We start from the raw sequence: 144,179 nt of genomic DNA, 5'->3' as shown, positions 1-144,179 counted from the left end.
TATTAAAAATGATGATAGTAACTCTCATTATCAAGTGTTACCTTATGCCAGGCATCATACTAAGGAATGTAGAGGCATCATTTCATTTAAAATGCCAAAGAGAAGTGAGGAACCAGAGAGTGCTTGAGGGGTGAGGGGCAGAGGCAGGATCTGAGCATGCGCATTGGCTTTAGATCCTTTCCCTTTACAACTCTGAGGATATTCTTTGTAAAGACATGTATGTGAAATGGCTCGTGAGAAGATGATTAAATCTTCATTTATTAACATGGAAATACATCTATTACATATTGTTATGTGCAAAACTCAAGGTATAATACAGTGTATAAACCCCAGTTTTATAAAAAGAAAATGATGTATGTTCAAAAATGGCTGAAAAGATAGACCCCCTAAATATTAATAACAGTTACCAATACTTTTTGACATTCTTTTCACTTTTTAACTTCATTTTTCACTCATGGGTCCTTACTGCAAGCAACAATTCTGGAAAAAGCAAGCAGCAGCACATCACTGTAAATGGGATCTTGGGTTTTAATCCTATGGGCTCCTGTACCATGTAGAGATTATAATCCATCTTGATTATAAAGACAATTCTCAGATTATGATATAGTTGTAGAATTACCCCTCCCTGGAGTCAATTTGTCATCAATTTTCTATTTTTCAAAATAAACTCATTTTTGTCTTCCTTTTGTATCCTTTTGTCTTACTGTGGTGGTATCGACCTACAGAAAATCTGCACAAAAGAATCCATTCAACAAAGGGAGTTAACTAGCTCACGTGTCTGGAGTGTAGATGTTCTCGGTGTCCTCAAGTACTGGACCTGTGTCTCTGTGTCAATGGTCTCTGCTCTCCTTCCTGTGACAGGCCTGTCATTCTCATCCTTGTTCCTCACCTTTGTATCAAAAAGTGAAAGTGTTAGTCACTCAGTCATGCCCGACTCTTTGCGACCCCATGGACTGCAGCCCACCAGGTTGCTCTGTCCATGGGATTTTCCAGGCAAGGATACTGGAGTGGGGTGCCATTTCTTTCTCCAGGGGATCTTTCTGACCCTGGGATTGAACCCAGGTCTCTTGCACTGCAGGCAGAATCTTTACCAACTGAGCTACCAGGAAGCCCCAGAAAAAGTGGAAGTGAAAGTCACTCAGTCGTTTCTGACTCTTTGTGACGTCATGGACTACACAGTCCATGGAATTCTCCAGGCCAGAGTACTGGAGTGGGTAGCCATTCCTTTCTCCAGGGGAACTTCCCAATCCAGGGATTGAACCCAGGTTTTCCACAAAAACCCCGCAGCTATTCCAGGCTTCACATCCTCATCTCACTTTCTCCAGAGGAAGAAAGACCATCACCTGTGATAGCGCCTAAGGAACCATGGGGAAGTTCCTTGCCCAGGAAGCTGCAGTAAATATCTCTTTATTTTTTACCAGTTTAGACAGGGTTGGGCTTTCTAGGTGGCACTAGTGGTAATGAATCTGTCTGCTACTGCAGGAGACATAGGAGATGTGGGTTTGGTCCCTGGGTTGGGAAGATACCCTGAAAGATGAAACGGTAACCTGCTCCAGTATTCTTGCCTGGGAAATCCCATGGACAGAGGAGCCTGGTGGGCTACAGTCCATGGAGTTACAAAGAGACAGATACAACTGAACATGAGCATGCCTGCAAATAGGATCACCTGTATATTTCTGAGCCAATTATTAATACCAGGGATTGGAGATTTCTTGAAGTTGAGACGGGAGCAGCTCTTCAAAGGAAAATTTGGATGCTTTTGAGGGAGAAGAGGAAAGTTGAGGCTGGGGAGGCTACCAATAATGTGCTATCCCATTTTCATTGGCTTCCAGATTCTGGCCCTTCAGAGCCACAACCCCTTGACTTCCTCCTCCCAATACACACACACACACATACACACACTTAAAAATATATATATTTATTTACTTATTTGGCAGCACTGGGTCTTATTTGCAGCCATGAGATGTTCAATCTTCATTCCAGCATGTGGGTTCTTTAGTTGTGGCATTCAGGATTTTTAGCTGCAGGATGCAACCACTTAGTTGGGGCGTGTGGCGTCTAGTTCCCTAACCAGGGATCGAACCTGCACCCCCTGCATTGGGAGTGCAGTCTTAACCACTGGACCACCAGGGAAGTCCCCCAAAACACATTTCAATCCTTTCTTACTTCATTGTTGCAACAGCTTTATTTCACTTACCTACTCAATAATTTTTCTCATTAAAGTTTTCATCCTCACATCAAGAAGGTAATATAACTTGCCTTTGACCACAGCATCCAATTATATCTCTAACATCATTTACATTTTCTCTCCCCAACCTTGCCCTGTTGTTGTTCTTCAGTCACTAAGTTGTGTCTGACTCTTTGAGACCCCATGGACTGCAGCTAACCAGTCCCTAACACTCAATAAATAAGCCTAAATAAAGTTCCTCTTTGAAATCATCAATGGTTCCCTGTTCACTTCATTCACTTCATCCTGTCATTTAAAATTTTCAACAATCTGGCCTCATCTACAATTTAACTTTTTCTCTTCCCTTAGCTATTTCTAGAAAATGATTTCCATATTCTTTCTTTCCTCCATAGCTTTGAAAACACTGTTGCCTTCCATCTGGAAATCCTTCTTTTCATAGATCTGGATGATTAAGTAGCATTCCATTTTATGTACTTCTGCATACTTATGTCTTTTACTATGTATTATAGCTCTTCACCAAAATACAAGCAATACTTATATAAATGCATATGTAGTTGATTAATCTATTCACTGATCATGGTACTAAAAGGTCTTGCATGTGCCCTTCCTATTCACATGCCCACTTACCTCTTAGCCTCATGTTACCCTCCTATTTCTCGCTTGCTGCACTCTGACACACAACAAATGCCTAATGCTGTTTCCTACTTTACAAAGTCTACACGCATATCCTCTTCCCCAATACATTCTTTCCTGGGTAAATTCTACTCATCCTTTGGCTATTTCCTTGAACACCATGTCTTTACAAAAGCCTTCTCTGACTCTCCAAAGTAGATTTGGTCTTCCTATTCTATGCTTTTATAGGACCCTTTATTCTGTCTTTATGATACTGTATCAGTTGCAATTAATTATTCATTTGATTATCTCTTCAATGCTTGTTTCTCCTCATCTAAGTGCCTAGTACAGTGACCACTAATATTGGTCATTCTTTTTGCAACAATGGAAATATTCTAAATCTTTGCTGTTCAATACTCTGTCCATGGAATTCTCCAGGCAAGAATACTTGAGTCGGTAGCTATTCCCATCTCCAGGGGATCTTCCTGACCCAGGGATCAAACCCAGGTCTCCAAAATTTTTGGCAGATTCTTTACCATCTGAGCCACCTGGGAAGCCCTAGCCATGTGGGGCTATTGAGTACTAGAGATGTGGCTAGAGCAACTGAGTTATAACTGAAAGTTATAATTAAATTTAAATACTCCCATGTGGTTAGTGGCTACTGTATGTCACAGCAAATCTTATTTGCTGTGATAGATAAATGGGGTTCTAGATTTGTAAAAGAGGAATCAAGAAGTAACTGTTGCCTACTCTCACCATTTCTATTCAATATAGTATTGGAAGTCCAAGCCACAGCAATCAGACAAGAAAAAGAAATATAAATTATCCAAATTTGAAGGAAGAAGTAACATTGTCAATATGCAGGTGACATGATACCATATATAAAAAACCATAACAACTCACACAAAAACTGCTAGAACTGATAAATGAATTCAGCAAGGTAGCAAATAAAAAACAAACATAGAGAAATCTGTTGCATTTTTTTATACTAAAAATGATATATCAGAAAAGGAAAGTAAAAACTAATCCCTTTAAAAATCACATTAAAAAATTAAATACTTAGGAATAAACCTGACCAAGGAAATGAAAAACTTATATGCTGAGAACTATAAAACATTAATAAAGGAAACTGAAGTGATTCAAAGAAATAGGAAGATATCCTATGCTCTTGGGTGGAAAGAATTAATATTGTAAAAATGGCCACACTGTTCAAAGCAATCTACAGATTTAATGCAATCTCTGTCAGATTACCCATGACACTTTTCACAGAAGTAGTGTAAACCATCCTAAAATTTATATGGAACCACAAAAGACCAGAATTGCCAAAGCATTCCTGAGATGAAAGAACAAAGCTAGAGCATAACTCTCCTAACACATAAGATAAAGGATTATGTTTTACATGAGCATATCTTCATATGTGCTGTATTAATCAAAACAGCATGGTATTGGTACAAAAACAGACACATGGATCAATGGAATAGAATAGAGGGCCCAGAAATAAACCCACATACTACAGTCAATTAATCTTTGACAAATGGGATAAGAATATACAATAGAGAAAGGATAATCTCTTCTGCAAATGGTTTTGGGAAATTTGGACAGCCACATGTAAATCCTTAAAGGTAGAACTCTCACACCATGCATAAAAACAAACTCAAAATGGCTTAAAGACTTAAATATAAGACATGATACCATAAACTCCTAGAAGAGAACAAAAGCAAAACATTCACTGCCACAACTCATATCAATATTTTCTTAAGTCAGTCTTCCAAGGCAATAGAAATATGAGCAAAAATAAATAAATGGGACCTCATCAAGCTTATGAGATTTTGCACAGCAAAGGAAACCATAAACAAAACTAAAAGACAACTTACAGACTTGGAGAAAATATTTGCAAGTGATATAACTGGCAAGGGCTTAATTTCCAAAATATACAAACAGCTGATACAACTCAACAACATAGAAAACAATCCAATCAAAAAAAAAAAAAAAAAAAGGACAAGGGCTTCCCTGGTGATCTAGTGGTTAAGAATCCACCTGCCAATGGAGGGGACACAGGTTCAGTCCCTGGTCCAGGAAGATCCCACATGCCTCAGGGCAACTAAGCCCAGGTGTCACAACCACTGAGCGCACATGCCACAACTGCTGAAGCCCACATGCCTAGAGCCCAAGAGAAGCCACCTCAATGAGAAACTCGCACATGGAAACCACGAGTAGCCTCCATTTGCCACAACCAGCAAAAGCCTTCACAGCAACGAAGACCCAGTGCAGCAAAAAATAAATAAATAAATCTTTTTAAAAAATGGGCAGAAGACCTAAATAGACATTTCTCCAAAGAAGACATACAGATGGCCAACAGACACATGAAAAGATGCTCAATGTAGCTCATTATTAGAGAAATAAAAATCAAAACTACAGTGAGATATTACCTCAGACCAGTCAGAATGGCCTTCATTAAACAGTCTACAAATAATACATGCTGGAGAGGGTATGGAGAAAAGGGAACCCTTCTACAGTGTTTGGTGGGAATGTAAACTGGTTCAGCCACTATGGAGAATAGTATGGAGGTTTCTTAAAAAACTAAAAATTGAGTTATCTTATGATCCAGCAATCCCACTCCTGGGCATATATCCAGGCAAAACACTAATTTGAAAAGACCCATGCACCCCAATGTTCATAGCAGTACTATTTACAATAGCCAAGGTATGGAAGCAATGTAAATGTCCATCAACAAATGGATAGATAAAGATGTAGAGTATATATATGTGTATATACATACACACATAATACAACAGAATACTAGTCAGCCATGCTGGGCTTCCCAGGTGGCCCAGTGGTAAAGAATCTGCCTGCCAATGCAGGAGACACAGGAAATGTGAGTTCGATCCTTGGGTTGGGAAGATCCACAGGAGGAGAAAATGGCAACCCACTCCAGTATTCTCACCTGGAAAACTCCATGGACAGAGGAGCCTGGCCAGTTATAGGCCATGGGGTCGCAAAGAGTTGGACATGACAGAGCATGCAGGCATGCCCACTGCAGCTATAAAAAAAGAATGAAATTTTGTCATTTGTAGCAACATGGATGGACCTAGAAATGATCATATTAAGTGAAGTAAGTCAGAAAGATAAAGACAAATACCATATGATATCACTTATTGTTGTTTTTCAGTTGCTCAGTCATGTCCAACTATTTGCGATCCTGTGGACTGCACCATGCCAGGCTTCCCTGTCCTTCACCATCTCCCAGAGCTTGCTCAAACTCATGTCCATTGAGTCAGCGATGCCATCCAACCATCTTGTCATCCGTTGTCCCCTTTTTCTCCTGCTTTCTGTCTTTCCCAGCATCAGGGTCTTTTCCAATCAGTCAGTTCTTCGCATCAGGTGGCAAAAATTATTGCAGTTTCAGCTTCAGCATCAGTCCTTTTCTTCCAATGAATATTCAGGACTGATTTCCTTTAGGATGGACTGGTTTGATCTCCTTGCAAGCCAAGGGATTCTCAAGAGTCTTCTCCAGCACCACAATTCATAAAGCATCAATTTTTTGGTGCTTAGCATTCTTTATGGTCCAATTCTCACATTCACACATGACTACTGGAAAAACCATAGCTTTGACTATACAGACATTTGTCAGTAAAGTGATGTCTCTGCTTTTTTATATGCTGTCTAGGTTTGTCATAGCTTTTCTTCCAAGGAGCAAATGTCTTTTAATTTCATGGCTGCAGTCACTGTTAGCAGTGATTTTGAAGCCCAAGAAAATGAAAATCTTCATTGTTTCCATTGTTTCCCCATCTATTTACCATGAAGTGACAGGGCAAGATGCCATGGTCTTAGTTTTTTGAATTTTGAGTTTTAAGCCAGCTTTTTCACTCTCCTCTTTCACTTTCATCAAAAGGCTCTTTAGTTCCTCTTTGCTTTCTGCCATAAGGGTGGTGTCATCTGTATATCTGAGGTTATTGATATTTCTCCCGGCAATCTTGTGTCCAGCCTGTGCTTCTTCCAGCCTGGCATTTTGTATGATATCACTTATATGTGGAATCTAAAATATGACACAAATGAACCTATCCATGAAACAGAAACAGACTCACAGACATAGAGAACAGACTTGTGGTTGCCAAGGAGGAAGAGGTTGTGGGAGGGATGGATGGGGAGTTTGGGATTAGCAGTTGCAAACCATGGCATGCATGATGGATAAACAGCAAAGACCTCCTGTATAGTACAGGGAACTATATTCAGTATCCCGTAATAAGCCATAATGGAAAAGAACATGAAAGAGAATGTATATATATGTATAACTGAATCACTTTGCTGTAGACCAGAAACTACCACAACATTGTAAATGTAAAACTCTACTTCAATTAAAAAAAAAAAAAAAAGAAGTGACTGGTAATCTTGGTCCTCTCTCCCTTCTATTTATTATGTAGGTGAAGGAACGATTCTAAAGTAGAAACTTGCTTCTAATAGGATGCTCTGGCTACATGGGACATTCCATGCTGTAAAAATTATACAACAGCTCATCTGAAACCCTCAAAGATAGACCTTCACAAAATTATTCATACATTCTGTTTCTTCTCTCTTGTAAAGCGCAGATGCAGGAAGGCTTTAAGGGTTCCGAAACACCAATAATATGAGCATGTATTGTGGCTGAGTGTTTGTGGAAATATCGCACATCCATCCATCTCATCACCTGTTAAGTCACAACTTTGTTTAATATTCAAGAATGAAATGATTCATAGTCATTTCATTCATGGGAGTTGGTGCCAGTTCATTTCTGGGAGTTCAATCACCAGCTTCTGGAATTGAGACACAATAATATGTCTTATTATAAACAAGCTATGTATAGAGATTTCTGTCTTGCTTGCCCTAGGGAAAATATCTGTAATATCATATTTAGTCTAATAAATCAATTTCCAGAAGAATATCTGTTGACATCATTTTTGTTATTGCCTGAAAATTTGATGTGGAACAAATCGTCTGGTCATGTTCAAAGCAGTAGATGAGCATGGGCAGGTTCTTCCTGTCTATTGTAGCCCCCAACCTCTGCAGTCACATTTTAGGGGTGTTTTCATGCTAGCATAAGAGAAATGCCTTTGTGAAAGGCAGAGGAATTGGAAACTGATTCCCTTAAAGCACTGATTTCATCACGTCTATGTTTAAGTTATGGCTGTTGTTTGCTATCCTCAGAGACAAGGCTCAAGTCCCAGTCTGCATTCAGAGTTCACTGTAATCAAGCAAGCCAGACTTACAAGGTGAACTGCACTGCAAAGGCCCATCTCTCGCCCACTTAAAATCTTACCTGTGTGAATTCTGATCAAAATTAACATCCAGAGCAGCCTTGAAGGCAAACAGAGAAAGAGAATATTTCATTAAAAAGCAACATGTAGCATCTGGAAGAGAAGAGAGGTTTCTTGCCTGGAGCTGAGATTGTTCGTCAGGAACACAGAGCCTTTCCCATTCGTGCTGCAGCTGTTTTCCAGGCTCCAAATCCAATAACTCACCATGTACTTATTGATCAGCTACTCTGGCCACAAAACTGGGCTCAGTGGTACAGGAGGATTCACTTTCAGCCTTGTTAATTATTTAAGCTAAGCCTTTCTAAAAATACATTCTTATTTTAAAAAATTTCAAATACACAGCAAAGCTGAGAGACTAATACAACCATCCTCCAAATATCCAGTACCCAGATTCAACAATTAGCAAACATTTGCCATGCTTACATCATTTATCCTTTCTTGTTATAGTTACTGTGGCTAAATATTTTAAAGCAAATCCATTTCATGTCATTTCCTAATTCACGTGTACATATCTTCAAAAATGTTAGCATTTCCTTCCATAATCTCAGTGCCATGATCGCACCACCCAAGAAAATGAAGAATGTTTCCTTTGCATTCTTCAATAATCAGTCCACATTCAGTTTTCCTCACTTATACAAAAAAAGTTTTTTTTTTTTAATTTGTTTGCTCAAATTAGGAAACAAAGCCCAAACTTCAGCTCAATCCAAACCAAGTTCTACTTCCTCTCTCTCTCTCTACCTACCTATTCATTATCATATTATATTATATTTTATTTAAATATACATAATTGACATGTTGAGGAAATCAGATCAGCTGTCCTATAATCCCAGCACCCTCAGATTCTAAATTTTTCTGTCTACTTCCTCATGGTATCATTTATCTTGATTTTTAAAAATATTTATTTATTTGGCTGTGTTGGGTCTTAGTTGTAGCACGCGAGATCTTTGTTGCAACACTTGGGCTTCTCTCCAGTTGTGGCATGCTGGCTCCTGAGTGCGTAGGCTCAGCAGCTGCCTGCAGGCTTCGTTGCCCTGTGACATGTGGGGTCTTCCCCCACCAGGGATGGAACCTGTGTCTTCTGCATTGGCAGGCAGATTCTTTACCACTGAGCCACCAGGGAAGTCCTGGAAGGCAGATTCTTAACCACTGGAGCACCAGGGAAGTCTCTCTCTTGATTCTTTATCCCTCTATTTTCAACAAACCAAAAGTTAGATCTAAAGATTTAACTAGGTCTTTTTTCTGGCAAGCACGCTTCTGAAGTGGTCCTGAGTGCTACACATTCTGTCACTTTAGGAGATTCATAGTGTCGGTCATCACCCTCTCTGAACATCTTTTCCTCTCCTCCCTCCAAAATTAAGGGTAGTCTTGGGTAAATCATTTGACCCTGCAGAGCCTCAGTGTTCTCATAGATAATGGGATCTTAAAGTTTGTTGTAAGGATTAAATTATGTAATCTTTGTAAACATATCATGGTGCCTGGTACATTAAAACACTTAAACGCTAACTGTTATTGTGAATAAGGCACACAAAGTGTTTAGTACAGTCCCTGGTCTATGAGGTACTTGATAATGTTAGCTATTATTGTCATTATATATTATTTTGGCTGAACAGATCAGAGAACTTTCCTTTGGTGGACCCTATGTGAAGGATGAAATGAAAGGAGTGTAGACACTGACATACTAAGGCTCTGAGAAATCTGAGTATCTTTTTAGGACTAAATCACAAGACTCAAGATGGCAGAAATTAATTAATTCCTATAATTATAGTATGGAGCCCAGAGTATGGCCCTCAGAAATGGGTGAGTAAAAGACCCTGTACAAAACTCAATCTCAGACCCTTATTCTGGTCCCTTATTGCACAATCCCCTCCCCAAGCCCCTGCAATACCTATAGTACAACAAAAACATTCCCCCCTCATTGCCAGCTCTGGACAAGTACCCCTGCTACCCCACTGCACAGATAACTTGAGCCCTGTAGTCTCACCAGTGTCAAACAGACCAGTCCTTCTAGGTCTAGTGCACACTTCTCTACTCTTGGAAGGCCTTTCTGAGATGACTCCAGCCTATACCACTCTCTTCCTTTTCCTTCACCCGTAGCACTTACAGTTTGCCAACACAATTTGATGCTTACACTTTACAAATTTATAGACTGTTGTGGTTCCTTCCTCTTCTATTTCCATATTATTTCCTGCAGTTAAATTGTGAACTCTGACGGCTGACATGATGTTTTCTTGCTTTCTAATTTCTGTTCTTTTCTCTAATACTCATGCTGAAGCCAAACACTTGGCCTAGGAGTAGAAACATTGTGGAACTTCATATAAATCCTCTCTCCTGATCATGCGCTTCCCCATTATACCTTTACAATACACTTAGAAACCCAAGGACAGAGTCGCCAGTGCACTTCCAGGATTAGGCTGTGGTTCTGTGCTCAAAATCACCTACGCCTACCTCCTCCATCAGGTACCAAACTGCATGTTGATGGTCTGGTTATGTGCCCATGTCCCTATCAGGCTGACAGGGTGCCAGAAATGTTCATTTCTATTACTCAGGGACAAGTGTGTAGGACTTGGCACATAACAGATGCTCAATCAATGATGATTTTAAGAAATATGGGGTCACTCAATGTGACAAATTCACTTTTGCCCCAAAAGCAATTTTAACTGATTTTTAGATTGATTTAGGCAACAAATTAAGATGTTCAAGCTAATTACATATGTAGGCCCAATCTTCATGAAAATATGAGACTTATGCTTAGGAAGCAGATAAAATTAGATCTAAAATTGAAATGGAAAAAACATTCAAGGAAGGCATTGACTCCTAATGGCTTCATTGTTCTCCTCAGGAACATTATGGAGCTTTCAAGATTTTAAACCTAAAGGAAAAACTCTAGCAGTGGAATTTCAGACAGGGGAGAGAGAGCTATTTTGAATGGTGAGATCTCTTGGTACTGCTTAATTAACACTAAAGAGAAAGCTTTGTCCTCCATTCTGGAAGTTCTGGTGTTGCTCCAACCTCCACACCCAGCAACTAAAAGAAGGCAGCTACAGGTCCTAAGAAAGTCAAAGGAAGAATCCTCTCTGCTTTTGTGATCAGTTTCTTCCACAGTTTGGGGTGGAGATCATCATTCAGGTTGAGGCATGTCCAGGCCATATTCCACACTCCTTCCTCTGAATCCAGAGCCCAGGGACATTAATCAGACATCCCCATGTTGTCATTCAAGAGAAGCACTGAGTTTTTTAAATACTGACATCTGAATGAATGGCCTAGCCAAACGTAAGGGAAAAAGTTTGTTATCTAATTATCTTCATCCTCTGAGCAAAAAAAAGATGTCCTTTCTTGTGTTTTTTTTTCCACCTAACCATTGTCTGGTTTGAAACAACAAAAACCAAAAAAAAAAAAAAAACAAAAAACCTCAGCTCTTCGAGAGTTGGGCAAATTGGCATTGATTAATTTAACCTAATTTAGTTAAAAGTTAATTCTTGCCTGCTGTGAGCCACAACTGATTTGTTTAGAGAATTATCACCATCCATTGTTCATTGAGTTTTATCTTTCTGAATTTTCATTGATGTGGCATGATGTGTTACTGAGAAAAATATTATGATTTTAATTGCATTTTGGTGTTTTAAAGGAATATTTCACACTGTCGAACATCTGCAGTCAACAGATGTTTAAACACAACTCCCTCAATGACTAAAATTTGCAAAATGCGTAATAGTTGGAACAGCTTAAAATTCTAAATATATTTCTAGGAACATGATACAGGCAAATGAAGTACTACTGGAAAGTGTCTTATATTAAATATTAAAGTATTATACATACCACCCCTCTGGGAAATGACAGGTCTTAGGGAAAGGACAAGAAAAGCCAGGAGACATTTCAATGCTGCCACACCAGAGATATTTTATAACAGAGTTGTATCTCTGCTCACAGTCAACTGCAGTGGGGACCCTTTTAAAGTGTGGCTATGAACTGTGGTTAACTCTGAACACTAGCAAAAGAGACAAGTTTGTCCCTTTGCTTTTGGTACCCATCTTCTCTGACCCAGAACCCCACTAGCTTCCTTGAAGCTAGAGCCTAAGATTAAGACCTCAGACTTCCCATGAATTGGTCAATCTTCAGTTAAATCAGGCAAAAATCCAGCTGTAGCAATGTGTGTGGGTGTGGGTGTGAGTGGGTGGTGTGTATTGGGAGGTAGAGGTGAGGGTAGAGAAGATGGGGAAGGGAGGATGGACCAATTAATGTTTGACTTACTGTTGACCAGTTGTCCGACTGGGTATTCTCCATCTTGGTCAGCATGGCTTAAAGAAATCCAGTTGAAATCCAGAAATGAGTTGTATTTCTATCACAACTTTCAACCATCTACTCCCACTGACCCCTAATGTCAGCTGCTAACTTAAAGGCTGAGCTGAGATTGCTTGCTTTTCTTTTCCTGACCTACACTTTGATGAAAACTCCATTTCCACAGCAAGCTCCAGAAGGCGGTAGCAGAAAGAATAAGAAGCCCACGTTTTCCATCCCTGAAAGGCTAAGTTCACAGTCACAGGAAATGTATTTGAGATTCTGGTTACTATATGAGGGCTTTCAATAGACTCATCCCTGTCTGATTCATGATGTTATCCTGTTCCCTGCCTTCCAATAGCTTAAAATCCCATTGAGGAAATATGAATCAAATATGTAAAATAATAGAATAGTAGAAGGACTCTAATGGTTAATTTCATGTGTCAAGTTGGCAAGGCTATAGTGCCCAGTTGTCTGATCAAGCATCAGTCCAGTCAATATATTTTTGTAAAGGTCATCTTTTTAGATTTTTGACTCAAGACTGCAACTGAAGTCTTATCTGAATTTGCAATCTGCCCTACAGATTGTGGACTTGCCAGCCCCCACAATTGTGTGAGCCAATTCCTTAAAATAAATCTCTCTCTCTGGAAAAACAGATATATATTATATTATACTGTATGTTATCATATATACATAATGTGTTACATACATATTATATATAATATATATAACATACATACATATATACATACATAATGGGCTTCCCTGGTTGCTCAGATGGTAAAGAATATGCCAGCAAAGCAGGAGACCCAGCCTCTATCTCTGGGTTGGGAAGATCCTCTGGAGAAGGAATAGCAACCCATTCCAGTATTTTTGCCTGGAGAATTCCATGGACAGAGGAGCCTGACGGGCTGCAGTTCATGGGGTTGCAAAGAGTCGGACACAACTAAGTGACTAAGCACATAAGCACGTACATATATAGATCATAGATCATGTAGCACTATAAATATTTACTACTGAAAACCAAGTTCAAGTTTGAGTTGTCCAAGGGTCAGTTGTATACACACATAAAATCGCCTCCTATTGGTTCTGTCTCTCTGGAGAATGCTGACTAATACAGGTGTGTATAGGTAACATCTGTGTTCAGAGAAGTTGACTATGGCCAGGAAGGAACAGAAAAAGCTTCACTGAGAAATAAACCAGTTTAGAAGTGTGATGGAAGTGGTTCATCAGAAAGGAAACCAGTGGTGATGTCGCTTGTGGCATCGTGGATGGACCTGGAGATTATTGTGCTGGGTGGGGTAGGTCAGACAGAGAAAGACAAATATCATATGATATCACTTATATGCAGAATCTAATTTAAAGAAAGGATACAAATGGACTTATTCATACAACAGAAACAGACTTACAGATACAGCAAGCAAACTTATGGTTACCAAAGGGGAAATATGGGTGGGGGGAGGACAAATCAGAAGCTTGGGATGAACATCACTATTATGTATCAGAGACATAACCAGCAGGATCTACTGTATAGCACAGAGAACTCTGCTCAATATTTGGTGATAACCTATATGAGAAAAGAGTATAAAAAATGTATATGTATAATGGAATTACTTCACTGTACATCTGAAACTAGCACAAAATTGTAAATTAACTACAGTCCACTAAAATCTAAAAAAAAAAAAGAAGGGGAACATCTTGTGCAAGACCTGGAGCCTGGTCCTGTGCCCTTGAGAGGATCAATGGAGAGCCTCAGCCTGATAGTTGAGAGGTTGTGCCCTGGAGAGCAGTGGGCACTAAGACTGGATGGGTGGGGGCCCCAAGGGCTGATGTGTAAAAGAGTGCCTCTTCCTTTTCTTCCATGCAGCGCTTAGATGGAATCACTGCATTTTTCAAACAGAGTGGTCATTTCTGTCGCACACGGACAGCAGCATCCACGTCAGACTGCCTGCAGCTGTCTCCAGCCATCAGCACACCCTCTATCCTTCCTACCCACCACAGAGGCATTTTCTCTTCCTAAGTGGAAAGCCCTCTAGAGAAACTGTAAAAGAATCTCATTGAGGAAATCCAAAAGAGTATGAAGGTAAATTCACAACTTGATGAACATTGAGGAGAATGCTTGAGTCAGGAGACGGATGAAGAGATACGAGGGCTCCTTTCTGCGAGAGCAGAGAAACTGCATCCTGGAGAACCAGAAATTCAAGAACCAGGACAGCGAGCATTCTTATTGCTGCCAATGTCACAGACTGAGCAAGAGGATCTTTCAAGTGACATTTAAACGAATAAACAGAACTCGTGTCTCAAGGTCAGAAATGATGTTTATGCAATTGACTCTGACCCTCCGGAGAGGTTGTCACCAGCCTGAGAGGGTGAGATGCCTTAATGAACACTAACAATGGGTTTATTAGAAAAATACTGGGGCTTTGGCATTGCGGTGGGGGGGAATCAAAACTATCCACAATCCTGTTACTTGAAAATGATATGAGTTGAGAAGTACAGTTCTCCCTTCTGAATCTCCAGCCTGTTTCTTGTGCTGAGTATGAATCTTATGCTACAAACTCAGATGTGCAAGGAATAGCATTTTATTCCTTTTACGTAAACTAAATATAACTATGAGACTACAGTTGGGGTTCCCAGGTGGTGCTAGTGGTAAAGAACCTGCCTGCCAATGCAGGAAACCTAAGAGATGCAGGTTGGAGCCTGGGTTGGGAAGATCCCCTGGAGGAGCAGATAGCAACCCACTTCAATATTCTTGGCTGGAGAACCCTACGGACAGAGGAGCCTGGTGGGCTACAGTCCATGGGGTCACAAAGAGTCAGATACAACTGAAGTGACTTAGCATGCACACAGGCACATGGGAGCCCGCAGTCACTCTCCTCACCCTATCAGGTAATTAGGAATTCGATATCAGCCATTACTGCCATCCTCCTGGGGTGGACGAGGGTGCCAGAGTTTTACACAGGTTCTCGGGAGGTCTCTTTAGCCATTGAATTTCATCTGTGATATTTACAGCTGAGGCATCCACAGTCTCAGACCACATGACCTCTTCTAGTACTGGCTCCTCTGCTGCCTCTTTTATTTATTTATTTTTAAATTTATTTACTTGGTTGTGTTTACTCTTGGTTGTGGCATGTGAGATCTTCGATCTTGCTTGCAGTATACAGGATCTTTTTTTTTTTTTTTTTCAGTTCCAGCATACAAACTCCTAGTTGCTGCAGGTAGGATCTAGTTCCCTGACCAGGGATGGAACCCAGGCCCCCTGCACTGGGAGCACGGAGTCTCAACCACTGGACCACCAAGGAAGTCCCATGCTGCCTCTTTTAAAGCCAGGAAAATCTTTGTTGAGGCTTTAGCATTCCCACCTCCCTAGGCCTGTCCATCTGAGATCTTCCTCCTCCAGGGAGTACTCCAGGATACACAGATTTCCATTCCATTTCCATTTCAAAGTTCTTCTCTTCTTTCTTCTGCTCCTTCCAGAATGCCAAAGGTAATCTCCTCAATGGGTTTAGGTTTTATAAAATTCCGGATCAAGATCAGAAATGTCTTGCAAACAACTTTGGCCTCTGGCCCTGTGAGGAAAGTCTCCCTTATGGCAAGAGGCCACAGAAAGGCCTGACCATCTGCTTACAGTGCAGGAAAGGAAGAACACAGGGTGGGACAAACACAAATTAATATTCCCAAAACTAAATCACCACACACCGTTGAAAGCTTGGTGAGTATCCTTCCAGAATTTTCTTATGCTTACAAAGTAAAATATCTATTTACACATAAGCTATTTTTTTTAAACAAAAAGGGATTTAAAAAAAATCATATGTAGTCACAAATTCATTTTTTCACTTAGTATAGCATCTTCCTAGATTAATCTTATTATATTTCATGAGACTGGGTATTGCTCCATTGATCGATATTCAGGTTGCTTCTGTGATTTTGTTCTTACAAACCACGCTGTGTTATGCACGTATATGCATGTCTTTGTTTTGTTCATTTTCCTGCCATTGCTTCCTAGGAGTGAACTGACTGGCTTGACCAAGTGGTTAACGAAGCTTAAGTACTCAGATTTATTTGCAAACTGCAACTGAGTTCTCTGCATCTTGTACCATGGTCTACGGCCTGTTCTGGTGGTGGTTTGACACAAGCTGGTTTTAGAGAAAGACAGAGCCCCTAAAATGAATTTCTCAAGTTCCTAATTCCTGTAAGTTTGATAAAGGAAGTGCGGTTGGTCCAAAATTTATGCCAAACAGCTCACTCGTTTGCCGCTTGGAGTAGGAGCTCACCATTTGTGTTTAGGCAACAAGAACCTGGAGTTCACCACAAATTTGCTACATGACACAGGCAAATCACTTCCCATTCAAGGTCTTAGGTATGTTGTTAGTGAAGTGGAGATGAGACCCACAGATGATCTCCCAGGGTCTTCCTGCTATGATATCATGATATTATACATATGACATACTCTCTGAGTCCATAAACATCCACTGTCCTAGGGCGGTAATGAGTATCCATCTGTGGGTATACAGCTGACCTTGGGCTGCTCTGGATCCTACTATGCCTTTTCAGGGGCTTCCTAGGAGGTGCTTATGTCGTCAAGAACCCACCTGCCAATGCAGGAGACATAAGAGACGTGGGTTAGATCCCTGGGTTGGGAAGATCCCATGGAGAAGGGAATGGCTACAAACTCCAGTGTTCTTGCCTGGAGAATCCCATGGAGAGAGGAGCCTGGTGGGCTTATAAGCCATAGGGTCGCAAAGAGTCAGACATGACTGAAGCGACTTAGCATGCACACATGCATACCTCTTCAGCCTCTTACACTATATTTTAGCAATACTGTATTTGTATTAGCTTATGTTTCCCTAGAAGTAAACCTTGGGACCAAAATTCAAGTTCAAGGAGTTGATATTTTGGAAGTTCAGGAAACACCTCTAAAAGGATAGGGCAAGTTTGCAGTGAAGGAAAGTGGCCAATATAGGGTGGGTGCGGACAGCTGTCACTGTGGATGTCTGGAGCTTATTCCCAAAGGCAGTCCTGGGAAAAGGTATAAAACACCTGCCATAGAGTTATCTTGCCTGAAGGGCAAGGAAGCTGGGGTGTTTATATACCACCTCTCACCATCATACTATAATGTGCTAATTAGCAGCACTTTTAGCCTACCATGCACAGCATCTCTGCCTCCCCTGGTGAGAGGAAATCAATCAAAAGTACAAGAAGAGGGACTTCCCAGGTGGACCAGTGGCTAAGACTCCATGCTCCCAGTACAAGAGACCTGGGTCTGATCCCTGGTCAGGGAACTAGATCCCATATGCTGCATCCAAGCATTCACATACCACCACTAAATATCCCACATGCTGCAACGAAGAAAGACACTGCCTGCTGCAACTAAGACCTGATGCAGGCAAATAAATAAATAAAATAAATTTTTTTTAAGTGCAGGAAGAGTTCTCTGGAACACAGCCTTGGGATATGAGCACGCCACGACCAGTGTGTGCTACCTAACTCGTCTTTGCCTTTGCTCGTGTTCTCCTTTCTCTGTTCTTTATCTGGTTAACTTACAACACTGAGACACCCTGGGTTTGCATCCTGCCTCTGCGCCTCACTACCTGTGTGACTTGGAGCAGGTTGCTTAAGCTCTCTGTGCTTCAGTTTCCTCTTTTGTGTGATAGGCAGAGTGATATGATATTTTATCTCATGAAACAGTATTTAGGATTAAATGGTAATGGATGAGAAACACTTAGAGCAGTGCCTACTACTACGTAATACTTCTCTAATATGTGTAGTTATCATTTTTATTACCCTTCAAAAGTTCATTGAAAGAATTATCCCTGAGACCCCAACTGGCTTAAGGGCTCGGGCCCCTTCTGAACACATCATGCTGGTATTTTCCATATAAGAGTCTGTCTTTTCCTATGGACAGAGAGTTCTTCCTCAGGCCTGCATCCCTTGTAGTGAGTGTGGGGCTTAGCCTGCCTTTCTGTGAAAGTGAAAGTCGCTCAGTGGTGTCTGACTCCTTGAGACCCTATGGGCTGAATAGCCCAGCTGGCTTTTCTGTCCTTGGGATTCTCCAGGCAAGAATACTGGTAGTGGGTTGCCACTCTCTTCTCTGGGGGATCTTCCCAACCCAGGGATTTAACCCACATCTCTTGTCTCCTGCATTGGCAGGTGAGTTCTTTACCACTAGTGCTACCTGGGAAGCCCAACAGAGGTAACAAACAGAGACTCTGATTTTACTCATTTACAGATAAATGCTTTGTTTTAAGAATCACTCTGGGTAAAACAAAAATTTCACTCAAGTGTAGTAATACGCTTCCTTTATCCTAACATACATACTCCCACCAGTGCCCTCAAGAAAACACATATACACACATACACACAGAGGAGAGAGAAGCAAACATTTTTTAATGCTTCTGAAATCAGGTTGAGTTAGTCTTAGCACTGAAATGTTTTGTCACCCCATCTGCTTTGCTTTCAGAAAATCAGCTGTTATTAAAGAAATGGTGGGCTCTCCCATTAAAATTGACAATGTTTGTTTTAGGAGCTGATCTGCTGAGCTCACTGAGTTTCAGCCTCACCTCAGTCAAGGATGAGCATGGCAGGTTGTGGGAGGTGGTGGGGGGGGTGAGTTCTAAGAGTGGAACAAGGCCTGTTGGAGCCATGCCAACCAGAGGGGTCTGAGGGTCAAGATCAAGAAGCCAGATCAGATGTCAGGATGAAGGAGCAAGAGACATTGTGATGGACAGGAGACAAAGTTCAGGAATGGAGGGAGAGTCACAAGAAACGAGAGTATGAACCCTGTGCTGAGGGGCAGACCCATTCAGGAAGTCCTCCTGTGTCAGAAAACAGCTGCATGGTGTGAGAGTAACTTGGCCTGGGATGGACACCCCAGAACCAAGATTCATGGCCAAGGGGCACTGACAGTATTAGGCCTGGCCCTGAGCCTCAAGGGGTGATATAGTTCAGGTGGGGGAGGGGAAGGCAGCAATGATGAACCCAGGGCCACAGGGAGGTTTAGTCAGGTGCTAAATGCTGCCTCATTCCATTTTGGTTGAAGAGAAACATAACTCTGACAAGAAAAATTTAGCAAATTGGCTTCTAACATCACCAAATCAGAAAAGGAACTTTGTAGAAAAAAAAAAAAAGCAAAAGCAAACCTGAGTGGGGTGAGAGATAAATTAGAAATTTGGGATTAACAGATACACACTACTGTATATAACATAGATAAACAACAAGGATGCAAGGATCTCCTTGCAGTCCAGGGGACTCTCAAGAGTCTTCTCCAACACCACACTTCAAAAGCATCAATTCTTCAGCGCTCAGCTTTCTTCACAGTCCAACTCTCACATCCATACATGACCACAGGAAAAACCATAGCCTTGACTAGACGGACCTTTGTTGGCAAAGTAATGTCTATGGTTTTTAATATGCTGTCAAGGTTGGTCATAACTTTCCTTCCAAGGAGTAAGCGTCTTTTAATTTCATGGCTGCAGTCACCATCTGCAGTGATTTTGGAGCCCCCCAAAATAAAGTTTGACCCCATTTCCACTGTTTCCCCATCTATTTGCCATGAAGTGATGGGACCAGATGCCATGATCTTCGTTTTCTGAATGTTGAGCTTTAAGCCAACTTTTTCACTCTCCTCTTTCACTTTCATCAAGAGGCTTTTTAGTTCTTCTTCACTTTCTGCCATAAGGGTGGTGTCATCTGCATATCTGAGGTGATTGATATTTCTCCCGCAATCTCGATTCCAGCTTGTGCTTCCTCCAGCCCAGCGTTTCTCATAATGTCCTCTGCATATAAATTAAATAAGCAGGGTGACAATATACAGTCTTGATGTACTCCTTTTCCTATTTGGAACCAGTCTGTTGTTCCATGTCCAGTTCTAACTGTTGCTTCCTGACCTGCATACAGGTTTCTCAAGAGGCCAGTCAGGTGGTCTGGTATTCCCATCTCTTGAAGAATTTTCCACAGTTGATTGTGAGTGATCCACACAGTCAAAGGCTTTGGCATAGTCAATAAAACAAATGTTTTTCTGGAACTCTCTTGCTTTTTCGATGATCCAGCGGATGTTGGCAATTTGATCTCTGGTTCCTCTGCCTTTTCTAAAATCAGCTTGAACAACTGGAAGGTCACGGTTCACGTACTGCGGAAGCCTGGCTTGGAGAATTTTAAGCATTACTTTACTAGCATGTGAGATGAGTGCAATTGTGCGGTAGTTTGAGCATTCTTTGGCATTGTCTTTCTTTGGGATTGGAATGAAAACTGACCTTTTCTAGTCCTGTGGCCACTGTTGAGTTTTCCAAATTTGCTCGCATATTGAGTGCAGCACTTTCACAGCATCGTCTTTCAGGATTTGAAATAGCTCCACTGGAATTCCATCACCTCCACTAGCTTTGTTCATAGTGATGCTTCCTAAGGCCCACTTGACTTCACATTCCAGGATGTCTGGCTCTAGGTGAGTGATCACACCATTGTGATTATCTGGGTCGTGAAGATCTTTTTTGTACAGTTCTTCTGTGTTCTTGCCACCTCTTCTTAATATCTTCTGCTTCAATTTAAAAAAAGCAAACTCAAATTTCAATCCTGGCTCCTTAATGTATTAGCTTAAAGAATTTGGGCAAGCAATTCAGAGAAGTAATCTCTGTGCACTTAAATTTTCATCTTTAAATGCAAATAATATCCCTCAGCTGTTGTGAGGAATCACTAAAGTAATAAGATAATGATAGTGATGATTTATTGAATTCTTAGTATGTACCAAGCCCAGTACCAGGGGTTTTCATACACTTTGCCTTATTTCCTAGCATAATCCTACAAGATAGATATACTATCATTCTTGTTTTACAGATGCAAATTGAGTCTCAGTCTGGTGAAGTAACTTGTGTCATCTCCCATAGCTAGAGAACATATATAATCATCATGCATGTTTAACACGGTATGTGTTTAACACATGTGAGTTCTCAGCTTTCATTCTGCCTGCAATACTAGCCATGGACGATTTTAAAGTCAAATCCTTGGAAGAGTGGTCCCCCTCTGGTGGTCTAGGGTTTGTTTAAAGACTGCCGTGTTCTTTGTGAATTTGATAGCATCTTAATCTATAGAAATCACATGACCTTATTGTAATGTGCTGAATTTCTCTGCTGGTAATTCCTCTAGGAGACCTCCATCTGCATTTGTTTGCACCTGACTCTCTCAGTGGCATTTCCTCTTCTACCTGATTCCCGACATGATTTGTTTATCATTTGAGTTTGAGCAACCTGAGAGATAATGTCAAAATCCATCAATCCCTCCACAAACTTTGTACATCCCTTGGGTTTGTGTAGAGGATAATCTCGACAACCCAGTTCTTGCGAGAGTGGTGAGGGCTCCCAGAAGAGAACCAGGAGGCTGGAATACTTCCTAGAGCATGGAATGTCATGCATGGGGGAACTTGAGTTTCGTAGCATTTGAGTCCCAGAGCAGGAAGATGGGAACTGAAGAGATGTCATCCATACCCTGGGACGTCTCAAAACTGCAGGTGGGACCCAGGAGCCCTTCCTTGGTCCAACATGGGTCACCAAGAGTTCCTCTAGGAGTTCCAGGAACAATCCCTGCATCTAGTTTTCCCTCCTCCCCCAGTTTCTGGCCTTAGGTTTGGAGGAAACCAGTGATGCCTCAGGGCTTTGAACTGGTTTCTGAGGAAAGATTAAGGCTGGATCTCAGGCTCCCTCTTCTCTCAAGACAAGACAGCAGCCACGCACTGAGTGCAGCTTGTGGATTTGCCTCATAATGTGTTTGTTAAAAAAAAAAAAAAAAAACAACGAATTAGTTGCGACATTTAAAATGTGAGACTGCATATGAAACTCCACATTTCTGGCATCTCTTGAAAAATCACATCTGATGATCCTAGGCTGGCATTTCCACAGTGAGAGTAGGTTGGATCTAAGGAAGCCTCCTCAGACAGGACAGGCACTCCCTTGCATGCCTTGGTTCGGTGCTCATGGCTCCACACGCTCTGAAGTTATTTGCCTGATTATTTGCCTGGTCCCCTGGGCATTTTGGCTTTGAAAGAGCAAAGGAAAGTAGCAATGGGATTACAAGAGAGTCATAGTTTATAACAGGAGAAATAAAAGGCACTTTTTAACTATTGCCTTCATATATGGTTATTTGAGTTTTGCAGAAAGAGAAAGTGGAGATGGGAGGAGTTAATTAGCATGCTCAATGTTATGTGGTTGCTAAGTGGTAGAACTGTCATTTGAGGTATGCAACCACAGAATCCCACTCTGCCTTTCCACCACAATGACCTCACTGGGGATCTTCTTCCTCCTTATGAATAGGATACCCACTCATTCCTGAATCCCTAGGGTACCTGTCAGGCCCTTCAGAGTTAATATACCAAACACCAGCCTCGATACCAGGAAAATCCAAGTAGAGTCTTGCTCTGGCTAGCATCTTCTCTGCTCTTTGAATCCCTAATGAGGATGTGTGTAGTGATATTCAAAGAGGAGAGGTTCTCTGTAAGTCAGCAAGGTTACCATTTGCCTTCAGGTGAAGAGGTTCAGGTTAAGAAGTTGGATGACTCTCAGTCCCACAGCTCAGCAGCCATCTGCACTTGACATCACTGGCCTGAATTTTCAGCCTCATTGCCTTCTTTCAGGTCCTTCAGTCCCAATCTTTAGTGTTGCCTGAGTTCATATTCATGTCCTAGGACAGACTGTCATTTTTCAACCTGTGCTTTACTGCTTCCACCTCCCCACTAGCCTTAATTGCTCTTGAAGTACTTCTGGTATTATTTTTTAAAGACTCCCCTCCCTTAATTATTTCCAAGAGCCCATAGAGGCTACCGTGTGTGTATCAGACTTTTATCCTTTGGGTTTCTATGGGACACCTGCCTCATTCTATCCAAGTTCCTGGGGAGCTGCTTTTGCCAAACACCACAGTCTTTCACCTGACACCCTGGCCAAGGGGGGTCAAGGTCGTATGAGTTCTTTGCAGTAGTGGTAGAACCAATGGCTCTTCTCTGTGTGGTGTTCTGGCGTGGCTACCAAACTGCCAGTAGCCTCAGTTCTTAGAGAGTCTGACCTCGAATTTTCTTGTTTTTTGGTGGTGATTTAGTCACTCAGTCATGTCCGACTCTTTGCGACTCCACCAGGCCCCTCTGTCCACGGGATTTCCCAGACTAGAACAGTGGAGTGGGTTGCCATTTCCTTCTCCAGGAAGGAACCTGGGTCTCCTGCATTATAAGCGGATTCTTTACTGAGGCACCAGGGAAGCCTGTTTTTTTTTTTTAATGTTTATGTATTTGGCTGTGCTGAGTCTCAGCGGGTCGCAGGGATCTTGCATCACACAGGAATGGTTTGTGGCAGCGCAGGGACTCTCCAATTGTTGTGTGCAGGCTTAGTTGCTTTGCCACATGTGGGATCTTAGTTCCCTGACCAGGGATCAAACCCATATCCTCTGGATGGCAAGGCACCACGGGACCTGCAGGGAAGTCCTAAGCTTGATGGTTTTTATCACAGCACTCTTCTGCCTCCAGATATACCCTCCCATTGCTCTATAGAATCCAGAGGCAATGCCCAGGAGAAATGGGTTGGGAGGCATGATACTGAGCTGGAATCTGCCCTTCTCCTTCAATGACTAAGGCTATATGACTGCACTGAGACAGTCCACCTAATGCTGTCTTCCCTGGGACTGAATTTTTTTGTGCAAATCCTTACTATTATCTTACCCATTCTAGGCATGTCTGGATGGTAGTGACGAATGTGATTCAGAGTTCAATTGGAACCCCTGAAATCTTAGGTGGTAGTATTTTATATTATCTCATGGCCTTAAAGCCCAAATCATCTGAAATAGGCTTATCTTACAGCTTCAGTCCAGACACAGGTTGGCTTAAGTGCTCCTCTGGGTGCTTGGGTATGCACTTTCAGTGTCCTGTTTCCTAATGAAGAAAGCCTCATGACTCAAAGGAGATTTGGGGCTTAGATTCCTGCACTGTGTGGGCTGAGTAACAGGGCCCCAGGGCCCCAGTTGCTGCTGTAGTAGGTGGAACTCCTGAGGTGACACGGAGGACAAGACATGGAACCCAAAGACAGGTTAAAGCTGGGCCTTAGGAGGAGACAGAGGCAGGAAACCCTCACACCACTGCCTTCCTCTGCAGGCTGGTTTCACCCTCTCTCTCTGTAGACAGTCATCCTCAGCTGACAGGAAGTTGTATGGCCATCCCAGAGATCTCAAGTTTACATGTGAGAGTTCCAGAAAGAAGCAAACTTGTCATGTCTTTCCCAATGCCACTTTCAAACTTCCAGAGAGTGGAACCTGGCTGTTTCTACTTAGATCCATGTTCGCCTCTGATCTTCCCAGCTCTGTCCAAGCCACATGCTTGTGTCAATGGATCAAAGGCCACCCTCAGAGAAGGGGTTCAGGGGATTTCAGGCGTTCCAACGGAACTCTGAGCCACATTCAGCACTGACATCCAGGCACGCCTAGTGGGCAAGATAATAGTAAGGACTTGCACAAAAAAACACAAAAAACTCAGTCCAAGGGAAGACAGGATTAGGCAGACAGTCTCAGTGCAGTAATACGCATCCATCATTCTACCTGATCATATCTCTTACATTCACTTAAATCTTTCTGGAATGGCACTGAGGAGGGGAGGGATGGTACTTAAGAGAAGTAGTGAGATCTAGCAAGTAATCTTGGTATCTAGTAGTTACAGAACGTTTCCTGTACACCAGACACCATACTGAGCGTGTCACAGGAATTATCTCACCTAATACGTAAAACCAGATCGTATCAGTGGTTACTATTAGCCTCATTTCACAATGAAGACACAAGGCTTAGGGAGCCGGCTGGACCAAGATCTCTGTAGATAGCAGGGCTCAAGCCAAAACTTATGCTTCTAGTTATTTTATTTAAAGTCTGGCACATCTAGGTTCAAATCTTGAGGCTGCCACTAGATATGTGATGTTGGACTAATCCGAGTCTAGTTCCCTGACCTGTAAATGGACACAAAAATACCTTTTCAATTTAAAAAGTTTAAGCGACTAAAGACTATCATTCTCTTCCTCCATGTATCTGGGCTTCCCTGCCTCATCCAAGCACACCTGTTCTCTCATTCAACCTTACGGTAACCAAAACCTCCAGAATTTTCCAACCACCCCCTCATTCTCCAGGAATTCTCAGGTTAGAAAAAAGTGATAAGAAAGCAGTATTAGGAGTCAGAAGATATGGATTTGAATCTTGTGTCAGCATCAAATTAATTTCTTGACCTCAGGCAGGTTTTTTGACAATGCTGAATCATAGTTCTCCCATCTATAAAATAAGAAGACTAGACTATTGCAAAGATAGGGAAGTGGTGGCAGTGATGGTATATGTGTGTGTCTGTTCTAAGGATTAAATTAAGAAAGGCATGGGAAATGTTCTGGAACCTCTAAGGCACTGCACACTTTGAAGAGATTATTATTAAGGCAGAAAAATCCTAGAATGACCTCCTGGCCTGTTGCCTGGTTGCCGGGATGTTTTAGGCAGGCATTGTTTGCCCATTACTTTCATACTCTTAATTTGTAGCTGGATGTGTTTGCACATCTTAACTCTGAGATGGCATGAGTCTTGAGCCTAGGGTGTGTCTTTAAAGTTTCTTTACAAAACTTAGAAATGATGGATGCCTAATAAATGCTAGATATACAGATAGAATTCAGGCTTTCTCTGCATTGGTCTTTCATGTTATTGTAGCAATGTTTTTCAATAGTCTGGTGACCTCTTAACAATGAGCATTAAAAGCCTTTGAAAAATCTCAAAAAGCCCTGTTCAAATGCAAAGGTATTATTAAATTTTCAGGAGGTGCTATTATTACTAATACTATACGAATTTATGAGTAGCAATGGAAACCACAACTCTATAAGCAAAATTGCTTTTATTTCTGTTTTGTTCTTTGCATTTGGCAAAAACATCCTATATAGGTCAAATTTCTATATTTCTGTATCCTGTGTGCCTTAGGGCACATATTGAGCTATCAAAAGAAGAGAGAAATGTATAACAACTCAGAATCATGAAATTTCAGAGCTTAAAGATCATTATGTTCAGCTCTGTTATTTTATGGATGAGAAGACTATGTCTGAGAGACATGAAATGACTTGCCTAAGTTCACACTGTGAAATGTAACCTTTGTATGTCATTATTCTTCCTTGGGAACATTTGATGTCTTTGGTATATTGACATGTCCTTGGAAAGAAAACAATTTTTAAAGTGAAATCCTTTCTTTCAAGGGCAATGATATGTATCTTAAATTCACCAATGGAGATGGTAGAAATTAGGCAGTAGACAGAATTCAGAAAAGTTTGCAAGCTCACCACTTAGTTGACCACAAATAGACCATTCAAGTAGCCAATTGCATTTCAGCCAACAGGCATCTAATCAGGTGACTTTCTTCAAATAAATATTGAGTCTTTGTTGTTTAGCCATTAAGTCATGTCTGACTCTCTGGCAACTCCATGGACTGTAGCCTGCTAGACTCCTCTGTCCATGGGATTTTCTAGGCAAGAATACTGGAGTGGGTTGCCATTTCCTTCTCCAGAGGATCTTCCCAACAGGGGACTGAACCTATGTCTCTTGCATTGGCAGATGGATTCTTTACCACTGAGTCACCAGGAAAGCCCCCACATGGAATGGACACTGATAACCATTTCCTTTTGCTTTTTCCTGTGTCAAGATGGGCTTCACCTAGCAGATCTGATGGAGTAGCAGTGGTTTAAATATTCTTTTGGCAAAGTTCATATTTACCAATGTCTGAGTATTAAATTGCCAAAAGCAAGATATTACTTGGGTTTATTTGATTTTAATACATAGCAGGCATTCACAGTGCATGATATACAGTAAGAGCTGTATTGCTGTTTCACACATACTATCTCATTGAGTCTCCCGGCAACTCTATGAAGTTGGTACCCTCCACCTTTTACATGGGAGTAAACTGAAGCACTGAGAGTGCAAGTAACCTCTTGAAGGACACCCAGAAACCAGTGGCAGAACCAGAATTCAAACCCAGGTCTGTCTGACAGCCAGGCCTGTTCTCATACCCAATATACTGTGTAGTATCCTGAGAAGCAAATTTGCTGTCAAGAAAGCTGTGTTCAGTTCATACATCTCTACAACAACAACAACAAAACAAACAACCCAATTGAAAAATGGGCAGAGATCCTAAATAGACACTTTCCCCAAGAAGCTATACAGGTGGCCAACAAACACATGAAAAGATGCTAACAGTACTAATTATTAGAGAAGTGCAAATTAAAACTATAATGAGGTACCAGCTCATAGCAGTCAGAATGCCATCATTAAAAGGTCTACAAATAACAAATGCTGAAGAGGGTGTGGAGAAAAGGGAACCCTCCTACACTGTTGGTGAGAATTTGTAAACTGGTGCAGCCACTATGGAGAATAGTAAGGAAATTCCTCAAAAAAACTCAAAATAGACCTTCCACATGATCCAGTAATCCCAGTCCTGAGCATATATCCAAAAATAACTCTAATTCAAAAAGATACATGCACCCCAGTGCAGCACAATTCACAGTAGCCAAGACATGGAAACCACCTAAATTACCACCAGCAGATGAATGGATAAAGAAGATGTGGTTCGTATATACAATGGAATACTACTCAGCCATAAAAAGAATAAAATAATGCCATTTGCAGCAACATGGATGCAACTAGTGATTATCTTACCAAGCAAAGTAAGTCAGAAAGAGAAAGACAGATATATGATATCATATATATGTGAAATCTAAAACAGGACACAAATGAACTTATCTACAAAACACAAACAGACTCAGACATAGAGATCAAACTGTGGTTGACAAGGGGGAGGGGGTTGGGGAGGGATGGATTGGGAGTTTGAGATGAGCCGATGCCAACAATTACACGTGGAATGGATAAACAACAAGGCCCTACTGTGTAGCACAGGAAATTCTATTCAGCATCCTATGATAAACCATAGTGGAAGGAACATGAAAAAGTTTGTATATATATGTATGACTGAGCCATTTTGCTGCACAGTGGAAACTAACATGACATTGTAAATCAGCTCTACTTCAATAAAATAAATTTTAAAAAAGAAAACTGTGTTCTAGGAGTGTTATGGCAGGACTGAAAATGCTCAAGGTCCAGTGAGACCAAGAGCTAATGTGGGATGGAGGCTTTAGGACAGGGCCTGAAGAAGATGGTTTCTAGCTTGGAAAATGAGGAGCAGAGTCATGCAGGATGTGGCACTGGGGTTGAGTCTTGAAGGACTTAGTTATCCAAGGACAGGAGTAAGCAAGGACAAGCAAAGAGCCGGGGGTGAGAAGGGCAAGGTGCTGATGGGAAGCAGGCAGAGGGTGTTTCAGGAAAACTGGATCCTGAGGGCTGTGCAGGGGAGCAGGGAGGCGAGGGCTCTGAAACCCTAAGTGCTGCCAGATCACCACGGGCCTCAAGTGCCAAGCTAAAAAGTGTGCATCTCAAATTGAAGTTTCCTAAAATGGCCCTTAAAGAGATGAAAGGAAAAAAAGAACAAAAACAAAAAATTAAGACCCAAGAGTCTGAGACATGGTTATCATTTATCAGTGAGAATTGGCAAAATATGAGCTTATGGATCTAGTCAGATCTCTTCTGAAAAAGTCACATCAGTTTACAGAGAAAAAAAGATTTTTTTAACCACAAAGAGAAATGATTTTGCAAACAAATACTTGTTCATTTGAAGAGCTTTCTTTCTGAAATGTGATATAATTTCCATTATTTAAATGAAAATACTATTGTGGGTATTTTTCCTAGGCTGGATAAAATACACCTAGAACTTACACTTTATTTGTGAATTGTTTGTCTTCCTCCTACCCTCCTTCTCTCCGTCCCTTCCTTTTGCTTGCATTTGAACTTGGCTTACCCCTTTGTCCTGGACAACTGGTGTCTTCTCCAACTTTAATTCTGCTCTCTCCTTCACATTTTCAATGTTTTATTATGTTTAAATTTAATGCTAAGACATGGAAGCAACCTAAATGTCCATCAATAGAGGAATGGATAAAGAAAATGTGGTACATATATACAATGGAATATTACTCAGACATAAAAAGGAGTGAAATTGGGTCATTTGTAGAGATGTGGATGAACCTAGAGACTGTCATACAGATGGAAGACAGAAAGAGGAAAACAAATATCATATAATATCACTTACCTGTGGAATCTAGAAAATGATATAGATGAACTTATTTGCAGTAGTAGAGACACAGACATAGAGAACAAATGTTTGGATACCAAGAGGGGAAAGGGGGATGAAATAGATATGTATGAAATAGATAACTAAAGGAGATAAGTCCTGGGTGTTCATTGGAAGGACTGATGCTAAAGCTGAAACTCCAGTACTTTGGCCACCTCATGCAAAGAGTTGACTCATTGGAAAAGACCCTGATGCTGGGAGGTATTGGGGGCAGGAGGAGAAGGGGATGACAAAGATGAGATGGCTGGATGGCATCACCGACTCAATGGACATGGGTTTGAGTGAACTCCAGGAGTTGGTGATGGACAGGGAGGCCTGGCGTGCTGTGATTCATGGGGTTGCAAAGAGTCAGACACAACTGAGCGACTGAACTGAACTGAACTGAATGAGAACCTATAGTATTGCTTAGGGAACCCTACTCAGTGCTCTGTGGTGACCTAAATGGGAAGGAAATCCAAAAAAGAGGGGATATATGTATACATATAGCTGACTTACTTTGCTGTACAGCAGAAATTAACACAGCATTGTAAAGCAACTATACCCCAGTGAAAATTTTTTTTAAATAAATAAATAAATTTCACACTCACTGCAACATGAATTCTCAGCCACCAGCACACCCAATATCCCTGGCATGACCAAGCTGAAAGGTACCGTCAAGAGAGGATATAACCTCAGATTACAGCTGAGAGGACGAAGGTGCAGAGAGGGAGCATGTTTTTCTCAAGAACATGACACCTGTTCAAGTTTGAGCAAGCTCTGGGAGATAGTGAAGGACAGGGAAGCCCGGTATGCTGCAGTCCTTGGGATTGCATAGAGTCAGACACAACTGAGTAACCGAACAACAGCAAGGCAGAGCTGGACCCTGACCTTATCCTCTGTTCCCTATCCAGTGCTCATTTTAGCACATCATCTGAGCACATGTGTAAGCAGGGCTCGGGGGAGAATTTAATTTCTTAGAAGTGGTTAGTTCGCAGAGTTCCAACAGACTTCTCATGTGCTATTTCAAGATAGAATCCATGGGGGTATTTAGAGCTGGGGGGAACTTTAAGATCATCAAATCCACTGTCGTCCTGTCGCAGAGGAGATGACCAAGACTGAGAGAAGTGAAGAGGGTCTTGCCCAGATCTCACAGCTGGAGAGGGGCAGAGTAAGGTCAGGGATTCCAGTACACAGACTTTCAGGCCCATGTTTTCTCTCTGTACATGCTCATCATCCTTATTCCTCAGAGTCTCCACTTCAAGAATCCATCTCTTTACAGTCACACACACTGAAAGGAGTTCTGCTGCACAAAGCCAGGAGGAGCTTCAAGCGGAATGTATCCATACCAGGATGAAGCTGTGTCCTTGTTTTCCTGAGATAGTTCAGGTTGGTGTGTGGTGGGGTGGAGGTGTGGAAAGCTGGCCAATTCTGCTCTAGCAAGTCCTTCATCCTTTCCTCCCCAAAATGTATCCCAGTTATTGATGTCTTCGTGAAACCAGAGCCCAAGCCAGTGAAAGCGGAATCGGGAACTTTGAACTGGACCCAACCCAGTCAAAGCCAAAACTTCATATTTGCACAGCATGGCTGCATCCCCCGATTCTCATACTCACAAAGGGAACACATGGTGAAGTCTCAATGGCTAGATTGGGTCGTGGGTGTGGCATGCACATGTGTGAAATCACTGTGTGGACTAGTAAACATGATATATGGAAAAAAATGAAAAGAAATCTATACTCTCCCTCATACTCCATTCTGACTCTTTTAAATAGATTAGATCCAAAGAAGAATATTGGTCCTGATCTCTACCAACCAGTCATCATTTTCAACCTTGTCTGACCAGTAAAATCTCCTGGGAGCTTTGAAAACAATAGCGATGACTGAGCTCCACCCTTAGAGATTTTGGTTCACTTGATCTGGGATGGCATCTAGACCTCAAGATTTTTTACAAAACTCCCCAGATGTCTAACATGCAACTAGGATGGAAAACCACTCAATTGGATGATCCAGTAGCTTTCCCTAACTGCTGGGACCCATTCCTTTTGCTGCTGCTAAGTTTTTTGTATCCACTTAGGGTTAAATGCCCTTAAAATGTGGTGTTACACTGCGTCATTCAATCTCATAGACACTTGTTGAGTGCTTGATGGTTAGATGACTGCAGGGGGTGAATAGATGAATGAAAATGCCCGTGGTCCTAGAAGAACATAGGGTAAAACAAGGGCCTCAATCTCCTAGACATTAATAACCACTGCCTGGGAAGGTAGCAATTACTTTTTCCTGGGAAAATCCTAAAGGCCTTATAAAATTGAACCTTGAAGATTCTATAACATGTGGGAACAATTTTATCTTCTTAGTAGATGATTCACTTATAGGGAGAAGAGGCCTGCCTAATGGTAAAGGTGCTTTGATAAGTCCATCATCGTCTTCAAAAGCGCCTTGGGCCAGTGTCTGGATTTGCAAGATGGAAGTGTCCCTGCATAACTGGGAGTGGGAGCTGGAAAGTAGGGCTGAATGCCCTGTAGAGAAGAGCTCAAAAGAATACTTGGCGACTTTTTCACCAAGAACTAGGGCTCAGCACTTGCAGCAACACGAATGGATCTAGAAACTGTCATACTGAGTGAAGGAAGTCAGAGAAGGAGAAATATTGTAAGACTTCCCTTAGATGTGGAATCTAAAAAGAAATGATACAATTGAACGGACAGAACAGAAACTGACTCACAGACGTGAATTTATGGTTGCCTGGAGGCGTGGGGGCATGGGAAGGGGAGGGGAATGGATAGTTAGGGAGTTTGGGGTGGACATGTGCACACTGCTGTATTTTAAATGGAAAACCAACAAGGTCCTACTGTATAGCATGTGGAACTCTACTCAGTGTTATGCGGCAGCCTGGAGGGGAATTTGGGGGAGGACACATACTTGTATATGTATGACGGAGTCTCTCTGCTGTGTTCCTGAAAATAACACAGCATTGTCAACTGGCTACACTCCAGTACAAAATTAAAAGTTTTTAAAAATGTAAAGACAATTAAAAAAATGTGGCTCAGGAGTCCATTTTAAATAAGATATTTGAAGATGAAAGTTTAGGTATTATGGAATGGGACTTCTACCTTTCATGTTTACTAAGAAACCTTCAATAAAATCCGCACTGTTTACCAATGATTTGGTAAGAGTGAATTATGTGTGGAAAATACAAAGAGGATGCTGAATCCCATTTTGAGATGGGCTGAGTAAAATCGGAGGATTCATATGAGGCAACATCTCAAGGGCAGGGCTGCTGGATTTAGCAACAAAAACTCCAACTCCATCAAGTTTAGTTTGAATTTAAATAAATACAAATAATATTTTAAGTATGTCCCATGTGGTATTTGGACATACTTATATTAAATATAAGTATTTATATTATATGTATATAATATAAATATAATAGAGCCAGACATCCTGGAATGTGAAGTCAAGTGGGCCTTAGAAAGCATCACTATGAACAAAGCTAGTGGAGGTGATGGAAATTCCAGTTGAGCTATTCCAAATCCTGGAAGATGATGCTGTGAAAGTGCTGCACTCAATTTGCCAGCAAATTTGGAAAACTCAACAGTGGCCACAGGACTGGAAAAGGTTAGTTTTTATTCCAACCCCAAAGAAAGGCAGTGCCAAAGAATGCTCAAACTACCACACAATTGCACTCATCTCACACGCTAGTAAAGTAATGCTCAAAATTCTCCAAGCCAGGCTTCAGCAATATGTGAACCATGAACTTCCAGATGTTCAAGTTGGTTTTAGAAAAGGCAGAGGAACCAGAGATCAAATTGCCAACATCCGCTGGATCATCAAAAAAGCAAGACCATTCCAGAAAAACATCTATTTCTGCTTTATTGACTATGCCAAAGCCTTTGACTGTGTGGATCACAATAAACTGGAAAATTCTTCAAGAGATGAGAATACCAGATCACCTGACCTGCTTCTTGAGAAACCTATATGCAGGTCAGGAAGCAACAGTTAGAACTGCACATGGAACAACAGACTGGTTCCAAATAGGAAAAGGAGTACGTCAAGGCTATATATTGTCACCCTGCTTATTTAACTTCTATGCAGAGTACATCATGAGAAACGCTGGGCTGGAAGAAGCACAAGCTGGAATCAAGATTGCCGGGAGAAATATCAATAACCTCAGATATGCAGATGACACCACCCTTATGGCAGAAAACGAAGAGGAACTGAAAAGCCTCTTGATGAAAGTGAAAGTGGAGAGTGAAAAAGTTGGCTTAAAGCTCAACACTCAGAAAACAAAGATCATGGCATCTGGTCCCATCACTTCACAGGAAATAGATGGGGAAACAGTGGAAACAGTGTCAGACTTTGTTTTTTTGGGCTCCAAAATCACTGCAGATGGTGACTGCAGCCATGAAATTAAAAGATGCTTACTCCTTGGAAGGAAAGTTATGACCAACTTAGATAGCATATTGAAAAGCAGAGACATTACTTTGCCAACAAAGGTCCATCTAGTCAAGGCTATGGTTTTTCCAGTGGTCATGTATGGATGTGAGAGTTGGACTGTGAAGAAAGCTGAGTGCCAAAGAATTGATGCTTTTGCACTGTGGTGATGGAGAAGACTCTTGAGAGTCCCTTGGACTGCAAGGAGATCCAACCAGTCCATTCTGAAGGAGATCAGCCCTGGGATTTCTTTGGTAGGAATGATGTTAAAGCTGAAACTCCAGTACTTTGGCCACCTCATGTGAAGAGTTGACTCATTGGAAAAGACTCTGATGCTGGGAGGGATTGGGATGGAGGAGAAAGGAGGAGAAAGGGACGACAGAGGATGAGATGGCTGGATGGCATCACTGACTCGATGGACGTGAGTCTGAGTGAACTCTGGGAGTTGGTGATGGACAGGGAGGCCTGGCGTGCTGCAATTCATGGGGTTGCAAAGAGTCAGACACGACTGAGCAACTGAACTGAATTGAACTGATATTAAATATTATTCAATATTTATTTGAAATTCAAATTTAACTGGGAATCCTTTATTTTATCTGGCAGTGGTTTATGCTTGGTGGGGCTTTCACAATCAGGGAGTCAGGAAGTGACAAAGGCATGGGGGAGGGAGAATGCAAAGTGTACTGGGGGATGGGGAAGGGTATGCTGGGAGTTGTCTGAGAAATACAGTAGGAAAATAATCTAAAAACATATCTATAAGGCTCTGAATGCCAGTCTGACTGATATATGCTCTGTCAGCAATGGAAATCCCTTCAATATGTCAAAGGAAGGGAAATCATATGGCCCATCCATCTATCCATTCATCGGTCCATTGCTCCATCCATCCATCATTGCATCAATGTATCTGTATGAATTTGGCATATGGGAAAGCACACATCCTCTGAATTTATATTCTCATTCTGCTATGTGCTCACTGAGTAATGTTTGGCAAATCATCCAGCTTCCCTCAGCCTCTCTTTCTTGAGAAATGGGCATAATTAGGTCTTCATCCTATACTTTTCATCAGGATTATCATGCTATCACACGAGTGCTGAGCAAACAAGGTCATCTTGAATGACTTCTTGAGGCCTTCCTCAAAAGCTCCAATACTATGTTTACCAACTGTTAACCTTATTACCCTAAAACATTTCACTCAGTCTGTCAGTTTCAACCTTTTGCAAAAGCACTGGACTTTATCCCTTACCAGCGCCCTTACTAGTGTGTAAGGACAGCATCTCTCTCTCCTGCCAAGTCAGTATACAGGTGTTGCTATTCCTTCAGATGTGCTACAAACTGTTTTCTCATCATTTCCATTGAATCTTCAGGGAGATCCTTCTGCTATCTTGAGGGAATAGATTGGGATGGGGGTAACAGAGTGGAGGTAGAGAATGCACCAGAAGACTATTCTGAGAGTCCAGACTAGAAGTAATGAAGACCTGAACCAGAGTAGTAGAAAAGGTGAGCTGAAAATGGAAGAAATGGATGAGGAGAAATGACCCTGAAATAAAAACAAAGGAAAGTTCTGACCCCAGTAGTTGGTCCTTTTGACATTGCTTCCATTTCCTCTAGGGACATGTCCTAGATAACGGTGAAATCGGATATTCCTTGGCAGTTTCAGATGACACCACCCCTGACTTTCCATTGGATGAGTGAAAGCCCAAAATAGCCTCTGGTCCCACAGGCGGGTGATTCCTGGGACTCAGATTCCTGTTCTGAAAAATTCGGGGAAGAAGCCAGGCACTTGCCCACTCACGCTCTCACCAGCTGACCCTGCTGCCTGCTGACACAGAGCATTCGCCAATTGTGATGAGCCCTGTGGCCTAGCAAAGCTGGCTATGTCCCGCATTGCTGCTCAAAGAAGCCCTCCTGGAAGGGGTGAGATATGCAGAGATGTTTTTCCTGCTAGGAGTCAATCAGACTGATTGCTTGGCAATTTGAGGTAGAGGTGGGAGGGAGACAGAAAAATTAGAAGGGGCAGAAGACAAACCCAAGTGTAAACCTAGTGGTCAATCTGAAAGCAGAGAAGATATTTCAAACAATTGAATCTTAGTATTGCTTGAGCTTTACAAAGGCCTTAGGAGTCCTGCAGAACAATCCAAGCTTTAGTGAAACGACGTATGGGAGTTCATCTCTCTCAGAGCGGGCTGCTCGGAGGTGGGACAGGTGATGACCTGTCTGCCCTCTGGCTGGTGGAGCTTTGTTCTCTGCGCTGCTGTCACTGGACCTTCCTCTGCAGCCTCAGCCCTCAGAGTTTGTGTCTCCTGTTGCTGATCACAGTGAATTTGAAGAAATTTGAGGACCCTAGTTTGGGATTCAGTGTTTGAGCCTTCTGGTCAGCCCATCCTGACTCTGAATGCTGATTTTTATATCTAGAATTGTTTTTCTTGTTTCTATGGTAAGGTCTACTTTATTTGATTTCCTCTGGGCCTAGGTTCCTAGCTGGTTAATATATAGGCCTTAAACTCCCATGCCCAAGTCCTAGGCACCAGGTTAGGACTAGAATTCTCTGATGTTTCCTAGTCATGCTTACCTGGAGGAAGTGGAGTTTGGTGCAGTGGTTCTGCCCTAGCTGGTCAAGAGAACCATTGGGAAACTAATAGATGCCTGCACCCCTCTCCAGAGATTATGATTTAACTCATCTGGGGTACAGCCTGGGCATAAATATTTTTTATATGTTCTCTAATGATTCAAGTGTATAGATCCTGATCAAGAGCCACTGGTCTAGTGATTAAGATTGGGGCCCTTAGCATTTGCAACGATAGGAATAGACCATAAGGGCATTATGCTAAGTGAAATAAGTCAGACAGAGAAAGACAAATACTATATGATCTCATTTATATGGAATCTAAAAAAGCTGAACCTTAAATCAGACCACTGTTTTCCTAGGTCAGTCTTAAGGCAATAGAAATAAAAACAAACATAAACAAATGGGATCTAATTAAACTTACAAGCTTTTGCACAGCAAAATAAACCATAAATAAAACGGAAAGACAACTTCCAGAATGGGAGAACATATTGCAAACAATGCAATCAACCAGGGCTTAATTTCCAAACTACATAAGCCACTGGGTTTCCTATGTGGCGCTAGTGGTAAAAAACTTGCCTGCCAATGCAGGAGACTTAAGAGATGCACGACTGATCCCTGGGTCAGGAAGATCCCCTGGAGGAGGCCATGGCAACGCACTCCAGTGATCTTACATGGAGAATCCCATGGACAGAGGAGTGGCCCATAGAGTCACAAAGAGTCAAACACGATGAGGCAACTTAGCACACGTGCACACAAGCAGCATGTACAACTCAAGAATAACAAAAAAATCAAATAATCCAATAAAAAAATGGTCAGAAGTCCTAAATAGACATTTTCCCAAAGAAAAAATACAGATGGTAAATAAGTACAGGAAAAGATGCTCAACACTGTTAATTATTAGAGAAATGCAAATCAAAACTACAATGAGGTACCACCTCACAGCAGTCAGAATGATAATCATTAAAAAGGCAACAAATAACAGACAGGAGAGGGTATAGAAAAAAGGAAACCTTTCTACACTATTTGAAGTAGGAAATGGCAACCCACTCTAGTATTGTTGCCTGGAAAATTCCATAGACAGAGGAGCCTGGTGGGCTACAGTCCATGGGGTCACAAGAGTCAGACATGACGGAGTGACTTTCACTTTGACTTTTCTACACTGTGATGGGAATGTAAGTTGGTACAGCCACTATGGAAAATAGTATGGAGGTTCCTCAAAAAACTAAAAATAGAATTGCCACATGATCCAACAATCCCACTCCTGGACCTACATCCAGAAAAAAACGCTAATTCAAAAAGACACATGCACCCCAATGTTCGTTGCAACAATATTTACAAAGTCAAGACATAGAAGCAACCTAAATGTCCACCAACAGATGAATGGATAAAGCAGATGTGGTGCATATATACAATGGAATACTGCTAAGCTGTAAAAAGAATGAAATAATGCCATTTGCAGCAACATGGATGCAACTAGAGATCATCATACAAAGTGAAGTAAATCAGAAAGAGAAAGACAAATACCATATGATAGCAATTATATGTGGAATCTCAAATATGACACAAATGAACTTATCTATGAAACAGAAAGAGACTCACAGACATGGAGGACAGACTTGTGGTTGCTAAGGAGGAGGGAGTTGGGGAAGGGATGGACTGGGAGGTTGGGGTTTGCGGATGTAAGCGTTTATATATAGAACGGATAAACAGCAAGCTTATAGCACATGGAACTGTATTCAATAGTCTATGATAAACCATAATAGAAAAGAATATAAAAAGAATGTATAGAAAGAATGTGCATTTTATATTATTTTATAAAAGAATATAGATAACTGAATCACTTGCCCTATAGCAGAAATTAACACAACATTGTAAATCAATTCTACAATAAACAAAAATAAAAAACTGAACTTATAGAAATAGAGACTAGATGATGGCTACCAGGGGTTGGGGGTCAAGGCAAAAGATACAACCTTCAACTGTTAGAAGGAATATGTTTTGGGGACGCTAATGTATAGCATGGTGATTATAAGTTTTACCACAAAAAAGAACAGTAATTGTGTGATGTGATGCAGGTGTTAGCTAACATTATGGTGGTTATCATTTTGCAGTATATAAGTGTATCAAAAGAACACATTGTACTTAATTTATACAATATTACATGTCAGTTATACCTTAATAAAGCTAGGTGGGGAGAAAAATGCCAGGGTCATAATGAGAATGCCAAGAGATTATTAACATAGAGGCAGCAGCAACTTGTAGGTAGCAAATGAACAACGAAAGGAAACAATGCTGATTTGAAAAAAATGGGATCTTGAGATTTTATAGATGAGGCTTCAAATCTGACTTTATCAGTTAATAACTGTGTGACCTTGGGGCAAGTTATGTAGGCTATCTATTGTCAGTTTCCTTGTCTCTAAAACTGTATGTATCACACAGTTGACAAGTATTTTAGATAGCATGCAAAGGACCTGGCCTGGCATCTGGCACAAAATAGCGATGTAAATCATTGCGAATGTCGAACTCTTTCCCATGTTCAATCAAGTCCTAGAGTCATCATTTCTTTCTGGGCTTCTCCCGTATAGATCACCTGTCTGAAGGCCATGGAATTCACTCTCTGTGAACACATCTGTAGAACATGCTTTGTCCTTTCATGCCCCAATTCTGCTCCAACCTGATGGGCACATCCAATCCTCGGCATGTTGACTTTGCTGCCTGAGGGATCCCATCACCTATTGGATCTGTTCTTGAGAAATTGAGGAAATCTGAACAGCAAACTGAGTTCATCTCCTGCATCAGTTCTGTTCCATTTAAGGTCACAGAGCGTAACACCTAAACTCTGCTAGGACAACATGGATGAGTAGGGGACATAGGCCCTCTCCTGATGCCAACCCAGAAGGGCCTGGATCACCACCTTTTCTCTCCTCCACCAAGCCCAAACACAGAACAACTTTATAAAATTTTGACCTAGAAGGATTGGGCATTCCTAAGTTTAGTAAGTCTACTTACTAGTCTGCCTGTCTACTCAGTCCTGGCCACTCACAGGAAGCCCTTCTGAGCTGCTATGACATGGAAGGGGTGACATCTGTCTCATTTTCAGGCGTTGGAAACAGCTGGCACAGAGTTCTAGAAACCATACCCTCATGTTGTTCAGCACAGACTAGAGTGTGTCCACTTCTGAAGGGACACCAGCCAATATGAGCCTCTTGGCACGTTAACCCTTAAAAGAGCAAGCCAGTGTTCTTTCAAAAGTTAAAACTGTAAGCACCACTAGTGCTCCACCTTTTTGATGGAGGTCCAGCTCTTCTGAGATACGTAGCTACTTCCATTTCTCTTGTTTCCATATTTGCCCTTCAGTTGAGTTCAGTTCAGTTCAGTTCAGTCGCTCAGTCGTGTCCGACTCTTTTCGACCCCATGAATCATAGCACGCCAGGCCTCCCTGTCCATCACCAACTCCCAGAGTTCACTGAGACTCACGTCCATCGAGTCAGCGATGCCATCCAGCCATCTCATCCTCTGTCGTCCCCTTCTCCTCCTGCCCCCAATCCCTCCCAGCATCAGAGTCTTTTCCAATGAGTCAACTCTCCGCATGAGGTGGCCAAAGTACTGGAGTTTCAGCTTTAGCATCATTCCTTCCAGAGAAATCCCAGGGCTGATCTCCTTCAGAATGGACTGGTTGGATCTCCTTGCAGTCCAAGGGACTCTCAAGAGTCTTCTCCAACACCACACTTCAAAAGCATCAATTCTTCAGCACTCAGCCTTCTTCACAGTCCAACTCTCACATCTCTACATGACCACTGGAAAAACCATTGGTCAAAAGCCTTGACTAGACAGACCTTTGTTGGCAAAGTAATGTCTCTGCTTTTGAATATGCTATCTAGGTTGGTCATAACTTTCCTTCCAAGGAGTAAGCGTCTTTTAATTTCATGGCTGCAGTCACCATCTGCAGTGATTTTGGAGCCCCAAAAAACAAAGTCGGACACTGTTTCCACTGTTTCACTGTCTATTTCCCATGAAGTGATGGGACCAGATGTCATGATCTTCGTTTTCTGAGTGTTGAGCTTTAAGCCAACTTTTTCACTCTCCACTTTCACTTTCATCAAGAGGCTTTTCAGTTCCTCTTCGCTTTCTGCCATAAGGGTGGTGTCATCTGCATATCTGAGGTTATTGATATTTCTCCCGGCAATCTTGATTCCAGCTTGTGCTTCTTCCAGCCCAGCATTTCTCATGATGTACTCTGCATAGAAGTTAAATAAGCAGGGTGACAATATACAGCCTTGACGTACTCCTTTTCCTATTTGGAACCAGTCTGTTGTTCCATGTCCAGTTCTAACTGTTGCTTCATGACCTGCATATAGGTTTCTCAAGAGGCAGGTCAGGTGGTCTGGTATTCCCATCTCTTGAAGAATTTTCCACAGTTTATTGTGATCCACACAGTCAAAGGCTTTGGCATAGTCAATAAAGCAGAAATAGATGTTTTTCTGGGACGGTCTTGCTTTTTTGATGATCCAGCGGATGTTGGCAATTTGATCTCTGGTTCCTCTGCCTTTTCTAAAACCAGCTTGAACATCTGCAAGTTCATGGTTCACGTATTGCTGAAGCCTGGCTTGGAGAATTTTGAGCATTATTTTACTAGCCCTTACATGGCTTCTATTAAATTCTACAGAGATTAACAGACTGGCTCCAGACCAAGATTGTCTGGATCCCAGACCCTGCTCAGCTATTCACTAGTGACCTTTGGCAACTTCAGTGAACTCTCTACCCTGTGTCTTCATCTCTAAAATGGGAGACCTAATCCAACCTCTAGTCTATGGACTCTTAGGAGGATTAAGTGAGCACGTCTTCACAAGGTGCCTTGCATGCTGCCTGCTCACAGTCAGCACGAATCATTCTTACTGTGTGAAGGGCTGGATGACCTGCAGCTCAACGATGAGGTGGGATCTTCCTGATGGGACGTGACTATTTTTATAAGTGTGGCTCTGGCGCCTTGTATCTCTTTCCAAGGACGACTCTGTGAGTTCATCCATTTTACCCTGGCTTCCATTTTTTCCATTCAATTGGGATGGACACTTAAAGGATAATTTCTAACCTACAGTCTAGAAAGACACCTTTGACTGTGGTAGATCTCCTTCTCCACTTGCCTAAGTGTGAGTATTGGCCACAGTTTAACTGGCAAGGAATATTGCAAGGGGCTACACTAGAGTTGCCATCCTGAGTCTTCCAGAAAAGACAAAGTGGTCTTAGATGCTAATGAAACACAGATGAAATAGGATACCCTCTAGGGGTCAGAGAATATTAGAGAACCGTCTCTAATATCTGCTCTAGATGAGCACAGCTTATCCACAGTCAATAGAGTTTGAGAGTTTTCCATGGGTCCATCATTTTTCTTAAGGGTTTCATGTGTATTGACCTATTTGATTTTCACAAAATACTATGAGGTAAGTGATAGTATTTTTTACCTGTCCTTTCCAAGCGAGGAAATTGGGACACAGAGAAGTTAAGTAAATTGCCCACAGACACACAGCTCTAGTATCAGAGCTGAAATTCAGAACCCTGCCCTCAGGTTTCAAAATCCATGGTTCTGTGCTCTGATGGGGGTGATAAGTTGGATCCCAGAATAAATAGTGTCCTGAGGCCACCAAGAAGGGAAAATCAGCATGAACTGGGAGCAGACATACATGGAACTAGAAAGAAAATTTATGTTTTCAGAGATTCAGGCCCAAAGGGTTCTGGGCCAGGAATAAGCCAAAGTTGGGAGACTAGACGAGGAATTCCAGACTCTTGCCTACCTAGAGAGGTTTGTCTCCTAAGCGGGCCAAAGTTCTTTTCAGACTGACCTTCCCTAAAAGTTTGCTGTTAACAAGTCTATTGGGTGTGGTGTTGCCATGATTTATCATGTGACACCCTTATTTTCAATGTCATTGTCTCCAGAAAGAGGCTATACCTAGAGTGCTGAGGGGAGAAGCAGGTTGAGAGCTGCATGACCTTGGTGAAGTTATAAACCCAAAGGAATCAAAAGGCAAGTCTCTTCTGTTTTGGAGGTTCTTGTATCCTGACTTCACAGGATGCAAATCCTGCAGTTTGATCCAGGGTTTCCTGACCATAACTCAGCAAAACACACCAGATCTCTCTTTCCCAGGAACCGTTTACATCACGGAGTGACATACAACATAGGCACATATCATTGTCTGGCTTCAAAAGCAAGTTTAGAGCCAGGCAGAAAATGTTTGCACCTTGAAGAATATATGGGTACCTTTGCCAAGGAATTTCCTGCCCAGTTGTCAGAGTTGGTAACAGTTTCATAGTTATGTGTGAAGGGAAAACTTCCTGGGGCATCTCCCCCGCTTCCTCAACTCTCGTTTTGACAGGGCCTCCTGATTTCAATCTCATGATAAATGCTGCGCTGTGCGCTTAGTCACTCAGTTGTGTCCGACTCTTACAACCCCATAGGCTGTAGCCTGCCACACTCCTCTGTCCGTGGGATTCTCCAGGCAAGAATACTGGAGTGGGTTGCTGTTTCCTTCTCCAGGGGATATTTCTGACCCAGGGATTGAACCCAGGTCAGAATGATAGACTCAGCGTGGAAGTTACCTCCAAGACCATCTAATTCAGTCTCTTCCTGCAACAGATGAGGGCTTGAAGGTTCAGAAATAAGAAATGGCTTTGGCCATTCTAGTTAAAGACTGGACTACCAGGATTCCTGGCTCCTAAGGTAGGCTTGTCAGTGCTCAGGTTTCCATGTGGTTTAATAAATAGGCAACATATGTGGACACCCTCCACCCCAGCCCATAAATGGAGACTCTTCAAATGCAGTTTGCAGTGTCTTAAACGTGCAGGAATATGCACTCACAGACACACGCACACAGATGGGGTGAGGGTGAGAACACATTATTCTCCTGTCCTCCTTTCCAGAAATAGTTCCTATGATTAGGAAAAGGTTTGCTACGGAGACTGGAGAAGCCCTTTGCATTTGCAATCTGGTCATTCCGGAGGGGTGAACCTAGGACTCTTCGGCTGGACGTTAATAGCTGATTAATTCAGAAAGCTTATTTAATTTGTGACCAATATAGCTGTTTCACAAAGAGAGGGCTGTGTTGGCAGATGCAGAGACCAGCTCCCCAGATGGAATAATCTTTTTCTTATTAATTTGCTGTATGTTGCTTCTCATTTCTCATAGTCACTCCAAATGTGTTACAAACGACTACATGCTCTGGGTCCTGAATCCACTATTGCTATAGCTTTGGAAAAAAAAAAAAATATTGACTGTCAACTGCAGGGAGCTTTCCCAGCACTTATTTTCGTGCTCGGTTTTTAAATCAACATTGCCGTCTCCCACCACTGAACACTGCTCCACCTGGGAGCAGCCATTGCTCTGGTGTTTTTTAGGAAACGACAGTCTAGATGGTTTGAATGATGTTTTCAGGGCCCTGGAAAGAGGTCGAGGTGTGGCTGGGATTGAAACTCACAGTTCCAACTTCTTGGGCTGTGGAGTCTTCCTATTGTCTAGCATACGTAGCAGCCTGTTTACTCCCTTCAGGCAAGGGATTCATGAGCATTGCCTGGAAAGCTTGTTAAAAACTCTGATTTCTGGCCCTGCCCCCAGAGCATCTGATTCAGTAAGTCTAGGGTAGGGCCTGAGAACGTGCATTTCTAACAAGTCTCTGGGGGTGCTGCTGCTGCTGATTGGAGAGCGCACCTTGAGAACCATTGCTTAGTTGAATGAGAGGCACATACAGGTAGGATCGCAGAGAGTGGGGCGACTGAGTGACTTTACAACAGGTAGAACGATCTCCAAGTAAACACAGCTCGGTACTTTTTGAAGAAGGTCCGATGTTCATCACTCAGTAGTGTCCAACTCTGGGACAGAGGAGCCCGCCAGACTCCTCTGTCCATGGGACTCTGCAGGCAAGAATACTGGAATGTGTTGCCATGCCCTTCTCCAGGGGATGTCCCCAACCCAGGGATCAAGTCTGGGTCTCCTGCATTGCAGGCAGAGTCTTTACTGTCTGAGGGTTTTTATTTTGTTTTGTGTCTTTCACTTTTCCCCTGTCGCTAAGCACCAAATTAGAATTTAGAAACTATTGTGATTATTTTTTAATGTTAAGGCTCAATGGAGACTGTAGACTAAATTAATTTGACTGCGTACCTCAGTACGTGATATGGATTTTTCCAAAATGTGAGCACTTAAGCTGGACAAAAATATTTCCCCTGAGTTCAGCCATTCTAGGCAGACCAGCTCCTGGTTCCTAAGGAACCATCTGAACAGCATACAGCACCACAATGCGATGCTGCAGAAGCATCCTGGTGATGATTTCTAAATGCAGAACATGTACCCCAAGCTCAGTCTTTCAACCAACATTTTTTTCTTGTCACTTACAGGCTTATGATTATTAATACCCTGTCATTAACTACAGTGTTCTGTTTGCGGTGTTTTAGGACAGAAGGGCTTATTTTTGCAAAGGAGAAGTACTTTTGTTTTGCCAGATACAAAAATTAGCAGCTCACAGTTAAATATACAATGAATCCAAGGGTCCTATTTGTTTATTTTGCATGTGTGTAATGGGTGGGATAAGATTTAATGAACTGGAAGACCAGCTTTTACAAGTCTATGCTACTGACATTACTAACCACACAGGATTGTTTGTCAGAGAAGCACATGTCAGGTTGCACCGCTCCTGATCTAGGATTTTGTGCCTAGCAAATAATTAGAGGGATTGAGGTAAAGGCCTATGGAAATCCTATAGAGCCACATAAATGGCTTTTTTTCTTAATGAGGAACATCATGGGTAAGACCACATACTTTTGTAATATTTAAATATATTCTTCAGGCAATTTACTGCACCTACTCACAAATCAAAAAGCAAGGAGGTTGTCTCCTTCCTCCCCCACCACACCACATACCCTGTGCAAATTAAACAGTGGCTAGAACTGAAGGAACAAGGGATAGAGGTGTGGGTCAGATATTTATTAGCTGAAATGTACATAAAGGCTGGCTGGTTTGGAATGGCTGCATCTACTCTAACCAGAGTTTGGTTCTTAGGTGGGGCGTTCATAGCCCCAGCCACCAGTTAGCTTATTGTAACCAACAGCAGTCCGTTTTCCAATTATTTCTCCCCCAAAACCAACCACCTAATCTTTAAAACAAGTTAAAACAACCCACAGCTTAAAAAAGAAAAAGCCCAGATTCCATCACTAATTTTGCTGTTCAACATTTTAAGGTTAGCGCAAATCTGTGGATCACTGTTTCCAAGCTAAATAATTTATCTACCTACATAATGTACGTAAGTTGCTTCTTATCCGAGTTATCAACCTCCTTTATTTAACCATGGCTTACCAAAACATGCAGCCACTTCCACTTTAGCTGACTTACAGGACAGGCTTGATGAACATGGAGAAGACATGTACGTTTTAATTAAGCCTAAGCCCTAATGCTGCTGGGGTAACTGGCTGAGCTGAGGCCAGGCATGAAGGCTTCTGTTACAGTTCATAAGGTGTTGACATTTTATCCAGAGTTTAATAACCACTGAACCAGGGAAAACTTAACACTGATCCATTCTAAGAATTCAGATTCTCACTCAGAACTGTGACAGAATTCAGTATTCAGAATTAGTATAGCTAATAAAAAAGACTTCATGGACACTGCTTATGACCAAAGAGGCTTATCAATAAGGTGATAAACAACAGCAATGGTCTGGGTTATTTCCAGGCATCTTCGTGATGAAAGAGGTTTACCTTCTTACCCAGTGACTTGAGTACCTATTGACTACTCCTGTTATGTTCAAGTTGGATACTTTTGATGTCTCCATCTTTTGTTGTTCGTTTGTTCCTTGGACCTCTTCTTCTGATGAAAACGTCCCATCATGTTTACCAAACTCCTTTAAGGAGTTTGAATGTCACATTGAATTCTCATTTCTTTTCACTCAAGATTCAAAGTTTCCCAAACTTCTAATTCCATGGCTGGGCTCCTGGCTTCATTGGCTGTTGGGACTTCTAGAATTTAGGGTATTTTGCAAACTCACTGGACTGTTTAGGATTGAGGAATTCTATCTTTGGATCTGCTCTTCCAAATCCACAGGTCTGTTTGTTATGACTTCCTTGATCCTTATTTATAAGACAAATCAAGAGGAAACCCTGTGTGTATATGTTTGAAATAGAAATGATACATTGCACAGATATAGTTCACCACGTTCTGGGGTGGGTTGTCAGTGTTCAAACGGGGAGTCTAAAGAGTAGGAACAGATGCTTTTTTCCCTTAATGGCCCTTTCTCTCATGTAAAATCCTTCCATTTATTTCCCTAAGATTTAGTGATAACTTTAAACACTTTAACTAAATTACCCAGTGGCTTGGCAGCCATGAATGAGGCAAAATCTTTTTAGAAATCCTAGCAATCTGTTAGACTGTGGGTACTGTGATATAAAATCTGCGTGTTCCACGTAGAAAAATTAAATCAGTGCAGTGGATGTGAGCACGTAATGCAAATGGCACCATTTCTAAACCAAGGGTACATGACCTGCCTCTAAATATTGAATTTCTATGTTTTTTTTCACTCATTGACTTTCTAAATTTGGGCCAATTTATCCTCATTATCCCTAAGTAAACCTACTTTGATTTTTTTAAACAGTTATTTTATAATCAAATAGAGCCAGCCAGCCCTGATTCATGGATCCTGGTGTTGCTAGGATACATGGCTTGGTATTTGATGAAAGTATATCACTTCAAAGGGGAAAACTTTCAAGTGTCCTAGAAAATGACACTCCCCCGTCTTCCACTGTGGAAGACAGGCCCAATCCTAGAGCTTCTTGAAAGCTTGCAGACTGCAGGATTGGCCTCCCATGCTTTGAAATAAGCAACCTTTCTGGAGGGCTGTGCAATTGCTGAAACTGGTCAGGTTGATCTTAAAGCAAGGAACACACGTATTTAACAAAACACGTTTTCATGTTTGTTTTACAGTGAAGAGAAAAAAACCCAGAACCCCCAGATTTTATGTACTTTGAAAATATATTTAAAAACATTAAAAATTCTATATTTAAAACATATATTATATGTTAATTAGTACACTTAAATAGAACTTGTATTTACAATAGGCTTCTGATGCGATTAAGTTTTAATGCCAATTTTTTTCAAGAACATAATTATATAAATATACTAAAATACAATAAATATTTTTTTGTTGGTTTGTTTTACATGGTGAATAATATCTTTACCATAGAGAGAACAAGGCCACAGACATTTACTTACATTGTCAATGGGAATCACCATAAAAAAAGCAACAGGCTTGCTGCCATGCATGAAACACTTCTGCCACAAAGAGACCACAGCAAGACTTTAAAAAAAAAACAAAACCAAACAAAACGGAACACAAATGAACAGCAACAGAGAAAGATTTGAACAAAATCAACCTTAGGTCAATGTAAACCACCAAGCATGTGACTGTGATGTAGGTTGTTGAGTAAGAGACTGCTTTGACCACATGGTTGCTGAAATGTCTCCTACTCGGCCACAGATTTGGCCTTTGCAATACTCTTTGAAACTGTGATGGGGACTTTTTTCTGGTTTTAGAATTTTGCCCCTCAAAAGGAGGCTGGGAAAAATTGACAGCAGATATTCTGAGAATTCATTACATGTTAAAAATAATTACAAAGATAATAATTTCAAACAGCACAAAACATAACTATACTACATAAAGTTATCCCTTCTTTTAAAGACAGGTATTCGGATGGTACCATAAAATATAGGCTTGTTCTAAATGAAAGACTGAACAAGTTACACATTATTTGCTGATGGTATCTTCATTCCCTGGGTCATGGTAGACAGCCTCTTTTGTTTATCTCTTACCCTAAGATGCAGCAAATTTCTTGAGGCTTTCTGATACTCCAGAACTGGCCCAGGAGATTTTCAAGTTTAAACGATGGGCTAAATGCACCTTAGCACTAATTTTCACTGGGATCCCTTTTGCCCAGGACCACTATTCCAGCTCCCAATTCGATTTCTCCTAACCCAAGATGGCAGAAGGAAGGTAGGGACCCTCTCCACGAACAGACAGGATGGTCAGGAGGTGGGGAGCATCATTTCACCAGGGAGCAACATTTTGTCAGCTTGTCCTGGTCTCTCCCACTGAGCAAGGTGCCTTTAAGCCTTTGGTATCTTGGATGGGCAGACACTGTTCCAAAGTCTTGTCCCTGGACAAGATTTTCTATTGGTAACTGTGGTCATCCAACCTGAGTTTTGGGGGGACCTTTTCCTGTTTTTTTTTCCCCTTTACTGAAGTTCTCAAAAAACAAAACCCTGGTTTCCTCATGTCTAATTTCAAAGCAATCAATGTTCATGTAGCAAACATATCCCATCTCATTGAATCCATTTCATGATCACAATGCCACCCATGTGGTTCCAAAAATGCTCCGGGCTAATCCAGCTTTACGCAAAATTATTCAGGGGCAGAGGGTATAATCAGCTTGAGCGGGATCCTCCAGCGAGAACCTCTTAGCACTGTTAGATAATGTAGGCACTTAAAGCTTGAGGTCCAAGCAACTTGACACGTGTCATGCCAGAGCCACCCCTGATGAGTCCTTTAGAGGTCTCCCTTCTGGAATGTCTCAAGTACCCTTCCCCACCCCCACCTAGGCCTCAGCATGACCACTCAGAAATTTTTCCTGCACCACCTGGAAAGGATGCATCAGCTCCACACAGCCTCCAGATGGCTGTTCAGTCTCATTTCACTGGCAGTGTGGACTCCTGCTCTATCTAGGTGTTTCTGGGTCTGAATAGAACTCTCCTTTGGCTTCCAAGGCAGTTTTAAACTTTACCATGATTTTTTTTTAATCCTTATCATGATTGACCCAAATGTTTACCCCTCATCTAAAAGAATCTTCATCTTCGAGTTATTTTTTGTTGTTTTTCTCTCCTCTAAAAAAAAAAAGAAGAAGAAGAAAGAAAGAAAAGAAAAGAAAAGAAAGAAATCACTATTCTCTAGGCTTATGAGTGCCACGGTGTGACAAACGTGTCTACTCATTTGCAGCAGTGGTAAACGACTTCAGAGCTTGCAATTGGTTTTTCTCCCTTAAGAGAAAACAAAACAAGGAGGGGACCAGAGGGGGTGGGGGGGAAAGAATGTGCTCAGAGTAAATGAAGATCTTTCTGACCAAAGAAGATCCCCTCCCCACCCCCACCCACCGACCAAGGCCCAGAGGGTGAGTGGGCGCCTAAGTGGTGCGCCATGGGAAGTGGAGTGAGCACTTCATTTATTTGTCATAATTTTATTCACTTTCCAGTCATCTGATTGATGCTGCCAACATCTCTGCAAATGAATCTTTGACAAATGAATCTTTTATCAACCAGAATATAGATGGAAGGAATTCTTTCCCCATCCCTACACCCTGTGGGAACTAAAAAACAAAACAAAACAAACAAAAAAAAAACACAAAACAAACAAAAATATACCCCTCCCATCCCCGATCCCTTAAGCCAGTAAAGCAATGACAACAGCACCTTGACATTGTTTTAATTCCAACGCTATCAGAAGTTAAAAGCAGTAAAACAGATAGAGTACTAACAAGAACGAAGATACTTACTGTCTAAAATGTAAACGGATTGTTTTGGTTCAAATTTTTGTTAGACTTTTTCTTTCTTTTTTTGTCTGTTTTCTGAAAGAGGACAGTTTGTTATCAATTCACAATTAAAGCAGCATGCAATTTATTAGTAGTATTTTTTAAACTTTTTTTTTTTTTTACGTTTTTCAATTCTTGGCAACGGCAACAAACCACAACATTGAGGAATGTAAAGCAGACTTTTTAAAGTTGTGCGCAAAAAATGACTGTTTCCCTTCTGGTCATGGAAATGTCCAATAAATAGATTGTAGAACCACTGTACTGTATAAACTTCATTTATACATGCAGTTCATAAAATTAATTTTTTTCTTAACTGAATAATTTACCCTGTTATGTATATATACAAATAGATCATTTTTGTCTCAATATAATCTATACAACATAAAGCCACTATCTTCCCCTCTTAATGGTCAGTGTACATACACAAGAAGTGTCTATCCGTATGAACCGCCAGCCAATACGCTTTTTGCTATCCATGGTGAGGGCCCGCACGTACGACTGGGTAGTTCGGCACTGGGAGTTCCAATGCCTCTTGTCTATGCCCCTGCAGCCCTCCTTCGTGTAACCCATGGGATTGCACTTGGTCTCGTAGAAGTACTGCTTCAGCTGGCCTTTCGAGACGGGGACTTTTTCAAGGACCGTGACCGTCCCGCCCGACATGTCCACTGCAGTCTTTTTATCCGCTGCGGTCACCCACTCGCTGATGCTGTCACACACGCTCAGCTCCCCGCGGCGGGCGGGGTCCGAGTGGCGCCGGACCCTCATGGACATGTTTGCGGCATCCAGGTAATTTTTGTATTCCTCGAGCAGGAAGAGGAGAGGGGGCTCCAAAGGCACTTGACTGCTGAGCATCACCCGGGACGTGTACATGTCCGCGTCTTTATTATTTTCCTCGCTGGGCCGAACTTTCTGGTCCTCGTCCAACAGCTCTTCGATCACGTGTTCAAAAGTGTCAGCCAAAGACGACGAGGACGTCAGGCCTCTTGAACCCACCTTGGGCCCATTCATGCTCTCCAGAGTCCCATGGGTCCGCACACCTGGGTAGGCCAAGCTGCCTTGTGCTCGGAGGTTGGCTTCTTTCATGGGGGCAGCCTTCATGCAACCGAAGTATGAAATAACCATAGTAAGGAAAAGGATGGTCATCACTCTTCTCACCTGGTGGAACTGTGGGGAGAGAGCAGAAACAGGACACAAAGACGGTTTAGGGCTTTCTTTTGCTGGGAGGCAGGGCAGCCATCTGATTGTAATTCCAGGCCATTCTGCAAGGTCAAGGTTTCTGCTGTATTGGTGATAAACTTGCAGCCGCACCAGGCACGGGTTAATGTCAGTAGTGTGCCCAATAGGCTTTAATATAAACCAGAGCTGTGCAGCCCTGGTCCCAAGGTTGAGCATGTAAACCCTAGATTAGATGGCTCCTGAGCAAGTGAAAAAAACTATGGCTTTGAGTGTGCTTTCTTCCTCCCACTTGAGCAGCTTTGTAAGTTTAATTTTTAATGATCTCTGCTCAGGCTGTCACAAGAAACACATCAAAAATGTTACCAAGCAACAACTGCACGGGTAATAGTAATTTTTTCCCCTCAACTTGGCAGCATGGCTCTAAGGCAGGAATGTGTGATGGGACCAGTAGTGGCCTGTCAGGGGTGGGCCTTTCTACCTATAGACCATCCAGGCATGAACGATTAAACGAGTCAGGGAGCTACAAGGAGTCTTCCCATTGACTCTCTTTCCTCCCATGGAGACAATACATTAGAAGAAAGGAGGGACTTCTTTGGTGGTCTAGTAGTTAGGATTTGGCACTTTCACTGCTGTGGCCTGGGTTTAGTCCCTGGTCAGGAAACCGAGATCCCCAAAGCTGTGTGGCATGGCCAAAAAACAGAGAAAGATCATTTCATCAAGCCATCCAGTTTTACTGATAAAAAACCAAAGGCCATGGAGGACTTGCCTCCCATCATGAAGAAAGTTTCTGTTAGAACTCAGGGCTCCCAAGTCAAGCTCCAGTGTCTTTCTACTTATTTTCTTTACTACACTTTGGGTGGCCGTAATGAATATAAGTTTTGCCTATTCCCAAACAGAAGTCATTTTCTACATGTTGATTTTAATGACGTGTCTATGCCTGGGGCTGATATCATGAAAGCAACGTGTCTGCTTAAGAGAGAGCTGAAGAAAGAGGTGTCAAAAAGCTTGGAAGGCAATTTCCAGTGCCTGCCATACGCGCATCCATGTGTATCTCAACTCCCCCGGCCCCTTGCCCCTCAGCTTTTCTGGCTCATATGCAGACCCATCTAAGAGAGCGTAGCCTCCCTTTTTATTGGAATGTGGCCTGTGTGCACGTGTAGATGCGTGCAAGCCCTAAGCTGATCGTACCTTTAAAAGGCCGAGTAGCATTGTATACATTTTGGTACAGGCAGCTGGTGATTCTTTCTGGGCTTTTGAAGTTTTCTGGGAAGTCCCTTAAGAGCACACCACAAAATTAATCTTTTCCTGTTTGCCAGAGGGTAGCTATACTCTAAATTTGACTCTCTCTCTGCAAGCATGCTCTGGGAAGCCAATTAGAATGAGCGAACAAGTGAAGCGAGGACATACCTACAGATACAAGGTTACCGTCGAGTGGTGGAGGACGTCAGAGTCACTTACCTGAGGCATCGTGTCCCTGAGTAGTAACGAGAAGCATCCTCCCCGCCCCCCACCTGGACACTCTAACTTACTCCTACTCCTCAGTTCTGGAGCAAGGACTTACAAAAAGACACTCATGTGCCATAGCTGTTAAAACTGTCAATCAGTAGGAAAGGGGACTGCCTGTCTGCCCATGAAGTGTCACTTGCCAGGGAAGGTAACCTACCTCCAGTCAGTAGGTCATACTGCAGAAAGAGCTGAAACTCGGCATAAGGAATCAAGGTGTCTGTCCTCCACTTTTATTGAAATCACAGTTTCTACTACTATGAGACTTAATTGTTGTCCCCAGACACCAACCAATTTCCTTGCAGATTCAATCCTGCTTTGTGCAAACAGCAAGCATGCTTGGAGCTCCTTGGAGTGCACAGTCTCAGATTAGCACAGACACAAGGGTTTGAAAAAAACACAGATATCCATTCTGCTAATACCTGAATTTCTGGAAAGGTTCTGGATTCTACACCATCCAAGAACTGGATCCTCCAAGGAGATTTCTATTCCTGGCAGGCGGTATTTACACACTGAATGAAAACCCTTTCTCCTAGCGTTCCCTGTCCAAATTAAAGCAACCCAAGGGGCACCTCAAATGCAGGTCACTGAAAAAAAGACAAATTTAGAATATTTTACTCCTGCCCTCTATATCATACTGGCTGAGATTTGCTGTGATGAGCTACCTTTTTTACAAAAAATTTATTTGGCTGTGCCAGGTCAAAGTTGCAGCTTATGGGATCTAGTTCTCTGGCCAGGGATCGAACCTGGGTCACCTGAAATGAGAGTGTAGAGTCTTAACCACTGGACCACCAGAAAAGTCCCTGAGCTATCTTTTAATACCATATTCTATGAAATCTAAGCTACCATCCTTATAAAACACATCATTTTAGGTACCACTAGGATACAAAAGGAGAAGGCAATGGCATCCCACTCCAGTACTTTTGCCTGGAAAATCCCATGGACGGAGGAGCCTGGTGGGCTGCAGTCCATGGGGTCGCTAGAGTCGGACACGACTGAGCGACTTCACTTTCACTTTTCACTTTCATGCATTGGAGAAGGAAATGGCAACTCACTCCAGTGTTCTTGCCTGGAGAATCCCAGGGATGGGGAAGCCTGGTGGGCTGCCGTCTCTGGGGTCGCACAGAGTCGGACACGACTGAAGGGACTTAGCAGCAGCAGCAGCAGGATACAAAAAAATGCAGCCAGATAAACTACTGCTTTCATTACCACTTAGAATGGAAAAGAGCTCTTTTAGACTTATTTGGACATATTTTATCATAGATAACTTTTGTACATATGTAAAAAAGAAAATCAAGCAAAATAACTTGGTTAAGGCAATGATAACTATGTTGCAACTGCTGCACAGCCCATGACAATAAAATGACATTAACTGTAAGACATGACCCAATTCAGGGATGTTTAAAGAAATGAATAAGAAAATGTGCATCTTAGAACTAACAAAATGGGTAAGTTTAGTGTTTACTAAGTGCCCACACTCGCTGCTTAAAATGGCCCAAGGTATTGAGATATCTTAAACTATACAGGTGGAAAATTATTTTATTATCACTATCATACTGAGTCTTTAAATGATCCTTTTTTCTATACTTAGCTTAAAGAAGCTGACACTGTAAAGTTACTGCTTTTCACTTGTCTCATTTGTCTTTTTATTAAAAACTTTTTGCTTATAAAAGTAGTTCAGTTCAGTCACTCAGTCGTATCCGACTCTTTGCGACCCCATGAATCGCAGCACGCCAGGCCTCCCTGTCCATCACCAACTCCCGGAGTTCACCGAGACTCACGTCCATCGAGTCAGTGATGCCATCCAGCCATCTCATCCTCTGTTGTCCGTCCCCTTCTCCTCCTGCCCCCAATCCCTCCCAGCATCAGAGTCTTTTCCAATGAGTCAACTCTTCACATGAGGTGGCCAATATATCACTTTCTCATCAGTTCCACAAGCAAGTACTTCAGAGGAACAAATGGCATCATTATAGTATATTTACTATAATGGTAAATATAATTTGGCTTTCACCCTGAGCTCAAACATGGGCCTTCCTTAGAGCAGAACATCTGCAGACATTCAGTAATTAACCTACCTGGTGATAAAGCCCTCCCCGCACCCCACCCAGCGCCACCCCCACCCCCAACACATTTCTACAATGCTGCCTGCCTGCTGGCTTATAAGGTCAATATTTCCTGTAGGAACAATGTTCCTTTCTAACTCTTCTGTTTCTGACAATGGTTTCTTGATACTTTGGACCACCCAGGATGCAGGTTAGAAATCTTGGAATCAATTCTGATAATGTATTTCTTTCAAAGCCTTTAAATCCAGTCAATGAAGAAATCCTGCTCATTTTTCTAAAGTATGTCTCCTGTCCATCCTCTTTTCTCCATCCCACTGCCACTATCTCGGCACACAGCCCTCACCATCTTATTTTGACTGTAATCCTCTCATCCCCTTCAGTGTACAGGACATCCTTTCTGCTCCACTTAACTCTGATGACCACTGTCTGACTAACCTCTCATCTTAGGCTCTTATATGAAGACGTGCAATGACCATTTATTCCACCAGATCAAATCCAACCTTTTTTTACTTGGTATTCAACACCTTCCAAAACCTGGCCGTCATCCTACTTAGCTGACTTTCTTATGTTACTCAGTGCTCCATCACCTCTGCTCTGATCAAGCCAGTGTCCTTGGGAGTCCCATATACATCATTACCTGGAAGTGACTTGTTCCTTTCTTCTGGCAAATTCTTTTTTCTCTATCTGACTAAATCTTGCTTGTTCTTCATGACCCACTTCAAGCATCAAATCACACGTGTCACCTTCTCTAATTGCTCCAGCACACACTGACCTTCTTTGCCTCTCGGATTCATGTTGATGTACGGCAAAACCAATACAATATTGTAAAGTAATTAGCTTCCAATTAAAATAAATAAATTTAAATTAAAAAAATAAATAAAATTCCACATGACGTCTCATTTAGTGCTTCATTCCGTACTCACTTGTTAATTGTTAACAGTGTTTGTTAATTATGCTAAGTCTTCAGTTGGATGATAAACTCACTGAATCATAGGTGATTCCCCCATAATGCTTAACACTGAATAATACAGTAGGACTCAGTCAAAACGTACTGATCATTTTATTAAATCATGAGAAGACATAGTTCTGACATCATTTTCATAGGAAGTCTTTCCACATGGCACGTACCAGTGAACTCACTGAAATTATTAGGTCAAGTACAGGCTGTGCTAATCCCAAATTATAAGCTCTAAAGTATTTGATAGATGGTAATTATCAGCCAGGGAGTTTCTCTAATAGGATAAAATTTTACTTGAGTAATAATTTTTAAAAACAAATAATACTACAACACACTAACTGCCCCCACCACTTCCTGTATAGCTGTTTCTAAGAGAAGACTTGAAAAGGGGGCAGTAACAATAATTATAGCAAAAATTAGAACTTTCAGTCTTTTAATGTCCTTTCTTCTATTTACCTCTTTAATGAGTAATTCTATATACCATATTAGCAAATCATAAAAGGTTAAGTAAGTGCTTCCGTGACAATTTTCTTCTCTGACAATTTCTTCAGATGAGCCTTTATTGTGCAAGAGATAAAAGAGGCTATGCAAAATTACTAAGTAGATTTTTAGTCTATATATCTATTTATATACAACAAAATTCACTGCTGCTAATTCTGTTCCAAGCCTTACAACAATCAACTCAACCACATCTATAAAATGCTAGGCAAGTTGTTTTTAGTCCCATTCTTGAAAAATTAAACATAGTGCACAGGGCTAAAAAGAAAATTAATGAAATAGAAATGAGGTTTGCTTTTAAGCCTTACTCACAAGTTCTAAACATTCAACCAGATGAATATCCATGACAGCATGCTGTAGTAATAGCTTTTATTTGTCTTAAAGACAACAGAACATTCACAATCAGCATTTGACTGTCACAAGGAGATAGAACAGGTGTTATGATCCACATTATACAGATGAGACAATTACTGTTCAGAGAGGTCAAGTAACCTATCAGACATCATAAAGCTATTAATAAAAGGTTACCTGTTTCACTGTCTACATTTTTACCATCAGGAGGCAGAAAAAAAATATTTCTAAATGTTTTTTTTAATTTAAAATATTTAACTGCAGGGAGGAGAGGCAGCACTATGAAAAGTGGTCAAAGAAGAAGCTTATAAAGTGTGGACACAGTTTTCTCTGGTTATATATATCTCGGAGTCCAACTTTCTAAAGGCAGCACCATTAAGATATTTTGACCTTCAAGACCCTTCAGTTTTAAGGCTTGATTAGTTCAGCAGATGGAATTTCAGACAATTCAGTCCTCCTCTAAAAGAAAGTTTTGCAAAAATTTACGCATGCTGGAGCCAAGTTTTCATGCCAGAGCTAAGAAGGGGAACCAAACAATAATATGGATAATTTGGGCATACGGGGAGAAAACTACAAAGCTTTGTTTGTTCCCCAATCCCTTTGAATTCCGTCTATGAGCATGTAGACAAAGAAAACACAGTTTAAAGATTTACTTGCTCATGTTAGTTCCATAAGCAACAATAATGGTAATGTTGGCAAAATTATCAATTAATATTTAATTTCTAACATACATGATGCAAATCAATTAAGAGCCACCTTAACAAAATCTTTCAAGTCAATATCAATAATCTTTAATTTGTATTCAGTTTCATTCCATGCATAGGTTAGGCTTACTGTTGTTGTTCATTCATCAGACATGGATCTGTGTTCAAGCTTTATAGTCTAGGAGGGAAGTAGGACATATATGTAAAGTAACTAAGATATAAAGGTAGAAATGACCCAGGAAATTACAGGTACAATTCTATAAAGAGAAAGAGGTTACTTCTAGCTAGAGAATGAAGAATAATTTGTGAGCAAAGATATCAAAGGATAGAAAGGATTTAAATGTATCCAGAAAGGACCCCACTGATGGACAGCAGCTGGGTTAGAGGCATGGAGTACATTTCTTATCTGCCTCCTGAGAAATCTGTATGCAGGACAAGAAGCAACAGTTAGAAGTGGACATGGAACAACAGTCTGGTTCAAAATCGGGAAAGGAGTACATCAAGGCTGTATATTGTCACCCTGCTTATTTAACTTATATGCAGAGTACATCATACAAAATGCTGGGCTGGATGACTCACAAGCTGGAATCAAGATTGCAGGGAGAAATATCAACAACCTCAGACATGCAGATGATACCATCCTTATGGTAGAAAGTGAAGAGGAATGAAAAAGCTTCTTGATGAAGGCGCAAGAGGAGTGAAAAAGCTGGCTTAAAATTCAGCATTCAAAAAACTAAGATCATGGCATTTGGTTCCATCACTTCATGGCACAAAGATGGGAACGCAGTGGAAACAGTTTTCTTGGGCTCCAAAATCGCTGCAGGTGGTGACTGCAGCCACAAAATTAAAAGATACTTGCTCCTTGGAAGAGAAGCTGTGACAAACCTATACAATGTATTAAAAAGCAGAGACATCACTTTGCTGACAAAGGTCTATATGGTCAAAGCTATGGTTTTTCTAGTAGTCATGTATGGATGAGAGAATTGGACCATAAAGAAGTCTGCGTGTCAAATAATTAATGCTTTCAAACTGTGGTGCTGGAGAAAACTCTTGTGAGTACCTTTGACTGCAAGGAGATCAAAACATCAATCCTAAAGGCAATCAACCCTGAATATTCATTGGAAGGACTGGTGCTGAAGCTGAAGCTCCAATACTTTGGCCACCTGATGCGAAGAGCCGACTCATTTGAAAAGACTCTGATGCTGGGGAAAATTGAGGGCCAGAGAAGAAGAGGGCAACAGAGGATGAGATGGTTGGTTGGCATCACTGACTCAATGGATCTGAGTTTGAACAAACTCAGGGAAATAGTGAAGGACAGGGAAGCCTGGTGTGCTGCAGTTCATGGGGCTGCAAAGAGTTGGACATAATTTAGCAACTGAACAACAACACATTTCTGGGGAGAAGAGTTCTAGAATAGTGAGGAATAAGAGTGAATGACTGACAGGTTTTGAAAGACTCTTTTAGGGTGATGCTAAAGAGTTTGGAACCTGCCAAACAAGCATGGAAGAATCAACCAGAGTTTCTGAGTGGGAGGAATGCTTTGAGAAGTTCAGTTTATCACCATATGTAGGAGAAACTGAAAGAAATGATGCACTGGAAGAGACAAGTTAATTGATTGATTTTATTCTTAGTGGCTATTGAGCTTTGAAAATAAATATTAAGGAGTACATATGGAGTAGGGGTTAAGAGCCTGGACATATCTTTTAACTTATTCTATGTATGTATTTTTAGGCTTAAGTTGCCAAAAGCAAAGGGGTTAGAGAGAAGTATGCAGAGCTAGGTGGTAGCCACAAGCCATGTCTGTCTTGGCCAAAAGAACAGAATAGAGAGAGAGATGGAGGGAAGGCGAGAATATAAACTCTCATTCCAATTATGATTACACTGAAGTTGGGTTCTACTGCTCAGCACTTTTAATTCAAAGATCTCTAAACGCTTTGCAAATATTAAGTAATTAAGACTCATAGTACCCTAGAGGTGCAGGTAACTATAATTATTCCCATTTCATCTAAGAGGAAAGAGAACCAGAGTTTTTAATCAACTCATCCACTCGCTGTAGGTCCCCTGATAGAACAAGGTCAGAATCTCAGATTCCAAAGGAAAACCAGGCTTTCACTTACAGAGACTAGATTCTTCCATCCCTCTGCATTATTTTTGTATCGTTTGCCCATTAGGTACATGTTGCTTAGCCCAGAAGACTTAAAAACAGAAATACCTCACATTCCTGAACTAAAATAATGGGTCGCTGGAATCCACAAATAAAATGGAGAGGGAAAAGCTCAGACGTTCACCTACTTACTGAATGACCAATCAATTGAAACTAATAAATATTTCAGTAAACGATATCTGATAATGTATATGTTCCAAAGCTGTGAAGAAAGTTCCTTTAAAAATGTAGTTCTTTTTAACCAAAACATAGTTTATGTCCAAGAGCACCTGATTATACTTCCTATGAAACACAGTCGTTCACACTACTCTCTGATCCCCAAGGATGCCCATGGTGATGAGTGACACCTGGAGACATTACTTAGCCTCACCAGGAGTGCCAGAGAAACTGCTGGTTCTTAGTTCAAACCCAGAGTGACACATACATGTGAGTACCGTGGAAAGAAAGTATATTTCCCTGAAGCATAAATTTAATACGTAGATGTACATACTCCTTTGATAGAAAGCTGTATAACTCTGGTCCTTTATTCACTCTTTCTGTTCCCCACCCTATTTCTGAAAAATGATTTTTTTCCCACTGGTTGGAGACCTACCTTATCCAGGAGTCAAACTAGATCATATTCTCCATCAGGCTAAGGATTAGGCATTTTCTGAATTAATGCAATTTGTACAGTACCTTGCACAAACTACGTCCTCACACATGCTAAATGACTCTGTTCCCTTTGTGCTGGCAATATTTGCGTGGTTTTTAGGGAGACACAAGTAAAGTAGGGAGGTGCAGTTAAAGTAAGGGGCGTCCCTGGTGGCTTAGCAGGTAAAGAATCCACCTGCAATGCAGAAGATGGAGGAGACTCAGATTCTATCCCTGGGCCAGGAAGATCCCCTGGAGGAGGGCATGGCAACCCACTCCAGTATTCTTGCCTGGAAAATCCCATGAACAGGAGCCTGGTGGGCTGCAGTCCAAAGGGTCACAAAGAGCTGGACAGGACTGAAGCGACTGAGCACAATTAAAATAAGAGCAGTAAGACTTCAAGTGAGTGACAATGATGGAATGGATTTTGGAATAAGAGACAGAAAATGCCTGGCAGATGAACCAAGTCTGGGCAGAAAGCATCCCGCCTGGCAGCCTAACCCCGGGCACAGCTGTCACCGTGTGACGGTCTCCAAGAGCTTCCATCGTTACTGCCCTGGGAACCCTGCTGTTCTACTAGAACCAAGGGAGCATCCCTGAAAGCCAGAGCGGCCCAGAGCTGGCAGTCTTACCCATGCTCTGCACCCTAATACTGCCCCAACAGGGCACATCTCTAGCCTCTAATAAAGAAGTCTCAAGCATATGCAAGTCACGTGCATATCAGGTAAGTAGACTGTTTAAAAAATGCTTTTTAAAAAAACTACCAATTGTTAGATTATAAGAACCAAATGGCAGTTAACATTCAATTAAAAAACTAACCTCTTTAATTATTAATAGGATTTTGTTTTCCTTAGAATTTCTGGTGGAATTTGTCATAATGAACTAAAATAAAGTTCATATTTAATAATGTTCTGACTATTAAAAGGCCAAAAGCAAGGAATTATTTATCAAATTTCCACACAGGGTAGACAGTAATATTAATTATGAAGACACTGTCTACCTGGTGTTGTGAAGTTTTAGTAATCCACTGTGTAAGGAAGGGCCTGAAAAAATTATCAAGTGTTGATCTCTACAAATGCTGTGAAATCAGAGGGAAAATTATCCTACAAAGGGAAATGACTGTGGAAATAGTAAATAAGAAGATACAAACCTCATTATAACATAGGCATTTAAGTTATATTTAATCACACAGGCTTTGCATTTACAGAAAAAATTTACTTATAAAATTTATTTCATGCAACCTAAAGTCTCAAACTTCAGATAATTTTTTTAATGCTACATTTATAAGCTAAGTGTATGAATGCAATTCCAATCTGTTACAACAGAAGGAAAAACCTGTGGAGCCTGAAATAAGTTTTAGGAAATAGAGGTATGGGATCAGTTTCCATGGGCTGAAATTAAATGAAGTCTTGCTTCCCAAAGTGGAATCCACAGGCCTATCCAGGCAAGAACACTGGAGTGGGTTGCCATTTCCTCCTCCAATGCATGAAAGTGAAAAGTGAAAGTGAAGCCACTCAGTCGTGTCCTACTCTTAGCGACACCATAGACTGCAGCCTACCAGGCTCCTCCATCCACGGGATTTTGTAGGCAAGAGTACTGGAGTGGGGTGCCATTGCCTTCTCCACCATTAGCAAAACCTGGGAGCTAATAAGAAAAGCAGACTCTCGGCTTCCCCGCCTCCATCCCATCCACACATCCACTCAATCAGAATCTGCATTTCAACAAGGCTCATAAACTCAAGGTGATTCACATATTTATTAAAAGTCGAGAAGCACTGGACTAAGTGATAAGACACAGAAATGATAGGGTTAACATCAACTTAAGCATCTTCCTTGGTTCAACTTGTTTTATTTGGACATTTATTAGGTGGGAAAGTAGCTTTGCTTCTGTAATGTTAAGTAAAATCTGGGTTCCCTTTATGTCAACTGGCTTTTCCACTATTGTGTTTATACCATAAAGTGCAGGATACCTATAAATGTAACAGGTTGAATGAAAATTTATAGAGCACTACTGACCTAAATCTGGACTTCCACTCAGTTGCTAATTTTTATCTCAATGCTACAAGGCAAGGGCAAGCATAATTGGCTTCCCTAATCATTGCAACCTTAACACCACTGACTCAAGCAGAATGACACTGGAAATGATATGACTAGTTACAGCAGCTAGTAGATTTCCAGGCAAATACTTTCAGCCAGATGTCTCTGATCCTTCGAGTTCTTCTGTCTTGAAATAATGGAACAGAAGCAGAAAGAACAGACTCACCCACTCAATGGAGATTTCTTATTTCTAGGCTTGTCCTAAAACAAACAGATCCAGCTCTCTCCTACCAAGTACTATGAAATTAAAACAAAAACTCACAAAAGAAAACTACAACATGGAATCCCCTGGCAATCCAGTGGTTAGGATTCCTCACTTTCACTGCTGAGGCTCAAGCTCAGGGTTCAATCCCTGGTCGAGGAACTTAAGATCCTGCAAGCCAAATGGTGAGGCTAAAACAAACAAACAAACAAAAACAACAGCGGCAGCAGCAAATAGTCCAACTCGAAAGTATAAAGCATCAAAACCCCCTCCACAACTCAAGTCGGTCTTTATTTCAATAAGGTACCCAGCAGCAACCCATTTCTCAATTGAGTTCCAGCATCTAGGATCATTTGTTTCAAGATGGAAGCACCAAAAATGATTAAAAAAAAAAAAGATTTCTAAAGAAAAGTAAAAAATTTGAGTTGAATGACATTATCAGGAAGTTGATGGGGTAGTTTCATAAACAGAACTGGAGACTGGTCCACTGTTCAGGCTTTTTTTTTTTTTACAAAGGCCTGAAAAGATAGCTAATTTCCAAAGCCCAAGAAATCACCAAGTTCACCGGTACAAATGCAAATGACTCACACAGAGAACCCCGATATTGTGGCTGTTAAATCACTGGCAAATGGGTGGGGCTGAGATGCCACAGACCCTGTTTTCCCAGGAGATCCACCTTGAGCCCCACAGAGTTGACACAGATGTCAGCACTGTTAGGGACTGCCTCCCTAAACAAGGCGTACCTACTGACAGGGGCTGTTGTGAAAGCACAGAACTCGGATCTTCTTCCAGTTTCTGGATCCAGGAAGGAGCATGCTCTAAGTAAAAAAACATGCAGGGGTAACACAACTGCATTCTCTGTCCCTAAGGGGAGAACATGCAGTAACTCAAACCAGAGGATAAAGAAAAGCCCTCTTTAAGAAGTTTGCCACAATGTGGAGACTGGGAACATGCCAGAACAATTACAATTGGAAAAAAAAAGAAGAGAAGAAAGTTAAGACCCGTCTGTCCTATTTCCACCTCTTTCTTCAGAAGTGGCAATGTCACATCGACAGGCTGCTCTCAGGGTGCTGTTGGACTGACACTCTGGAGTTCCTGCCAGGAGATGCTATGGGGACTTTGACAGCTGTGAGCCAACACCCACTCGACACCGTCGCCACACAAACACGCTCTTAATGGACCCCAGAGCTGCGGTAAAGGCATGCCCTTCTCAGTGTTTCCACAGATGGTGCTCCTGAAAATTTCCATAGCCAATGTATGCCTGTGGTTAATTAGTTATCTGAGCAATTTCCATATAGAAAGAATATCTGCACACATCTTAGGTCCAAACCGGAAGGCTTCAACGTCATTAAGTCAGAAGGGGTGGAAAGAGAATGGGATGGATGAAGAGATCTCTCTCTAGATTAGACCCCATCCTTGGAAATACACAAAATTTTAATTTTTAACAAAGCAAGGGAGGTGAAAACAGGTAAGGGAAGAACGTGGACGAATAAGTTGCCTCTAGAATCAAAAGAATAACATCCCTTTAGAAGCCACTACCAAGAAATCCTAGGGTAAAGATAAAGTGAGCAAGAGAAGAAAAGCTCACCTTTATGAGACCATTTTCAGTAATCAGTTTGTTAAATTCCACTGCAGCACCAATACACACTCCACAGCCCTTCTTCTGGGATGCACAGTCATATACAGGAGCGTGTGGGTAGAGGCCGAAACATGTGTGGACACGCCACCCTTTCTGTAGCAACACAGTGTTCCGCGCAGTCACGAGGATTAACCTTTTCCACAAATGGAGCAAACCGGTGGCTCCACACACAGAGTTGTCCTTCGGGTTATTTTTGCATCCAACTCTGTAATTTCTTTTAATTGCTTACTGTAAAGCACAGGAAAGTGCTCATTATTTGTAGCTTAATGCAGGAGCAAGAATAATTGCAGTCCCCTGCCCACTGCCCTCACCCCAGCCCCTAACCCTTCTGTATGTCACCGTTCATTTGAAGAGCACAAGGAAGCTGGTTTCTGGGCCCGAAACATAATGAACCAGGTGTGGACCCTATTCTAGAAACTGGCTGTGCTCCAGAGCTACTATAAGATACCAGGAAAATACTAACATCTCAGATGACAAAAGATCTATATGGCTGGTCAGGAAATACCCACATCATAGACTGTACCTATAGGAAACATTCAAGTCTGTGGTTTCATGAGTATGAGGACTGTGAGAACATCTGCTTGCCTCCAATCCTTTTCACTCAACATTGACTCCTACATAAGACATGCAAACTCTTAACACTAATATATTTAATCTAAGCAAGGTAAGGAAGGCTGTGTTTCCACACAGTACCATAAAGACATACAGTATTGGTAGCGGTGTATATAGTGGGGATTTGGGGAAGATGGTCTGGGACATTACTCTTTGGTTCCTATCAGCACAGTCTGAGAGTCCGCTGTTCTGTTGCTCTCTTCTGAGGGCTGACTATTGCCAGAAGCAAGGTGTTGTTTTGTGCCATCATCATCTGACCCACCACACACATTCAGGACATCATCCCAGGTATATGTTCTGCATCCGCTCTGTGGAGCCATGGGGTCCGTTTTGCCTAGTCATTCACATGGAGGGCCTCAGAGTACCAAAGATGCTCTTTGACATTAAATAAGTAATGTCAAACTTCTCTTTGAATTAGAAAGTGATTTAAAATAATAGCTAACATTTATTGGTTCTGGAGGTAAATAATCTAATTATGAATAGTAAGTTTACAGCTGAGAACACTGAGACTCAGAGAGATTTATAAATCATATTGCCTAACACCATATGCCTGGCATGTGGTGGAAATGGAATGTGAACCCGGCTGGCTCGCATGCTTTTATCCATACGGGGTCAGATGTGGATGTGGTGTCTTATATTTTGAGGGAGGTCCATTGCCCCAGTTTCTTATTTATTTAAGCAAAGCCCCATGTGATCATTCCTGATAAGTAGTTTGTTTACATGCTAATTCCACAGAGGTTGAATATAAGCCTAAGGTTTCCTCCTCGCTACCGTCTTCCCAATATTGAATTATCCCTCAAGGTACCAACCATACATGCATACTTAACAAGGCAGAGTGTCGAAATTCTGCAGGAATTTGCTGGACATTTTCCCCTGAGGTCTCTTCAGGCACTGGAAAAGAACCACATGCTTTTCAGACTAGGGGCCACAGCTACCAAGGACACGCCTGTCAACCCCACATGAGTAAGAATGACTTCAATCAAGAAGCACCCGAGTGCCTTTAAAAAATACTTGTGACATAAAAACCTTTCTTTTTAGTATCTCAACCTGATCCCTTCCAAGTGTAGAGACCTGGCAAACTAGGCTACCCTGCTTCTGATCCATGCAGTTTTTCCTGTTACTCAGGAATAGGGCTGTGGGCAGACTTCCCTGGTGGTCCAGTGGTTGAGAATCTGTCTTTCAATGCAGGGGACACAGGTTTGATCCCTGGTCTGGGAACTAAGATGCCATATGCCACGGGGAACCAAGCCCATGCTCCACAACTAGAAAGCCTGAGCACCAAAGCAAAGATCCAGTGAAGTCAAAAATTAAAAAAAAAAAAAAAAAGAGTAGAGCTGAGGGTCTGAGACAGGAGTGAAAGTAAGGCTAGAGAGTGTTAAATTTATTCTCAGGGAGCGGTTCAGACAAGTTAGGGCCCCAAAGACAGGAGACCAGATGGTCCAGCATAGACAGAACAGCGGACTCTCAGACTGTGCTAATAGGAACCATTGTGTCAAAAAGCCAAAGGAACAAGGGTAATGGAATGCAGGTCTCATGCATCTTCTCTGCCACCCAGCTGGTACCCTGAGGCCCTCCATGTGAATGACTAGGCAAAACGGACCCCATGGCTCCACAGAGCGGATGCAGAACATATACCTGGGATGATGTCCTGAATGTGTGTGGTGGGTCAGATGATGATGGCACAAAACAACACCTTGCTTCTGGCAATAGTCAGCCCTTAGAAGAGAGCAAGCTTCTAGAGAAGCAGCTGTAAGGAACCTGAGAACAAAACTGGAAATGCCTGTTGTGAAGCCTTGACAGGTATTAACAAAAGAAAATGTGTATCCACATTTGTCAGTGGTGTGTCAGCTAGCTTCTGGCAGTCCACCCTTGTGCCCAGAAATCATTTTGTGTTTCTTGTGTAGCCAGATACAGCCACCAATCAACTCCCCAAGTGCAACTGGTCCTCACAGGGGAAGAGGAGTGGCTTTCTTTCTGCTTTAAAGTGGCCCGATCACAAATTATGAGAAAGAAGAAGGTTCATTTGGACTGAATAACCATCCTGCCAGTCTCATTTGGCAAACTTCTCTATGCAGTTTTTTCCCCTAAACTCAGGAACTCACAGAGAAAAGTAACGGAGAATCAATCTTACCAGTGAAAATGGCAAAGAGTCCTGCAAAGATGACATGGAATATATGTATGCTCTTCAACAGTTGGAGATGTTGTCTAGGGCATAAATCTTGCATTTACAGGATAGTCTATTTGCATCACGCAGGAAACTCCCTACAGCTGGAGAAGTCTAGCAATATTGTAACATTGTATCCTATAGTTTTAATTTATGTTATAAAGGACTTAGTACTAGTAGGGTTAGTTGCTCAGTGGTATGCGACTCTTTGCAACCCCATCAACTGTAGCCCGAGGCTCCCCTGTCCATGGGATTCTTCAGGCAATGATACTGGAGTGGATTGCCATTCTTGGGGGAAATGCAAAATTAGTTTTCAAAAGAGCGTCCCCGTGGGAATGAAAGTTTCAAGCTTAGGGAGACTTCCGCTGTGATTTGGGATCTCTCTCTTGAACTCAGTCCCTAGAAATAAGGTTAGCAGCTGGGAAACAAGTGTTGAAAGCAGGGTACGCAGTGCGCTGCAGTGGGACAGTTGCCTTTTCTGCCCCAGCAGACACTGCTGGGCCCTTTCGACCCAGTATTGCCATTAGGTGAATAATGAATGCAGGTGTAACTTTCCACTGCAGGAAATCCTGCAAGTGGCAACATGGGTCCATTCCATGTGTGTCACTAGAGCTGGCACAAACCCACGGCCATGGTGAGGCATTATTTCCATTGGAACTGATGCCGGCACCAGTTCTTGGAACTGGGCAGCATTCCCACTGCAAACCAGGGGCCAGGGAAGAGACAGAGACCTCACTTACAAGGTCACCTCCTGTTTCTCATCTTTCAGACTAATATGCACTCTGTTGGTAAGGCTGGTACTGACACAGGCATTCTCATTTACCAACGGTGGCTATACAAACAGTTCAAGACCTTCCTGCAGTACAATAAGGCAATATTTATCAAAATTTTAAATGAATTTCCCTATGGATCCAGCAAGTCTACTGAGAATAAATCTACAGTAACAAGTAGGTACTCTTGCCTGGAAAATCCCATGGATGGAGGAGCCTAGTGGGCTGCAGTCCATGGGGTCACTGAGGGTTGGACATGACTGAGCGACTTCACTTTCACTTTTCACTTTCATGCATTGGAGAAGGAAATGGCAACCCACTCCAATGTTCTTGCCTGGAGAATCCCAGGGACGGGGGGGCCTGGTGGGCTGCCGTCTATGGGGTTGCACAGAGTCGGACACAACTGAAGCGACTCAGCAGCAGCAGCAGCAGCAGCAGCAACAAGTAGGTACACATGTACAAAATGATGAATACACAGGGTTATTAATTGCAATAAAGCACAGAATAGCAACTAAAAGAAGCCCCATTTCTAGCTAAAGGAAAATAGATAAACTATAGTATATATTCATAATAAATTCATGCAATTGAAAGGAACAAGTTAGTTTCCATATACTGAAATGGAAATAAAAGCAAGATACAGATCAGCACATGTATACATATACATACTATCTTTTGCTTTAAAATGGGGTAATGTAAATAATATCCATATTTACCTGTATTTCCATATAAACACATTGTAAAGGATTCACATGAGATGGAAACAAATAACCACCCCACAGGAAGTATGTGTCAGGTGGGGTTACAAGCGAGCACAGCACAGGTGGGATAAGCCTTCTCAATGCATACATTTTAATACTATTTTGATTTTTGAATCATGTCAATAAATTATCAAAAACTTTAAAAAATAATCAATTAAAAAAATGTTTAACCTAGAGGCTTCACTTTTGGCCCCAAAGAATCCTTCACACTGCTCTGATGCAACAGACACTTCAGAGATTCAGAATTCTGGCACCTGGTGGTAACTAAAATAAAAAGTCTGGGTCGAGGGAAGGGGGGCTTCCCTGGTTGGTCCAGTGGCTAAGACTTGACCTTCCAGTGCAGGGGGTTTAACATCTGTTTGGGGAGCTAAGATCCCTTGTGCCTCGTGGCCAAAAACCAAAACATAAAAATATAAGCAATATTGTAACAAATTCAAGAAAGATCTTAAAAATGGTCCATATAACATATATATATTTAAAGAAAAACTCTGGGTGGCGGGGGTGACCCATCTCAACTTTGGGGACATTTCCCTGGAAGAAACCAGTCTAAAGTAGAATGGTTGGATGTAGAAAACAGTCTCTGGGGCTAGGGGCTGAAGATCTGAGTTCTGGTCCTACTTTTCCCACTTGCTATTAAGTTGACCCTATGAAATGGCTGATAACTGGCCTTTTTTTTTTTTTTTAAACCAACAAATTGGGCAAATTTGTGGGTGAACCTTCCTGAGTGAGCCCATTCAAGGACTCTGCTGCCTCAGCTCTGTGACAGGCAGAGGGTTAGAGTTCTCACCCCACCTGCCACAGCATCATGCCAAGGGTCACCAACAAAGGGCAATCCTATAAAGAACCTCTGTAAGTAAAGCATAACACCAAGCTGAGTGGTGACCATGGCCAAACACAGGAGGAGAACGAGACCCATTCCCCAAAGTCAGATGGTGGCGAAGAAAGAAAACTTCTAAAAGACGGAACCTAAATTAAACAGAACATAAGAGTAGAATGCCAAAGAAAGACTTTGAAGAGAAAAACACATGGTTAAATGACTCCATATGTGGTCATCTGCAACGGAATATACTGCAAAATCCAGAAGCCTTAACAGGGAAATCAGGGAAACATATATGGAGCAAACTTTCAGACCTGAATACAGATGCATGATCAATGTCAAACAAATGATCCAAAAGGATGGCCCTTATCTTTGCAATCAGTGTAGCTGTTGGAGCCGTGTGTCTGTCACATGCAGGTAGGCCTCCAACTTTTCTCCAAAATCAGATGCAAACTTCAGATACTTTTAAAAATGCTCCCTGGAGGACCTTACACCCCAAATTTAGAAACAGGATGAAAAAAAAAAAAACTCTTTAAAAAGGCAAGAAAGAAAAAAAACACTCATCTCCATATGTACATCTGTACATCATCTGGAAAGCAGATCTCCTATGAAATGGATGGCCAAAGCTGCACCACAATGTTAAACTCATCATGAAAACCCCAAGGTTGCTTTCCTTACCTTCCTGAAGTAAAACATTCCAAGAAGTAGGAAATAACCACAGGAGGAAGTTCACTGGCGGTGCCCTAACTTGGTACCGCTATCTAGATGCCTGGAAACCAGAAGCCTCTTTGGAACTCAGAAGAAAGCAAAGAACTCCTTTCTGCTTTGATTAAGGAAGGTCTTTGGGCAAGGTTCCTGATTCCAGTTGGGTCTAGGTGGTCGAAACAGTACCATGCTTTCTGAGACCACCACTTAATGACTTTGATGAACCCTGCTGAGATGTTCTCAGGCTTCTTGGGGTCAAATGCCATCTCCTCTCACTTTCAGCTTCATGTTTCACAATCAACCATGTTTCCTTACAGAAAGTTCTCTAGGAGGCTTACTATCCTGTATTATTTCAAGTCAGAGTCCCCTCTTGCACAAAAGGCTTAAACTACCTCTGATTAAGAATCAGAATGTGTTCTGTTTTAGTTCAGGATTCATTTATTCATTCAGCACAGGTTATTAAGAACTTACAAAGTTTAGATGTACTTTGCTTTAGGAAAATCATTTTCAAGTAAGTTTCTTGTAAAGTAGGAATAATTAACTTGGTAACTCTTAATAGAGTCTTCAAGTGACTGAATCCTGAGTTTAAATCCTCACTGATTTTCAAATATAACAAAAAAATTAGTTATGGAGGTGGGTGCACTCCCAGCTAACTCAATAGCTTTCAAGGGAGGTGTTTCAATGTTACCCCTAAATCATCTATATGGTTAAATACTGAGTTAGAGATTCACTAGATCAAAAACAATTCTTTAAAAAAATGTTCATAGAAACACAGGGACAATGCGTTAACACCTCCAAGGTATATGTCAGGGTCAAGGATACAAGCTCATATTTCATCAGCAGAGCTCTGGTCATTTGATTGAAGTTGAAGGTCATAACAGGCTATGTTTCTGTCATTTCCTCATGAGAAGGAAACTAAGTTGTATTCCATGTTTATTCCATGAGGAAAAAAACCTACTAATATTTTTAAAGCTACATTTTGGCCTCTTCTCCCTTCACAGCTACAAAGGTCATCATCTTTCTATGGCTGGGTTATCTTCTATTTGGATGACAACTTGTCAAATTTATAGCTTAGGGTGACTATAACTTAGGATGACTATGACGTAGCATTCTCCTAAAATCGACATTTTAACTTTTGTTCATTTACTAGACATTCTCTGAGCACAGATACTGGGAACACCAAAAGGAATGAGACAGAATCCTTGCCTTTGAGGACTTCACTATTAAAGGGTAGGGCAGGAGGGTGAGGGGTGGAGAACAGGTTAGACACATTACAGACAATTATGGTTCAATGTAGAACACACTGTAATTGACGTATGCGCATGGGGATTCCCCGAAGATAAAATGCAAAGGAAGGTAAGGTGAGAAAGGAGAGGAAATTGTCAGTACAAGGTTTTGTTCAAAATAGATCATGTTTCAGAGACTAAAAGATTGTATTACCTGCTTGGCATCTACCACCCATGAAGGACCCACGAAAAGTCCAGAGTTGATGAGCTTTATAAACTGGAAACCAAAAGGCTCATTTATGAATACTTACATAGAACCAATTTCCCATTTAGAGTGCTTTTTTTAGCTGAATATCACAATGCTGGAATCTTTATCTTTTCCAGGGAAAAGGACATGCTAAATTATTTAGCAAATAGCTGTAGAACCCCCTACTTTGTATGTGCACATCAGTCAGCTATGTGCTATGGAGACTAAAGACAATATAGGAGATAAAGCTTTTGCTTAAAAGTTTTTGATTAAAATATACAAAAGAAAAAACCTAACTTAAAAGACAACTTCCTTGGGACATATAGCTCATTCAACTTTGAAAAAATTACCACTTCTTTTTAACTTCCCACTAGTACATGTTTGGGTTAACCACACTTCCTCCCCTTGGGATTTTCTGCTGAGAACAGAATAGAAATAAGATGCCAAATGGGAATAATACAGGGTCAGAGTCATGTTAGGAAAGCTGTGTTAGAAAATGCAGTGGGGCCTATTTCCTACTGCTGCTGCTGCTGCTAAATCGCTTCAGTCGTGTCCGACTCTGTGCGACCCCATAGCCTGCAGCCCACCAGGCTCCTCTGTCTCTGGGATTCTCCAGGCAAGAACACTGGAGTGGGTTGCCATTTCCTTCTCCAATGCATGAAAGTTAAAAGGGAAAGTGAAGTCTACCTCAGATCAAGTCCCCTCATGGAAACACAGGAGAGGGAAGAGGATTTCCCTCATTATTTTAGACACAAGGAATTTAAGTAACTTGCCCAAGATCACAGATCTATTGAGCAATGGAATGAAACTCAATCATCAGCTGCAGAGATGCAGGGTCCCAGGCTGAGACTGTTTCATGAACTTTCTATTGAAGAAATGTTTCTTTAGGGACCTCCCTAGTGGCCTTGTTTGAGAAACCACCTTCTAAAAGCAGGGGACAGGGGTTCAATCCCTGGTGGGGGAACTAAGATCCCACAAGCCATGAAGCGACTAAGACTGTGTGCGGCAATGAAAGATCCCACATGCTGCAGGAAGACCCAGCATGTCACAACTAAGACTCTACGCAGTCAAAAATCCATAAATAAATAAATATTAAAAAATTAAAAATAAAAACACAATGTACCTCTAAGGTATATCAAAAAAAAAAAAAAAAAAAAAAAAAAAGAGAGAGAGAGAGAAAGAAATGTTTCTTTAAAGTCACAGATAGCCTAAGCAGGATATTCTAGAATGTTTTTCTAGACTAAACTTCACATCCACAGCTCCTAGCAGAGAACCTGATACAGAGAAGGTACCCAATGTTTAACAGTTGCCCAAGTATTGCTTATATAATTAACTTTTGTAAGATAGAGACTGTGAATGATTCAGGAATCCAAATAGGGTAGGTTTCTCTTGGGCAGAAGTCTTTCCAGAGGAAGTCGAATTCGAGATGAGTCTAAACAATGAGTCGGATTTAGATGGATGAAAGGAAGAGAAAGTCAATGAGTAAGTAAATTAGCCTCCAAAGATGACAACAAAAGGGTTCTGGTCTTGTTACCGCAGGAACAAAGTGAAGCAGATTTAGACGGGGAGCATGCTAATAAAGTTTTCTTTTAATTTCACTGGTCTTCGTTGCTGTGTGTAGGCTTTCTCTACTTGCAGAGAGCAGGAGCTACTGCTCGTTGTGCTATGAAGGCTTCTCATTGCAGCGGCTTCTCCTGTTGCAGAGCGCAGGCTCTAGGCGCTCGGGCTTCAGTAATTGTGGCACGTGGGATTTGTTGTTCATGGTACATGGGATCTTCCCAGACGAGGGATTAAGCCCATGTCCCCCTGCACTGCAAGGTGGATTCTTACTACTGGACCACTGGGAAAACCCACTGATAAACTTTTTAATAGTCTCAATAATAAGTCTTTGGCTCCAAAATCACTGTGGATGGTAACTGCAGCCATGAAATTAAAAGACATTTGCTCCTTAAAAGAAAAGTTATGACAAACATAAACAGATTATTAAAAAGCAGAGACATCACTTTGCCAACAAAGGTCTATATAGTCAGAGCTATGGTTTTTCCAGTAGTCGTGCATGAATGTGAGAGTTGGACCACAAAGAAGGCTGAGCACTGAAGAATTGATGCTTTCAAACTGTGGTGCTGGAGAAGACTCTTGAGAGTCCCCTGGACAGAAAGATCAAATCAGTCAATCCTAAAGGACATGGGTCAAATGTCCCTGAATACTCAGTGGAAGGACTGATGCTGAAGCTGAAACTGCAATACTTTGGCCACCTGATGGAACTGACTCACTGGAAAAGCCCCTGATGCTGGGAAGGATTGAGGGCAGGAGGAGATGGGGCGACAGAGGACGAGATGGTTGGATGGCATCATGGACTCAATGGACATGAGTTTGAGCAAACTCTGGAAGATGGTGAAGGATTGGGAAGCTTGGCATGCTGCAGTCCATGGGGTCACACAGAGTCAACGACTTAGTGACTAAACAACAACAATCCCTACAGCAACCCTGTTAGGAGGCTGAGGCACAGAGATTAGATGTAGTTTGTACAAGGTCCCAGACCTTGTAAGTAAGTGGTGGCCATGGAATCCTACTCCATCCTTGGGCCAGGCCTTCTGCTGCCATATGGAAGTCTGTGATTAGGAAACAACTTTCAAGTCAGGAGATTATCTTCAACAGGCTTCCCACTTCAAAGCTTTGGAGTTTCTGATTATTTACAAGGCTGCAAATCCCTTCTAACCATGCTCAAATCCAAGTATTTGGATGACGAAGTAAATGGGTCTTTTAAAATGTATTTGGGTTCAAGCTCAGCAATTCTTCAACCTTCCTGCAAGTCTGAACCACCTGTGGAAGTTTCTAAACACAACACATGCCCAAGCCGCAGCCCAAACCTCCAAATCTCAGGGACTAGGACCTGATATCTGTTTGTTTTTTTAATGTTTATTTTTTGGCCACACTGGGCGGCATGTGGGATCTTAGTTCCCCAACCAGAAACTGAACTCACACCCTCTACATTGCAAGTATGGAGTCAACCATTGGACCACCAGAGAAGTCTCTGTGAATTTTCTTTTTTAGTTTCAAAGGTAATTCTGATGATCATCACCTTTTTAAAAAAAAAAAAATAATTTTATTTAGTTAGTTAGTTTGGGCTGTGCTTGGTCTTCATTGCGGCTCGCGGACTTTCTCTAGGTGCTGTAAGCAGAGGCTACTATTTGTTGTGATGCCAGGGCATCTCTGGAGAAGGCAATGGCACCCCACTTCAGTACTCTTGCCTGGAAAATCCCATGGATGGAGGAGCCTGGTAGGCTGCAGTCCTTGGGGTCACTCGAGTCAGACATGACTGAGCGACTTCACTTTCACTTTTTCATTTTCATGCACTGGAAAAGGAAATGGCAACCCACTGCAGTGTTCTTGCCTGGAGAATCCCAGGGGCAGGAGAGCCTGGTGGGCTGCCGTCTATGGGGTCACACAGAGTTGGACATGACTGAAGCGACTTAGCAGCAGCAGGGCATCTCATCACAGTGGCTTCTCTGGTTGGAGAGCACAGGCTCTAGGGCTTATAGGATCAGTAGTTGTGGTACACAGGCTTAGTTCCTGGACCAGGGATTGAACCAGCTTCCCCTACAGTCCAAGGCGGACTCCCAACCACCTGACCACCAAGGAAAGGCCCTGATGATCACCATCTTTAAGAACCACTGCTCCATGCTATGCTCTCCAATAGTTCACTTATAGGATCCTCAGCTTTAAGCAAAATTATTACTAAGGAGCTCAAAGAACAAGACATACCCTTTTTCTCTCTTCAAGTATTTTATTTCCTTAAAACAAGGAACTTTAAAAAGTCCTTAAAATAAACATTTTTTTATCTTCCCACCATCACTTTTTGCCAATCTCTTCCTTCTCTAGAGAGCAGAGACGAGGTCACGGTGATGACACGGGTCTCCATCTGTGCCAAACACTCACATTAACAAGGGTGAAATATGATGTCTTACTTGAATTCTGCAGGTCATGGTTTAGATAGCCTGTGTGATGGTAGGAGGGCTGGATTAGGATCACAGAGCTGTAATCCTTGCTCTGGTTCTATAGTTGTGCCACTTAGATCAAGTTATTTACTCCAAGCTTCAGTTTCCTCAACTGTTATATGGGAATAAGGTGTGCCCAGTTTTTTTCAAAGGGTTATTTATAGGATCAAGTGGAACATGCGGATTCATTTTCTTAATGTATGGAACACTATACCTTTGGACAAGATTTTTACTGAAATGTACAACCTTGGTGCTAGTGGTAAAGAACCCACCTGCCAATGCAGGAGATGTAAGAGACGTGGGTTATGATATCTGTGTCGGGAAGATCCCCTGGAGGAGGGCATGGCAACCCACTCCAGTATTCTTGCCTGGAGAATCCCATGGACAGACGAACCTGGCAGGCTACCTTCTATGGGGTCACAGAGTCAGACACAACCGAAGCAACTTAGCATGTACATACAATCTTACCTACATATGACAATAAATTCATGTAGGAATGTTAATAACAAGTCAACTAAATTTTGGTCCCAGTACCAATGCCTACCGGGGCACTGTACTAGGACAAGCTATCAAAACCTCTGATACTGCTTGAAGCAGTGATGGCAAGGGTTCCCCTAAATTTCAACATGAGATTAGTTTTGAAGAACAATCAAATACTCTGGAATAATAGACACTTTCAAGTTTTAAGAAAATCATTGCCAGGGATGTGAAAACCAGAAAAATACACTTGTATTTTAGGAAGAACATTTTAAAATAAATTCTATTTATTTTTTTGGCCATGTCACATAGCTTTGGGAATCTTAGTTCTCAGACCAGGGACTGGACTTGGCCCCAGCAGTGAAAGCCTGTAACCACTGGCCCTCCAGGAAATTCCTGATAAATTTTATTAATGATAAATTAATAAATAATTAAAATTAATTTATCATTTTATTAATAAATTTTATTAATTATGATAAACTTAAATGATTATTAAAATCTTCAAGATAAGGTCATCCTGCATTACTTCTCAGCCATTACATGTCTACGATTATTTCCAAAAATTATCCAGTAGGGAAAATTTCACATATCCATATCTAAGTTACCGAGTTACCATTTCTGAATAATTTAAACAAGTGGATGAACACAATCCTGAATTCAAGAGAATGGCTGTAAGAATGGGCAGGACAGTCATTTCCATGAGGAGGGAAGAAAGATTTAGGACTTGGGGATTTCTACTTATTGACTTTTCTCAAGAACAACAGTTTTCCAACTGGGTATTGCAGAGAAGAGTATCAAGAGGCTTCTTGCAAGGGGCAAAGTCAAGGTCAAGGAGGCAGGACTCTGCTGTTCCCACTTATAGTTCAACTAGCCCAGCACTGTTTATTTTGTTTTATACCTTGGGGTTCTACTGGAGATTTTGTCAGAAGGAGAAAAATCCAGTCCTACAATTTACTTATTTACACCTATACTACTAATTTGGAGGTTAGAAGATCTGTGTCTACTCCTCTGGTTTTGTCTCAAAGAACGCAAAGGTCTCTGTCATTATGTACTTACGGCTTATTCTTTTGTATTTAAGAATTTACAGTTTAATCTGATTGCCCTGCTCAGGAGTGAAAGAGAAGGTTAGAAACATGGCTGTAGGTTTGGTATTAGCAGGAAAATGGGATTTCTTACCACTTCCTAGTCCTGTGGGTTTTTTGTTTTTAATTTTGGGTTGGGTGGTGTTTGGGGTTTTTTTGTTTGTTTTGTTTTGAGATTCACAAGAGAACTAGTGAGAGTTTGCTTCCTTGTTGTACATCAAGAGGTTAAATATTTCTGGGTTGATGGTGCCAAACTGTGCTCTAGTTCCACTGACATATTTACACGATCCATGAATACCGCATACGGAGTCTTATTTATTCCATATATTTGAGCAAAAACACCTTCTGACTTCATGGTGAAAGGAGACCACCCAATGGATTGAAAAGTGGTTTTCAGTAAACTCTTAAAAAAATACCATTACTAAACTTAAACATATTATTGACTAATGTTTAAAGATAATATTCACAACACTGATCTTTCCTTCTTTTTCTTACTCAGCATAATCATGAAACCAGATTCTCGTAAATGGAAGCATTCTCACATTTTAGCTCCTTTAGGGGGGAAACACATGGGATTTATAAACACTGTCAAATAAAAGACACATTCCTGGAAACTAAGAGGCCCAAACATGCCCTGGTAAGTAAGGAAAAAACTCCATCATAACACTAGTGGAAATGAATGGCATTTTTAGTCCAGAAATTCTTCTACTGTGGCTTCTACCAGCATCATTAACATGAGTTTCTCCAGAAATAGCCTCAAATAATAGCAAAATATTTAAGGCAATGTCTAAGCATTTTCATTGCCTTAATTTGAACACAAAATGATACTCAATTGTTATATATAAAAAAGAGATTATTCTCTTAAGAGTGACATAAGTTTTTCCAAAATATTACAATCCACAACTGAAAATACAGGACAGGCAGGAAGTTCTGAAGTGACTCAGAGAATTTGTTCAACAGCTTTTTAAAATACTCTTTACAAGTGAGTATATAAGGAGGTAATGGAAGCCTTACCTGGGAGAATCAATGGAGTGGCTTACTATAGAGCACCTGATGATGGATGGATCCATCTAGCCCAGTGCCTGGGCACTAAATTAATGCTAGATGAATTAATAAATAAAAGAATCATCCCCCATGTATAACACCTTTACTTTCTTTAAAGAAAAGCTTTGAAACAGGAGAAAACATGCATGCAGCAACATGAACTATAAAATATGTGAAGCTCTAAAGAGTATGTAAACAGTAAACTGCTTGCTTTGCTGACTGAAAATATGAATATTTGATGAGACCATGCAGAATAAAATGGTCATGACTCCTAGGAGTGGGCTGTGTAACCTCTGGTCTAAACTTACATATTAAATGTGGGTTAATTAATTTCTGACTGTTCTACAGAAGAGCAAAATAAGTTATTAAAAAAAAAAAAGAAAGTTAATCTATCCATGTTGAAACATGAAAAGGTTGAGGGAGGGGCCAATTCTTGGACAGTTTACATTTAGAAAAGGAAACTCTTTGGAAAACTGTTAATAGCCGAGGGTGCCATACTTTGAGAAGGGGAAGGTGAGTGCTGTGGGCTTTTTTTAGTTCAGTTACTGAACTCTAAAGAAATCTAATGTCAAAAGCTAATTTCTTAAGCAATTTGGGTGTCTGAACCTGATCAGGACTCTTTTTTAAAACATTCCATTCTGTATGATCCAAAGGAAAAACAACTACTTTTGAGAACCCACATGAAAGTATGAAAAAAGCAAAAGTCCAGCACTTTTCAAAGAAATGGGAAGGATTTCTGATGCTCAGTTCATTATGCTGCACCTATCTCAGGCAGAAGACCCAAAGAAATACGTGATTGTCATCAGGATTGTATGTGAACTAAAACAAGGAGCATACTGATGATATGACCAATACATTTGAAAAAACTTAGGAGTACAAAGGTACTTCAGAATATACCTAACTCCAAGCTTCCATGTTAATATCCATCCATTCTAAAAAGGTTTCAGTCTGTGCTTAGAACAGGAAACTGATCATATTCCATATTCTTTCTTTGTTAAATCATAAATTCACTCAATTCAATGCCTTGAATGTGGTGAGCCTGTGATATTTACTTAATTAAATCAAACTGAAAGTTCTTCTAGATACTATGTACAGTGCTTAAATTTATATCACTGGTTCTAGATCTGCTCTCTGGGGCAACATAAAGTAAACTCTCTCTTTCCTCCATATGCCAGTTCTTCACAATTGTGAAGACGGTCCTCTAGACTGGACATCAAGAACAAGTCAGACATGCTGCTCCCTAGTCCCCCAGACATGGTGGGCAGCGACAGGATATTCTTTCTTATTGAGCCAGGTTGGGTTCAGAATTCTTCTTAACCCAGACTTCTGGGAGCTACCATCATGTGAATTTAGACTAAAGAAGACAAAAATACATTCGCCATTCCAGCCTAAGTCTTCCTGTCCCCAGGCTACCCATTCCAAGTTTCCTCAGTCATTGCTTACTTGGCAATGGTTTCCAACTTCCTATGCATCCTGGTCCCATTGATCTCAATATATACCCTTCTGTCAGTGCTGTACCGAAAGCAACCTATTTCATTTCTTGAACTGAAGATAAAACTTTTTCTAAAAAACTTGTTCTTTTTTATGGGAGCATAGCCAATTAGTGTAGTGACAGTTTCAGGTGGGCAAAGGGACTCAGCCATACTTACACCTGTATCCATTCTCTTCCAAACCTCCCTCCTGTCCAGGCTGCCACTTAACATTGAGCAGACTTCCCTGCGCTATTCTATGTATAGTCTACTTGAGAAATGGGGGGAAATTATTAGTTTCCCCAAACTAAAACTGCAGACCAAAACTGCAGTGTGTGTGTGTGTATGTGTGTGCGTGCGCTCAGTCGTATCTGACTCTTTGCAACCCCCACGGACTGTGGCCCACCAGCCTCATCTGTACACGAAAATTTCCAGGCAAGAATTCTGGAGTGGGTTGCCATTTCCTCCTCCAGGGGATCTTCCCGACCCAGGGATTGAAGCTGTGTGTCCTGGGTCTGCTGCATTGGCAGGCTGGTTCTTTACCACTGAGCTGCTTGGAAGGCCCTAAACGGCAGTAGTTCTATCCAAGTCCCTCCACCCCCATCGCCATATAGACACACCACTGTCTTACACTCATAGCCTGCGGCTGTTTAAAACCTCTGAGTTTCCTCTGTGCAGTCTAAGTCAGCCCCCCAAATCTGGTCCCAACTCCATATTCTCTCTATTTATACAGTTGACTTTTAACCTAACTAATCATAGTATTTTACATTTAGCTGATCCAGATTCTATCATTCAACAGAATGCCTGCTGGCTTTGTGTTTCAAAATGATAAGCACATCGTCTGTGCCTTCAGATACATTATCAGCCGGCGTGAGAAGGCTGAATGAGCCTTCACCATGTTGCATAAGAGAGAACACCTTCAACAGTTTGGTCTAGGAATGTGGCCTGGGACTCCGCCAAGCATCTCTGCCAGCAGCGTGAAGCAAATTTCTCGACCTTCAGATTCTGTGTGATGTAAAAGAAATTTATCTGTGTTTAAAAACACTCCCCATAATTCAAGAAATAAATGAACATGTGAAAATTCAGGGAAACTTGTTTCAGTTTGGGCATAGGTTCAGTTTTCCAAAGCAGAAAGCAAGTATCGGAACAGGCAGCAAATGCTGATGGTAACAGCTCCAAACCAAGAGTGATTAGACTAAATCCCATGTGGCAAAAATTTTACTCTATGAGTTTCCTTCTTTTTCTATCTCCCTCGCGCACCCCACCCCCCATCTCGCTCTCTCTGTATGTGTGAGAAGTATAGATTTTTCTCCTGAAAAGTTAAGTTTCTGCACCTGATTGCTCCTATGCATGACACAATGCACAGACAATATAATACCTTCCTTTGGTTATCTGCTTACCAGAAATTGACACTCACTTAACATACACTGTTTTCTGTTCCCTGAAGCACAATGATCAGCATCGCCACCAGTACCTCAAATTGAAAACATTAAGTGAAAATTCACCAACAGGTTTATAGTTGCTACTATCTAAATCGGCTTTAACATTTCATATGTTCCAAACATGACAACTTTATGAGTGAACCAAATTGTGCACAAGCAACTTCAGAATTCATGCAACTGAAGGACATTTATAATACCTACCACAAACACAAAAATACTACACTTATTTCCTCCAATTTCTGCCTCTCTGCCAGCAAAAAATATTTTTTTTTGTAATTACAAAGTTTCTTCATTGTCCACACTGTCAGAATCTGAGGCAGCTATTAATCAATCTATTTGTTCATTCAACAATATTTGTTGAAGCGTTTCTTCTACAACCAGAACCATTTTGGATACTATTGCAGAAGCATGCAAAAATGAAGGAAATGCAGATTTTGGCATCAAATAATTTTAAGCTAATTTTAATGACTGGTTCCTGGTTCCATAAATTTTTGGTGCTGGCTCAGACGTATAGGTTTATCTAAGGTTGAGGCAGCTCTTACAATGCCTTCTTGTCTTCCACCTTCCCCCTTACTTTTTTGGTGTTTAAAGTCTTGCTACATATATGACCCTTTTTTTATTCTCAAATCATTAAAGTTAAAATTAGATCATAGATCAAAGGCATTCTTAAGGTCATTCTATTCAATTTATTTGGTGTTATTATATCTCAGAAAGGGCAATGAACTCTCTGTAGCAAGTAAATAAAATCAGAACCTTTGTACTCAGTGCTTCAGCATATATCGTTGAAAATAAAAAATGTTAAAAAGGAGGCCGCTCTTCTTCCTGGCGGGTTATTCTACATTTGGCTACTATTAAAACACTAAAAGGACTTGGTGTAGATATTGAGGTATGTATCTGCCTGTTTTAAAAATCTCATCTACAACCCCAAGTGCATCCTAAACCACCCACACACAAACACCACACCCCTACCAACACATACACTCACCAAATCTGAATAGGGTGGCCAGGCAATCCTAGTAACCATAGTCTTGGAAAAGAGGCTCAGATGGCACAGAAGCCGTTTGGCTGGTAAAGCTGGTGATTTTGTTCTCTAGGTGGCGCTATTCCACTTTTGATGAGTTGATGAAATTCCTTCCAACTGTCTGTTTATTTTCTATTTCCATCATATAAATCTTAATTTTATATGTACTAGTTGTAATTAAATGACAGATTGCCTTCCAGTTTGATTTCAATAAGCTCTTTTGAAGTAAAGTGACTTTTTCACCACTTGATGTTACACATTTCCTAGTTCTGTTGTCTTAGAGTTAAGGAATCTTCCTTTGCCTGACCTCCTCCCTTTAAAATGCAGACGCATGTCAGAAACACAGAGGGGCATCATAAAGCTTCAGCCAGACCAAAGGAACCAAGATGAAAGCACATTTAAGAGCTACTAGGTTCTGCGAGCTCTCAAAATCAGGACATTACTACCATGACAACCAATGAAAAGTTTTTTCAAGTGAACCTTTGGGGAAAACTGCATAACACACGTTGTTCTCTGGGCTCTTTGGAAATAAACTTTTATTTTATGATGGCTGTCATGGAACTTTGTGAAATGACTTTGCTTCCCCACCCCCAGTCACTCTGCTGTCCGACACCCACCCCCCAATTCATCTAATGAAACCCATGCTTAAACTTTAGACAATGTATAGATGAGACATCAGTGTAATTAGCCACTTCTTAGTATTCAGTGTTATCGGGTCAGATTTGTTTCACCAAAAGTGTAGTGTCACAGAGTTTGTACTTGAATTTGAGTACTTTCATTTAAAGAAAGCTCCCACACTACTTCTTTGACAAGATACTCATGTTTTTCTTACAGAAACAAGAATACCTTCCAGTTCACTTAGAAAACATGCCCATTTACCACTCCGTCACCCCCGTAAGTTTTCCCAAGTCCATATATTAGTGAACTCCACTGTTCCATATCTGTCATCAATAATGATTCCATATATTTAATAACTAGGTCCATGATTTTTCTAAGCCTTTGGTGTGAGTATTCTGGAAAGCCAGAGTGCATTATTTACGATTAAGCAATTCTAGGATTTCCCTGGTGGCTCAGTGGTAAAGAATCTGCCTGCAGTGCAGGAGACCAGGGTTCGCTTCCTGGGTTGGGAAGATCCCCTGGAATAGGGCATAGCAACCCACTCCAGCATTCTTGCCTAGAGAATTCCATGGACAGATGAGCCTGGTGGGCTACAGTCCATAGGGTGACACAGAGTCAGACACAACTGAAGTGACTAAGCAGCAGCAGCAAATAACTTTATGACTTAAGAGGAAGTTTAAGGAGACTTTGAGGACGCACATGTCTAGCTTAAAAATACCAAAGGCTTCCACTGTTTCCTAGGGTTAAACGCCATGTACAAATGACATACGGATTTCATTTGCCAACATCATTTACTGTTTAACGTGACTCCATCTTAAACAGAGTAAATGGATGCAGAGTGTAACCAAGAAGTTCACTTACTCACTTCTGAAGCCCATCTGGGCATGTTATTCATCCTAATAAAGAAAATTCACCACAATGCAGTTAAACATTCAAATGATTTCTTCCTCCATGAAGCAACAGCTAGCCGTTTGAAACCCAGAATTCCCCGGAATTTTCTCCTCCATTCCTCTTTTAAAATGCAATTCACAGCTTGAGATTACAGAGTCTGCCGGTGGCTGAATGACTGCACTAGATGGCTGAGAGTCCTTCAATTAAGCAGCAATTTTGCAATTAGTGGAAACTGAGGGAACCATAACAATCATTTGACAACAAGTTGAGACAAGTTAGCAATTACCCTATTAAAGGGATACATTCACATGCATTGGGCAGAGCTAGGCTAGGGGAGCCCCCTCACACAAGCTGAAATCTTCTACACAGGGAAATGTAAATGTAAATGTTTCAGCCATTAAAATAAATTCAGTTTTATGGACATCAGAAACGGCAATGGTTTTCATTTTAAAAGATACTCAGAGTTGAGTTCTCATGTACTTTTCCATTCTGTTTTCATTCAAGCAGCCTAAAATCAGTCTGTCTGCTGTGGGACTAACTTCCTAAAACTAAAATGTTAATGAAGTACTTGTAGATTACCTTTCCATTGTGTACATCTTCAATATTCTAAAGCTTAGTAGAAGATTAAGTCTATGGTTGAGACCCAAAGCTGCTGGCTCTTACATTCCACAAATTTACACCTGCATATAGGGCTGTGGATGTGTGTGTATGACCAGGGTGGGAGGGAGGTATTGGATACTAACAGCAGGTTCTAAAGACAAAAGTACCCCAAATCAACAAGCTCTTTGCTGTACTATGAGGTGGGCATGCTCAACTTGCTGTGTGTTAAACTGCAAACCAGAGCTATTTATTTTTAAAAGAAATGAGATAATCAATTATCTGCTTTTTGACTATTGAAAAGCTGGAACTCTTGAAAGATTCCAGGAAGAGAATAACTTACATTCTAATGGTGCCCCTATTAAACCGAAAATTCAAGGATTTTGAGCCAGGATTTTAGAAATTTGCATTATTTGCAGAACTTCCCTCTCTCCAGGTGAATCAAATGAACCAGCAACATTCCAGCATCTCCCCATCTCTCTTTGGCTATTTTCAGATTTAGGCAATTAACTCACATAGTATAAATGAATCATTTGAGGTGAGGTCATTGTATTTCTGGCAAATGATCATTTTCTTGGTTCCTTCTGTTTGCAAGTAAAAGTTACACTTATTGAAAAGACATCCTAAAACAGAGTTCCTAAATGTTTTATTTTCTGGACACCCAAATGTTAACCCACTGTAAGTCTTAAATAATCTTAAATATGATCTTAAATGAGATTTCCAGTTACTAATTCAGCTCTGAATAGGCAATGAAAGGCTCCAAAGGTATGTGAAAAATTACTCTGTTATTTTCCTTTTTAAAAAAATGTGATGTCTAAGTGTGTCTGCAATGTTCTAATGCTTCAAAACATGTACGTAAGTCTTGTTTATCTGGAAATCATTTCTTTCTGCTTATATCATTTATAAATAGAAAACGTTTTGTAATGACTTAAAATAGCTCTACATACATAATGCTTCTCCTGTCATAATACTTAGTACAGGTCTATATTTACCAACATTTATCACATTTTGCAAAATAAAGTGGAAGAAAAAAAAAAAGACGACTTTATGGCCTGGGAATTCCAGTAATGGTGACCAACGAGTTTTAAATTCCAGTAAAGGTTATGGTTACATTTCAACAAGTGTCTCTTTCCTTTCCCTTACCTCCAGCAGTAAACTTGCAAAAGAAGAATCTTAAGCAAGGTATTTGCAAAATCAAGGGACAGGAGTTAATGACCTTAAGCAAGGTATTTGCAAAATCGAGAAACAGGATTAATGATGGTTTTAAAGGGGTGTGGTCCCTCAAGTCAAAACTTTATGATCTATTGCTTGTAATAATTTGGAGTACTACATGCCATAATCTCATAAATTTTCAACCTAAAAATCATAATGTTGCATGGGTAAACAAACACGTGTAGACGAATTAAATCAGTACCTCAATAAATTAAAATGCAAAAAATATAAGTAAATACAAATATAATTTTAAGGCCAAAATGGCCTCTGACTTTATAACAGACTCACATAAAATACTTTTTTTTGGGTAAAATTAAGGTAAGGGGTATTTTCCCAGAAGTTAAACCAATTTGAAGGTCTCATTTAATAACATTACATCCTATTTAAAATCAATATGCAGTTTTATATGCAGTAAAAAGAAATCAGCGTTCCCAATTACACATGACTTTGCTTGAAAAAGATAACTGTACTAGCAAATTAATAAACACTCAGGAATATGCTTTTCTTTACTTCTGGCCAAGAACATTCCTGCACTCTTGTCAGAAAATATTCGCTGTTTACTGCTGACATCGAGGAGTAAGTGTAAGATCCCTGAAGGACCCTAAACTGAGATCCAGGAATCCCTAACACACCACCAACCATAGCCTGTGAAAGCTCCCCCAGCTCAAGGAAAACTTGCACTGGAGCCAGGGAGGCGCGACGAGTCGAAATTCATCCGAGTCGGGAGTCAGAAGCGTCACTCAACAAGTCCCTCCTACCAGCTACCGAAGAGATCCCGCAAAGCCATCTCTTACCACTTCCCCAGCCCCCAGCCTCCCGCCCCTGCAGCCGCTCTGGGTAGCTTGGCCGGCAGAGGGCACCCTCTACCTTCCCTAGCGCCGCTCTCCCCACCCCCTCCTCCTCGCGGCCCCTCCAACAGTGTCCGTCCACCCCGCTCCACCCGCAACACAAACAGCATCCTTAGACGGTGACTCTAGTTCACCCCAGCAGTCCCAAGGCTTTTCTTCCCTAGGGGGTGCCACCAGTCTGGAAGTCCCCTTCTCTGCCCGTCGAGCAAAGAGCCTCCAACCCTCAGCTATTTCTTTCCAGGCACGGCTAATTCACCCATTTCCTCTTCCCGGCTGTGCATGGCATCCCTGGGGACCTACCCGAGTCAGAACATCACCCTCCGCCAAACACACACACACACACACACACACACACACACACACACACACACACACACACACACACACACACACACACACACACACACACACACACACACACACACACACACACACACACACACACACACACACACACACACACACACACACACACATCCCTCCCAGCCCCTGAAAGCCAAAACTTTTCACTTTTCTGCAAGGTGCCTCAAGGGAGGTGCCCGGGGTGGGGAGAGGCGTGAGCACAACTAGCCCCGGAGTCCCTCAGCCCCTTTCAGGTCCGAGCTGCAGGAGTGTGTCAAGTTTCCCAAGATAAACTCGTACTGGACCCGTATACGTCCGCTTTTAACTCAGCTCCTGGGGAGCAGGTGATGATGTGCAGCCCTGCTGAAGCCCCGGGGACGCGGTATGCGGGCTGAAGGAGCAAGCGGCCCCCCAAAACCTGCGCAAGGGCCGCCCAGCCCTTGGGAAAGATTCGTATCTCAGCCCCAGCCCCGTCACCTCAGTCGGGGCCCCCCAGAGCTGGCGCCCTAAATCGCTCTCACGACCCCTCCTCTGCTGGGGGTCCCCGGGGCGCCGTCTTCTCCCATCGCGCAGCTCTGCGTCTCTTCTTGGCTTTCTCCCCGCCACTTCTGGGCTTCCCGGGGTCCCCTCTCTCTCGGGCGTCCTGGCTACCCCTCTGGATCGTGCGGTGGGAGAAGAAAGCTCAGCAGGAACAACTCAAAATGCCCCCTTCTCTTGGAGGGGAAGAAAGGAGTTCTGGCCTGTTCCCCATAACTTCGCCCCCACCCCTCTCCGCCCCAGCCAACTTTCCCTGGCGGACCGGCGGCTCTCGAGCCAAGCCCCAGGTCCGATGCTCGCCTACCTCGGGGTCCACACAAAGCTCACGGGTCCCCGGCGGCGGAGTCACATCGTCGTCCCGCTCCTGGCCCCTGCGCCCAGCCCAGGTCCCCGTCGCGGAGCCGCTCGCCGCCGGCCCCACAGCAGCGGTGGCAGCTGCAGTTCAAGCGTCTCATCAACGCTTCCCGTGGAGGAGGTGGGGGGCGCGCCGGGCCGGTTCCTCGGCCGCGCCCGGAAGCCCGCGACGAGACGGGGTGCGCGGGACAGCGAGCGGGCGGGTGCGCCCGGGCGCGGCGGCAACGGGGACCCGGAGCTCCAGCCTGCGCCTGGAGCTCGGGTCAGACATTATTTAGCTCTTCGGTTGAGCTTCGATTGGTCAAACGGCACCGCCCCCCGCCCCCCTCCCCCAGCTCGCCCGCGCCACCGAGACCCGTGCGGGGCGGCCGCTTAAAGGGAACGCTGTGCCTTTTCCTCGCCCCCGCTCGGCCCCGGGGAGTCCCCGGGCTGCCCGGGCGCCCCGGACCCGCGCGCCCCCGTTCGGCCAGTCCCCGGGGCCCTGCGATGTGGCCCTGTAAGCCCCGCGCCCGTCCCTGGGGCGCCTCAACGGGACGCGCGCGCCACGCCCGCGGCTCCGATGGGTGACCTAGCCCCGGCCCGGGGGAACCCCGCGTCCCGGGCCCTCCGCGGAAACCCGGGCGGTCCGCGCCGGGACTGAAGGGAGCGAGCGCGCATCGGGCGCCCCCGGGGTCTCGCTCCCCTCTGTGGCAACTCCCCCCCGCTTCATCCCGGCACCTAAGTTCTGTGGGAGAGGGCGTGCGTTTCCCGGGCCACGGACACACCTTCCCGCACCTTCCCGCACGACGGAGCTTGCCAACGCGAGCACACAATGAAATCGCACAGAGCAGGGGGGCTATTGGTTTACTCCGCTGCCTTAAACACGCCGCGGCTTAAACAGAGTTCGTGCACTGACCTCTCCGGAGTTTGCCTAATAGGAATCCAATCAAGATAATAACGGCATTTTTTATTCATGAACACCCCCAGATAACGTTACACCAAGTTACTTGCTCCAGTAGGGAAGCCGAGGCAATGACAGACCTCACTCAAGCCACACGCTTTCTAGTCGACCAAACAAGAGGGAAAAAACGGAGAGAAAGAAAAGAAACCCACCTTTTCAGTCACTACTTGTCAAAGTAAACATCAAGGCAGCTGCTCTGGGGAAGACTTCGGCCCCGAAACTCCCAGACTCTATTCTTTTTTTCACGTTCCCTTTGGTTAAAAAGAAGGGGTGGGGTTGAGGGGAGTCTTTGGTGCCCGCTATGTACTCCTTCTGGTCTGCAGCAAAGAAGTTAAATTATTGATAGTGGAAATTGCATGGCGGAGGTAATACTCGCACCCCCTGAGCGAAGAGCTCCATTTGATCTCGGCAGAGGCTGGGAGATTTCATGCTAGCTTGGGGGGGGGGGGGGGCAGCGGCTGCGCGAGCAGCCTTCTCCGGGTGAATGGGAAAGTGGGTGGGAGTCCACGAGAGGGCTCCACGGTGCCTTGACGTGCGCTGTCATATGATACCTCCGCTGCCTCGAAATAGACACTCTAGTGCACGAATTACCAGAATCAAAATTCAGCGCATTTAAAATGATACATCTTTTATTAGAAGAGTTCCGTTCCAGGGCATTGCATGGTTCTGCAGATGTTTTCACTTCCCTCCCTAGCAAACTTACACACATAAACCAACCCTTTTAATAAAGAACCTGGGTAGCAAAGATAAATAAAAAGCCTTCTGTTTTAATGTGTGTGTGTGTGTGTGTGTGTGTGTGTGTGTGTGTGTGTCTCGGGGTGGGCAGTTGTCTCAATTAATCCTCACTTCGCCCCTCTTCCCCCGCAGCAGTCTTTCGGATTCTTAGTTGCAGGTAGCCAAGACTCTTGCAGAGAACTTCATATTCACTTTCAATATACTATCGGACAAACGCTTGCAACCGTCTGTCTAGGTTCCTGCTTGAAGGCGGAATTTTCTTCCCACTAGTTCGACCAGTTCCTGCGCGAGAGTACAGACCTTAAAATTTAGAGTAAGGAACGGAAAAAGACCCTGACATTTAACTTGTAATCCTGGGACCTCTTCCGAGCATAGAAACCACCTGTGTTTTAGTCGCTCAGTCGTGTTCAACTCTTTGTGACCCCATGGGCGGTAGCATGCCAAGCTCCTCTGTCCATGGAATTCTCCTGGCAAGAGTACTGGAGTGGGTTGCCACTTCCTTCTCCAGGGGATCTTCCCGACCCAGGGATCGAACCCAGGTCTCCTGCATTGAAAGCAGACTCTACCATCTGAGCCACCAGGGAAGCCTAAAAAACCTCCAGGGTTGCCTATTAAAATGTAGATTTATCCTCCTGAAACTGTGATTTAGTAGGGGGGGGAGCAGCGTCCAGAAATTAGCATTTTAACAATCACCTCTAGCGATTGGGAAGCAGAAAATCTGGGGTCAGCTTTGAGAAGCACTCTTTCTTAAGCAATGCATATTTGGGTGTCATAGGAATCTCTCATTTCCCCCAAATTTGGTAGGCATTTTTATGAGTATGTGCATTTCTTCTGTAATCTCAAAGGAGTTTGACCTAATCATTGCTAAGACTCATTGCTTTAAGAATTTCTCTAAACACTCCAACATTAATTTGGGGAAAGGGAAAGATTATAAACAGTTTCCTCCCCTGAACCCTTCTGTGGTTATCAAGAATGTGCTGTTGAACTGAATATGTAATATCATTATATACTCAGTTCAGTTTGCCTAAGGGTTTACAGTTTTAAAAAAAAATGAGTGCACTTATATTAGCTGTTTTAGAGCTTCTAAAGACCAGTCACAGAAATTACTATTCTTATTTTATAAATGAAAACCGGAGGCTGAGTGCCACGAAATCATTTGCCCGAGTTCACACAGCTAAAATGCCAGAGACAAGACTTTAATAAATCAGGAACTCCAGCTAGAAATATCCCTGCCTCTCCCCACCCCCAATAAGGGAAGCTATGTTTCTTGGAAGTGTTATCAAGATGTGCGATCTTTCAGCGCCTCTTTGCAAATTGTTGGACCGAATAGTCAAATTATTCAAATATATGCATATTCTTAGAGTGTCACACATTTAGCTTTGCACCTCTATCAACTTGACAGTATACATGACCGGCACAAACTACCCTACAGCACAGATGGTGAAGTATATTGTGGAATATTTAATGTATGTGAAATATACAGGCTACTTGGAAGCAATGAAGGACAGAGGTCATGAAGCCCAGCTTGGCCCCCTCAAAAAACCTCTGTATGATTCCCTAGGACATCCCAGATGGCTCAATGGTAATGAATCTGCCTGCAATACAGGAGACTTGGGTTCAATCCCTGGGTTGGGAAGATCCCCTGGAGAAGGAAATGACAACCCACTTCAGTATTCTTGCCTGGGAAATCCCATGGACAGAGGAGCCTGGCAGGCTCCATGGGATCACAAAAGAGTCAGGCACAACTTAGTGACTAAACAACAAATTGATTCCTAGGGGTGTAGGCTGAGTGCAGACACAATTTCTTTTAATATGGAAAAACAATTTGAGAGGCTAGTTTATAAATCAAAAAAAAAAAACAACTGTACTGCTTTATAAAATACTGGAGGAGCCCTACCCTAAGCTCTCTCTCTCTCTATATATATATATTTATGACTTGATGATAACTTTATATATATATATATTTATGACTTTATGATAACTTCAGTGCTTACTTTCCAACTTTAAATTTGCTTGAAAATGAGTTATTTCTCCAGGTTTTTAAGCTCACTTGTAATTGTGTTCCTTTTGGAGAAAAACCTAACCAGTGAATATCAAGAATCTGAGCATTCTCAATGCTGCTAAATGAGAAGTTATGGCAAATCTACCTACTAAATTCACATTGCCACGTCAGCATTTCTGCTGAAAGTGTTCTTATTTCTGACACTCTGGTTGTATGTATAGCCAATCTTCTTATTCCTACTCTCCCTCGATGTTATACAGATGGATATATCCTTACTTTCCAGTGTGTGGTGCAGTTTTACTGAGGAAAAGACAGACGAGCCAGAAATGGCAAGAATATTTAGAATAAAAGAAGATCAAATGCCAATTCAGATAAACCTTCTGATGAATCAGACCTCTGGACACTTCTGAGCATTTCCCAACTTTCTGATTTGTGATAATGGTGTTACCAAAACAATAAAAACCCAGACTTAAATGCTTGCCTATTTGCCTTAAAAATACATCTTACATTAAAAACAATGATGCCAAGATAAAGTTGTACCAGTGTCTTGATTGGAATTCTGAATAATTTTTTTATTTGGTTAATTCAGGTGGCATATAGAGATAGTGTTAGAGGTCTAAGATCAAAGGCTTTACAAAAATCATTTTCCTATTGTGATCAAGGGTGATGCTGAAAATATAGAGCACGTATTTCTGATTCTTTTTAAAGATTGGTCTCTAACATGATAGCTGTGAGAGCAAAGATTCCAAGTTTGTAATCTGAATATTTTCTCAGTCACCAAAAGGGGAGAGGATTTCACTGCTTGAAAAGAAAATGCTCTCAATTCTACTTTTGTGGGACCTACAAAATTAATTTTGAATTAATCAAATCTCTATTTTTGGTTGCTGCTGTTGCTAAGTCGCTTCAGTAGTGTCCAACTCTGTGCGACCCCATAGACGGCAGCCGACCAGGCTCCCCTGTCCCTGGGATTCTCCAGGCAAGAACACTGGAGTGGGTTGCCATTTCCTTCTCCAATGCATGAAAGTGAAAAGTGAAAGTGAAGTCGCTCAGTCATGCCTGACTCCTAGTGACCCCATGGACTGCAGCCTACCAGGCTCCTCCATCCATGGGATTTTCCAGGCAAGAGTACTGGAGTGGGGTGCCACTGCCTTCTCCGCTATTTTTAGTTAGGATCTAATCAATCCTTCTAACAGAATATTCTAGAAGGACAAAGGTCAGGGAGAAATTCCCATCTATTCTTGTCAGGAAATACGAACTAATCCTTATTACCCAAGTGGGAGCAGAGGCAGTAAGCTCAGATGTGACATTGACATATTTTTTTCTATTAATAATTTTAATTGGCTGAGGTCAATTCTACTATCACTATAAGCATTTTATGTTTAATTATGTTTACTTAAGTTTCCTAGTTACCCCTGTCTTCAGTCTTCCTTGCAAAAAAAAAAAAAAAATGTCTAGGATCAAATCAACTGACCTCAAAAACGGCTGAAAATTGGCATAACGGAAATAATAAGTAAACAGAAAACTCTCCGGCTGAGCCGAGTGGCAAAGATGTTTTCAAATTCATGATGTATGGTTTCAAAGGGCCAATACAGTGTGAAACTGTCACTCATAATCCTCCAAATTATTGAGCAAGGCCTGTCCTGAGAATAATCTTACGGGAAAAATAATATCCCTATTCACTAGATGGTACCTTAATATGAGGTGTACTTCTTACCGGTAAGCTTGTCATGAACCATAAGAGTAACTGTGTGCCATACTGAAATACATCCAAATGGGTCAACACCTGTTACAGAAATTATGTAACCAGTGGCACCCCACTCCAGTGCTCTTGCCTGGAAAGTCCCATGGACGGAGGCGCCTGGTAGGCTGCAGTCCATGGGGTCACTAAGAGTCGAACATGACTGAGCGACTTCACTTTCACTTTTCACTTTCACGCATTGGAGAAGGAAATGGCAACCCACTCCAGTGTTCTTGCCTGGAGAATCCCAGGGACGGGGGAGCCTGGTGGGCTGCCGTCTATGGGGTCGCACAGAGTCCGACACCACTGAAGTGACTTAGCATGGTCATTAGTGATGAACAAAAGAAAAGCACAGTAAGAAAATGTTAGAAGGGCCAAGATTAGGAGAGTAGCGCAAAAAGGTCAAGAACTGATTCCATCTGGGAATAATATTTAGCTGGATCAAAAAAAAAAAAAAAGCATAAAAACCATTATGAACAACTAACTCCCAAACATATGCGAGTCATCAACTCGTAGCCCTCCAAGTTACCAGAGTTCCTGGAGAACATTTAAAAACCAATAATGAGCAATAAATTGGTTTACTTGTTACAATGTTTCTACAAGGATAGTCAGAAGGGACCTGACTGTGGGCTTTAGGACAAAAGTTAGAACTGACAATGGTAGCTGATTTTGCTGGTTTTGCAGGGAGAAGAGCCAGGAAGAACTTGAGCAAGTTTAAACCAAAGCGTTTTAGGACATTGAATCAGGTTATAACGAGCAGGTTACCTTATTTTTGAAACCCAACTATTTAGGTTGTGTGATGATGGGAGTGAGAGATTTTCTACTGCTAAATTTTATATTCTTCATGGAGAAAGTTAGCAACGTATGCAAAAAGATAATTTAGAAAAAATAATTACTGAACTTCCTAAAGTCATATTTGAAAAACCACACCAAGAATTTGGCCTATTTTTCCATGATTCTGAATCTACACAGTGTCTATGGTGAATATTTTTTGGGAGGAAAGGCTCAAGGTAGGAATAAAGTCCCCAGTGGTACCCATGCAAGGATTAGGTTTTAGATTTGTGTCACATACAGAATCATTTAGAAACCTCTGACACTCTTGGCCTTCTTAACTTCAGTTTACTACCTTCGCTTCATAGTTCCATTCATTCAGTTGATGAAAACTTGCTGAGCACCTCCTACCAGACAATGCTCTATGGACTAGCATCCATGCAAATGAGTAAAACACATCTTAGCCCTTCAGCTGCTCAAATTCTCCACCTAAGGTTTGTGTTTTAATCCATTGGGCCACATATGAGTTAGTTAAAAGTAGGAAATTATGCTTTGTTTAGTTTTGTTTTCCCTTGCCATGGGTTTACTGTGTAGAAAGATGACCATCAGCATGACCCTAGTGGTCAAGGGGTAGCAGTGATGGACAAGAAACCTGCTCCCAAAGCTGAAAGGGCAGCTAGCAGCTGGGGAGGGCCCCTCATGGTTGATCAGTGCCCTAGCCATCTTTGGTTAGCAGTGTTTTACAGAAGGCAGACAAAGGATAAGAAATTAGGGTAGAGTTAGTGATAGGGAGAAAATGAGACATAGCTTGGGAAAATAATTTTTCTAAATATGATCAGGTAGACTTATAAAATGGGCTCCTCAGGTGATGCTAATGGTAAAGAACCCATCTGCCAATACAGGAGACACAAGGGTTCGAACCCTAGGTTGGAAAAATCCCCTGAAGGAGGGCATGGTGACTGGCTCCAGTATTCTTTCCTGGAGAATCCCATGGACAGAGGAGTCTGGCAGGCTACAGTCCATAGAGTCACACAAAATCAGACACCACTGAAGCAATTTAGCATGTACACATGCAGACTTATAAAAAGACAGATCCAGAAGGGATCTTTCAAGATTATCTCCTCTTCCTCACTACTCATAGGCCTATCACAAAAGACCAGGAATATAGACTACACATACTTCTTCTGACGACCTTTCTAAGAATCCAGTCATCATAGTGCTTGGAAGTTCCCACTTGTAACATATTTTTGTTCTTGTTGCAATTTATATTTTATTTCATTTCATCCAACCTTAGTGAAGATAGAGACCAGCTGCTTCCTAACCATCTTGTGTTATTAAGTCACCCCTCAGCTTTTCTCATAGCGAGAAATCAGATCTCACAACCTTTCTTCATAAACTCCAACTTCCAACCCATTAATCATGTTCTTTGGTCTACCCTGGACCTCCTCCAAGATTTCCATACTCTTCTGAAAATGTAGAGGCCTGTATTAGACATGTCTGTGAAATTATCCAGGGCTCAGGAAACATGGGAGTCATGAATTATCTGAACACAGCTGTTGGGAAAAACTAAAGGGAAGATTCAATCAGATTGATGAATCCTTTCCTTGCAACTTGGAGACAGAAGCGGTTGTTTCATAAAAAGATGATCCTTTATGTCAAAGCTATATATTCTATCCTTAGTTTTCAGATGAAACATTTTTCAAACGAAACAGATCTTTAACGGGACATTTTGTTTTTATTTATTCTCAGCAAAATTGTTTAAGCACAAGTAATTTTTCTGTTCTCCACTTAATGTCCCAAGTTGTAGACTTTATCTGATAAATTAGGATAGTACTTTCATAGTCTCAAGTAATTTCTCTCGGAAGGTAAGGTCTACAAAATACTACATGACTTTTGAACTTTGAACTTTCTCCTAAATTAAACCATGTCTTTTCATTTCATCTGCATTCCAAACCTAATTAGAATACAGTAAAACTGAGTTGAAGTCCATAAGAGAGAATCAAGCTAACCTACATGATTCCTAGAATCAAGTTTAACTGATAATTTCACTTGTCAAGAATACCTCTGTTATGATCTCACAATCTAATGTGACCAACTATTTTGGGACTTCTAATTCTTGATAGCCCAGTTGAAGAGCATGAGATTAGCATAAATATCATCCCCACTACTCCCAGTTGTCTGTTTAGGCCATGTTGAAGGAATTCAACGGTAACTTCAAAATCAATCCAGCAGTGGATTAAAAGAAATTAAGCCAGACACGGAATGAAATCAATACCCTAAAAAGAAACTGAGTAGAAATGGGTAACATTTACTTCCCCTTCCTAACATCATTTGGAGAAACTATCAGGGCACTCTGTGGCCAAAAGATTACTAAGAGATTTGCTTCTAAAACTTTAGTGTACCAAGAAGGGTACCAAGAAGTGCAAAGTCTGGCTGAACCTAAGAAAGAGTGATGGTGATACAGATGGACAAGACAAATATAATAGCTCATAAAACATGAGGACAAAGAGATGGGGTAGAGTGGGAAGTGAATGGGGAAAAGCAGAGCCACACATTTAAATTCCAAGATCTCTTCATTATTATTATTATTGTCATTTTAGTTATGGTTACATATATCTTCAGGGAAATTTATTTTTCTCTGCTTGGACTGAAGTCATGACCTGGGAGAGGTGGTGATATATAAGAGGTGGGGGAAAATAGATGCCCAAGTTTGGAAGTCAGATTTTGAGTCTATGATACAAATTAAATATATTTCTAGGATGCAAATTCAGCTCACAGTCAGTTTTACTCAAAACAGACTCCATACTGAATTAGAAAAATGAAGACCCAACTCTTTATTATCAAATTGTATGCTTCTCCCAAATGCAGTAAAATTTTTAGCATTGAGAAGCTTTTATTTCAGAGACATGTTTTCCAGGAGGCTTTGGGAAGAATGAGCCGATGCTATCATGCATTCTGGCCTTTTTAGCAAAAAAAAAAGTTCCCAGGATAAATAACTGAAGTTAACTTGCATTGCTCATTGCTTTATGTCTATGATGAATGCTAACTTGAATTACCATTCTCACATAATAAACATATTTTTATGGTATTACAACCAGATTGTGGATGTAGATCATCTTAGAACTACTTTGCAAGCCAAATTTCCATTGCCTTTCATTTTATCTGCACACAAAAACTAATTAAAGTGAGTAAAAATAAGTTGAATTCCATAAAAAAGAATCATGCTAACATACATGATGCCAATTTATCTCAGAAAATATGTCAAAGTTTGACATATTTTTGACTATTTGCTTGACTAATTAACATTTTTTCTAATTTTACTTTTTGTTACTGTGTTTTTGATAAGTCAAATTGTTATTTATTGATATGATTTTGTCCTCCATTCCTAGGAAAAATTTATAAAGTCTAATTTACCCTTCAATGAATTGATAAGAGCGCAACTTCAGGACAGTATTTAATAATAAAATTAATCTTGAAAACAGAATTACATGTATAAATATCATATGATACAAAGAACCAGTCTCAAAGAATATTTCTTTGGAAAATGATAAGAGTTAAAAAAATATAAAGTTTAAATTAGTAAACATTTCCTAGCATTTTTAAGAAAAAGGATTTTAAGGAATTTTAGAATTTTTTCCTTATTTTTTGTTGTTTTAAGAAAAATATATCAATTTTTTGTTTTGCTTTGTTTTCCTAGGGTAAGAGGGGAGTATGCTACAAGAAGAAATAAATAAAGCTGTTGCCAAACCTCAGATAAAAATCTAGAACCAACTGAAAACACTGGGAATAATATAAGAATCAATGAAAACTTGAGGTTTCAATTCATCTTGTCTTAGTTAGTGTCTCAATAATCATAAAGTAACTATGGAGTATTGAAGAAATTTAAAATACTATAATTAGTTTTGTCCTGAAAGTGAAAGTGTTACCCACTCAGGCATGTCCGACTTTTTGCAAACCATGGATTGAAGCCTGCCAGGCTCTTCTGTGAATGGAATTCTCCATGCAAGAACACTGATGTGGGTTGCCATTCCCTTCTCTAGGGGATCTTCCTGACCTGGACATCAAACATGGGTATCTTGCATTGCAGACTGATTCTTTATCATCTGAGCCACCAGTAGGATCAATGCCGTATTGAAGAAACTTAAAATATTATAATTAGTTTTGTCCCAACAATTTGAAATTAGCAATGCCTTACTGGAATGCTGTTAACATTTTGTTAATTATGTTTATATTTAAGAAATTAAGGTATATACACAAAAATCAAGATATTTTGAAAAATCAAGATAATCAAAACCTTGCTCAGGCTATTTATTGTTTTCTTATGTTTGATTATTAGAAAATAGAAGAAGTATCATTATCATATGATATGATTGTAAGTCCTTCAGTAGTCAAGAGAATTTGGGTTCTTGTTTAAACGCTATCACTTTCTGGTCATGTGACCTGGAAAGTCACTTCACCAGCCCACGCTTGTTCACATCAATGCTATCAGTTTCAGAGAAATGTTTATTGAATAAGTGGAACAGCGTTAACGACTGTGCATCTCAGTCACCTGATCAATGAATGAGGCCAGGACAGCAGGCTATAAGCCGCGGTTGCCAAGTCTAGGGGCACATTCAGACTTCAGCTCAAAGGAATACATAATTCAGGTGATTTTAGTGTACTAAGGAAATTTGTCAACTAGATCATCTTTAAGGTTCTTTTTTTCCATATAAATTTGAACTGCTTACAGGAACTGTATATCTTTGGTAAACTAAACTTGAAACTCATGTAATTATTTCCCCTAAATTTAGAGCCTTGAGCCAAGGTAAGGAGTCATACTCTTCTGCATTTTATACTACATAGTTATCTCTGATGAGGTTTTAGGTAGACTTTTTCATACACCAAAATGTCCTTTAATATCATCCTTTCCCCCTGGGCTGGTTTCTTAGCTTTAGGACATATCAAATGCATTGTGAGTTCAGGCCATCCTTCCTTGCATAGATCACAGTGGCAGTGGGATGAGGTTTTTTCATAGCCTCCAGATCCTTGATTCTGTATATGACTTTGGCAACTCTGCAAAGACCACTGACTTGTACTATCTTGGACTTACCAGTTTGCATCCATTCCCTCATTAAAGACCACATCTTTCTAAGAGTTGTTTTCCAGGAGGAAGATGGATGAAATTTATTAGGAAGATGCCCAAGTGGATGTTTAACTCCTTTACCCAGACTACCCCCAGCTTAGTTTCTAGAGCTGCTATTCTGAGTTCTGAGTTGGTGCAAAGATGCAAAGGACCCAGACACCAATACTTGGCATTCTCCCAAACGAGATGCTAATTCCAGAGAAGTTCCAAGTTTGGAGTAGGGCTTTGGGAGGAAGAACGTTAAATTGCACAAGAAAAGCCAATAAACATTTTAGTCCCCAGCAGGGACTATAAGCCTTGTAATTACATTTAGGATTGTGCTTGTCAATCCCCTTCTTCTCCATCTCTGTAAACAACATGTTAGCTTTGGAAGTTTGTCATCCACTGGGTTTTTGGAGAAGGCATTCCTCATCACAGCATCTGCAGTGCTATAGCCAGTAACAGTTTGAAAAGGCAAATTTATGAAAAGGCTTCTAAACATACTAAATCCTAATCTAAACAATTTATAACGTTTCTTACTCAATAACTCTCAGAAGTCAACTATCTTGGAACTGCCCTAAACAAGTTAAGAAAAGAGTCAGACATCATCCATGGGGTTCATAAACTAAAGTAAGTGGAAGGAAGAATGTGCAGGTGAAGTATTCCATGGAGTAGTCTTTCTCTTCAATGACTATATACTTATTTCTGGACAATATATACTTATTTCTCTCTTGTTAGTGTTTTAAACATGACAACAATTATAATAAGAACAACTAAGATTGTGTAGGGGCTTACAGATTAGTTTACTGAGTAAAAGAAAGGGCTTGGAATTAGACAGACCTGGGTTTAGTCAAGTTTAACCACTTTTTGACTCTGCTAATTTAGGATATTGGCTCAGACGGTAAAGCGTCTGCCTGCAGTGCAGGAGACCCGGGTTCAATCCCTGGGTTGGGAAGATCCCCTTGAGAAGGAAATGGCAACCCACTCCAGTACTCTTGCCTGGAAAATTCCATGGACTGAGGAGCCTGGTAGGCTACAGTCCATGGGGTCGCAAAGAGTCGGACATGACTGAGTGACTTCTCTCAAGGAATTAACTGCCTCAGTTTCCTTATCTTTAAAATAGGAATACTAATAATCTCTGCCAAGAAAGATCATTGCAAGAACTCAGCTATGGGAATGTAGAACGCTCATCATGGTGAACTCAACAAAGTTAAATTAAATGATTATTTATTTGATCCTCCCCCACTTTAAGTGGTAGCACTTTCTCCATATTATGATTGTGAAAACGGGGTTTTAAAAAGGATAGGGGACAATCAGTGGTTTGAAAATCTTTCATTAGTTAGCAAAGATTCAATATAATTCTAACGCAGCATCTGTGGCCACTGATGTTGAGATTCTCAGACATACCAAAGGGTTGTGTTAAAGATCTCTTGACAAAAACGTGTGTGCCAACCTGACAATGAGGAATCCAAGTCTAATCTGTGTGGTAGCTATTCCATAGGGAAGTGTAATATTATAATGGACTTTGGAACTAGAGAACATTAGGTTTGAATTTTAGCTTTTCCATTTAAGATTTGCTGTATAATTTGGGGTAAATAAACTATCTGAGCTCCAGTTTCCTTCCTTATACAATAATATAATCTGTCTCAGAGAATTACTTTGAGGGTTAAATAATAAATGTCAAATGCAAAGGAAACAACTTAGCACTGGATAAATGCAAAATGAATGCTATCCCGTCCTATCATAATGTGCACGTACTTTCTCATAGTGTAGTAATGACAGAAATGAAGTCTTTATAACCTCTTGAGGTTAGTGAAGCCACACCAGGAATCTGAGGCAATGCTCCCTAAGTCAATGACCAGAGTCTGAACTTTTTCTCTTTATCAGTGGAGTGATGGATTTCTAGAGCATTGAGGGTAGTGCTAGTGGTAATAAGGATAAACCTCAGAGTAATAGGGGCATCCCTGGTGGCTCAGTGGTAAAGAATCCACCTGCAATGCAGGAGACGTAGATCCCTGGGTTGGGAAGAACCCCTGGAGGAGGAAATGGCAACCCACTCCATTATTCTTGTCTGGGAAATCCCATGGACAAGGGGCCCTGGCAGGCTACAGTCCATGGGGTCACAAAAGAGTCGGACATACTAAACAACAACAATAGTAAGCTCAGCTCATAGAAACATGTCTACTACACCTTAGCCATCTCATCTGCTGGTTCTTTATCCACTTGGCAACTTGTTAAATGGCAGAAGTGAACTTTAAAAGTTTTCTCCAAATGCCAATTTCCTTTTGCCAGGATGGAACATTCAATGGCTCATACTGAAAGGCAGGGAGAGACTAAACTAACATTTCTGAATCTATGCCATGTTAATAAGCACTCACTTCCCCAAGTGTTCTATTGTCAAATATGTTTGGGAAATGCAACTCAGTAGTATTTGCCAGACTTTGCCACCAATAGAAATCAGTCACCTTTATACCACATGTCAGTTGTTACAGATATCCCAAAATACACAGACGCTTATCATTCCTGGAAAACTACAGTATTCACCTTGCTGCTTGATCTTATTTAGTTTTTAAGAAAGCACATATATTGGGCATCTGACTCATAGCTCAGTTGGTGAAGAATCTGCCTGCAGTGCAGGAGACCCAGGTTCAATTCTCAGGTTGGGAAGATCCCCTGGAAAAGGAAATGGCAATTCACTCCAACACTCTTACCTGGAGACTCCCATGGACAGAGACTGGCAGGCTATAGTCTATGGGGTCGCAAGAGTCAGACACGACTAAGCACAGCACTGCGTATCTATTACTATATCATGCAAATTGACTTTTTAAATATTTGTACGACTATATTCCAATGTAATTGACTTTCTTTGTGATTGTATACTTTTAAGTTTTATTCATTTAGAAACATTCTGAGAAGGGTTTATAGGCTTGACCAGACTGCCAAAAGAGGGGAGTCCACGGCACAGAAGTGGTTACCAACCACTTGGTGGTAATCCAAGTGCTGTGAATCCAACACACCCCAAGGAGAAGTAATAGCAAGGCCATTCTCAAACACTGGCTATGGAAGTTGTTGGGGGAGAAAGAAGCCCTTACTGGAGGAGGAAGGTAAGAGTAAAAGAAATCATTGTTTCCTACCAACACAACCAGAACAGTAATGAGTAAGGATGGTAGAGATCTAGCTCAGTGGACAAACGGATGTGAAGATTACCCTGAGAAAGGACACGTCTATTTAAGAACACATCCAGTATTCTAATACTAACCCTGTTTTGGTTTTCTTTTCTATTTCTCTGCTCAAATTTTCCCATGTTTCCTCTCTTTTTTCCCATTCACTTGCCCTGTAATGTCCTATCCCACAGGCATCAGATGTTTATGGAGCCTTTCTGCAATCCCTCAGTTTAGGTATTTTTTCCCACAGTCACGTTATTACCTAGGGATAGTAGTAGTTGCTATTGTCCTTGAAGAGGGAGATAAGACAAGTCACTTCCAACTCCTGCTGATGCTGATGGGTATGGGGCTTAGCATACTCTGAAGGAATCCTGAATTCCATAACATCATAGCATGCACTCCGGGCACAAAGATCTCAAAGCATCTTCTTCTGCTGTTACAGGCAATTGATTGGGTTTCCCTTTTCCAGTGTGAGAAGGTTTTTAAGTGCATTTAGCATTCACTCAGAGGTTAAAAACAGTGGCAAAGTACTTTCTACCTCCTGGGGTGATCCAGAAAATGTTCATAAATGGTCAAAAATGCCTCACACAGGCCACAGGTTTCTCCTAGCTTCAGACGAAAGTTAAATTTGGAGGTCACACACTGCTAAACTGTTGATTTTTAGCTACTTGACTTTTAAGTTTTTTATTTTTAAATTAATACTTTGGAATATATTTTCCCATTTGTCTAAAATAGAATTTGAGAATGATGCATGTCATCCTGAGTGCATCAGAAGTTATTTTAAATATGGCATCTTTATAAAAGTCAATAGCTGCCTCATCAAAGGGCAATCATGTCCAGTGTGGGTGGCTGTGCCAATTGTTTTTGAACTACTGCAGCGATCTAGCCAATCCCGAGGAATGGCTTGCAGCCTTTCTACACCCACATTTTTCTTAATTATCTCCACCAGGCTGAGTTAGCTAAGGACAGACCTATAGCATTTCCTGGATGTCAAAATGCCCACACACCTTCTGCAATCCTTGGGCTACCAGCTCCCTTTCATGTTTCTCCTGGTTGGTCTATCTAATTACCTATTATCATGTGTATATAATGCATTATTCATGAGGCCCAGACAATTTCAGGGTGTAATATCTTTGATTTTAAAAGGAAATGACCTGAAAAATGAGAACTTCTGCTGGCACAAAGAAAACAAGCATTTAATTTGTTAGTGAGTCTCTCATCAGCCCATCCCTTTAAAAAATAACCTGCAGAAGTTTGAGATCATCATTCAGATGAAAACTTTCCAAGTTTGTTTCTCAAAAAACGATTGGTTCAATATCCAGATTCTTTCTATGCTAGATTCAAATAAGTTGCTTTGATTTTTCATAATGTACTTCCTAACAAAAAAAGTTAAAAATTGGTGACACCCAAAATTGTGCATCATCAAAGATTAGGGTAACTTAGGCCCAAGAAATAAGTTAGCCATCATATCACTCAAACTTGGAGCTAAAATGGAACTCAGAGTTTATCCTAAGAACATCCTCCTTGTTTTCTGTGTGAGGACATACGGATCAAGGGGGACTAATTGATTTTTCTAGCTACTGGTAATTAGTTGGGAGCAGAGCTTGAACTCAGGCTTTTAATCTACTTCACTGTGTTCTCTTGGAAAGATAAGAATCCAGAAGTCTATCTTCTTCTAGGGAAATTAAAGGACAAATCAGGTCTCTAAGCTGTAAGTCCACCAAGCTAAGCACCTTTTAGTCTTACACACTGCTGAATTTCCAGACTTTAGCATAGTTCCTGGCACATAGTAGATTGTCAGTTAATGCTTACAAAATAAATTTATGAACATTAGAGTCTCTATAGAAAGCATTCCTCTTGGGCAAATGGAAAATGGCCTGTTAAGCTCATGATCCCCATAAATATCAGAGTACCTACTAAGAGAAGCAAGATCCCAGGCATTCAACACTAGGATGAAATTCCAGAGGGTTAAAAGAAAACAGGGCTTCCCAGGAGGCTCAGCAGTAAAGAACCTGCTTGCCAATGCAGGAGACATGGGTTTGATCCCTGGGTCAGGAAGACCCCCTGGAGAAGGAAATGGCAACCCACCCCAGCATTCTTGCCTGGGAAATCCCATGGACAGAGAAGCCTGACCGGGTGCAGTTCATGGGGTTGCAAAAGAGTTGGACACGACTGGACAACTAAACAACAAGAAGAAAATAAGCCAGCATGAATCCACACATCAGAAATGACCCCTGAGAACCTTCCCAGGCCCCAGATTCTACAACTCACAAGAGTCCTGTTTTGTCTTCAGCTCTTCTTATTCTCTGTGTTGTTTTGGGGGGAATTAGTGCCTGTTCCTTAGATAGTATATCAACCCTAGAAATATCCTTGACTTCTTTAAGCCTCCAATTATGGGAGAGTGAAAGAATGGCTTAGGAAGAAAAGGTCATAGACTGGCAAAAACTTTTCATTGGCCTATAGAATTGTGGGAATGATTTGTAGATAACTTTTCCCCCTTTTAAATTAAAGAAATCAAAACAGGAGAAAATAATGCCTACAAGCCCCTCAGATGCCAGAGTGGGGTTTGAGGCAGGACGGGCTGGAGAGCTGAAAGTGTGGTCCTTGAAATCTGAAGAAAGATTCTGAGTCAGTCTTTCCCTCTTACTGGCAATGTACTCTTGGGGAACCCTGAACCTGAGGTTCCTCATTTGTGAAAGGTGACTAATAATTCCTACCCTTCCCTCCTGGCTGAGATCAGATTAGGAAACCTGTGAGAACTTTCAAACCACTATGTGCTTATAAAGTATTATTAGTAGCAAATACAAATAAAGTCTGCATTATACAGAATTCTTTATAGGACTCCTTTAGAATGTTAGGAAAAAAGGGGGAAAGTCAATCTGAACTTTAGAAAACTCAGAATGAACACTCCAAAAATTGCCAACTGACAATGGAGGCAGGGATAAAGATTTGACATTTTCATTTTTGCACCCTGGTGTTTTGGGGTATTAGTCTTTAGGGACTATGTGTTTCTCTCAAGACACACTTGTTCAAGCAGTAGCTTTAACATCCAAAGTAAAAGAAGATTTAATATTTTTGAAATATGGCCACTCTTTGGCCAAAAAGGAGAGAAATTTTCTTTTTATTATTTAGGAATATAATCTTTCTCCCCTTAAAAGTAACAGCCTCTCTCCCCATTTCCATAGGATTCAATATCAGTAAGCTCTCACTAAATGTTAATGTTTATTGTTATTTATTAAATGCCACGAAGTATCGTTTACATGGATCAAGGCATGTAAATTTAAGAGACTCACCGCTTGTTAAATTCTCTAGAAACACACAAACACACCCATACACACAAGTGCACACTCACACCCATACACCAGCAGTGGCAGATCAGCAGAGAAAGACACCAGCCAAAGAAAGATAATTTGAGATACTTCTGAGGTAGCAGTTGTAAAATTAAAATAGGCAACTCATTAAATTATCCATAGAGTGAAAAGAAAGCTACAAAAATAGATATTTTTCTGGCAAGTCAGTGCTTTTTAGAACAAATTTAGTTTTAAGCAGAATCTTAAAATCAGATTATATCAGTTCATATTCACTAGAATCAGTTAGATGGTTAGATTAGCTTTTCCTAATTAAAGAAAAGGATTAGCTTTCCTGGCTTTTGATAGAAGTATATTTAATAAAAACTATGTTCAGTTAGACATCATTTTAACTGACATATTGTAAGCAGTTTGATTAAATGAATGTCATTTGAGCAAGTTGGAGCCTTGTCCCTAAATCACAGAATTAGAAATGAAAATCCTTTGTAAGTCATGCCACAGTGATGATTTTTTTCCTCATTTCTATTTGTTGGTTTTTGTGGCTTATTATCTATTTTGTGGTCATCCAGGCCTTTGCCTCTCACATTGCCTGATACTGGAATGTTGTTTCTTACTAAGCTTCCCCTAGAGGACAGGCCAGGAAAAGGAAAGAAACTAAATTCACTAGCTTCTCCTCTTATTAAGAATACAGATTACAGATTCGATAGGGCAAGAGTCTGGCAAATGAACGAAGCAGCATATGAATGTTGATTTTAGATCTTTTAAAGGTATTCTTTCCAATTTACAGATAGGCAATTTTACAAACAATATTTTGTAAGCCAACAAGAACTTGCTTTTCAAATCCCATTTACTGCCTTACCATACACATTAGATGATATTTAAAAATAACTAGCACTCTGGTTGAGATGGAAATGCTGTAGGCAGAGAATGACATAGTGATACCTCCCTCTTATGGAGTGTCTTCTTCCCAGTTTGCAAAGCTCTTTCAGACATTCTCTTCTATCCTCCAAAATTTGCTGTGTTGTAGGTCTTACTATCAATGACACTGAAAAAGCTACAGGCAAAATGAATATATTTTCATCTGAATCAATACTGATATATTCCTTTGGGGGAGCTAGACCAAGCTGAAGTCTCACACACAGAAATATTAACATGCAAGACCAGGGGGCACAAAAGTAGGCTAGTTTACTCTTCGTTTTTTTTTAAGGTCAAAATACCCCCTTCCTCTTTCTTCCCCTCTTCTCTTTAACATCTTCTAATGTTTTCTCTAGTTTCAAACAGGACAGTTGAAATTTCTTGCGTTCGTACTGAACAGCTCTATGTAAATACACACAAACAGTGACGATCAGGTGCACTATTCTTAAAGTGACACTCATTTTCACAACAGCAGGCGAAACCATTTCACCTACAAGTCAAGGATACCCATGTGAGCGCGTGTGAGAGAGGATGACGTGACACTTTTGAGGTTTAAGTTATTAAAGATCCCGAGGTTACAAGAATTAGGTAAGCATTTTCCCTTCTTGTCTCCCGAAGACTCGAAATCTACAATGTTCTCCATTTGACTGTCAGATAAATTGGCAAGTCGACTAAAAGGATAATATTCCCTTAACGGTGCATTCATTTGAAGCCCTAGCAACTGTATTAGGCAGCAGCGAGTATTCGCTAGCAAAGCATTTCGAGGAGACAGGGAACTCTGCAATTTAGAGTGACAGATGATTTTTTTCTCATCCATCAAACCGCCTCACAATGTCACAATATTTACACCTCTTCCTTGGTGAATTAGAATCCAGAGACAGGCAGACGAGGAAAAAAAAAAAATGCCGACCGGTTGCCGCTTGATTTGGGGAAAAGCAAGTGTTGCACCTTTAAATTCTGCCCCTCCATTCCCCGTTTCCCCCCCTTCTCGGGATTTTGCAATAAATCTCCCAGTTCTGCGTTCAGCCCTGCAGATCCGTATTTAAAACAGCACCATCTGGGAAGGGTGGGCGGCGACGGTGATGCGGACTCCTTGGAGTTCCTTTGCAGCACGCTTGGAATTGCATCAGACTGATCAGAAATCCCCCCGCCCCCAAGCCCAGCCCCTCCCGCCCCGTTCCCCTCCCAGCCCCTCCCCTCCCCTCCCTGCGCGTAGATCTGACTGAGAAAATGACTGGATCTCGGAACAATCTGTGCCCCATTCGCTGCAGGCTTGCTCCGTAAACCCTGCCCAACGCTCCCTTTGTGTGCGTAGCAGCCTATCACCGTCATCTGATCCTAGTGCCTGGTTTTTAGTTTTTATTTTTTTTTCCTTCTAAATCGCCACAATATCCTCGCGTTGCCTATGAATCCATTCTTTTCACCTGAGCAGAGTTGGAATTCTTTCTTTTTTCGTTCGTTAAAACAGTCCAGTGAGTTTCGGAAATAGGTTTTCCCCTACGCTCCCCCACCCCCACCTCAAGCCAGGTCTCTTAATTAAAGAGGGCTGATCCAGGAAGGAGGAACGCACAAGCCCTGGGGTGAAAATTACCACCCGGCTTGGCTCGTAGGCTGGAACAAAGGGGCCGGGAAGTGGGTAGGTTGAGGGTTGTAGGAGTGTGGTGAGGATGGTGGCCCCTGCGCAGGGGCGCGCAAGTCCCTGGACTCCCAAAGGGGAGGCATGACAACGCTGTCGCGCGCTCCGGCCGCTCTCTGTCCCCCCGGGACCGAGGAAGGGAGGTGGAACGGAAGACTGGGAGGCTCTGAGCAGCTTTGATCACCCCCGCCCCCTGGCCCACCCGGGCGGCGGCGAGCGGGCCGCCCTGCACACGCGCCTCCGGTTGCAACCTCGCGGTGCTGGGCGGTCTGTGCACCCAGCTGATTGGTAGCTGGGTCCAGCCGCCGCGCGGAGCTACTCGTGTTCTCCTCCACCTCCTCCAGCCGCCCAGACCCCATTCCCCGGCCCGCTCCCTGGCTCTTCGGCCCGTAAAGGACCTCTCCTCCCAAGTAGAGGCCCCCTTTTCCTTAGTTACCCCGACTGACTCGGACCTGGGCTCAGAGAGGCATCCAGTCCGGCGGGGGAGCGGAGCGCGGTCTCGGAGGCTCCCCTTCCCTTGAGAAAGCGGGAGCCCTCTAAGCCAGCACCCGAAACTCGTCGGGAGGGAGGAAAGAAGGCAAGAGGGGGGGAAAAAAAAACAGAAACATCCAGCCAGGCGCGAGGGCGACGGAGGGAAAGAGAGAAAAAGGAAGGGACGGAGGCAGGAGGGGGCGGGGTGGAAGGGGAGGCGGGAAGGAGGGAGGGGGAGAGAGAGGGAGGGAGGGATACAGAGAGAATGAATCCTTCTGCCTGGAAGAGCTGAAATTACCTTGATGCATTTTGTGTTGGAGATTTAGCGTTACCTCCTACCTCTCCCAACCTCCACCGCCCCTTTCCTCACCGCACACCACCTCCACCGCCTAATTCTAAATGGTACAAAGTCAAAATTTAGGAAATCGAATGTTGAGTAAAAGCTTCATAATTAGTAATGAATCTACTGTACACACACACACACACACACACATATACACACACACGCACACCAGCAGAGAACGGAAAAGAAGGAGATGAAGGGGAGAAAAAGAGAAATCTTACATTTGAATCAGACATTTGCAGGTCCAAGTTAACTAAACTCATTATATCCGCAGGAAAACTGAGCTTCCCCACCCCCCTTCTCGCTTTACCCCAAGGCTCTCACCTAGGGCAATTCAAACTGGGCAAATACCAAGAAACAACCCCCCTCTCACACTCTCCTTCTACTTCCTCCCCTCCACCGCGCGTCCTCTCGGGAAGATCGAGTATCAAAATAGCTCAAAAATTGGGGTTGCAGGGGGTCCCCGCCCCGGTGCTTACCTTCTTTGCGGCTTACACCACCCCGGTGGCTAGATCCTGGAGATAAACACTTGCATTTCCCAAAGTTAACCCAGTATACCAACCCGGAGCTTGCCAAGAGTCTATTCCAGCCTACACCGCTAGGAAGCCAACTTCAGCGAGCTCAATGAGGGGACCAAACTGGGGCTCGCTTTCCAAACGCTGCGCTCCAAAATCTGACTCTCTCTCCAGCCCCGATCTCAGTGTGAGCCGAACCTCCGAAAAGACGCTTCTTAAGGGCGACACAGGGCTGGCTTACTGCGGGGCCGAGACAGCTACCTGGGGTACCACCACCTAAGACAAATCCGTCGGCTCTGTCCAAGGTGCTGAATGGGCTCGTATCTCCAGGATTACACACCCGGCGCGGCGGGAGGAAAAGACTAAAAAATCTGTAATTAAGTGATATTTGATATTGCTCTAGACGGTTTCTTCCACTTCCTTACGTTTTGTCACGTGCGGATGGCTTTGCCAAAGCCATTCTGTTAATAGTTGATCACATGTTGATGAGACCCTTTTCTCCTATGAGAGGCTTACCCATTTCATTACCCGCAATATGCCCTTCTGACTTATTTCTCTCCCACCAACCCCACCCCCATCTGCACCCAAACTCCCAGTCTTTATCCTATCCTTACCCCCACTCCACCCCCTGACCCCAAACTCTAATAGCATTATTGTTTTAAGATGGAAATTAATCTTCTTGCGAATGTCAATTACATGCCCACATATAAATCATAGAATATGCTCATATATCACACACATAGAAGCAAAGAATGGAATGCAAGAAGGCTGGGAGAGAAGCATCAGCCTTGAACAGCCAATATAACACACACACCCTCCCTCCAACTCCAAGTTTGTTCCACGCAGTTCCACATTGCTGTGTTAAATCTCAAATGATTCCAATTAAAGTTGCACTACGTAAAAACCCGATTATCCTGGCCTGAGTAGCTGCTGTTCTTTGGCGTGTGAAGTGCTAGGAAGAGCTGTGATATGCCCGTTGTTAAGCAACATGTCAAGATTTTTCAATTATAATGCAGGGTTTATTGCTACTCACCATTGTGCCTTTGCTGTCCTGGAGACTCAAGTGTCTTAAAATCCCGTCTCCCCAACAGATGCTGGAAGGTAATGTGTCTTGTTTGAAGTCATCATGTGAGAAGTTCGGCTTTGCTCAGTGGATCGCCCACCACTTGGTGTGACTTATGAATCTAATAACCCTTTGCAATATCCGCAAGCTTAAACTCTCAACCACCTTGGCGACTACAGAAGACAAAGCAACTCGCATCGATGTTGAAAAACCTATAGATTTACGCAAACGCCCTCACTCCGAGAGACACGTTTCCTTTTGAGTTCTTACGTGATTCTAATGAATGAGCGAGGTTACCAATGACTGCCCAAGTGCCCTGCTATATAGCGGTGGTTCCCAGGGCTGCCTTCCAACCGCCGGTCACTGGGTCCTGGCACAGAAAGTTCCCAGGGAAAGTGGGGAGTTTCAGGGTACCCTCATGTAAATAACCCAGCCTGCACACCGCTCCCTTGCCCACTGCTCAGGTCACACCTGGGGCTCTGGCAAAGCTGAGCTCGACTCGGGAGATTTTCCTGTCGCCAGGTAAGAAAACCTTCGCCTAGACAGGCTAGGGCGGGAAGACCGCTGGGGAACTTGTTGCTTATCAGCGCCAGAAGGCTACCGCTTTAATAATAATACCAGAAAAACGCAGGGGGAGGGGGGCGAAAGGGGGGGGGCAACGACGACGACTATCCGTGCTGTTTACGTGACCAACTTACTGTGACTCCTTTGGTAAAAAGGAAACTTCTTAGAAAAGTTCGTACCCCTCCCCCTTCCCCCAATGACTAAGGGTCTCCAGCTGATGAGGTCGTGAGTGACGATCAAGTCGGAGGGGGGGATGGGGGGATAAGCGGGGAGGGGGTGTGGGTGAGTGACTTGTCCTTGGGAACAACCACATGCGTGGAAGCGCGCATGAGCCCGGCAACTTTCCCTTTCCCTCTTAGGGACTGATGACTAGGCGAGAGGCACCCGAGCGAGCCACTAGTTGCCCACAGGAACCTATGTAAATCGAGCTCTCGAGCGGCCGAGTTGAATGAAGTTCTGACTGCGTTTGCTCTAATGGTTATGGCTTCTCCAATGTGAGTTAACAGCGCGGGTGCGCAGCTAGGTCGGCATGGCGCACCGCGAAGTGTGGAGCCGCGGGCAAAGGCAGGGAGGGGTGCCTCCGCAGCGGTTTGACGCTCCGCGTCCGCTCGGTGCTTCTTCCCCGGAGTCGCTTCCGCATCATCCGGGGGCTCCCGGGCCATCAGGGTGCCCGGGTGAGAGCGACGGGGAAGCGGAGCGGCGCTTGAGAAGCCGGAGATGGGATTGAGCTCCGCGAGAGGGGGCTCTCCCAGGAAGCCCCGCGGTTAGCACCCGCGCTTCCCGCTGGAGAGGTCACGTGTTGGCGGAAAGTAACTTAGGAGGGATAGAATGAACTTCAAGGAGAAGAGAAAAAAGCAAAAGAAAACAAACCACCTCCCCACCCTCTCACCCGCACCTCCCTCGGCCCCCCCACCCCCACCCCATGTGTAAAACAAAGGTAAAGGAGGAAGAGATGGGAGGGGGCGCGGCTCTCTGCTGGAGACCTGCGGAGAGCTCGCGAAATTTCAGGCAACGAGCTGTATAACCCGGTCATCCGCAGCGTCCCCCGGGCCTAGGGAGGCGCTAACCCAAGGTAGCTTTCCATTGAAGCTGCCCTTTGCCTACCCCCAGTCGGCGCCTCCACAGCCGAGCAGAGGAACGGAAGACGACTGTAAACCAGTTGTTATGGAGATGCTGGTCGCTCTGAGGAGCGCAAATGCCCTGCAAAGTCCCCAGACGCATTTCAGGTTTCGTCGTTTTGGCACCAACACCAAGATGTTACTCTCCACCCAGAGTTCCCAGGAAGGGGAAGCCCACCAACGGCGTCACAGGCCCTGACCGCGGCGCTATCGACTGCAGGGATGAGGCAGAGAGATGCTGCAGAAGATGGTGGATAGCTCTTAAGTTTCAGACCATCCAGCCTTTTCCAATTTCCAGTTTCTTTATGCCGATCAAAAGTGCTGTGTCTGAATGACATTCGTGCTTCCTTAGGTGAATAAACCTCAGTTACACGATAGGATGATTAGAAGCAAGAGAAAATTAGCATTCAGTGGCTGCTTCAAGGTCCTCTCCCCTCCCCCCTCCCATCCCAGAAATGCTCATTATGGAAAACGGGCTTTACTTCCCAATTCTGTATACGGACTTCTGTTCGTTGGAGTCTCCATTGGTACTGCGTTGTTATAACTACAAGTAAGTCCAGTGTTGAGTTGATGATGGCTCAAGAGATGTTTCCAGAGCCAACCTAGCTTATACTTGGATCCAGCCAAAGTACATATTCTACAAATGCTTGTCAGACCTCATTAGGGACAGTTCTAGACTTGCCAGGCTCCTGGAGACCTGAAATAGGTCATCATAAAAAGATGCCACACATCATCACAATCGCCAGTGTAACAGTTCCCGCCAACTAAAAGGACTGTTCAGATTGTCCACAAATTGCCACTTTTTGTCGATCCATGAATTAGCCAGCAGATGCTGCCCTAAGACTAGAACAGCTGGCACACGCCATCCTCAGAGGTCTTGGGGTACAGGTTTTGTGGACAAAACCAGTTTCCTGAGAATGCAATTCATAATACTGTTATTAAGTATTTAGTGTCTCATGTACAGATCTGAAATCTTGAAATAACCCAAGGTGATGATTACTATATGAACATGATTATTCCCCATCATCTAAGATATATTTATATGACTTTTTCCTCAACAGTTTGTGGTCTGTATAGAGACTTATTAAGTTACTTCTCTGATGGATCCTTGTTCTGAAAATTAATGTCATATTTTGTATGATACTACGTGGGATATCTTGAATTGTGAGCTTGGGTTCCTGGGGACTCAAAGCATGAATGACTGATTAGTTTGAAATGATTTAGACAACACATGATGGTGCTGAAAATATTTCCCAAGGAATATTTTTGACTATTGTTGTTCTTTCTTGGAATCATTACTAAAACCTATAACTCATAGACCAAGATGAGGGACGAAAAAGTAGTGAAAGTCACTCAGTCATGTCCAACTGTTAGTGACCACCTCTCTGTCCATGGAATTCTCCAGGCAAGAATATTGGAGTGGATAGCCATTCCCTTTTCCAGGGATATCCCCAACCCAGGGATGGAACCTGTGCCTCCTGCATTGCAGGCAGATTCTTTACTGTCTGAGCTACCAGGGAAGCCCCTTGGTGAGAGACAGGAGCTGTTATATAAAGAGAGTTGCTATAGAGAGTTGGGGAAAGGAGTTAAGAGATGGTGTTTGACATACATATATTTTCCTCTCTTGATTTCTCAGTGATCTGAAGAAGAATTCTCTTCTCTTGATATGTTATCAGCTTTCCACCTTTTATTCTCCATCCACTCACTTACATATTTTCTTTTTTTACATCTGCAAAAAAATCCAGTTTCTAATATAAGCAAAAGTTGCATTCATTTAATTTGTTAAGATAGATGCCAAGCACTGGACCTTCAACAGTGTTCAACTCAGGAGCACTTATTCCTGAGATCATCTCATTTTCTCACAAAGCCTTGGTCAACTATGATATGAACATCACACCTCTCTAGGTTCATCTGACCCCATTCATTTTTAGTACTGGTAAGAACATTTCAAACTGAACAGTAAACAAAGCTTGCTTTCTTAAAGATTACTAATGCAACAGTGTAGCCAAATTTAAAGGCAAGTGTATTAATACAACCTAGAAGGAAGGATTTTTGTTTTCAGACCAGGAATACTGTGTTCTTTATCAGTGCATGGTCTGATGTTCACATGCAGTTTTCTATCAAAGCCATAAAGTTTCTCCTCTGCCTGTACCTTTATGAAGAATGGTACAAAAATTAATAAGAAGGAGCTTATCAAGACTAGGAGGCACAAAAATATCATTAAGTCGATGTGTCAGGAGTCTCGGAATTAATGGGAGAGAGGTAACAAAACAGGAGTCTACAAAATCAGAAATGAAAACGGATTTCTTTTGTTTAGGCAATTAGCAGATGCTTGGAATATCTCTTGAGACAAAGTCCCCTCTATCTCAATTTCTAAAAGGAAATTCAGCAAGCCACATTCAAAAGAATATTTTGGGTACTCCCTCCCCTGTGTCAAGGTGGAATTGACGAGAGTACTTTATTCTTTTCTCCCAGCTTTCCCTCCTAAATCTGTTAGTAGTTAATTACTGAGCTTTCCATCTCACCTTGTGTTGGATAGATTATTTCCTTTCCTCCCCCTTACTTATATTTCCTCTCCTTCCCCTTCAGTACTTGTTCTATGCCAGGTACTTTGATAGAAGCTGATGATCCCAGTATTAATAGTTGCCTACCTTAAAGAATCTCAGAGTCTAATAGACCCAAGATCTAATCTATAAAGAGTCAATGAGTCAGGTGAAGATGATACAGCTGTATCACACATGGTTAATTATTGCCAAGATGTCAACAGTTGCCTTCTCCCAGCCATTACCTAAGGATCAGTTGTAATCACTGAAGAAAAGTATTCACAGAAAGGCCTCAGATAGTGACATAGCTACTGTCTGGGAGGCTCAAGAAAAAAAAAAAAAAGGTAGCAAAAGAGTTCTTCTCATGATATAAGAAGTGATTCTGACCAGGTAGGAAGAAAGATTGGCTCTCTTAGTCACTTCCTGATCTCTAATGGTTCTCCACAGGCAATAGAAGGAGAAGCAAAGAATCACGATGCACAATTTGGAAGGCTTTCTGAAAACAAGAATAGGCAGCGATTGCCAAGAACCTGGTGTTGAGCTCATATTTAAAAAGAACTCAAGGAATCTTCCATCTACAAACCTAGTTTAGTTAGAAAGGAAACAATCCAAGCATCAAAAAGAAAGCAAGCAAGAGAAAACCTTAGAAAAGTCATGATGTAGTTTCAATAACCTCTGTGCATTCCTGAGCCTGACAAGTAAGCATGAGACAGAAGATCTGGATATGTCTTAACTCAATTTCAGGAAAACCAGACAACCCCATAATGAGGCCGAAGCAAGACCACATGGAATATTGAGGAAGAACTGAATGACGCTGTCTAAACCATCCTACAGACAAGAGATGAATAAGAGGAAGTCTGGGTGGCAAGTAGAGGAGAAGTGATGTTGTTAATAAAAAAAGTTGATAGGAGATTAAGACAGGTCAAGAGCATGTCAGTTTAGGGCTTGTGAGAAAATACATTGAGCTAAATGTAAGAGCATATTCAGTTCAGTTCAGTTCAGTTCCGTTCAGTCGCTCAGTCGTGTCCAACTCTTGGCGACCCCATGAATTGCAGCACGCCAGGCCTCCCTGTCCATCACCAACTTCCGGAGTTCATCCAGACTCACGTCCATCGAGTCAGTGATGCCATCCAGCCATCTCATCCTCTGTCGTCCCCTTCTCCTCCTGCCCCCAATCCCTCCCAGCATCAGAGTCTTTTCCAATGAGTCAACTCTTCGCATGAGGTGGCCAAAGTACTGGAGTTTCAGTTTTAGCATCATTCCTTCCAAAGAACACAAGAGCATATTAGAAATTGAATAAAAAGAGAAAGCAAATCCCGAAGGAGTAATATAACTTTGTGGTCATTGTTTAGTTGCTAAGTCATGTCTGACTCTTCTGTGATTTCCCAGGCAAGAATACTGGAGTGGGCTGCTATTTCCTTCTCCAGGGGACCTTTCCCACCCAGGGATGGAACTTGCATCTCCTGCGTTGGCAGGTAGATTCTTTACCACTGAGCCACCAGGGAAACCTTCATATAACTTAGGACCATGGAAAGGCAATTAAAAACTAGTGAAAGGGTCCATATTATGATTGGGCCTAACAAGATATGTTTCAAATCAACTTTGCCTAGAGTATCTGGAAAGAAATGTTCATAGGTGCTAAAACATGCTTCTCATAATTAGTGTGCATATGAGTGTTCTGGGCAGTTTGTTAAAAGTGGATCCTGAAGATGAAGCTTTGGCATTTTTAACAAATCCCCTGGTGATGAGGTTGGACGACTCTTTGTGAATGCTACTTCAGCCTATGGTATTGTTTGCATTATGACTTCATTGAAAACTAGCTAATCTCTTTATTAACTGAAGTGAATGCCAAATAACAAGAAATAATTCAAGGAAGAGACCTGTTCCTTTAACCCTAATGTTACACAAATCACAAAGTCTAGCTTACTTTTCAATCCATTAATTCCAGAAAGTTCCTGAATATAATGGGCATCAGCCTCTCACATCAATCAGTCACACTGCCATAGTTTGAATGTTTGTCATTTCATATGTATTGGAATAAAAGAAAAGAGAATCAGCTTGGAATGTATTGTGCACATTGCACAACTGAAAAGCAGTCAGAGAAAATTATTCTAGTCATGTAAAGAGGATTGGTTAGGTCATATTGAGTCCTGAGCTCATTCTGGGTTTCTTTCTATAAATAGGATATTTTGGAACTAGAGAAGGCATAGCAGAAGGCAACCAGAATGACAGAGGGATTTGGGGAATTTGCTTCTACTGAAAGGTTAAAGAAACTAGGTCTGTTTTCTTTTGTAAGGAGAGAAAAGATGGTACCTCACTGAGGTGATATCATTCTGAAAGTAGTGGAAGTAATAGGATGCGACAAGAGTGCCTTATGGAAACAACAGTAGAAGGCTTCTGGCAAGGAATGAAGGCCAGAAGAATGGCTCTAGCTTTTCTAAAGGCCTTCAGCTAGCAGTGTTCCTACTGGCAAAATTCCACTGGTCACAAAAGGAGCGGTAAACACTGAATTTAGATCAGGAAATAAGTGAGAGATGTAAAATAAGGAGACAAAGAGGCATCTTATCTCTTTTTTTCATTGAGAAAATTTTCAAATGGGCATTTATTAATCCCACAGAAGCACTGCACTCATAGCCCATGATGGAGTTTTCTGACACTCTTCAGGCTCAAGGACTTTGCTTCTGTAACACATTTCTGCTTCCTCTTCACCCTCAAGTGGTTCCATAAATTCAGCAAAAAAAAAAAAAAAAAAAAAAGTAAATAATCAATTACAATTGCAAGGCTCTTCCTCTAATTTACTTTTTCCTCTTTATCAATCCTGGAAAACATTCTTTTTCAGTTGGGAGAAAAGTACTGTCTATGATTTTGCATATGAGATCCTAACATTTTCATCTGATCCCTGAAACTCAGAGATGGAAGCACTTACAAGCTACTTTTGTCAACCCCATCATTTTATAGCAGGGGAATATAGAACTCACTGAGTTGATAATCATGCAATTTTGTCTATTTGGTATTGGAGCATATACACTTTCCAGAAACTTTGAAAATTCCCCAGTGAACTCTCCAGAAAATATTAGTCATACCATGACCTGTCTTTTCAATAAGTCAACCCATGCAAGAGAAATTACTCTAGGTCGCACAGTGCCTTCATGTGGGAACCTGAGGAGTCCTTTGTCTTCCAGCTGCTCAGAGCTTTCGTGTCTGAGGCCCTGCTGTAGAGTCAATGGAGTGGCCAGACACCAGTGCTCCCCTACTCCTGGGGCGCATCCTGCCTCTCATCCCTCGTAGCTATCAGACTGTTTACCTCCCGGAATGTTTGGGCTTGAAGTTACATTAATGTGAAGGTATTTGGGAAAGAAAAGAAAAAAAAAAAAAAACCCTCATCATTTCCAAGAATGGCTTAATTACAGTGCCTTTTCCTTTCACATCCTTCTGTCCCCTAGGGTGAATTTCCAGCATTAAATAAACACTTCAAATATATTGGGGGCTTCCCTGGTAGCTCAGATGATGAACCCACTGGCAATGCAGAGGACCTGGATTCGATCCCTAGGTTGGGAAGATCTCCTGGAGAAGGGAATGGCAACCCACTCCAGTATTCTTGCCTGGAGAACCCCCATGGACAGAGGAGCCTGGAGGGCTGCAGTCCATGGGGTCACAAAGAGTTGGACACAAGTGAGTGACTAACACTCAAACACTCTGCTGCTTTAAGTGATTTCAAACTGCTGTGAATGGTCGGTAGTTCAGGAAGTCACTGGGAGAAGGAAGCAGTTCTCTCTAGCTTCTCCTTGCAAAGGTGTGATGCTATTATCTCTTCCTGCCTCTTCCTCCACCAAGACAACATGGAATTCTCTATTCCCACTTTTATACTACCCTGCCCTCCTCTGTATCCTGAATAAGGGTTAACCTGAGGAAGAGATGGGGAGAGAGTGTTCCAAGAAGAGAAACTAGCCTCTGTGAAGCCCTTGAGGTGGTGTTTTCATTAGTTAGTGCTGTGTAACAAGTCACTCCAAAACTTAGTAGCTTAAAAGTAAAATCAACATTTATTATACCCATACTTTCTGTGGGTCAGAAAGTATGACCTTAGAAAGTTGAGCTTATCTAGGTAGTTCTGGCTTGAGGGAAGGAAGTAGGTGGGGAGGTGGTGTGGGGCAGGCCTTTTATTTATTTATTATTTATTTATTTGGCTGTACTGGGTCTTAGTTGCAACTTGCAGGATCTTCAATATTCCTTTCAGGACACAAGATCTGTAGTTGCAGCATACAGGATCTAGTTCGTGACCAAGGAACCTGGGCCCCCTACACTGGAAGCATGGAGTCTTAGCCACTGGACCACCAGGGAAGACCCTGGGGCAGGACTTCTATGATACTGCAGTCAAGATTTCAGCCCAGGGCTGCAATTACCTGAAGACATGATGGAGACTGAGAGATTAATTTTCTAAGCCACTCACGTGGATAGGAAATTGGTGCTCCTGGTTGGCAAGAAGCCTCAGTTCCTCCCCATGTGGACCTCTCCACAGGCTGCTTGAGTGTCCTTGCAACATGGCAGTCGGCTTCCTACAGAGCAAGCAATCCCAGAAACAGAGTCAGGTAGCCACCATCCTCTGTATAACTTTGCCTCGGAAGTCATGTAACGTCACTTCTGTCACTTTCTATGTTAGAAGTGAATCCCTGCCTGGTTCTACACGCAAAGAGAAGAAAGTTAGACTTCATCTATTAAATGGAAAGTTGTCAAAGAATTTTATAACTTTTTAAAACCACCACAGTTGGAAAACCTCTAACTTGTATGCTGCTGCTGCTGCTGCTAAGTCACTTCAGTTGTGTCCAACTCTGTGCAACCCCATAGACGGCAGCCCACCAGGCTCCCCCATCCCTGGGATTCTCCAGGCAAGAACACTGGAGTGGGTTGCCATTTCCTTCTCCAATGCATGAAAATGAAAAGTGAAAGTGAAGTTGCTCAGTCGTGTCCGACTCCTAGCGACCCCATGGACTGTAGCCCACCAGGCTCCTCCGTCCATGGGATTTTCCAGACAAGAGTACTGGAGTGGGTTGCCATTGCCTTATGGCACCACAAAGGGCAATGCCACTGGGACATGATTAAAGAGGGTGGGAAGAGTGCAAAAGGAGGCTGGAGAAACAAGTCTGCAGCTTAGATCATGCAGGGCTTGGAGAATATTTTGGATTTTTATTCTCAGGGCTTTGGGAAACCATTCAGTGGAAAGGGTTACATGACAGGTTTCACATTTTAAAATGATTACTCTGGTTGCCCTATGAAGACTGCATTCTCTGGAGAAGGAAATGGCAACCCACTCCTGTATTCTTGCCTGGAGAATTTCATGGACAGAGGAGCCTGGCAGGCCACAGGTCATGGGTCACAAACAGGGGGACATGACTGAGAGACTAACACACACACAAGTATGGAGTCCAGGTTGGAGTCTATTACAGGCATCAGGTGAGAGATGACAGTAGCTTAGACTTAGAAACGTGGGTAGATATGAGCTATATTTTGGAGGTCAATCAAAGGACTTGTTGATTGATTAGTTTATGGAATGAGGAGGAGAGAGGGTTCTGGCATGAACAATGGGCACTTTTGAAGGAATTATTACGGAGTGGAAAAGATCGGAGAAAAAGCAGATTTGCAATTTAGGTGAGGGGAAGGAGAGACCAAGGGTCTAGGTCATTTAATCTTCACAGCCAACTGAGAGACGAGTTAAAATGATAGCCACCATCTACTGGACACTAACTCTGTGCCAGGCAGTGTGTTCAGGACATTACCTACAATCTTTTTAATCCTCTCAATAAACTAAGGCATAGAGAGGTTAACTAATTCTCTCGAAGTCAAACAGCCTGTAAGTGATAGGCTAGAAATTAAAACTCAGAATTTTCAGATTCTAGAGCTTGTGCTTTTAAGTCCTAGACTACACTTATCTCTCCTTGTCTTTCCCCTCTTTTAATACATTCATTATTGGGGTTTTTTAGCTTTTTTTTTTTTTAATTGAAGCATATGTGGTTTACAATGTTGTGTTAGTTTCTGGTGTACAGCAAAGTAATTCAGTTATCAGATTTTTTTCCCTTGTAGGTTATTAAAATAGACTGAATATAGTTCCCTAACCTATACAATAGGTTCTTGTTGGTCATCTCTTTTATGTATAGTAGTGTGTACATATTAATCTCAAACTCCTAATTTATCTTTCCCCCCTTCCGCTTTGGCAAAGCATGTGTGTTTTCTTTGTCTATGAGTCCGTTTCTGTTTTGTAAATAAGTTTATTTGTATCATTGTTTAGATTTCACATGTAAGTGATATCATATGCTCTTTATTCATTTTTGTTTTTATTGTAGTTTGTGTTAGAATACTGCCACAAGCCAGTTTTAATTAACTATACTGCCCCCTCCCTCCCTCCACCCCCCACCCCCCACAACACACAGTGGCTGGTATATAATTGAAGCTTAATATAATTTTGTTATGTGAATTAGAATTAAACTGATCCTTTTATCTCTGGGAAGACTAGTTTTCTGACCTCATACAACACAGAAGGCTAGATTGAAATGCAGGGGTGAGGCCAGAAGATGAGCATGGAATGCTAATGGTCCCACGTTCCAGGAAGCCTTAAGCCACATCTGGAGTCACCCCTTCCCCCATCTCCATCCTAGAAGGGAGCAGATGCATCCTAGAAGTTTTGCCAAAACGTAGGTCAACTCCTTTCTACGATGCAGGTTATTCTTGAAACCCAAGAGCTACAAATCAAAGATGGGGTATACACTGCAAATTAGGGGGCACTAATGTGATGACTCAGAGTCCCAGAATGGGTCTGAGTTTGCAAATCACTGAAGAGATGTTCCCAAAGTCTTGACAGATCTATGTTAAGGCAGAAACAAGGACATCATATTCTCCAATATTACTGTGATTCAGAATCTAAATAGTGACCTGAACGCCAGAAATGTCAGCCAAGAGACAGGAAAAGGAATGAGCAGGATAGAGATCTGGGTCTGAATAAAATAATTGTGAAAAGCCTGAAATTTCAAGAGAAAAAGAAGAATCTCTGGCCCCCACACTGGGCCTTTCTTGGTTCTTCTGCCTCTGCCTCCTGCCTCCCGTAAGGCAGGACACAAGTCTTAGAAAAGGGCCGCACTGGAAAGAACTTTCATTCAGACTCTCTTACCAGCTGTATTCTCTGACCTTGGCAAATCATTTTCTCTCTCTGGGCCTCAGTTTTTCTACTCATATAATGGCCTTCGATTTGACGTTTGTTTTGAGCTGAATTGCATCCCCCCAAAATTCATCTTTTGAAATCCTGATCCATAGTACCGCAGATGTAACCATATTTGGAGATGGGGTCATTAAAGAGGTGATTAAATTAAATGAGGGTGTTAGTGTCAGTCGCTCAGTTGTGTCTGACTCTTTGGGACCCCATGGACTGTAACCCTCCAGGCTCCTCCATCCATGGAATTTTCCAGGCAAAAATACTGGAGTGGGTTGCCATTTCCTTCTCTGGGGATCTTCTCAATCCAGAGATGGAATCTGGGTCTCACATTGCGGGCAAATTCTTTACCATCTGAGCCACCAGGGAAGCGGAGCTCTAATCCAATATGACTGATGTTCTTATAAGAAGAAAGACACCAGGGATGCATTTTTACTGAGGAAAGACCACAAGAGGACACAGCAAGCCAGTGGGCATGTGCACTCCAAGGACAGAGGCCTCAGAGGTAAACCAACCCTACTGGTACCTTGTCTTCGGCAGCTTCCAGAAATGTGAAAAAATAAATTTCTCTTGTTAAAGCCACCCGATTTGTGCTATTTTATAACGGCAGCCCAGAAAATGAATGCATATTTCAAACTGCCAAGTATTCTGCCTTCCTGTTTCTGTGAAATTTCCTTCAATACACTTAGTATTGGGATCCATCGAAGCTGACTGCAAATGCTTTGACAGTTCTCCCATCAGTGGGATCAATGTGCTCCTCTCCCAGATCCTGATGGACTCTGCGACTGCTCTGACCAACAGAATATAGCAAAAGAGACACTGTGACACTTTCTGAGTTTAGGCCTTAAGTGGTTCTGAGCTTCTCTTCCTGTCTCTGGGAATGCTTGCTCTTGGAGCCTTAGGCTGCCATGTCAGAAAGACCATGTGCAAAGCCATGAAATTATATAGAGAAGGAATGGGGCCAGTGGTGCCTAACCTTCCAGTATGTCCTGCCAAGAAGCTGGCACATGAGTGAAATTGTCCTACAACCTCCAGATCACATCAGCTACCCCTGAAGGCTTTCAAGTGACCCTGGTTGATGCCGGGTAGAGTGGAAGAATTGTCTGGCTGAACCCTGTCTGAATTATTATCTCACAAAATCATCAGTTATAACAAGGTTGCAGATATAAGTGAACCACTAAGGTTCTTGTTAGTTTGCTACAATGATATAATGAACATTTCTGAACTGATTTACTGGATATAACTCTATCAACTCTATACAAGCCTCTCTTACAAAGTCTCACTTTGGGGGAAGAAGTAAGGTGCAACTATTAAGGGAAAAGGTTTGGGGCTAAGATTTGGATTTTGATAAGTTCTGCCTTTGGCAAGTCTCTTATTTCAAAGTCATTTGGTATCTTTGATCCCAGTTTCCTCATCAGTTAGATGGGGATAATCACCCCTCCTGTGTGAGGCTTCGTGAGAATTTAATGTGTTAGACATCACATTGCTAGGCAGATAGTGAGCCTCCTGTAGATGGTAACCACTATTCCTTCATAGGTAATGCTGCTTCTGCTTCCAGTTATGATAATGAAACCAGGTGCACTTACCTATACCTGCCAGTGAAGTTGGATGAAATGCATCTTCCAAACGAGCCGCTTTCATTGGTCTGCCACAGAGTCAAAATCCCACCGTTGACACTTCACTTACTTATGACTGTGCTGGGTCTTTGTTGCTACATGTGGGCTTTCTCTAGTTGCGGCGAGCAGGGGTTACTCTGAAGTTGTGGTGTGCATGCTTGTCATCGCAGTGGCTTCTCTTGTTGCAGAGCACGGTTCTAGGGCTCACAAGCTTCAGTAGTTGTGGCACATGGGCTTAGTTGCCCCAAGGCACGTGGAATCTTCCTGGACCAGGGATTGAACCTGTGTCCCCTGTGGCAAGCAGACTTCTAACCGCTGGACCATGAGGGAAATCCTCCAGAGAAGTTTGGAATGAAAGCTCAGGTCTGAGAAATGGCAGAGAAGAGACTAATCAGGAGGGCAAACCCACTGGGAAGTTAGGTGGGGTTTTGGAAGCACAGAAAGGAAGGCTTTTCCCATCAATGTCTCCTAGATTCCTCCAGGGAAGGAACTCTTTCTCTCTGGTGTATTCCCAAGGCCCTATCTGTCCTTTAGTCCATAGCACACTCTGCCTTCTGATAGAACTACTTCTGTCTATGTCTGTCCCTCCATCCAGAGGAGCAGCACTGAGAAAGCAGAAATCAGGTTTCCTTTATCTTTATACCCCAGCCAGAGATCTGGCAAAGAGGAGTTAATAAATAGCTGTTGAACTGAATTGAGGAAACTGTGGACTCAGAGGAACTAAAAAGAACACAAAAAAAGCAGTTATTGGACTTTCCTGGTAGTCCAGTGGCTAAGGCTCTACAATCCCAATGCAGGGGACCCAGGTTCAATCGCTGGTCAGGGAACTAGATCCCATATGGCACAGTTAAGAGTTCACATGTCACAACTAAAGATCCTGTGTACTGCCAGGAAGATCAAAGATACTACGTGCTGCAGCTAAGACCCAGTGCAGGCAAATAAATATATATATTTTTTAATGCTTAAAAAAACCCACCAAGTTACTAACTTCTTTCTTTTTTGTGTGGTATTGACCTGGCCTCAATTTCCTTCTATGAAATCATGGACTTAGACCTATTGATCTCTAGGAAGGCAATTTTGAACCTGACAGCCGTGAACTAATTAACATCTCTGCACTCTTTATTCTCAGAGTGCAGGCTTTATACCTTGAATTGAGGTGAAATCCAATCTAGAGGGCTCATGTTCATTAAAAAGGCCTACAGCATTGCTTGGAAGTGTCAGATGCTGGCTTGCCCAAATTCCAACAGGGATAATTGCATTCTGACAACTTCAAGTGTCCCTGCACTCTTCAATTGGTTAAGGTAGACTTCTCTTCCCTTCTCAAATTATTTTGCACTGCTGTCCTTGGCTGTTAAACACATAATTTGTAAGCCATTTTATTCTTTCTTTTGAAGAACTATGTAGTTTTGCTAAGGTTTAATAACAATTTTGACCACAAAAAATATTGTATGGCTTTGGGTTATTACCATGGATGAAAGGCTGTGCCTACATACTATATTGGGGATATTTTAAAACCTTATTAGTTGTCCTTCAGTGTTAAAGAATGACCCTGCAATATGAAAATTCTTTCACAGTGATTGATCCAGGTATTTATGGGAGGAGAATAAAATGCCATGAGAAGTCGAACTTCCCTTCTGACAGAGGCATGGACTTGCCTCTAAAAATTGCCAGGGGCCACATATGTCACTTCGTTAATAAGATAACTGTAGATTCCAGCGTGTTATGTAGTTCTGTCTTAAAACACCCTTAACGTGACCTGATATACCTCCCAATCTAGTAAAGGAACGAGAACATGGGAAAGGTATTGGAAATTATGGTGGCTCCATTAATATTGCTATAACCATGATTACATTTATGGGTTTATTTTCTGTCTTCGTCATGGAATGCAGAAACAGAGGAGGCAATGTGCCGTAACTTGCCCTCATATTCAGTTCCAGCAAGATACCTCTGTAAAATCATTTGTTTAATATTAAGGAGGTAATTTAACCCATTTTGTGAAGCTTTATTTTATTAGCAGCTGCTATAATAGGTTCCATCTGATCATCTTTCTTTGGTTATAATAATAACATCCTTATCCTCTTAATGATGAAATTTTCTCCACTCCTTTGATGTCTGTGCTAATTGCTATCTATTGTAATATTTAAATTCAGAATTAGAATGAGTTTCTTCCTTGATCTGTAGCTCTTAAAAGAGTCAAGTTGTGAACACAATGACACCGAATCAAACCCTAACTTGAGGCCTGTAATAATCTTAACAGCTCAATGACTCTGCTATTATAAATAGATGGTTCCTCCCTTTCATCACCAAATGTTTACTGAGCACTTCCTTTGGCTAAGTATGAAGAGACTGATAAAACGATTGCTGTACCGCTATGACCCTGTTACCCATTTCCTCCTTGACACGGATAGTATACATGTTGGAAAAAAACTAACAATTTCATTAAATGTATCTGTAGGTAGGATGAATGAGATGAGGCATGGAAAGAGGAAAGGGGTGCTGATAATGAATTACGAAATGAAGTCTCTGTAGGGGGTCCTCTAACTCTGTTTGGACTTTTTCTGGAATCTCTTAGAAAAAGGACCCATTTTCAAGCTTGGCTTGGAATTTTGGAGTATTTACAGAGTCACAGAAGTTTTTCCATGTGACCCAGCTCCATAACAGTATATTTGGGTGAAATTGAGTAAACATTTGTGTTGCTATCCAAAGCATGTCATGTGCTGCTTGTAAGATTTCTCACATGATTGCTGATCTCCCCTTGGAGTTTATTGCATTGCTCAACACTCAAGACAGGAAGTTTGTCACTCAAGACAGGAAGTTTCCTGCTAAAAGGCCAGATTGTCTTTATGACCTTAAATTTATTATCATTATTATAATAGGTTATAATAATATTATATCATTTTTACATCAGTTAATTTTCAATCAGTTAACATTCTCTTAATCTTCTGATCCTTTTTCTGATGGTTAGAAAATCTTTGGATTATATACTTTTTTAGTGATTATGATCTGGTTTAAAGGAGTGTCAACATTACCCTTTAATTTAGGAGATTGAAGTCAAAAGTATGACATGGTATTTACACAACTTCTAGGACAGACCCATTTATCTATGTTTTAGTTGCCTTCTGTCGTGACTTTAGCAAAAAGAAGCAGACTAAAAAGGCTCATGGATGATTATGGACTTAGGGTTGGTAACTATGGAAGGGTTCTGGGGGTACTTGGGTTCTACAGACAGAATCAAAATCTCTCTTATCATGGGTTTATGATTGAGGTGTGTCTGTGTATGTGTGCATGTGTGTGTGTGTGTATGTATGTGTGTGTGTGAACACTTTGATTTCTTCAAGGAGGGAGAGAGGGAATTTAACTATTTATAGAGGTACTTCTTCCATCTGGTAAATGCTCAATAGATGGACTGGTTGAGTAACAAAAGTACCAGACATAGATAAAGATGGAACTTGCTTTACTGCAAATAGTCTTGAAAGTCACTAATCTTCCATTTGATTTAATTAATGAATATAAACTGTCTACACATGCCATAAATTGTGTTATGTTCTCTGAGTAATTTGAAAAGTGCATAATTTCTCTGGAGACACTTACTACTAGTGAAGGGTGGGAAGCACATGGACAGCCACTGTCCCGTCCTGCTCCCACATCAGACATTTCTAATCAATGATGGTGCGCTTTCTGTCTGAATCTGGATTCAGTCTCAAAATCTTTTTAAACTTGATGCTCTAGGCAGTTCTTTCCAATCAGTCTAAGTTGGGACAAGAAAGAAAATCCATTTACCATCCTGACTCTAGTGGAGGGACAGATATATACACAAATGCCTATGTTATCAGGTAGACCATATCATTAACAAAAATAGATATTCCTTAAGTATTTACTACATACTGGATCAAATTCTCAACAATGGATTTAGTAGTTATGTCCCAACGATGAAAATGACTTAAAGGAAATCTTATTTGGATCATCTTTTGAAAAACAAAAACATATACTTCAAAAGTAGATTATCATCCTCTGATTGACCTGCTTGACAAGAGCAACTGTGTATAGAATTTTGTGTATGTATCACACATGTACGAAATGTTCAACTTCAATTAAACTCCTTCACCAGACTATGAGATGAAGCAGAACGAATAGGGAAGAGTGGTTTTTCAAGGAAAAACAATTCAGAATAGGAAAATGAAATTAAAGCATTCAATGAAAGTGAAGAGAAAGAATATGGAAACTAAAATTACTAAACAAATCTCTTCCACCCTCCATTTGACACTGGAAAAAAATATTCATTTTTCTTTTGTTTCCTGATTGAAAAAAAAAAAAAAAACCCTCTGATTCCTATTAGATTAGCTTTTATAACAAAGTCTAAACCTTAATATGTTAACAAAGCGTAGAGTATTTTTTAAAGTAAGACATCAATTTAGCAAGGTCTGTAGACTCTAGACTGGGGCTTCCCTGGTAGCTCAGACGGTAAAAGCATCTGCCTACAATGCGGGAGACCTGGGTTCGATCCCTGGGTTGGGAAGATCCCCTGGAGAAGGAAATGGCAACCCACTCCAGTATTCTTGCCTGGAAAATCCCATGGACTGAGGAGCCTGGTGGGCTACAGTCCGTGGGATTGCAGAGTCAGACATGACTGAACAACTTCACTTGGGACTTGTAGACTGAATGCTTGTGTCTTCTCAAAATTCATATGTTGAAACCTAATCCACAGTATAATATTTGGAGGTGAGACCTTTGGGAGATGATTAAGTCGTGAGGGTAGAGTCCCCATGAATGGGATGAATGCCCTTATAACAGAGACCCCAGAGGGTTCCCTCAACCCTTTCCTCCATCTGAGGATTCAGGGAGAAGATGACTGATGGCTCTCTGTGACCTAGAAAGTGTGTTCTCACCAGCCACCAAATATACGGAGGCCTTGACTTTGGATTTCCTGGCCTCCAGAACTGTGAAAAATAAATGTCTGTGTCTATAAGCCACCCAATCTATGCTGTGTTGTTCCAGCAGCTGGGACAAACTAAGACATGGGGATATTCCTTAGAACTCACATGAGATTTTAAAAAGATAAAGGAGTACATTACCATATGTAAAATAGATAGCCAATGGGAATTTGCTATATGACTCAGCAAAACTCAAACGGAGCTCTGTAACAACCTAGAGGGGTAGGATGGGGTGGGAGGTAGGAGGGAGGTTCAAGACGGAGGGGACATATGTATACCTATGGCTGATTCATGTTGAGGTTTGGCAGAAACCAACACAATACTGTACAGCAATTATTCTTCAATTAAAAGTAAATTAATTAAAAGATGATAAAGGCTTTCTCGGTGACACAGTGATAAGGAATCCTCCTGCTAATGCAGGCGGAGAAGGCAATGGCAACCCACTCCAGTACTCTTGCCTGGAAAATCCCATGGATGGAGGAACCTGGTGGGCTGCAGTCCATGGCGTCGCTAAGAGTCAGACACGACTAAGCACATACCCCCATGCATACAATACAAAGAGAAATGTTACATTACCAAAGAACTTTAGGTATGTTAAAAATGTGCTAAAAAATAAAATAGACATGCATATACCTAAGCAGAAAGTTTGGGGCCCCGTGAGAATGTCCCACAATAACTTTATTTTCTAGTCCATTCTTTTTCCTTTTGAGGGATTTCTTGGCTTAAAACAAATTTGATTAGTCACTGATCACCTATCAGGAGCCACATGATTAGAGTTACTTGAGTTCTTCCTGACTGTTCAGAGAGTTTATGTCTTAACAGCTCATCTTTAACAAACCTGTGAGATAGGTCCTGTTATTGTCATTTTATAGATGGTGAAACTGAGGTAGAGAAAGACTAAGTAATTTGGTCAAAATCATGCAGTCAGTGAGCAATAGAACTGGAATGAGAACGCTCATAGCCTGGTCCCTGTGCCCACATTCTTAACTGGAATGCTTTACAGCCTCAGAGGGGAAAGTGAGGCCGCAAATTGGTAGTCTGGGTTTCATGAGCTAACTCTACTTCAAAACATTACCATTAGGGCTATTTGCCTTCACAATTATATTGCTTTTGTGTGTGCATGTGAGTCGCTCAGTTGTGTCCGACTGTAACCCTATGGGCTGTAGCCTGCCAAGCTCTTCCATCTATGGGAATTCTCCAGGCAAGAATACTGGAGTGGGTTTTCATTCTCTTCTCCAGGGGATCTTCCCGACCCAGGGATCGAACCCAGGTCTCCTGCATTGCAAGCAGACTCTTTACTGTCTGAGCCACCAGGGAAGCCTATTGCTTTTAACTACATGTAAGTAGAAATGCTGGAGAAGGCAATGGCACCCCACTCCAGAACTTTTGTCTGGAAAATCCCATGGATGGAGGAGCCTGGTAGGCTGCAGTCCATGGGGTCGCAAAGAGTCGGACATGACTGAGCAACTTCACTTTCACTTTTCACTTTCATGCATTGGAGAGGGAAATGGCAACCCACTCCAGTGTTCTTGCCTGGAGAATCCCAGGGATGGGGGAGCCTGGTGGGCTGTCGTCTATGGGGTCGCACAGAGTCGGACACGACTGAAGCAACTTAGCAGCAGCAGCAGCAGCAAGTAGGAATGCAAGGATGATTATGACTTGGAATTTTCTCCCAAATCCATGATCCTATTCCTATCATTCATCTTCAATAAAAATTAATTTTTGGAGTTCTCTGTGTTGGTTTTCTTCTCAGTGGTTACTCCTTGGTCTCAGTTTGCTGATTTTTTTCTTTGCACCTAGACTTCTAAATTATGGGGTTCAGTTCTTAGTTTTAGCTTTTGGTGATTTTCTGTATTTATAATCAGTTTTCGGTTGACTAAGTCTCATAACTTTAAATCTTTTAAATAACTCAACTCTAAAATTTAGACTTCCATCTCAGACCACTCCATTTAATGCTAGGTTGATATATCCTATTGTCTACTTGATAGATGCTTCGATATCCAGTAACTACCTCAAATTTAAATGTCCCAGCCTGGACTGCAAACTCCTGCCCCACCTTCAGAATCTGCTTCTCCCATAGTCTTCCCATATCTCAATGGCAATTTTATTTTTTCAAGTGGCTCAGGGTAAGAATCTTGGTATAATCCCTAACACCTATTTTTCTTTTACATCCCATTTTCAATCCATCAGCAAATCCTTTCAGCTGTTTATCATTGAAACATAACCAGAACCTACAACTTCCTACCACTCTCTCATATTCCTTTGATTCATGCCATCATTACCTCTTACCAGGGTTATTTCATCAACCTCTTCATTGGTCTACCTGCTCCAACCCTGGCCCATTTCTGTGTTGCATCTCCAGTCTCCCTCAGCATAACTCTCAGAGAGATCATGGTAGAATCAAAGTCAGGTCAAGTTGCCCCTCTGATCAAAACAATCCAAGGGCTTCCAGCCTTATTTGGCACAAAAGCTGATATTCTTACAGACTTATCCTTTGTCCTTAAAGGACTTCTGAGCTCTTCATTTTCTTCTTCCTCCTCAAGGCTCTGAAGGTTCCAACTTCTTCTCTGACTGTATCTCTGTCCACTCTCGTCATTTATTTTGTTCCAGCTACACTGGTTTCCTGACAGTTCTTGAAACACGGCAAAGATGGTCCCTCTTTGATACCTTTGGACTTGCTCTTCCTCTGCCTAGATGCTCTTGTTTTAGACAACCACATGACTCACTCCCTGAGTCTTTCAGTTCTTTAGTAAAGAACATTTGTCAGAGAGGTGTTTAACCATCTCAAACAATATGTGCCATCTCGTCACTGCCTATACTCCCCTGACATGATTCTGCTTTATTTTCCTTTAAAGCATTTATCAATGATTGACACTTTATGTCTTTATTTATTTATTTTTTTACTGTTTAAATTGCTCCAACAGAATGTAAGCTCAGTGAGGGCAGGGACTTTACCTATTTTATTCCCTGTTGTATTTCAAGCTCTTGGAACAGTATCTTGCATGTAGTTGGTGCTCAACAAATACTTGTGGAATGGCTGACTTCCTGAATGAATTAAGGAATGAATGAATAGGCAAATACTATGAACCAGACACTGACCTCAGCACCATGGGTTTAGTAGTGCACAAAACAGATATGGTTCCTGCCTTCATGACGCATGCTCTATATTGCTTATCAGTGTTCTTATTTTCTCTAGAATAGCCCAAATTTCTTTCTTTTTTAAAAAAAAATTTATTTATTTATTTGGCTGCGCTGGGTCTTGGTTGTGGCACTTGGGATCTTCTTTGTTGAGGCATGTACAATCTTTAGTTACAGCATGCCAACTTTTAGTTGAGGCATATGGGATCTAGTTCCCTGACTGGGGATTGAACCCTGGTCCTTGCATTGATACAATGCTGTACTTTCTCTTTTATCTCATTTCTCTATTTCTAATATCCTGGTAAATTGAGGATGCATGAACATGAGTGCTACTGGACCACTCATGTAGGATGAGTGGTCCAGTAGGATCAAACCCCAGTCTCCTGCACTGCAGGTAGATTCTTTTACCATCTAAGCCACCAAGGAAGCCCCGATATACACTCATGAACATTGGTGCTGTTGGGTAAATTTTCCTTTTGGCTCAGGCTTGGACTGTGTGGTTAAGAGTGCACAGGTAGTTAAGAGGCCCAATTTCCTATTGTTATCTAGCCCGTGCAGAAGTATTAGCTCTTCTTTTATCTCTAGGAGTGTCTCCTACAGAAGTCCCAGGGATCCAGGGACACCCAGATTGCATCCAGGTCTGTGCTTCCCTAGGTGGCCACAGCAAACACTGAGGAATTGTTTTTTTCCCTTTGACTCACAACTGTGTTTTCACCTGGGCCTCCTTAGAGGAAACTCTATTCTTCCAACTTCCTCTGAATGGCTACTCTGGCCCCATGCCATTTCTCATTCCCCACCAAAGCTCCCTCCGTAGATAAGGATTTTTGGCACGTTTTCAAGGATGTTGCTGCTGAATTATCTACCTCTGTGCTTTCTTACGTTTGCTTTTATGACATTTCTTCCATTCTCCATTGTTTTCTGCAACTTTTGTTGATGACAAAAGATACCCTCCATTTACATTTGAAAAAGGGTAGCAACTCTGTTATAAAGCTGGAACAATACCTCCTGAAGCTCAGCTTCAGTCCCACTTACTCAGCTGAACAGTCGTTTAACATTTTAATAAAATAAAAACCTTCCTTTAGTACCTGCTGCTGGGTCTGTGAAGTTTATGATGCGTCTTTTATATTCATTTCCACATTTAAGTTTTAATATTTTCCCTCTCTCCCCCGAGCAGCTTAATACACTGCAGGGAACACTTTCCCTTGATGATGAAAACAATATTTTTAAAGGTAAGTGGGGCTTTTAGTTTAAGTATAATCAGGGGACTCATTAAGGAATGTGTTCTACGTCCCAGTACCTGGATTTTTGCTTCTAAACTATTACTACATATGCTTGAGTTTAAAATATTGCTATTTGATAATTTTGAAGGGTGAGTGGAGGGATAAACCATTTGTATTAAGGTTAATGAAAAATTAGTAACATCTTTGAGCTGATCAAAGGCTCAAATGATGGTATTATCTTGGTGAAGTTAGACCATCTTCAAGGCTTACAGTCCCTGAGACTATCACCCAAAGAGAAGTATTATTCTCTCAAAGACAGTTTTATATTAATTAGGTATATTAAGATTGCTGTATAAATAGCCATTGTTATTGAGAAGCCATGAGAAGAAATGTAATAACCCTTTGAACTGGAATACATGTGTGGTAAGAACGAGCATATTCTTTCTCTGTACAAAGACCCACCTATGACACCAAATTATAATGAGAGGTTGTTTGATAAGCACAGAATCAGAATAAAGGAGATTAAATTGATTCCAGCATCAAGCTAAGATTACCTGACACAATGGTGGTTCTCTACACAGGCTATGTCTCTTTTGTAAAACCAGTGGCGTTTACAAAATTTTCAGGAGATTGGGGTCTACCTCAGACCCAAAATGAGGGTCAGGCATTTTTTTTTTCTTAAAAACTCTGCATATGATTTTCTTGGTCATTCATGATTGAGACCTTCAGTCTGATACACAATTGTTTCCCCAAGAGCAATGGTTTGGTCATGGTGCCATATTATCCAGTCCCCAGGGGGAAGACTCACTCTCTCCTGGTTGGTGGTTAGTCACAACACCAAGATTTGCTTTGTTATTTCCCTTTGCCTGGGGTTACCAGGATGAACAATTCTTTTTTTAGATACGATTTTGCATTTAGTCAAATGTTTGCTCTGACCAGAGTCCTTTCATTTTTAGGTAGCTTTGTCCATCTCTGCTCTGATTCAGCATGCCCTGATCATACAATTAAATCTTTTGTGCACAAGCAATCCTATTTCCTTCTTTGGAAGTTTTGAGGGACCCCTTTTATTTTAATCCCATCAAGAAAAACCAACTAGCAGAGAAAGGAAGATATTTTCCTTTCCTTACCTTTCCAGTTAGGTAAGTTTAAGCAGAGATAAGATATCCCATAGAAATAAAGCATTTGCTGCCATAAGGACCACAACCAGAGGCTCTCATCTCTTTCCCCAGATTGCAGCCAAAATTGCTGCTGTTGTTCACTCAGTCATGTCTGACTCTTTGCACCCCCTGGACTATAGCATGTCAGGCTTCCCTGTCCTTCATCATCTCCCTGAGCTTGCTCAGATTCATGTCCATTGAGTTGGTGATACCATCCAACTATCTCATCTTTTGTCATTCCCTTCTCCTCCTGCTTTAATCTTTCCCAGCATCAGGGTCTTTTCTAATGTGTCAGCTCTTTGCATCAGGTGGCCAAAGCACTGGAGCTTCACCTTCAGCATCAGTCCTTCCAGTGACTATTCAGGGTTTATTTTCTTTAGGAGTGACTGGCTTGGTCTCCTCGCAGTCCAAGGGACTCTCAAGAGTTTTCTCCAACACCACAGTTTAAAAGCATCAATTATTTGGCACTCAGCCTTCTTTATCGTCCAACTTTCACATCCATACATGACTACTGGAAAAACCATAGCTTTGACTAGACGGACTTTTGTTAACAAAACTTTTGTTAGCAAAGTAATGTCTCTGCTTTTTAATACACTGTCTAGGTTTGTCATAGCTTATCTTCCAAGGAGGAAGTGTTTTTTAATTTCATGGCTACACTCACCATCTGCAGTGATTTTGGAGCCCAAGAAATGGTCTTTCTTAAACATGAATTTGATCATAGTGAACCCCTTCAGTGAATGCTCACAGCTCTTGTGCTTAAATTTAAGCTCTGAAATCTTGCAAAGCCTTCCATGGTCTACACACTGCTTATTTCTCTGGCCACCTCACTCTTCACACCTCCATAATCATGCTTCAGCCATCTCTGGATTTTGTTCACTTCCTTGAACGTGTGGATCTCTTACATTCTCTCTGCCTAGCACACGTCATCCTCTTTTTCCCTGTTAGCTCTTCCCCTTTGATTCTTAACTTCACTGTCACTTCCTCCATAAGACCTACCCTTATTTCCCCATCCATTTTAGAGATGTTAGCTATAAGCTCTCAGGGTGCCCTGGATTTCCATGATTGTAATTCATATTATGTTTTAAAAAAAGCTCAGTGATTCACCTTTGCTTTTAAGATAAAGAGCAAATTTGGATTAATCCTTAATCAACTAGCTAGCCCTACATTGGAGATCTTATTTCTCTATCCTCTGGCCCACATTCCTCAAAAATCTTTTATTTCATCCATTCTTAGTTACTTCTTAGCCTTTTATAACTGCCCCCATCACCAGGCCCATCTACCATAGAATATCTTTGCCTTTTATATTGGATTCATTTTATGATGAGAATGAAATATATATTCTTTGTATGTTACCATAGACAAAATAGAGAGGTATGATATTTCCAAGATGGATTTAGCTCAAAAATTTTAAGACATTTCATTCTTTACTCTTTCTGAATTTAACTTCTAGAGACAGCCTCTCTCACTGTTGATCAAAGATTGCAACTACCTCTGACTGTGTCATTCCTGAATGAAAGAAGGGGGAGAGAACTCTTCTGTAAGCATGAAGTCCCAGCCAAGCACATTTCCCTGGCTTAATTGGGAGGAAGCTAGTATACCAGTGTGTCTGCTTTAGACATAGCCCAGATTTTCCAGTACAGTTAGGATTTCAAGTTATTTAATATTTTCCAATATTAGCATTGTGTTATGTTTTCTTAAATGAGAATTCATTTTTAAAACATTGTGCTTGTCGTCCCAGTGCACCAGCCCCAAGCATCCAGTATCGTGCATTGAACCTGGACTGGTGACTCGTTTCATATATGATATTATACATATTTCAATGCCATTCTCCCAAATCCTCCCACCCTCTCCCTCTCCCACAGAGTCCAAAAGACTGTTCTATACATCAGTGTCTCTTTTGCTGTCTCATATACAGGGTTATTGTTACCATCTTTTTAAATTCCATATATATGCGTTAGTATACTGTATTGGTGTTTTTCTTTCTGGCTTACTGCACTCTGTATAATAGGCTCCAGTTTCATCCACCTCATTAGAACTGATTCAAATGTATTATTTTTAATGGCTGAGTAATACTCCATTGTGTATGGGGAGGGAAGAGGGAGGAGGGTTCAGGATGGGGAACACATGTATACCTGTGGCAGATTCATTTTGATATATGGCAAAACCAGTACAATATTGTAAAGTTAATAAAATAAAATTAAAAAAACAACAACAACACTGTACTTGGTGTATTGGTACATGACCCACATTGGTCCAATAAGAGTCAAACCTAAGATTTTTATTAGTTCTATAGGGAAAGAAGTGGAATTTGCCCTGGAGTTGCTAATTTTTTTACTCAGACATAAGGCTGGAGCTGCTGGTGACCATCTTTGTTGCTAGTGGGAGAAAATCTGCCTGAGAATAAAGCCACACAGGGCAAAGCAAACCAAAACACAGAGGCAGGTTTTCATAAATTCAGCCTGCGCACATGAAATTCAGCCATGACCAAATCCACCATGTGAAAGAGTCAGAGGTAGAGCTGCAGGGTCCCCAAGACTGAGGACCCCTAAGACTCTTTCAGCTGCCTGCAAGTTTTAAAGTATTTTCATAAAAATAAGATGCTATCTGTCCTTTTCAGTCTAATTCCCTTAAGAGTGTGTAGTGGGGCTAAATTATATTTGATAGTGCAGTGGATTGAATGTAGAGAGAGATATGAGGATGCAACTGTCTTCCATTAAGTGAGGCATTGAAGAGATTTATAAAAACATGAAATGATATGACTTATCTATTTGAGGGGAATATAGTTATTTTTCAATATTCATATTTTTCAATAAAAATATGCTATTTTGTAAATATTAATGGGTGTATAATTATCACTTAAAATGAATATATTAATACATAATTTTAAATAAAGATGACTCTACACATGGACATCACCAGATTGTGAATACTGAAATCAGATTAATTATAGTCTTTGCAGTCAAAGATGGAGAAGCTCTATACAGTCAGCAAAAACAAGACTGGGAGCTGACTGTGGCTCAGATCATGAACTCCTTATTGCAAAATTCAGACTTAAATTGAAGAAAGTAGGGAGAACCCCTAGACCATTAAGGTATGACCTATATCAAATCCCTTACAATTATACAGTGGAAGTGACAAATAGATTTGAGGGATTAGATCTGATAAACAGAGTGCCTGAAGAACTGTGGATGGAGGTTCATGGCACTGTACAGGAGGCGGTGATCAAAACCATCTTCAAGAAATGCAAAAAGGCAAAATGGCTGTCTGAGGAGGCCTTACAAATAGCTGAGAAGAGAAGTGAAAGGCAAAGAATAAAAGGAAGGATATACCCATCTGAATGAAGAGTTCCAAAGAATAGCAAGGAGAGAGAAGAAAGCCTTCCTAAGTGAACAATGCAAAGAAATAGAGGAAAACAATAGAATGGGAAAGACTAGAGATCTCTTCAAGAAAGTGAGAGATACCAGGGGAACATTTTATGCAAAGATGGGCTCAATAAAGGACAGAAATGGTATGGATTTAACAGAAGCAGAAGATATTAGGAAGAGGTGGCAAGAATACACAGAAGAACTATACAAAAAAGATCTTAATGACCAAGGCAACCATGATGGTGTGATCACTCACCTTGCCTAGAGCCAAACATCTTGGAGTGCAAAATCAAGTGGGCCTTAGGAAGCACCACTATGAACAAAGTTAGTGGAGGTGATAGAATTTCAGCTGAGCTATTTCAAATCCTAAAAGATGATACTGTTAAAGTACTGTACTCAGTATGCCAGCAAATATGGAAAACTCAGCAGTGGCCACAGGAGTGGAAAACATCAGTTTTCATTCCAGTCCCAAAGAAGGGCAATGCCAAAGAATGTTCAAACTGCCACACAATTGCACTCATTTCACATGCTAACAAAGTAATGCTCAAAATTCTCCAAGCCAGGCTTCAACAGTATGTGAACTGAGAACTTACAGATGTTAAAGCCAGATTTAGAAAAGGCAGAGGAACCAGAGATCAAATTGCCAACATCCATCGGATCATAGAAAAAGCAAGAGAATTACAGAAAAACATCTGCTTCATTGACTATGCTAAAGCCTTTGACTGTGTGGACCATAACAAACCGTGGAAAATTCTTAAAGAGATGGGAATACCAGACCACTTTACCTGACTCCTGAGAAATCTGTTTGCAGGTCAAGAAGCAACAGTTAGAACCAGACATGGAACAATGGAACTGGCTCAAAATTGGGAAAGGAGTACATCAAGGCTATATTTTGTCACCCTACTTATTTAACTTCTGTGCAGAATACATCATGTGAAATGCCTGGCTGGATGACTCACAAGCTGGAATCCAGATTGCCAGGACAAATATCAATAACCTCAGATGTGCAGATGACACCACCCTTATGGCAGAAAGCGAAGAGGAACTAAAGAGCCTCTTGATGAAGGTGAAAGAGGAGAGTGAACAAGTTGGCTTAAAACTCAAACTTTCAAAAAACTAAGATCATGGCATCCAGTCTCCATCCAGTAGATGGGGAAACAGTGGAACCAGTGACAAATTTTATTTTCTTGGGCTCCAAAATCCCTGCAGATGGTGACTGCAGCCATGAAATTAAAAAACACTTGCTCCTTGGAAGAAAAGCTATGACAAACCTAGACAGTGTATTAAAAAGCAGAGATATTACTTTGCTAACAAAAGTCAGTCTAGTCAAAGCTATGGTTTTTCCAGTAGTCATGTACGGATATGAGAGTTGGACCATAAAGAAGGCTGAACACTGAAGAATTGATGCTTTTGAACTGTGGTGTTGGAGAAGACTCTTGAGAGTCCCTTGGACTGCAAGGAGATCATACCAGTCAATCCTAAAGGAAATCAACCCTGAATATTAATTAGAAGGAGTGATACTGTGTTTCATTTCATACAAATATAATATTGCTTTGAGAAGTTGGGGGATGCTCTACTGGCCAATAATAACCTTTATGTTTTATGGGCAGAAAAAAAAAATCTCTTTTTTCTCCTACTGTAATTCAAAAATGAGGAGAAGACTTGGAATAAATGAAAGAAGCCAGGGAATGTTAGCCTGTGTTGCAATGTAAACCACATACAGGAAAGAGGCTCTTCTGTCTCCTAGCACAGGAATCTGTGAAATCTGTTCTTATAGGAGCCCTGGGGGCTGTTCCAGACTATTGGAATTATCGGCTATGATTTCAGGGCAGCAGCACAAATCAATTTTAGGTTAAAGGGCAAAGAGTTCTTTTGTCTTTCTCATCCATCAAGACAAGGTTTTAAAGCCTGAACTCTCACAATCACCTTCTCCTAATGGGGTTTGTCACTTGATTTTTGGTTTTCATCACCACTGCAGTCAGTTTAAAACTTCTTATGTCAGGAAGCTGCTTTGAAAATAATCTGAAGATTCAGCTGAATGCTGATTTGGGGCAGGACTGATCAACCTGCAAACAAACCAATTTTGGAAAAGGTTGATAACAAACACTGCTTTTTTTTTTTTTTTCTCTTGAATTGCAAACATTCAAGGATGCATGGCAAGGATGCATAGCTTTATTTATTCCAGAAACACTTAAGCAGAATGTCGTAATGAGAGTAACTATGGGGACAAGGAAGGCCTTTGAGGAGGTGACGTTTGTACTGATCTTTGCTGTAGGAGGATGAGGTAAAAACAAGTTACGGGCAGGGCACAGAGTAAATACAGGAATCTCTAACATGCAAAATGATGGATCCATTGGAGGATTAGTAGGCTTTCACATCATGCAGTGGTTATCACTTTCTCCTTATATCTGATGATTAGAAGAGAGGCCAGTGAGGCTGGAGCAGAGTGAGTAAACCCCCAAAGAAAAGGAAGCAGGCAGGGGCCAAATCATGCAAGTCATTGCATAACAGCGACTCACTGAAAGATTTCAAACAAAGGAGAAGGGGAGACAAAATATATAGAAATGTAAAAAGTGAGGATATGCTTTTCTCCTTGGCTTTCCACCCCAGGAAAACTAGAGCATGAATGGTACTTGTGCACACTGAGCTGTTCTTTACCTCCAGAAGCTATTCCTCTATCTGCCATGCAACCTTCAAAGAACCCCTCAGATACCACAGCTCCTCAATGAAGCTAGAAACTTGGGCTGTGTGGTGCTATGGAAAGCACATGAACATGGGCATTTAGGAAATCTGATTTTGTGTCCTGGCTCAGTCACTTTTAAAATCAACACGGGCCTTGCATAAGATTGTTAACCTTTCCAAGACCCTTGTTTCCTTTTAGCTGACAATAATATCCATGCTGAAGAGTTGCTGTGAGGATCAAATGAGATGACATTTGTAAAGGGCATGCTGCACAATGGGTGCTCCATAAATGCTAGTTTTCTTCTGCCTTGAAGGGCAAGATGGCGGTGGTTAAGAGCATGGACTGTGAATCAGAATGATTGGGGTTTGCATCTTGCCCTGCTATATGCTTCCTGACTAATCCTGGGCATCATTTCACCTTTTCTCAGGTATATATACTTATTTGTATGGGAGCTAATAAAATTGTAGTACTAAAATCATAAGATTGCTGTGAGGATTAAATGAGATAATCTATTAAAAGCACTTGACTCAGTGCCTGACAAATAACAGACACTCAAAAAATACTGGATAAACAAGAGCAGTACTCAGAACGGGTGTTTTGTGAAACATATGTAGTGGGATCTATGAGATACTTTCTAAATGCATATGTGTGAGCCACCGTGGCTCAGAGGTTAAAGTGTCTGCCTGCAATGCGGGAGACCTGGGTTCGATCCCTGGGTTGGAAAGATCCCCTGGAGAAGGAAATGGCAACCCACTCCAGTATTCTTGCTTGGAGAATCCCATGGACGGCGGAGCTTGGTGGGCTACAGTCCACGGGGTTGCAAAGAGTTGGACATGACTGAGCAACTTCACTTCACTTTAATGGATATTGGTGAAATCAGGTGTGCAGCACAGGCACCTGGGTAAGACCAGGGAGGACGGGAATGGGGAACTGCATACATGTTTGTGGTTACCTTGGCACCCAGGAAATAGATGCTACATATACTTCAAGAAGTTGAGGAGACAAACTGACTTCTTCACAAGTTTGGTGCATGAACACAAACTGAATCTCCTAAGTTATAAACAACAAGAACACATGTCTTAAAAAATACAACTGAATTCCAATGAGTCGTATTTCTTTCCTGAAGATATTTGGAGAGGTCCAGAGTTCGAACATGATGGCTTCCCCAGAATGCACGTGCTTCATCTCTGCTCGTGTAGCAGCAAGCTTGCCAGCCCCACTCAGGGAGGAGGTGGGCCTCCAGGGTGGCTGTCCTCGAGTAAATCACATGGTGCAAGCACTCTAAACCACCCTTATAATCAAGAAGGGCAACTGGCCCATAGTCCGTAAGCAAGATCTGGGGGGAAATGCCGAGAAAGAAGGCTTCCCTATCAATATTGATTACTGATGACATGATAACTTTTCCCTTGCTACAAGCTCATACTCCAGAGGTAAGTCCCTGAGTTCTAGAATATTCTCGAGTGACACAGGCTCAGCCCCCGGCACAGTGGCCTTCACACTGGACACTCCTCTCAATGTCCTGGAGTTATATACAGTTGCAGAAAGGTCAAAAAACCTAAGGAAGAGCATTGATAAAGAGTCAGAGTCCTGCAAGCCAGAGCTTTCCCAGCACAACAGCTTTACACAGCTCTGTTCATAGCCCAGTCTACGGAGGTTGTGCAGTGCACAGGGCTGCATGGCGGTTTTGGTAGCATTAGCATTTCCAAACTGAAAGTGTCTTGATTCCAAAATACATAGATGAGTAGCGAACCCTTATTATGTGCCAGATACTTTCTCACAGATGATCTTATTTTATTAAATTCAGTAAAAAAATCTCAGGAGTCATTCCCAAGTGCGCCCTCTCCCTCTCCTTACCCCCACCTCCATAGCAGGTCCTTGGCTTGACCCACAGAGTAAAATGTGCATCAGATCGCTGCTCAGCCATTCCTCTGCCACCACCTGGGGCCACACCCTCCTCGTCCCTCACCCCGGAGGGCCTTAACAGCCTCTAACTCTGTACTCTTATCTCTACTCTACTCTTTGTACTCTAACTCTTCTCTCCTATCCTACCCAGCAGCCAGTGTGCTCTTTGGGACTGTTCTAGAACTCAGGGGCTTCCCTTCATGTCACTCGCCTACTTAAAACACTGGGGGCACTGTCTATCACACTGCAAATAAGATGCAATCTGCCTACAACGACCTACGAGGTTCTGCATGACGTGGCCTCCCTGCCTATTTCTCTGAGGGCATCTCCTCATTCTCTCTCAGCTCACTCACTCTGCTCAGGGCATGCTGGCCATTTCTGCCCCTGGATGTCTTCAAATCTTTTGCCTCCTTGGGATCTTTGCACTTGCTGTGTTCTCTTTTTCTGGAGTGCTCTTCTCCCAAATGCTTTCTTCCTTTCCCTATCATTTTTTTTTTTTTTTAACCAGATCTTCGAGGATGCCTTCCCTGACTGCTGTACCTGAAATATCTTTCCCAGTGTAACCCAATCACTCACTGTCCTCCTAACCTTCTGTCTTTTACTTCAAAGCGCTGAATGTTGGTGTTCCCCTGTAGCTTTATTTATTGTTTACCTCCCCTGCCAGAATGTAATCTTCATGTGGACAGGGACTTTTTCTTGTTCACGGCTTCTCCTTCTATGGCTAAAACAGCCCTCTGCACACAGTAGGAATTCAATAAATGCATGTTAAAAAAAATGTTCAATGAATTTAATCCTTAGAGCACAGTTTTTCAAAGTGTGGCCCCAGACCATTAGCACCAGCCTCTACTAGGAAATTGTTAGTACTGCAAATTCTCAGTTTCTAACCCGGACCTACTAAATTGGAAACACTGGCCGTTGGACCCAGCTAGCAATGCTTTTAAGAAGCTCAGTAGGAATTCTTAAGCATACTCAAGTTTGAGAACCACTGCCTTAAAACAAATGCATAAAATAATAAGCCTGCTGTACAGATTTTTCAAAGGTAAATTTTAGAGAGGTAACATAGTTCAGACAAGTTAAGGAAGAATTAACATTATCAAATGTCACATTGTAAGCATTTAGTAAATAGTATTAATAATAGTATTTACAGTAGCATTGTTACCTACTGTGTAGCAGGTGCTATATTTAATCTTCACAATTATTCTATTCAGTGGGTATTAATGCTTCCATTGTTAAGTTTATTAAAGCTCAGACAGTTAAGTAATTTACCAAAGATCACCCAATAAGAAAGAGGCAGAAAGATCTGCTTGCTTGCTTCTTTCTTTTTTTTTTTTTTTTCCAGAGAGATCTAAGGACAGATCACTAATGTGGTAACAGATATGCAAGGAAAACACATTTGGCATTTTCTAAAATAAATGCCAATTTCCCACAATTGGCAGTGATGAATGGTGGGTCTTGACATCCATGGACCCCTCCAAAAGGGAAGTAGATGTCCTTTCATTCTGGGGCTTCAACTCAGAGACACTGACCCACCTGATCTTAATGATCCCCATCTTCTACCTCAGAAACAGGGGCTGGGTCACTTTGGATATAGGTTGGCAAAAGCCTGGCTTGGGCACCAGGAAGCATGAATAATTGTGGGCTCAGCAAATCACATGGGCCTCACTGCCTTCATGGAAGAGAGCTGACATTTGATGGTGATAGAGGTGATGAAGATGGAAATATATAAATATATATGCTGCTGAAGTCGAGTCACAGCTGTTCTTGGAACTGCAGGCCCTGAACACAAAACACCAAACAGCAAACTCCTAAAATTGTGTTACGGCAATCTGGTCAATTTAACCATGAATATTGATGGGGAGATTACTGGCTTTTCCAATTCCTCCTTATTCTTTTCTCTGTTTGGGGTTTTCATATAAACATCAATCCATTCCCTTATTTTCAGTTTTTTCCTGATATGGAGGCAAGCATCTATGGGATGGATATTAAATCTTTAATGAAGGTAAGACCAGTGCTGTACTAAGTTCCACTTAAAACTGGTATCTTTATGTATGTGCATTTACACATGCCTGGAGAATTTCCCAAGGATCCAAGACATTGCTGTTTGACTTTTGCTTGTAGGCTGTTGCTATTGGCCCAGACTCTAAGGGCAAGATGGCATGTGACAAGTGGACTTAGAGAAAATAAAGCCACTGTGCTAGAAGATGTCAGAGAAAAGGGACACTGAATCACATGTATCTGTAGACCTATACTCAACATCTAGCACATACTAGAAAAAGAATTGGGCTTCCCAGGTGGCACTAGTGGTAAAGAACACTCCTGCCAATGCAGGAGACACGAGAGTTCGATCTCTGGGTTGGGAAGATCCCCTGGAGGAGGAAATGGCAGCCCATTTCAGTATTCTTGCCTGGAGAATCCCAGGGACAGAGGTGCCCGGAGGCCCAGAGTCCATTGGGTCGCAACAAGTTGGACACAACTGAGTGAGCACAGCACAGATGACTAATAAATCTGTATGGAATGAGAATTTGGATAATGGATCCACAAGAAGAACTCAACGATTATTCTTTGGCTGGATAAAACAAGGAAGAATGGAAGGACTCTCCTCTGTCATACTGATTAGGAAAATATTACCAAGAGCCTCAGTGAATGTCAAATGAAGATTTGAATAAATGCTTGGCCCATAGTAGGCAGA

The 144,179-nt window shown here is 41.8% G+C and overlaps 1 protein-coding gene and 1 long non-coding RNA gene across 5 annotated transcripts; one reads left to right on the top strand and one right to left on the bottom strand.

Annotated features, from left to right (window-relative positions):
- Positions 1-50,018: 50,018 nt before the first annotated feature.
- On the bottom strand, positions 50,019-110,160 carry BDNF (brain derived neurotrophic factor). 4 transcript variants are annotated; one of them, XM_044929322.2, is made up of 2 exons: positions 110,029-110,160; positions 50,019-51,305 (listed from the first exon to the last, which is right to left on the bottom strand). In XM_044929322.2, the coding sequence occupies exons 1-2, from the start codon at positions 110,029-110,031 to the stop codon at positions 50,532-50,534; spliced, it is 777 nt and encodes a 258-aa protein (XP_044785257.1). In that variant the 5' UTR covers positions 110,032-110,160; the 3' UTR covers positions 50,019-50,531. The 4 variants fall into 4 exon arrangements, with proteins under 4 accessions (XP_044785257.1, XP_044785258.1, XP_006068068.1 ...); XM_044929323.2 differs by lacking the exon at positions 110,029-110,160 and adding an exon at positions 108,960-109,067; XM_006068006.4 differs by lacking the exon at positions 110,029-110,160 and adding an exon at positions 88,449-88,722.
- A 290-nt stretch (positions 110,161-110,450) lies between these two features.
- Positions 110,451-111,683, top strand: LOC123329738. The gene is made up of 2 exons (XR_006545285.1): positions 110,451-110,580; positions 110,982-111,683. It is a non-coding gene; the product is annotated as an uncharacterized LOC123329738 (long non-coding RNA).
- The last annotated feature ends 32,496 nt before the right edge of the window (positions 111,684-144,179 follow it).

The sequence above is a fragment of the Bubalus bubalis genome, chromosome 16 (genome assembly GCF_019923935.1).
Source record: "Bubalus bubalis isolate 160015118507 breed Murrah chromosome 16, NDDB_SH_1, whole genome shotgun sequence".
Classification (NCBI taxonomy): domain Eukaryota; kingdom Metazoa; phylum Chordata; class Mammalia; order Artiodactyla; family Bovidae; genus Bubalus; species Bubalus bubalis.
This window is presented reverse-complemented; position numbering and strand designations above follow the sequence as displayed.